Source organism: Jaculus jaculus, chromosome 13 (assembly GCF_020740685.1).
Source record: "Jaculus jaculus isolate mJacJac1 chromosome 13, mJacJac1.mat.Y.cur, whole genome shotgun sequence".
NCBI classification, from domain to species: domain Eukaryota; kingdom Metazoa; phylum Chordata; class Mammalia; order Rodentia; family Dipodidae; genus Jaculus; species Jaculus jaculus.
The window spans coordinates 46,963,212-47,092,572 of NC_059114.1; the positions used below are offsets into that span (position 1 = coordinate 46,963,212).

Below are 129,361 nucleotides of genomic sequence, written 5' to 3' on the forward strand. Positions count from 1 at the left end.
GAGCTAAAGTGAGACCCCCACCACCTCAAAAAAAAACAAATCCAGCCAGGTATGGTGGCGTATACCTTTAATCCCAGCACTTGGGAGGCAGAGGTAGGAGGATTGCCATGGGTTCGAAAATACAGAGTGAATTCCAGGTCAGCCTGTGCTAGAGTGAGACCCTACCTCAAAAAAAAAAAAAAAAAAAAAAAAAAAAAATCCAAACAAACAAAAACATGCCTAGAAAACTGATTCTCAGCAGGCATGGTGGTGCACATCTTTAATCCCAGCATTTGGGAGGCAGAGGTAGGAGGGTCACTATGAGTGAGGCCACATAGTGAATTCCAGGCCAGCCTGGACGACAGGGAGAACCTACCACAAAAAACAAAACAAAAGAATGGAGACTTGTTGGAAAGAAAGGCTTCAATGGGAATGAGCTAAGAAAGGTGTGGTGGTGAATATGATCAAAATCTATTACAGGGGCTGGGGGATTGCTTAAAGTGCTTGCCTATGAAGCCTAAGGACCCAGGTTCAATTCCCCAGAACCCACATAAGCCTGATGAACAAGGTGGAACATGTCTGGAGTTCGTGTGCTGAAGGCCCTGCCATGCCCATTCTACCTGCCTTTCTCTCTTGAAATAACTAAATAAAACATTTAAAAATAAATACTACATATACATATGGGGGAAAAAAGGTGAATAAGAAGGGTTGAAGGGAAGGCTTATTGGTTAAGGCATTTGCCTGAAAAGCCAAGGGACCCAGGTTCAATTCCCCAAGACCCATGTTAGCCAGATGCACAAGGGGAAACTCGTATCTGGAGTTCATTTGCAATGGCTGAAGGACCTGGTGCACCCATTCTCTCCCTCTCTCTCTAATATTTAAATAAATAAAATATTTTTTAAAAAGATGAATAAGAATGTAAATCTAAGTTTGTGTTTTCTTTTGTTTGCTTTGAGGTAGGGTCTCACTCTGGCCCAGACTGTCCTGGATCTCACTCTGTAGTGTGTGCAACCACACCAAGGTCTTCTTTGTAAGAGGTAAAATATCACTGTAACTCAGGGTGACCTGGAACTCACTCTGTAGCTCAGGCTGGCTTCCTCCCTCTGCTTCCTGAATACTGGGATTATAGGCACAAGCCACTATGCCTGGAGGTATAAAAGTTTTTAAAAAGCATTCCAGATGTATTTTATAGCAGCAGTCTCCAGAAGAGATTAAAGGCATGGGCAAGCACACCCTGTATTTGTGTCCTCCTTTTACCAAGAGTACATAAAAATGGGCTGGAAGGATGGTTTAGTGGTCAAGACACTTGCCTGCAAAGCCAAAGGACCCAGGTTCAACTCCCCAGGACCCACGTAAACTAGATACACAAGGGGATGCATGCATTTTGTAGTTTGTTTGCAGTGGCTGGAGGCCCTGGCATGTCCATTCTCTCTATACCTGCCTATTTCTATCTCTCTCTAAATAAATAAAAATAAAAAATGAAATATTAAAAAAAAGCATGATCTCAAGTATCTATGAAAACTTGGGGCCTGGTGTAGTAGCACACACCTTTAATCCCTGAACTTGGGAGGCAGAGAGCTGCAGGAAAACCACTGTGAGTTCAAGGCCAGCCTGAGACTACATAGTGAATTCCAGGTCAGCCTGTGCTGGAGTGAGACCCTACCTCAAAAAAAAAAAAAAAAAAAAAAAAAAAAAGAAAGAAAGAAGTGTGTGTCGGTGGTCAAAGAGTCCCTGGTGTTGCCAGAAGTCACTCCTCATCCTAAGTGAGACTGAGAGGCTTCTGCTTCCACTCTTAAAAGCAGCACAGTTTTACAGGACATGTACACTCTTCTTAAATAGATGGCAGTTGGGAAAGTTGAGCTAAGAATTAAAAAGATGAAAAATAACTTTTACCACAAGATCTTCCAGAGAGGAGCCATCACTGATAACAAGGTCATTAAATTGGTCTTGGATTTGGTCCATAGTTTGTGGGAGATCTCGAGCTGGAATAAACCACTCGTGTTCTTCTTCCTCCTCCAGCATTTCTTGGAAACAGCGTTCAATAAATTCTTCTTCCCACAATTCCTCTTCTATCTAGATTTATAGTAAACAAACAAGGAATAATTATAGCAAACTTGGTAAGACATTACTGGGGGAAGGGCCTGGAGAGGTTTAGCAGTTAAGGCGTTTGCCTGCAAAGCCAAAGGATCCTGGTTAAATTCCCCAGGACCCACGTAAGCCAGATGCCAATAAATAAAGTTAAAAAAAAAAGACATCAGTAGGTATGGCTTAAAGCATCTTGAACCAAGTCATTTAACACTATAATGTGCCAGGTGTAGTGGCAAATGCCTTTAATCCCAGAACTTGGGAGGCTAACAGGAGGGATGCTGTGAGTTTGCTGCCAGCCTGAGTTACAGTTACTAGTCAGCCTGGCTAGAGTGAGGCCCTGCTTCAAAAAAATACCCACACACACACAGCACCAGGCGTGGTGGCACATGCATGGCTTTAATCCCAGCAATCAGGAGGCAGAGGCAGGAGGATTGCTATGAGTTCAAGGCCACTCTGAGTGTACATGTAGTAAATTTCAGATCAGCCTGGTCTAGGGGGAGACCCAACCTCAAAAAAACAAAAAACAATAATGAAAAAAAAAACAAAAAACAAAAAAACACGGGTCTGGAAAGATGGACTAGTCATTACAGTGATTGCCTATGAAGCCTAAGGACCCAGGTTTGATTCCCCAGTACCCATGTGAGCCAGATGCACAAGGTGACGCATGCTTGTAGGGTGGGACCTTGAAACAAGCTGCCCAACTAACATCAACAAGCAGTTCAGTCTAGTCGTAATTAGCAGCCAAATAAAAGAGAGGAGTGGCAGCCCACCAATCCACAGACTTGGACCAGATGAACAAATTTCAGGTCCGAGCATATGTATCAGTTGAGGGCCATAATGATGATATAAAAAAGAACATATTGGCAGACAAAACTAACTTGTCTGTTGAATTCCTCTTCATTTTCCATCCACATGTACTCTGCAAATGGATTATCGTCTTCATGAGAATGACCATTAATAATGACGTCTTCATTGATGATGCTTGGGCTGGTACTGCTGCGACTTGGATCTTTCATGGTTGGAGTCAGTTGTCGTTTTTAACCTTTAAAGAAGCAGCCACAGTTAATATAGTCATTTTTCCATTTCTTGCTAAGCATCTATTGTAAGATCAGCATCATAGTTAGGTGCTACAAGACACAGCATGTTAACTAGAAAGCTTCCTATTTTTTGCCCAAGTGATCTTTATGTTTAAGAAACAGTTGAGGGCTGGAGAGATGGCTTAGCAGTTAAGTCACTTGCCTGCTACCTAACTACCCGGGTGCAATTCCCCAGTAACCATGTAAAACCAGATGCACAAAGTGGCACATGCATCTGGAGTTTGACTGCAGTGGTTAGAAGCCCTGGTCTACCCATTCTCATTCTTGCAATTAAGTAAGCAAAAATATAATAATAATAATTTTTTAAAAAGGCAAGCATGGTGGCGCACACCTTTAATCCCAGCAATCAGGAGGCAGAGGTAGGAGGATCGCCATGAGTTTGAAGCCACCCTGAGACTTCATAGTGAATTTCAGGTCAGCCTGAGCTAGAGTGAGACCCTACCACGAAAAAAACAAAATAAATAAATAAAAATAAAAATACAGGGCTGGAGAGATTCATTTACAGTGGTTGGAGGTCCTGGAGCACCCACTCTGTCTGCCTCTCTTCTTTCTGTTTGCAAATACAACGCTTAGCCTAACAACCCAGGATCAATTCCCCAGTACCCATGTAAAGCCAGATGCACAAAGTGGCATAAGCAACTGTTTGTTTGCAGTGAAAGAAGCCCTGGTGTGCCTATTCTCTCTGCTTACAAATAAATAATTTTAAAAATATATAGTTCTAAGCCTGGTATGATGGCACACACCTTTAATCTGAGCACTCTGGAGCCAAAGAGGAAGGGAGGATCACCGTGAGTTCGAGGACACCCTGAGACTACATAGTGAATTCCAGGTCAGCCTGGGCTAGAGACAGACCCTACCTCGAAAAACCGGGGGGGGGGATAACAACAGTCCCATGAGGCATGGTGGTGCATGCTTTTAATCCCAGCACTCAGGAGGAGACTGAGGTAGGAGAATCACTGTGAGTTTGAGGCCAGCCTGGAGCTACATAGTTCCAGTTCAGCCTTGACTAGAGTGAAGCAAAAAAAAAAAAAAAAAAAAAAAAAAAAAAAAAAAAAACAATAAGAAAAAAAAAAAAAACACCACACACAATAAATAAAAATACTCTAGGCCTGGGGTGCTTCCTTATAAAGGCTAGTGGCCCAAGTTCAATTCCCCAGTACCCACATAAAGCCAGATGCACAAAATGGCATATGCCTCTGTAGTACCTTTGCAGCCCTGGAGTACTCATTCTGTCTCTCTCAAATACATAAATAACTTTAACAAAAAGACACTTTAAACCAGGAATGGGGACACATGCCTGTAATATCAGCATTATGGAGGCTGAGATAGGACTGAGTTCAAGTTCTAGGTCTGCCTGGTCTACAGTAAGACCCTGCCTCAAAACACACACACTCCATATATCACCAACCAATTCATTTATTTTTATTTTATTTTTATGATACTAGATCACATTCAGGGCTTCCTAAATGCTAGGTAAGCAATGTAACACTGAGCTATTCTGTTTGGCTCCATTTTATGTTTCTAATTTATTCACGTGTTTGTGTGTCTGTATGGGTAGGCCAGGGTCTCTTGCTGCTGCAAACAAATGCCCATCTGGCTTTAAGTGAGTGGCTAGAGAATTGAACCAAGGCCAGAACACTTTGCAAGCAAGTGCTTTGAATAGCTGAGCCATCTTCCTAGCCCCAAAATGTCATTTGCATTCATACTTGAATAAAAACTTAAGTTGGAACCAAATTCTTCAAATTTTGTCCTTTTAGTCAATAACCTGTATTAAATTATTCTGACTTTCACTGTTGTAGAAAACCAGTTTTCTTTCCTTTGTCAATGTACTATTTAAGATGACAGCTAGCCAAGGTTAGCAGCATACACTTGTAATCCGAGCTACTCAGGAGCCTGGAGGCAAGACAATCAGAAGTTCAAGACTTGATAGGAGATGATGGGACAATTCTAGTGTGTCCTACAACTTTGATAAGTCACCTATTCTCTTGATCTGAAAGATCATGCAGGCTCAGAGAATGAAGTCCAAACCAGTGTAGTCTACAAGAGGAGAGTCACAACAGAGGAATGTTTCCAAGGGAAGCCACATGGTCAGCATGGTCCTGACTTACCCTAGCAAATGACACAAATGCTGAACCACAGAGCTCCTTCCTAGGTCCCCCAAAAGTCTCTCCTAAAGAACTGCAATTGACCATAAATTTTTACATTTACACACATACACTGGGGGGGGGGGGGAGTGGTGGGGGGAAAGGTAGGGAAATTTTGGCTACTTACTTGGTCTTAAGCACTCAGAAATAAAAGTATAGGAAGTAAAGTACTTATTCAGACTGACATCTGAAGGTTATGTATTATTGACAATTCTAGTAATGTCTCTCCCATCTACTTTAGAAGACCTACAAGAACAGGTATAGACCATCCAGACGTCATCATGTCATTAGATGATTAGCTTTAGAAATATGCCAATTGTTTCTGGTAATAGTAACTCAATTTTAGACTTTGTATACAGTTGCTATTTTACTTTATCTCCTCTTGCTTATAGTCAGCTCACACTCAGATGGTCCCATGAAAATTTAACTCCTACCTGGGTCCCCTGGATGGCCCTCCAAGGCCTGAAAGTCTACAAGATCAGGAACCTTGAAGAGCCCAATTTTACTCAGTGCCCACTTTCCCCACCACCTTGCTTTTATTGTATTTTTCCCAATGTTTCCTTCCAGGACTATCTTCCTGCACTCTACCAATGTACTTTCTAGGTCCCTTACATAGGCCCACTGGAGAAAAGTTTCCCAACTTTCACACCTGACAACCACACTCTCAGCTCCAAGAAGCCAGACTGGTTCATCACAGCAATCCTTCCTCTTCTTCACAGGGGCCTTTGAGGGAGTTCAGGGTGACTGGCCCCAGAAACTAAAGTGAGGAATGTCCATGAACCTGTCTGTGCAGTCTCCACTTTGCTGTAGGTCAAAAAAGGATTTGGCTTCTCCTTCTCTCTTGTTGCCTAAAGGAGCTCCCTAGATTTATTTTTCCATAAATCACCTGAGTCCCTCCCTAGGCAGAAATTCTTTCTTAAAATTAAGATTCATGGAAGAATTAAACATGACCCTGGCATTGTGGCTGGTTAATTCAGCCCCCACACAGAACCTATAAATCACCTGCATGGTGGTACATGCCTTTAATCCCAGTAATCAGGAGATAGAGGTAAGAGGATCATTGTTGAGTTTCAAGTCAGCCTGGGCTACAGTGAGACTCTACTTTGAAAAAAAAGGGGGGAGGGCGCCTGAAGAGATGGCTTAGTGGTTAAAGTTCTTGTCAGTAAAGCCAAACGATCCAGGTTTGATTACCAGTATCCACATAAGCCAATTGCACAAGGTGACACATGTGTCTGGAGTTTGCAGTGATGAGAGGCCCTGGCCATACCTATTTTCTTTCTCATACAAAATATTAAGAAAAAAAAAAAAGAAACCTTATACCATAGATCATATGGACTTAACAGACACAGAATAATGTCCATCCAACAGATACAGAATACTTTCTTCTCAGTAACACATGGAACATTCTCTAAAATAGTAAAATAGACCCCATTTAGCCCACACAGCAAGTCTTAAATTAAAAAAAAAAACAAAAAACACTCACCATGATAGGACATCCTGTAATCCCAACATTCAAGAGGCTGAGGCAAGATTGCCATGAGCTTAAGGCAAGTCTGGACCACATAGCAAACTCCAGACCAGCACAAGCTAAGAAATGAGACAGTCTCAAAAAGCAAATAGGCCAGGCATGGTGGTGTACGCCTTTAATCCCAACACTTGGGAGGCAGAAATAGGAAGACTGCTGTGGGTTCGAGGCTCTATCTCGAAAAACCAAATTAATAATATACAAAAAAAATTTTAAATTCCATTAGTTTCTCTTTTCTACTCAGAAGTTTGCGTGAGGAGTACTAAATACTTTGTTTTAATGTTTGATAGAGTGATGATAATAAAAGCATCTTAATAGCCAATACAGTGAGTACAATCTCAGCCTTCAAGAGGCTGAGGCACAAAGATCTGGAGATCAACACCATGTCAGCCTTTGCAACATAACAAGACCCTGTCTCAAAAGAAAAAAATGGTTGCTGCTAGTAAACCGACTGCCTTATTCTTACTAGCTGTGTTGATGTTATTTAACCTGAGTCTCAGTATTTTATTTTATTTTTTTATTTGAGAGAGCTAAAGAGGCATAGAGAGAAAAAAAAACATGTAAATGGTACACCAGGGCCTATAGCCACTGAAAACAAACTCCAGATGCATGCTCTACCTTGTGCATATTGTTTATGTGGGTCCTGGGAAATGGGACACAGATCCTTAGGCTTCCCAGGCAAGCCCCTTAACTGCTGAGCCATTTGTCCAGCTGGAGTCTTCAGTATTTTTATATGTAACAATGGGTAGTAAAAGTACATAGGGGCTGAAGGGAAGGCTCAGTAGTTAAGGCATTTGCCTGCAAAACCTAAGGACCCCAAGTTCTGATTCCCCAGGACCCACATAAAGCCAAATACACAAGGTGGTGCATGCATCTGGAGTTCATTTACAGTGACTAAAGCCCTTGGTGTGCCCACCCATTCACTATCCGCTTCTGTGTCTGTCTGTCTGTCTCTCTCTCTCAAAATAAAATATTTTTTAAGCCAGGCATGGTGGTGCATGCACCTTTAATCCCAGCACTTGGGAGGCAGAGGTAGGAGAATCACCATGAGTTTGAGGCCACAGTGAAACTACATAAGGAATTCCAGGTCAACCTGAGCTACAACAAGACCTTACCTTTTAATAAATAAATAAATATATAAACGAATGAATAAAATCAAAGCTCTAGCCATGCATGATGACACACACCTCTAATCCCAGCAGGTGGAAAGCAGAGCTCTAAGTTCGAGGCCTGCCTAGGACTACAGTCAATTCCAGGTCAGCCTGGGCTAGAGCAGAACCCTACCTCAGGAAAGAAAAAAAAAAAAAGGGAGGGGGGGTCTGGGGATTTGTCTTGGTGGTTAAAGGCATTTGCATAAAAAGCCATCTTTCTAGCCCCCTTTTAATTTTTAAACATTTGTTTGCATGTGTGTATAAGCAAGCACACCAGGTGTCTGGCTTACACAAGCAACTTGAGAAATGAATCTTGGCAGTAGGCCAGGAAAAGAAATGGGCCGGAGAGATGGCTTATTGGTTAAAGTACTAGCCTGCAAAGGCGAAGGACTCAGATTCCATTCCCCAGGACCCATGTAAGCTAGATGCACAGGATGGTGCTTGTGTCTTGAGTTCATTTACAGTGGTTAAAGGCTCTGGTGCACCCATTCTCTCTCAAATAAATAAAATAAAAAATGTAAAAGAATACTAAGGAAAAGGAAAAAAAAATAGAGACAACTCACACTGTAGCCCTGGTACTCAGTATTTACAACCAAGACTAGCCTCAAACTCATGGCAATCCTCCTACCTCAGCTTCCCCAGATTAGAGGTGTGAGCCACCACCCCAGGCTAAATTAGTTTTTTTTAATTTACTTTGAGAGAGAAAGGGACATAGAATGAGCACATCAGGACCTCCAACTGCTACAAACAAAATCCACATGCATGCTCCACCTTGTATATCTAGCTTAAGTGGGTCCTGGGAAGTTTTACCTCTGTCCTTTGCCTTTGTAGGCAAGCGCCTTAACTGTTAAGCCATCTCTCCAGCCCTAAATTAGTTTAAAAAAAATATTTAGAACAATGCCTGACATTAAATAATGTTATTTATTAAGTAAAAAAAATTTAAATTAACAAGTTTCCCCCAACTTTTAACATAGATAAGTAAAAAAAAAAAAAACTAGCTCTAGTTCACCAGTTTTCCTAATTTGAAATGTTACAAAACAGTGTCCATGTACAGAAAGTTTTAAAAACTACATCGCCTTCTTTAATTTCACACAAAATCCACTAAATTGTATTAACAGCAGACATTCTATAATTTTCATTAAAACTGAAGCATCTCTCTAGGGTCATAATATTATACACTAAGATTTATTGCCTGCTACCAACTTATTCCATCCCAAAGAGGGTGGAAATTACCTACCTCAACTGAGTTCTCAAGGAGCAATATGCAGTCTTTAACCATTACAGTGAATCGCCATTACCCCCATTCCCTAAAGAAACACATAAACAGGGGATGTGTGTATATATACATACATGTGTATATATACACACATGTATATATATATGTATGTATACATATGTATATATATTTTTAAATTATCTTTGTGTATTTGTGAGAATAGTCTTGTTCAAGGTCACAAGTAACACAGAAACTGTTCCTAGTATCCTGTCATTCACAAACCAGAGACCCTTTTTCTATTTGAAAATACAACCTACAACAGATGAAATTTCAAAGGCTACTTAAAGGAAACATAGCTAACACCTGACCAACTGCTAAAATGAGATTTATTTTTTAAAAATGCCAACCATGGCACCAGAAACATTCAGCCAACACATGCAAAATGTTCATTTGCTGAAATAAGCATCAAAATATGTCAGCTGTTAGAGCTTCTCCCAAGACAAACTAGGCTAAGTTTCTCTGAGATACGGGGCTGCAAAAATCCAAGACAATGGGTAGCTAGACAAGCACCTTCTAGTAACCATTAGAAAATTACCGCCGGCTGCTGCAACAAATGTTTTTAAAAACTAACTTCACGAAAAACCTTTCCCACCTCCCCCCACTTTTTTGGTGGCGGTGATGGGAAAGAATAAGGATACAATATTACTGAAAGGTAAGAGGACCGGCATCAAAGAATATCAACTGGAAGGAGCTTCAAGTTCATCTCGATCGAAACCCTCCAGGTGTGTGGCATCCCAGCACCATCACCTCCCCGCCCCCAAGATCCGCCGACCTGGAGCACGTGATACAGTCGAACTTAAAATTAGGGGTAGGGATGGTGAAGAAATAGGAGATGGCAGAAAGAGGTTGAAACGATAGTGGCCGTTCGACCGTTAAGAGCGCTCCCCTAGGACTCCGCCAGCCTGCCAGTCCCTCCGCCCCTTTTCGCCCCAAACCCCAGCATTTGGCAGCAGCGCGCACGCGCAGCTAGCAGGGGCTGCGCGTGGCGACGCGCAGGCGTAAAGTGGGTAGAAACAATGAGCTTTGTTGCCGCGGCGGCGGCGGGGGGCAGGGGAAAGGTACAGGACCAAGTAAGGGGGGTGGCTGCGGAAAGACAGAGGCCGAGCAGCGCAGAGAAAAGTGCGATCCCGGCAGCACTCGCGCGCCTCCGAAACCCCGGATAGACAGGGCTGCGAGAGCGAAATGCTAATGCCAAAACGAGGAGAAATTAAATAAATAAATAAGCAGCGACGGCCATTTCTCAAAGAAAAAAAAGAGGAGAAAGAGAGATGGAGCCTGCCCCAGCTCATGCTCAGGCTGGGTGGCAAGAAAGCGAGGAACCAGGGGAGGTCAAACGGCGCTCGGTGGCCGGCAGTGAGGGGCCCTGCAAAGGACCCCTCGGGCCACCGCCGAGGCTCGCCGCCCCCGTCTCGCTGCTCCGCCTGAGCGGACCTCCTCACCCAGTGCACGGCAGCGGGGACGGCAGCCCACGAGTCCTGTCGGCCTCCGCGGATCTCCACAGGCAGCGCCGCTCCCCAGCTCGACGTGCGCTTCGCCCGCCGCCTCCCTTCTCCAGTCCAAACAAACACCCAGCCCGGAAGTGACCTCACTTCCTCCGCCTCCGGCCCCGCCCCCTCGTTCTGTGCGCGCTGCCCTGCGGGGCCACCGGGGGGCGCCGGAGAGACCGGCTTGCACCGCAGGGCTCAGGGTTTGCAAGCCGGGCACGTGGGGCTTGAGTTTGGCTGCAGCGGACACAGCGGGTTTTGTTGTTGTTGTTAATTTATTATTTATTTACTTATCTATTTTTTGGTGTATTGTGGAAGCAGGATCTCACTCTAGCCCAGGTTGACCTGGAACTCACCCTGTAACGCACCTGTTCCCAAGCTCACGGGGATCCTCCTTCCTCTGCTAGAATTACAGGTGTGAGCCACCACACCCAGCTGAGATCTTGGGTTTTGCTGGTCCTGTGGGGCTTGCTGTGAGGCGGGTGTGTCCCCACACTCACCATTCTTTCCAGAATGATGCGATGCGATGGTTGTGGGATCTGCAAACTGAGATACACAGATGTGGACTCTAGACTTCTAGGACACAGGATAGGAACACTGAGTTTATAACGCGCCCACCCAGATCTACACGCTAAAAATAATATGCGCTGTCACACCAAGAACTCCATGTACTCAGGCCATATTAAAATCATATTATTAATTATACTAAAATATAAACCGGGGTTGGTGGCGCACGCCTTTAATCCCAGCACGTGGGAAGCAGAGGTAGGAGGAGCGCTAAAAGTTCAATGGCCCCCTAAAACTACATAGTGAATTCCGAGGACAGCCTGAGCTAGAGTGAAACCCCACCATGGGGGGGAAAATCCTCCTGTAGAAACAAAAATAAACTCAGAGGAATACAAACTGACTAGTACTGTTCGGCTCACACACTAGATATGCAAATACTTTGAGGATGGACCTTTATACACATGTGCCTCCTTTGAAACATGACAGGATATAAATACCCTTGTCTACTTAGGATGCAAAGGCTCAAGAATTTCCGAATTCAGAACTTGGTGTGTTGGCTCATGCCTATTTAGGAGGTTCAGGCAGAAGGAACAGGAGCCATTCTTGACTACCTAACAAGTGTTATACCAACCTGCACCACGTGAGACACTGTCAAATATAATACAACAAAAGAAAAAAATCCAAGACTGTAATTCTTTTTTTTTTAAATTATTATTTATTTATTTGAGAGAGAATGGGGGTACCAGGGCCTCTGGCCGCTGCAAACGAACTCCAGACACATATGCCACCTTGTGCATCTAGCTTATGTGGGTTCTAGGGAATCAAACCTGAGTCCTTTGGCTTTGAAGGCAAATTTCTTAACCACTAAGTGATCTCTTCAGTCCCAAGACTGTAATCCTTGATGCACTGACTCTGTATGTTCTTAACCAGGCTTTCTTGCTATCATCATTGGCAAGCCCCAAGATTTCCAGTGACATTAAGCAAGGTAAAGAAGAATGTACAGAACCGGGCGTGGTGGTGCATGCTTTTAATCCCAGCACTTGGGAGGCAGAGGTAGGAGGATTGCTGTGAGTTCGAGGCCACCCTGAGACTCCATAGTGAATTCCAGGCCAGCCTGAGCTAGTGTGAGACCCTACCTCGGAAAAAAAAAAAAAAAAAAGAAGAAGAATGTACAAGGCTGAATAGATGGCTCACCAGTCAAAGGCAATTGCTTGCAGGTTCAATTCCCCAGTACACACATAAAGCCTGATGCACAAACTGGCACAAGGAACTGGAATTCATTTGAGGCAGCAAGAGGTCCTGGTGCCCTGTTGCAGTCAAGAGCAGCTTTGGGGCGGGGAGGTTTATTTTGGCTTACAGACTCAATGGCAGGGAAAAACGATAGCATAAGCAGAGAATGAACATCACCCCCTGGCCCACATCAGATGGACAACAGGAGAGTGTACCAAACACTGGTAAGGGGACGCTGGCTATAACACCCATAAGCCCACCCCCAACAATCCACCACCTCTAGGAGGCGTTAATTCCCAAATCTCCATCAGCTGGGAACCTAGCATTCAGAACACCTAAATTTATGGGGGACACCTGAATAAAACCACTACATGCCCATACTCTCTTCTGCAAATAAATACACACACACACACAAATATATACATACATATATATAATTTGTTTTTTTAAAGTAGGGTAGGCCCAGGCTGACCTGGAATTTACTATGTAGTCTCAGGGTGGTCTTTAACTCATGGTGATCCTCCAACCTCTGCCTCCCAAGTGCTGGGATTAAAGGTATATGCCACCACACAGCTTTTTAAAAAATATATCTTATATTTATTTATTTATTTATTTGAGGTAGAGGCGGAGAGGGGAGAGAAAGAGAGAGAAAATGGGCATGCTAGGACGTCCAGCTGTTGCAAATGAACTCCAAACACATGTGCCACCTTGTGCATCTGGCTTACATGGATACTGGGAAACTGAACCTAGTCCTTTGGCTTCGCAGGTAAATGCCATAACCACTAAACAGTCTCTCCTGCCTTTTTTTTATTTCAAATTTTTATTGACAACTTCCATGATTATAAAAAAATCCCATAATAATACCCTCCCTCCCCCCACTTTCCCCTTTGGAACTCCATTCTCCATCATATCCCCTCCCCATCTCAATCAGTCTTTCTTTTATTTTGATGTCATGATCTTTTCCTCCTCTTCTGATGGTCTTGTGTAGGTAGTGTCAGGCGCTGTGAGATCATAGATATCCAGGCCATTTTGTGTCTCTCCAGCCTTTTTTGTTTGTTTTGTTTTTTGAGGAAGGGTCTTGCTCTAGCCCAGGTTGACTTGGAGTTCACTATGTACTCTCAGAGTATCCTTGAACTCACTGTGAAACTCCTACCTCTGCCTCCTAGTAATGGGATTAAAGGTGTGTGCCACCACACCCGGCTTCTAATAAGATTTATAATCATCATCCACTAAAACAGAACAAAATATTTATGGGAAAATACCTTAAAACAAAACAAATGGAAACAAGGAGCAGAGTCTCTGCAATCATCCAATTTTTGAAAAACCCAGTTCCTTATTGGTAGGCCTAAAACTGCATACTCCAGAATCCAGACCTTCTATCACACAGATCCAAACTGTCTATTCATCCCAAACCAGCTACCCATGCTACCTGAAAACTAAAAACACTTCTAAGTTTTAAGGTGGGAGTGGACAACTGGAGAAATCACTCAGAACTCAGCAGGGGCAAGAGATCCTGGCAGGATACACACGCACGCATGCATGTGCACGCCTTTGATCTTGCTCTGTACCAGGGATTCGAACCTGGGTCTTTTGGCTTTGTAGGCAAGTGCTGCTAAGCCATCCCTCCAGCCCAAAATTTTAAAAATTTACACACACACTTCTAGCATACTCCCTGGTGGTAACTGGTATGACCTCACTAGCCACAAGTTTATTCAAAAGCAGAACCACTTGCTTAAGGGAAAATACCAAGATGATGGGTTTTCTGCTGCCAACCAGCAAGCAGAGTGGGTCATCATCTCTACCTCCAGGAACGCAGAGATGGACAGCAGAAGCAGAAAAAGAAAATCAAATGAGAAGGATGAGAAGGAACTAGGCTTGTGATTTGGTACCCAGCCCTCTTGTCTTTGGCCTGAATTGCTGGAAGCAGCTAGTCCCAGCATGTTCACATTTCTGTGTCCCAGCATGCTCACATTTCTCTCTACGACTCAGGAGCAACACCAGTGGCATTCCTTTACCCTGTCTGTAGTAAGGCTCTTTTGTGCTTCCTTCCCCTCCAGTAGTCTCTCTTTGGGCAGTGATAGCAAGAGATTACTGTTTCCTAATGTTTTTTTTTTTTTTTTTTTTTTTTTAATTCCCGTGAGACATCCCTCACCCAGAGTATTAAAAGTAATTTTGTGGGGCTTAGGGTATGGCTCAGTAACTATAGGTGCTTGCTTGCAAAGCCTACCAGCCTGGGTTCAATTCCCCAGCAAGGATCTCAGCAGGGTTGAGAGATCCTGGCAGGCCCATACACACACACACACACACACACACACACACACAATTTATTTTAAGTAGCTTTGGGGGCTGGAGAGATGGCTCAGCAGTTAAAGGCATTGGCTTGTGAAGCTTAATGGTCCTCATTTGATTTCCCAGTACCCATGTAAAGCCAGATACACAAAGTTGTGCACATGTCTGGAGGCCATTCTCTCTTTCATTCCTTCCATCTTTCTTTTTTCTTTCCTTTTTTTTCTTTCTTTTTTTTCATATTTTTTGTTCATTTTTTATTTATTTATTTGAGAACGACAGACCTGTGTCTGTGAGAGAAAGACAGATAGAGGGAGAGGGAGAGAATGGGCACGCCAGGGCTTCCAGCCACTGCAAACAAACTCCAGACCGTGCGCCCCCTTGTGCATCTGGCTAACATGGGACCTGGGGAACCGAGCCTCGAACCGGGGTCCTTAGGCTCCACAGGCAAGCACTTAGCCGCTAAGCCATCTCTTCAGCCTTCTTTTTTGAGGTAGGTTCTCACTCTGGCCCACGCTGACCTGGAATTCACTATGTAGTCTCAGGTGGGCCTTGAACTCATGGCGATCCTCCTACCCCTGCCTCCCAAGTGCTGGAATTAAAGACGTGCTGCATCACCATGCCCAGCCAATTCTCTCATTCTCTCAAGTAAATAAATAAATATTTAAAAGATAAATAAATACAAATAGCTTTTTTCTCTTTTTTTTCTTTTTTTGGTTTTTCGAGGTAGAGTCTCCAGGCTAGCATGGAATTCACTATGTAGTCTCAGGGTGGCCTCGAACTCATGGCAATTGCTCCTCCTACCTCTGCCTCCTGAATGCTGGAATTAAAGGCGTGTGCCACCACGCCCAGCTTTTTTGTTTGTTTGTATTATTTATTTATTTGAGAGCAACAGAGAGAGAGAGGAAGAGGCAGACAGAGAATGGGCACACCAGGGCTTCCAGCCACTACAAACGAACTCCTGACACATGTACCCCCTTGTGCATCTGGCTATCATGGGTCCTGAGGAATTGAGCCTAGAACCCAGATCCTTAGGCTTCACAGGCAAGCACTTAACCACTAAGCCATCTCTCCAGCCCCCAGCTTTTGTTTTTAGTTTTTTTTTTTTAATTTTGTTTGTTTGTTTCTTTCTTTCTTTTCTTTTTCTTTTTTGTTTTTTTCTGGTTTTTCTAAGGTAGGGTCTCACTCTAGCTCAGGCTGACCTGGAATTCACTATGTATTCTCAGGGTGGCCTAGAACTCTCGGCAATCCTCCTACCTCTGCCTCCCGAGTGCTGGGAACCCAGATCCTTAGGCTTCACAGGCAAGTGCTTAACCGCTAAGCCATCTCTCCAGCCCTGTTTTTAGTTTTTTTTTTTTAAGTTTTTTAAATTTTATTTATTTATTTATTTGAGAGTGACAGACACAGAGAGAAAGACAGATAGAGGGGGAGAGAGAGAATGGGCGCGCCAGGGCTTCCAGCCTCTGCAAACAAACTCCAGACGCGTGCGCCCCCTTGTGCATCTGGCTAATGTGGGACCTGGGGAACCGAGCCTCGAACCAGGGTCCTTAGGCTTCACAGGCAGGCGCTTAACTGCTAAGCCATCTCTCCAGCCCTGTTTTTAGTTTTTTGAGGCAGGGTCTCAATCTAGCCCAGGCTGACTTGAAATTCACTATGTAGTCTCAGGCTGGCCTTGAACTAACAGTGATCCTCCTACCTTTGCTTTCCCATTGCTGGGATTAAAGTCATGCACCACCATGCCTGGCTCCTCTTTTCCTTATTTTATTTTTTATTAAGTAGAATCTTCGCGTGGACACATCATGTGTTGATACAATCATTTCCCTCTCCCTTATCCCCAGATGCACAAGGCGGCACATGTGTATGGAGTTCGTTTACAGCAGCTGAAGGCACTGGTGTGCCCATTCTCTCTCTCTGCCTTTTTCTATCTCTCTCAAATAAAATAAAATAAAGAGCAGCGCTTGGTGGCATACACCTTTAGTCCCAGCACTTGGGAGGCAGAAAGGTTTAAAAAAAAAAAAAAGAAAGAAAGAAAGAAAGAAAGAAAGAAAGAAAGAAAGAGGGGACTGGGGAGATGGCTTAGCAGTTATGGCATTGGCTTGCAAAGCCTAAGGACCCGGGTTCAATTCCCCAGGACCCATGTAAACCAAGGGAGGCATGTGTGTCTGGAGTTTTTATGTAGTGGCTAGAGGCCCTGGCGTGCTCATTGTCTCTCTCTCTCACACACAAATAAATAAAATATTTAAAAGAAAGAGAGAAATAAGCCAGGCGTGGTGGCGCATGCCTTTAATCCCAACATTCAGGAAGCAGAGGTAGGAGGATCACTGTGAGTTTGAGACCAGCCTGAGACTCCATAGTGAATTACAGGTCAGCCTGGGCTACAGTGAAACCTTACCTTGAAAATAAAAGAGAGAGAGAGAGAGAGAGAGAATTTTTTTTTTTTAAATAAAAAGGTATTCTGGTTGGGCGTGGTAGCATGTGTCTTTAAACCCAGCAAGTAGGAGGCAGAGGTAGGAGGAGCGCCATGAGTTTGAGGTCAGCCTGAGACTATACAGTGAATTCCAGGTCAGCCTGGGTTAGAGTGAGACCCTACCTCAAAAAAAAAAAAGGTATTCTGTTCCAACCACTTTGTCTACATTTACAGATCTGTATCTGTAGAGCTTTTTGTTTGTTTGTTTGTTTGTTTTGTTTGTTTTCGAGGTAGGGTCTCACTCTAGCCCAGGCTGGCCTGGAATTCACTATGGAGTCTCAGGGTGGCCTCGAACTCATAGCAATCCTCCTACCTCTGCCTCCCGAGTGCTGGGATTAAAGGCATGCGCCACCACGCCCGACCTAAACCATTGTTTTCATGGTCCTGGGAATCAAACCCAGAGCCTCACATACACCAGGCCAGTGCTCAACCACCTACCTGCAACCCCATAACCATAGGCTAAACTAGAAGCGTAGGTTTGGCTTTCTTGCCTACTGAATGAACAAACAGGCAGCTATGAGAGGATCGATACTGTGTTGTTCTCTGGTCCGTGGCACATGATTTTTCCAAAGGATGATGATAGTCCAGCACGATGTAATCCCAGCCCTCAGGAGACTGAAGTAGGAGAACTGCTATGTGTTTGAGGTCAGCCTCATGGTTCCAAGCCAACCAGGCTACATAGAGAGGTTCTGTCTCAGAACAACAGCAGCAAAACAAAAAAACACACACATACCCACACGTGCTCAAAGGATATTGGTGAGGAGTCTGGAAAATAAATGATCAACTCAAGGCTGGAAAAAGTAGAAACAGGGCTGGAGAGATGACTTAGTGGTTAAGGTGCTTGCCTAAAGCATAAGGACCCAGATTTGATTCCCCAGGTGAGCCAAATGCATAAGGTGGCACATGTGTCTGGAGTTCGTTTGCTGTGGCTGGAGGCCCTAGAGTGCACATTCTCTCTCTCTCTCTTCAATAAATAAGTAAATAAAATAGTTAAAAAGGAAGGCTTTAAAATAAAAAAAAGTAGAAACAGAACAAAAAGAAAAGGTATTTTAGATATTCTGTAATTGATCCAAACACACCTTTGTCTTTTGTGCTTTTTTTTTTTTTTTTTTTTTTTTGAGGCAGGGTCTTGCTGTAGCCCAGGCTGACCTGGAATTCACTATGTAGTCTCAGGCTGGCCTACAAACTCACAGCGATCCTCCTGCCACTGCCTCTGAAGTGCTGGGATTAAAGGCCTGTACCACTATGGCTGGCTTAGTCTTTTGGAGATAAGGTCTCACTGTGTAACACATATTTAGTGCAATTCTTCTATGTCCTCCTGAGAGCTGGGATTGGAGGCTGTGATGGATTCAATTAGGTGTCCACCATAAAGTCATGTGTTTTGAATGTTGGGTTCCCAGCTGATAGCAATTTGGGAATGAGAGCCTTGCTTCAGGAGTTGTGTTGTTGGGGTGGGCTTATGGGTATAGCCAGCTTCCCCTTGCCAGTGTTTGGTGCACTGTCCTGATGCTGTTGTCCAGGAGGTGATGTCCACCTTCTGCTCATGCCATGCTTTCCCCCGTCATTATGGAGCTCCCCCTTGTTGTCTATAAGCCAAATAAACCCTTTCCTCCCATAAGCTCCTTTTTGTTTTAAATTTTTTTTGTTTTATTTATTTGAGAGCGACAGAGAGAGAGAGAGAAAGAGGCAGAGAGAGAGAGAGAGAGAGAGAGAGAGTGAGCGAGCGAGCACCAGGGCCTCCAACCACTGCAAATGAACTCCAGACATGTGTGCCACCTTGTGCATCTGGCTAACGTGGGTGTTGGGGAATCGAGCCTCGAACCAGGGTCCTTAGGCTTCACAGGCAAGCACTTAACCACTAAGCCATTTCTCCAGCCCTATATGCTCCTTTTTTTTTTTAATTTTTATTAACATTTTCCATGATTATAAAATATATCCCATGGTAATTCCCTCCCTCCCCACCCCCACACTTTCCCGTTTGAAATTCCATTCTCAATCATATTACCTCCCCATTACAAACATTGTAATTACATATATACAATATCAACCTATTAAGTATCCTCCTCCCTTCCTTTCTCCACCCTTTATGTCTCCTTTTCAACTTACTGGCCTCTGCTACTAAGTATTTTCATTCTCACGCAGAAGCCCAGTCATCTGTAGCTAGGATCCCCACTATATGCTCCTTTTGATCAGGTGTTTTGTGCCAGCAATGAGAAGATGACTGCAATAGTAATATTGATATCAACAAGTGGGGTCATTGCTGCTAGAAACCTGACTGTGTGGCTTTGGACTTTTGGAACTGATCTGTGAGAGGAATGCAGAAGGATTTGTAACCTTGGCCGAAGAGACGACTTGAGTTGCTGTAAGTACAGCTTGATGGACCATTCTGGTCGAGTTGAAAGACCTGAAGGCAATGAGAACTATAGACTGTGAGGTTTGGTTTATAAGGGGAAGAAAGAGCTTTGTTGGGACTGGGATAGAAGCAGTTGGTGTGGGAGGCTTGCTGCGTTCTGCCTGCCTGTGTCCTGAAAGCTTGTGCAGGGTTGTGCTGCATAGGCAAGTACTGGTGGGAGCAGATGGATATGCCACAGAAAGAAATGAGTTTCAGCTGGATGTGGTTGTGCACTTTTATACCTGTACTTGGGAGTCAGAGGAAGGAGGATTGCTATGAGCTTGACGTCAGCCTGGACTAGAGCGACTCTATCTTGAAAAACTAAAATAGGGGTAGGGAGCTGGAGTTAAGGTGCTTGCCTGTGAAGCCTAGGGACCTAGGGTGGATTTCCAAGTACCCACTTAAACCAGATGCACGAAGTGGCACATGCATCTGGAGTTCATTTGCAGTGGCTGGAGGCTCTGGCGTGCTCACTCTCTCTCTGCCTCTTTCTATCAAATAAATAAACTAAATATTTTTTAAAAAATAAAAAGGGTGCAGAAGTGGTGGCACACACCTTTAATCCCAGCCCTCAGGAGTCAGAGGTAGGAAGATCGCGATGAGTTTGAGGCCACCCTGAGACTACATAGTGAATTCCAAGTCAGTCAGCATAGGCTAGATCAGGGCCCTACATTGAAAAACAAAAAGTAACCTGAGGGGGGCTCTTATAATCTCATAATAGGACAGTGAGAAGGGATGTACAGACACGAGAATTTCCTTGAGGCCACCTTAAGACTTCCAGGTCAGCCTGAGCTAGAGTGTGACCCTACCTAGAAAAACAAAAACAAAAACCAAAAAACAGACAGAAAGGAACCCTGCCTCAAATGAGATGAAACGGCAAAGGTGGACCCTAAAGTTGTCCTCAGACCCCCAAATGCACACCGTGCCACGACCACGCTCACACACACATGCAAACATTTAAAAAAGGAATCCTGCTTCCTTTGTGTGGCGGCAGCCGTCAGACGTGAGCCGGCACGGGCGCGGACAAGGACTCGCAGGAGCGGTGGAAGAAGCAGGGGACGCGATGCGCTTCCGGCTGCGGGCCGCACCGCCCGCTCTGGGCGCTGCACCGGGCGCCAAGCAAGGTGAACGCGCTCAGGATTGGCGTGCGAAGCCGTGGTCGCAAACGCCCAGTCCCCAAGGGTGCAATTTACCGCAAGCCTGTCCTCCACGGTGCTCGGCAGCTGCCCCGTCTGGAGTCTGTCGCTGAGAGAGCCGGACGTCAGTATGGGGCTCTGAGAGTCCTGAATTCTTACTGGGTTGCTGAAGATGCCACATACACGTTCTTTGAGGGGCTGAGGAGATGGCTTAGCAGTTAAGCGCCTGTGAAGCCCAAGGAGCCCAGTTCGAAGCTCGATTACCCAGGACCCACCCAAGATGCAGAAGGGGGCGCGTGCATCTGAAGTTCGTTTGCAGCGGCTGGAGTCCCTGGCCTCTTTCTCTGTCTGTCGCACTCAAATAATAAAACAAAATTCTTTGAGGTTATCCTCATTGATCCATTCCATAAAGCTATGAGGAGAAATCCTGACACCCAGTGGATGAGTCCACAAGCACAGGAAGGTGCGTGCACCGACTTTTGGAGGAGGCCAGCCGGGAGAGTCGTGGCCTTGGAAAGGGCCACAAGTTCCACCACACTATTGGTGTTTCTCGCCCTACAGGTTGGAGAAGGCGCAATACCCCCCAGCTCCATCGTAACCGCTAATAGAAGGGATGTTAGTAAAATCCATACCTAATAATTCAGGACAATTATGTCGTTTAAGGGGGTTATTTGTCTTTCAAAACTGTTCTGCAGTTCATTTCCTGAATGCTTTGTAACATTGTTAAAAGTGCAGTAATGGGGATGGAGAGATGGCTTAGCGGTTAAGCGCTTGCCTGTGAAGCCTAAGGTCCCTGGTTCGAGGCTCGGTTCCCCAGGACCCACGTTAGCCAGATGCACAAGGGGGTGCACGTGTCTGGTGTTCGTTTGCAGTGGCTGGAAGCCCTGGCACACCCATTCTCTCTGCCTCTCTCTCTCTGTCGCTGTCAAAAAAATAAAAAGTGCAGTAATGTTAGAAGACTGTTAAGAGATGGTGTATCTTGTTTCTAATAAGATAAACTTGTCTTTGCATTATCTTATTTGGGAGTTATATGTATAATGTTTGAGACATGGTGTGTGGTACAGGTATAAAATAAATACTTTAAAAGAGAAAAAAAAAAAAAAAGAATCATGAAAGCTAGCCATGAGGCCAGCTTGCAACAATCACAGTATTTGTAAGGCAGAAGCAGAAGGAGCCTATGTTCCAGGCTAGCCTGAGCTATATCTATGTGACTAGACAGATCCTGTCTAAAATAACAAAACAACAACAAACCCTTAGAGGCCTGACATGGTGGTGCATGCCTTTAATCCTAGCACTTGGGAGGCAGAGGTAGGAGGATCGCTCTGAATTTGAGGCCACCCTGAGACTACATAATAAATGCCAGGTCAACCTAGGCTAGAGCAAGACCCTACTTTGAAAAACAAAACAATCAGGGCTGGAGAGATGGTTCAGCAAAGGCATTTGTTCTATTTTATCTTATTTATCTTTTTTGCCTGCAAAGCCTAAGGATCTGGGTTTGATTCCCAGTACCCATGTAAAGCCAGATGCACAAGGTGGCACATACATCTGTAGTTAGTTTGAATGGCCTGGAGGCCCTGGTGTGCCCATTTTCATTCTCTCTCTCTAATGAATACTTTTAAAAAAATTATTTGGGCATGGTGATTCAGGCCTTTGACCCTAGCACTTGGGAGGCTGAGGTAGGAGGATTTCCTTGAATTTTAAGGCCAGTCTGGGTTATACAGTGAGTTTCACATCAGCCTACGCTAGTATGAGACCCTGCCTCAAGGGGAAAAAAATTGTAGCCGAAGTTGTTCTTTTTTATTTAGTTTTTCGAGGTAGGGTCTTACTCTAGCGCAGACTGACCTGGAATTCACTATGTCATTTCAGGGTGGTTTTGAACTCGTGGAAACTTGTTCTTTAATAATACAAGACAAACAATTGATTATAGTGGTAATATTGAAAAAACATTTGCAGCTGAGCAATGTGGCACACACCTTTAATCCCAGCACTCAGGAGGCAGAGGTAGGAGCACCACTGTGAGTTTGAGCTCCCTGAGACCTCACAGTGAATTTCAGGTCACCCTGGGCAAGAGCAAAACCCTCCCTCAAAAATAGAGCAGTTGCCTAGCATGCAGAATGGCTTGGATTCTATTGCCAGCACAGAGCAGGGGAAAAAAGCACTAATGCTTTGCTTGGGTGGTGGTAATGAACTATAAATAGGAAACACAGGCCTGAGCTGGGAATGTAACCCAGTTGGTAGAATGTTTGCCTAGCATGAAGTAAGTATTAGGTTTAAGTCAGGCGTGGTGGCTCATGCCTTTAATTCCATCACTTGGGAGGCAGAGGTAGGATTGCTGAGTTCCAGGCTACCCTGAGACTACATACTGAACTTCTAGTCAGCCTGTGCTAGAGGAAGACTCTACCTTGAATAAACATCAAAAAAAAAAGTCCTGGGTTTGATCCTAAGTGCTAAATAAAATCAGGCATCGTGTCATATTCCTATAATTGCAGCACTTGGAAGGTAGAAGCTGGAGGATCAGAAGTTCAGTTATCTTTTGCTACATTGCCAGTTTGAGGCCAGCATGGGCTACACGAGACCCTGGTTCAAAAACGGGTGTGTGTGAAGGGGCTGAAGAGATGGCTTAACGGTTAAGGTACTTGGTGGCAGGGCTTAGGGACCCAGGTTTAATTCCCTGGTATCCAGATAAAGCCAGAGGCACAAGGCGGTGCATGCATCTGGAGTTTGTTTCCAGTGGCTAGAAGCCCTGGTGTGCCCATTTTCTCTTCTGCCTCTATTAAATGAGTAAAAAAATTTTTCCATGAAATGATTTCACTGAAAACTTCAGTAAATTAGTGTAACTTTAAAAAAAAGGGTCAGAGCTGGGTGTGGTGGTGCATGCCTTTACTTCTAGCATTCAGGAGGTAGAGGTAGGATTGCCTCAAGTTCAAGACCAGCCTGGAACTATGTAGTGAATTCCAAATCAGCCTGGGCTAGAGAGACCCTACATAGAAAAACAAAAACAAAACAAAAAGAAAAAAAAAAAAAAGAAAAAAAACACAGGCACACATGTGTGGGAGATAGTGCAGTGGGATAAATGCTTACCTCACAAGCATTTGTACCTGAGTGTGGATCCCAAGACTTCACATAAAATCCAGAAGCTGTTGGGCGTGGTGGTGAGCACCTTTAATCCCAGCACTCAGGAAGATACAAGGGGAAAAGGCGGGGGGAGGGGGGGCTGCAGAGATGGCTTAGCAATTAAGAAACTTGCCTGTGAAGCCTAAAGACCTAAGTTGGACTCCCTAGAGCCCATGTAAACCAGATGCACATGTGCATGCATTTGGAGTTCCTCTGCAGTGGCTAGAGGACCTAGTACACCCATTCGCTCTCAAACAAATACATTTGGTTTGTTTTCGAGGCAGGGTCTCAGTCTAGCCCAGGCTGACCTTGAATTCACTCCGTGGTCTCAGGGTGGCCTTGAACTCATGGCAATACTACCTCTGCCTCCTGAGTGCTGGGATTAAAGGCATATGCAATGACGGGCAATAAAAATCTTTATTAAAAAGATCCGCATGTGGTGGTATACACCTTTAATTCCAGCACTCAAGAGGCAGAGGTGGGAGGATAGCTAAATGTTCAAGGCAGTCTGGGACTACAGAATGAATTCCAAATTAGTCTTGGCTAGAGCCAGACCCTCTCTAAAAAGAAAAAAATTCACCAAGAGGGGAGGCTGAAGAGATCTTAGTGGTTAAGGCAATTGTCTGCAAAGCCTAATGACCCTGGTTCAATTCCCTATTTCCCACATAAAGGCAAAAGCACAAATTTGCACATGCATCTGGAGGTCATTGCAGCAGTGTAGGCTCTTGCTGGCCCATTAGATATATTTTTCTTTTGATTTTTGACATAGGCTCTCATTCTAGCCCAGGCTGACTTAGAATTTACTAAGTAGTCTCAGGATGGTCTCGAACTGACAGTGATCCTCCTACCTCTGCCTCCCAAGTGCCTTTAGCCACTGTAAACATGTATGCACCACCTTTTGCATCAGGCATATGTGGGTCCTCTGGCTTTGCAGGCAAGTTCCTTAACTGCTAAGCCATCTCTATAGCCCAAAAATAACTTTAAAATTTATTTTTACTTGTGAGCAAAAGACACAAAGAGGCAGATAGAAAATGGGCGTGCTAGGGCCTCCAGTCACTGCAAACTCCATATGCATGCGTCACTTTGTGCATCTGGCTTATGTGGATCCTGGGGAATATGAGTCTCGAACTGGGGTTGTTCTTAAGGCAAGCACTTAACCCACTATCCAGCCCCATAACATTTTTTAAAAAGTAGGACTAGCCAGGCATAGTGGCACATGCCTTTATTCACACCACTCAGGAGGTAGAGGTAGGACCACTGTGAATTCTAGGACAGTCTGGGACTACACAATGTGTTCCAGGTTAGCCTGGGTTACAGTGAGACCCTAATATCAACCAAGAAAAAAAACAAGGAGGGAAGAAGGCATTCGGCAGAAGAGAGACTGGGAAGGGGGACAAAAGAAGGTAATGGGAGAGGATTGTGATCAAAATACATTATATTGGGTAAAACTGGTTTATGCCAATAATCCCAGCACTCAAGAGCCTATGTAAGAGGATAGGAGTGAGCTCAATTCCAACCTAGTGCTATAGAGTGAGTTCCAGGTTAGCATGGGATAGAGTTAAAACCTAAGAAAAAAATTATATAAATGTATAAAATTGTAAAAAAAAAATATGGACTGGAGAGGAAGTTAAGGTCAGTAGTTAAGGCATTTGCCTGTAAAGCCAAAGGACCCAGGTTTGATTTACCAGGACCCACATAAGCCAGATACACAAGGTGGTGAATGCGTCTAGAATTCTTTTACAGCAGCTGAAAGCCCTGGTGCATCCATTCTCCCCCTCCCAAACCTGCCCCCCACCTCTCTCTTAAATAAGATGTTTTAAAAAAAATTGTAGGCCGGGCGTGGTGGCGCACGCCTTTAATCCCAGCCCTCGGGAGGCAGAGGTAGGAGGATCGCTATGAGTTCGAGGCCACCCTGAGACTACATAGTGAATTCCAGGTCAGCCTGAGCTAGAGTGAGACTCTACATTGAAAACCAAAAAAAAAAAAAAAACCTAGAGAAAAAAAATTGTAATCCGGGAGTGGTGGCACAGGTTTTTAATCCCAGCACTCAGGAAGCAGAGGTAGGAGGATCACCATGAGTTCGAGACCACCCTGAGACTACAATGAATTCCAGGTCAGCCAGGCTTAGACCCTACCTTGAAAACCCTACCAACCCCCAAAAAAAGTCAGTAGTGAAAAATTTTTAAAAAAGGAAAGAAGACCTGAGGCTGAAGAGATGACTCAGTGCTTCAGGTGCTTGCCTGCAAAGCCTAGCAAATGAGGTTTGATTCCCCAGTATCCACATGAAGACAGATGCACCAAATGGCACATGCATCCAGAGCTTGTTTGCAGTGTCAGGAGACTTGCCATTCTTTCCTTATAAATAAATTTATATCCATTATATGTTTTATACATGTATTATAGATGTTTTTTTCAAGCCAGCCTAGGTAATATATACACATACATATAAAACTCTCAATCCAAAAATAAAACAGCACTTTGCACAGAACAGTGACTTCTTTCAGCTTTGAGTAGTAAAGAGTTCTACTTCAGGAAACAATTCCAGGCAGCTGGTTATAACTGCTAAGCACACTTTAAAGGCATTTTTATGTATGTATGTATGTATGTGGCACCAGGGCCTCTTACCACTGCAAAAGAAACATTTTTGTCATCATTTGTAGTTTTATGTGGGGGCTGAGGAAGGATAAGGGTATGCAAGGCTCCTGTGCTGCAACAAGCACCAGATGCATGTGCTACATTGTGCACTAGCTTTGCAATCAAGGACCTTTAATTGCTACCTCCCCAGCATCCAAGCACACCTTACTATTTTAAAAATATTGAGGGCTGAAGATCTTAAGTGTTTAAGGCGCTTGCCTTCAAAGCCAAATGACCCAGGTTCAATTCTCCAGGACCCACGTAAGCCACATGCACATGGTGGTGCATGACTCTGGAGTTCCTCTCTCCCTCTCTGCCTCTTTCCTGCTCTCAAATAAGTAAGTATAAAATACTGAAAAGAAATTTTGAGCCAGGGTTGTTTGGACATGCCTTTAATACCAGCATCTGGGAGGCAGAGGTAGTAAGATTACTGTGAGTTCAAGGCCACCTTGAGACTCCACAGAGAATTCCAGGTCAGCCTGGATTAGAGTGAAATTCTACCTGGAACCGCCCCCCCCACAAACCAAAGTTTTTTTTTGAGAGGGGCAAATAGAGAACAGGCATGCTAGGGCCTCTAGCCACTGCAAATGAACTGCAGTCCCATGTGCCGCCCTGTGCATCTCGCTTACATGGGTTCTGGGGAATCGAACCTGGGTCCTTTGGCTTTGCAATCACCTTAGATGCTAACCATCTCTCCAGTCCTTAGTTTTAAATTTGTGAGGCAAAAGTATGGCCAAGCCGGGCGTGGTGGCGCACGCCTTTAATCCCAGCACTCGGGAGGCAGAGGTAGGAGGATCGCCGAGAGTTCGAGGCCACCCTGAGACTACATAGTGAATTCCAGGTCAGCCTGAGCCAGAGTGAGACCCTAACTCGAAAAACCAAAAAAAAAAAAAAAAAAAAAAAAAGTATGGCCAGGTGAGGGTCTCTTATTGCAAATTCCAGATTTATGTGCTACTTTGTGCATCTGGTTTACCTGGGTGCTGGGAAATCAAATCTCGGCTGTGAAATCATGTGTCTTTAACCTGTGAGCCATCTCCCCCAACCCCCTGAGCATTTTGTAAGCTACAAGCAGTAATTTCAAGTATATCACCACCATTACCTGGAAACTTAACTGAGCTGGAGGCCCGCTCTATGGGAAGGGATACATGCCTGATACTGAAAACCTAGGACAGGAGAGGTGATGAGCTCTAGCTCTTGTCTAGCTAAATGCATGTATTACATGCAGCAAACTGCCAGGTAAACACTTCTCTTAATGTCAATGTCCCTATGAATGCTACATTCATTTGGGGTTAGAGAAGCTTCTCTTTTCAGATGGCAGTGACCTCTGGGATGACTCAAAAGGCACCTAGTGCTGAGAATAAGTAACAGAGGAATGCTCAGCATTGAAACATCTCCATTTCACCTTCCAAGGCTCACGGTCCATTTTGGAAGAGGTGGCAAAAAGAATTTAACAGCCAAAGGAAGGGTAGGACTCCTTACACTACATTCGAGACATAAAATGGCCTGGATACATGACCTCGTAGTACCTGGCACTGCCTACATGAGACCCTCCTAATAGGAAAAGATGAGGACATCAAAATAAAGAAACTGATTGAGAGGGGGAGGGGATATGATGGGAGGGTGGGGTTACAAAGGGGAAAGTGGGGGAGGTAAGGATCATGTATAGGTTATAATTAAAGAAGTTTTCAATAAAAATAAAAAATTAAGCTGGGTGGTGGTACACACCTTTAATCCCAGTACAAAGGAAGGGGTAGGTGGATCACTGTGAGTTCGAGGTCACCTTGAGACTACATAGTGAATTCCAGGTCAGCCTGGGCTAGAGTGAGACCCTACTTTAAAAAGTACAAAATAAAATATATACAGGGGTGGAGAGATGGCTTAGCCGTTAAGGCATTTGCCTGTAAAGCTAAAAGACCCAGGTTTGATTCACCAAGCACCTACATAAGGCAGATGCACAAGGGGGTGCATGCATCTGGAGATCATTTACAGTGGCTGGAGGCCCTGGTAAGCCCACTGTCTCTTCCTCACTGTTGTCTCTCTCTCTCTCTCAAACAAACAAAAATGAAAATACAAATATAAAACAAGAAAAAAAAAAGCTTGATGTTTTAATGTCAGCATTGGGGAAGCATGATCACTATGAGTTAGGGGGCACCCCTAGACTACACAGTAAATCCCAGGTCAGCCTGGACTTCAGTGAGTCTCTACCTTGACGAAACATTCTGGAGGCAGGTAAGATTGCAGTGAGTTCAAGGCCAGCCTGAGACTACACAGTAAATCCCACTTCGGACTGGGCTACGGCGAGAACCTACCTTGAAAAAAAAAAATCCAAAACAAACAAAGTTGATAAGAAAAACCAGTAAAAACATTCCTGAACTTATTAAATCCAAAATTCCATTGCTTAAACAAGGTTACTGCAGTTGCCATTAGTTCAAAAGTATTGAACAGAATTAGTAAAGGTTAAAATTAAGCTGAACTGGTAAGGATGTTTTTGTGCACTTACTTAAAAGAGTAATTTGTCCTTTGTTGCAGACACTAAAATCTGACCCCTTACTTGAAATATCCTAGTAACACTTGTGCCTGAGATTGAAAGTCATTATCAGTTTTGTTTTTTTTTCTGAGGTAGGGTCTCATTCTAGCCCAGGTTGACCTGGAATTCACTATGTAGTCTCAGGCTGGCCTTGAACTCACTCCATCCTCTACTTCCCAAGTGCAGGGATTAAAGGCATGCTCTACCACATCTGGCATCTTTTTCATTTTTGAAAAACTAAACTGTTCTTTTGACAACAGTTAAAATACAACAAGTATTCCTATACAGTTATTTGAAAAGATTGGCAAAACTAATTTTTGCAACAGCATGCTGTTAGGTGTGCACCACCAAGCTAGGCCAATGCCTTCATTTTTTGAATTATGTAACAAGAACAAGAAATCCACCAAGCGCTAAAGTTTAAAACTTAGATCTTTAGTAGCAGTTTTCTGATCATTCAGTCTAGGCTTAGTAATTTGCTAAATAAAGCATGCAGAAAAGCAGAATGGTGAATAAAGATCACAACTGACAAAGGTATTGGTTAACATTCCAAACATGTATAACCAATCCACATGGCCTAGATTTTTTTGTTTTTATTGATACTCACTTCAGTAACTTGAATCCACAGATATAAGCAGTATATAACCAGAAAGTTACAAGTAAACACAGATTATACATGCAAATTTCTGTTCACAAAGGTCACATGTGCAGATACATGAATTAGAAGCGTGCGTGTAGAATTATGGCCAAACTGTTTTTTAAAATGCAGAAATGTAAAATTACATCTTGAAAATGAAAGGTATGTCTACACACTTCAAAAATCAAATGTTGCTTATACCAGAGATGTATGACGGCTATAGGATTCAAGTGACAAGCAATAAGTTCTCAAAAAATTAATACTGGTCAAAGAGAACGGGAACATTTTTACATTTCACTGAAAGTACATTTGACTACTAGAATACGAAACCTAGCAGGAACTCAGGAAAAAAAAATTACAAAATCTAAAGCCAATTACTTAATATTTCTTATTACCTAAACAACAGCATGACATTTAAAGAAAACTGCACCTGCATTTAAATTGTTAATTTCATATGAAGTTCTCTAAAAATGAAATGCAACCAAAACAGCTTCAAACTCCAAATGAAAAGTCTGCAAGGCTCAGATTAAAATGTGGAATGTTTCAGATGAAAGTAATAAAAAATACAACTGGTTTTGTTCTTTATTGAATAGAATCAAAAGTTGACATTTCTTTGAAGCCTCAAACTACTAAATTTCATTTCTCTGAATGGTTCTATTATCTTTTTCTTAGTGGTGCAAGTTGTCTTCCATAGATTACAGTCTCTACAAAGTAGTTCTGTCTGTTATTCTGATGAAAGGAAAATTCCTCTTCATTAACTTAACCGTTTGCGTTTTTTTTTTTTGCTATAACACTTAACACATGAACAGAAGACATCTATTATTTTTCCACTAAAACAAAAGAGTACAATAGTTTTCTTCTATCAGTACTGTATTTAAAAAAGGTTAACATTAAAAACAAAGAACCATTGTGTTTTTGAAATAAGCTTCTTGACATCTTAAGTTTCCTTCTTCTGTCTGCGTTCTTCTGCCAATTTATTCAGAAATTTCTGAAGAGAAAAAAAATAGGGAACTAAGTAACTTCAAAGAAACGTACTGTGTATGTGTGTGTGTGTGTATATATATATCATTTTTTTTCTTTGAGGTAAGGTTTTGCTTTAGCCCAGATAGGCCTTCAATTCAGTATGTAGTCCCAGGCTGGCCTCAAATTCATGGTGATCCTCCTACCCCTGCCTCCCAAGTGGAAGGATTAAAGACGTGTACTACCATGCCTGAATACATATATTTTAATTTTTAAGCAAAGGAATCCAAGTTGAGAGACATGAGTGATTCAAACAAATTTCATCAGTATTTAAACTATTTTTACTTACTTGCATAAAAGAGAAAGAAATGAGGGAAAAGAATGAATAAGAATGGGTATGCCAGGGCCCTATGCCCCTACAGACAAAATCTAGGTCCATGTGACACATTATGCATCTGGCTTTATGTGAGTACTGGGGAACTGATCCCAGGCTGGCAGAGTTTGCAAGTGCTTTTAACCACTGAGCCATTTCTGCAGCCGCTTTATTAGTATTTTACTGAGTTCATTCTTTCATACATTCAAGCCCGCCCCACCACCACCCAAGATATAGTCTTGCTTAAGGCCATACTGACATGGAATTCACCATGTAGTCTTAAGGTGGCCTTGTAGTTATGGCAACCCTCCTACCTCTGCCTCCCAAGTGTTGAAATTAAAGGTGTGCACCACCATAGCTGGCACCTGGCCTCTTTTATGCATTCTTTTCTTAGTGTGAAAAACTAAAATGGCTGAGAACATCACAATAAGGGATGAAAAAAATAAAAGGTCATGTGAAAAATGGATATTGCCAAGGTGTAATTATACCTAACTTTTGGAAATGAAAAACACAGAACATGATCACATACAATTAGTGCTAGGTCTTTGCTGTAACAACTGCAGTGAATTAAAACAGCCACATACAATACTGAATGATCACAGCTGTGTTCCACTAAAACTTTATAAAACCAGGTAGTGGATAAGCTACAAAATGTAGCTTGCTAAGCTCCGCCTCCTGTGATTTATAATCTAGGGACTCTAGATGCAAGATTTATTAAGACACTAAAAAGAATACAAAGGGCCTATTAAAATATTCAGCCTTTACTTAGGTTGAAATCTATCAACTTGAGTTACTGCAACTTGATGAGAGGGTTAAAAGCCATTAATTAAAATCTTTACAAGAAAATAAAAACACCCCCCCCCCAACAGCTTGTTGATCTGGAATTTACTCTGTAGTCTCAGGGTGGCCTCAAACTCACAGTGATCTTCCTACCTCTGGCTCCTGTGTGCTGAAATTAAAGGTGTGTGCCACCACACCTGGATGCATATAGTTTTTGACTCCAAACAGTATAAAGTAAATTACAATACATTTGTTTTTGGTTTTTGGAGTAGATTCTCACTCTAGCCCAGGTTGACCGGATCAATCAGTAATCCCACCTTAGTCTACCCAGTATGGGGATTAAAGGTAGGCAACCACCATACTCAGTTTGGGGAACAGCAATTCCATCTGTCCTGGACCCAATTTCTGTTATTTTTGTTTGTTTGGGGGTAGGGTGGGGGTTGAAGTAGAGTCTTACTCTATCCCAGGCTGCTCTAGAATTCACTACATAGTCTCAGGTCGGCCTTGAAGTCACAGTGATTCTCTTACCTCTGCCTCCCCCATGCTGAGACTAAAGATATGCGCCACCACGTCCAGCTTGTTAGTCTTAAATATAATTATTCCTTTTTTTAGATTCATGATTTTAAGACAAACAGCAAAATTTTTTAGAATGTTGTATGAGAACAACAAAAACTTTCTTGCCCCAAACCTGAAATTATTTCCAAATTTAAAGCTATCTTTCTTCACCTAGTCAACAGAGAATGTTTCTGATGACTGAATGTTATACAGGTTGAGTTTCCCTTACCTGAAATACGTAAGACCAGAAGTGTTATGGACTTCAAATCATGGAATATTTGTAAATAGGTAAGAACACATTAAATTAGATGAGACCCAAATCTAAACATGGAATTCATTTGTATTTGGCATTCAGGTAGCACAGCTCAAAGGTAAAGTATTTCTCTTTTTGTCTTTGTGGGTGCTACTAGGAGTCAAACCCAGGACTACCTAGGCTCCAGCCTCCAACAGTAATTTTATATATGTTTTTAGTGTATCAGCAGTCTGATTGCAACTTATCATATGAGCCCAAGTGTGGATTACTATGTAAAAACATACTGATCCCCAGTTTCATTATCTTGGCGCATCCTGAAGTTCCGTATCAGCAACAAGTAGGTAGTAAGACTTTCTATTTTAACAGTAAAATGGAACAAACTGTCTACAATTAGGACTTAACTATTACTTTCAAGTTTACTCTTAGAACCCAATAATTGACATTAAAGAGACTAGTAATTGGGCTGGTGAGATGGCTTAGCAGTTAAGGCGCATGCCTGTCAAACCTAAGGACCCAGGTTCGATTCTTAATGTCCCATATAAACCAGATGCACATGGTGGCACATGCATTTGGATTTCGTTTGCAGTGGCGAGAGGCTCTGATGTGCCCATTCTCTCTTTCCGTTATGAAAATAAAATCTTTCAAAAAATAAAGAGGCAGCCAGGTGGGGTGGCGGACATCTTTAATCCCAGCACTTGGGAGGCAAAGGTAGGAGGATTGCTGTGCGTTCAAGACCACCCTGAGATTACATAGTGAAATCTAGGTCAGCCTGGCCTAGAGTGAAACTCAACCTCCAGTGGGAATGGGGGGAGGAGAAAGAAGCTACTAACTCAAAAATAAGATTTGGTTATTTTTACTGTTGTACTTTAATTAATTAATTATACTTTTATCTAAAGTAGTCTTCTGATCATTTTAAGAGTTTTATTTATTTTTATTTTTGGGTATGTGTTTATGTTCATATTTGTGAGTACAAGTACGTGTGTGGAGGTCAGAGGACAGCTTTCAGGACTTGTTTCCTTATTTATTAATTTAAAGTTTTTACTTATGAGATAGATAAAAGAGTAAAAGAGAAAGCTAGGGCTTCCAGCCACTGCAAACAAACTCCAATCGAATGCACCACCATATGCATCTGCTTATGTGGGTACTGGGGAATCAAACCTGGGACCTTAGATGACAATGGCAAATGCCTTAATCACTAAGCCATCTCCAGGCCCCAACTTTCAGGATTTGGCCCATACCGTTCACCTTGCTTTCCTCACTGCTCTTTGGTTATATGTTCACCAGGCTCACTTATTCATGAGCATCTCAGGAAATTCTCAAGTCCTAAACCTTATCTTGTCATCAGTGTGTCAAGATTACAGAAACCTGCCACAGCTTCTAGCTTTACATGGGAGTAGGGATCTAAACTCAGGCAACTTAAGACTGAAAGGCAAGCACTTTATCTACTGAGCTATGTTCCCTGACAAGGGGGTCATTAATAAGCGATGTCAGCACGAACATTATTGGTAAGACAGGAGCTAGAAAAGGTGCCTGACACCTATAATTCCAGAATTCAGGAGGCTGGGGAAAAAAAAGATCTTAACCTAATGTTATCTCATGACCTATAAAGAGCTTATTTCCAATAAATAAGTCAGCCACTATCCAAATTTAATAATGACCTACATTATTTCTTATTTCATGTCCAGACCTCCAACATTTTTGACTAAGCAGAAAATATTTGGATAATTTGGTATATCTAAAAAGCTGATTTAGAAATTATTAAATTACCATAATTAAATGTGCATGAACTACTTTTGTTTTACTTTTTTGGAGACAAGGACAAGGTCTTATGTATACTTGTAGAACTCAAGTACTTGAATTATAGGCATATATATGCTAGCATACCCAGCCTTAGTTTGAATCAACTATAAAAAAAGACTCAACAGGGACTGGAGAGATGCCTTAGCAGTTACAGATAAATGCTTGCCTGTGAAGCCTGAGGAGCCCAGTTCTAGGCTTGATTCCCGAGGCCCCAGTTAGCCAGATGCACAAGGGGACGCATGCATCTGGAATTTGTTTGCATTGGCTGGAGGCCCTGATGTACCCTTTCTCTCTCTTTGTGCATCTTTGTCTTTCTGTCGCTTTCAAAAAAAGACTCAACAGAAGTTGTTAGTATACATTAAATTGATTTGAGCCATCAATTAAGAAATAGAAATGAGGGCTAGCAAGGTGTCTTAGTGGTTAAGGTGCATGCCTGTGAAGCCTAAGGAACCAGGTTCGATTCCCCAGCACCCACCATGAGAAAGATGCAGAAAGTGGCACAGGCATCTGGGGTTCTTTTGTAATGGCTGGGGGCCCTAATGTGCCCATTCTCTCTCTCTCTCTCTCTCTAGTAAATGAATAAAAGCAAAACAGTTAAAAAAAATTTTTTTTGGTTTATTTTTATTTATTTTATTTGAGAGCGACAGACAGATAAAGAGGCAGGGGGCGGAGAGGGAGGGGGAGAGAGAGAGAGAGAGAGAGAGAGAGAGAGAGAGAGAGAGAGAATGGGCACGCCAGGGCTTCCAGCCACTGCAGATGAATTCCAGATGCGTGCGCCCCTTGTGCGTCTGGCTAAAGTGAGTCCTAGGGAATCGAGCCTTGAACTGGGGTCCTTAGGCTTCACAGGCAAGCGTTTAACCACTAAGCCATCTCTCCAGCCCACAAACCAGTTTTTTCAAAAAGAAATAAAAATGTCTTGGTGGGCAGGCACGCCTTTAATTACCAGCACAGGAGAGGCAGAGGTAGGAGGATCACTGTGAGTTTGAGGCAAGCCTGGGCTACAGTGATACAATACCTCTGGGGGAGGGGGAACAAATGTCTTTAACAAAAATCAGTATATGCTGAATCTAGAGACATATACACATTTTACTTCTATATATATGTATATAAGATTACATATATATGTATCTGATTTATTTCCATAACTTAAAGGATTTGTTAATTTTTCACACAAAAGACTGTCCTCTTAGTTTCAGCCTTACCTTTAATTTCTGATAATGAGGAAGGCTGCTGCAATGAGTATTCTTTGCAACTTCTTCATTTGTATAAAAGAGTGAACACAGCTTACAGTAAAACCCTGTTTTAGGTATCACATAGTCTATACCTAGAAACACAAACATATATTCTTACAAATTAAGTAAACTGAAGATTTTATTATTTATCATTCTCAAATCTTTTTTCCTGTCAATATAATTTGAATCAGACAATGTATTTTTGAAGGTCCTAAGCTAAAACAAACAAAAGCAAGACATTATTAGTTTTCTTTAAACTTAACTAATGTCCAAGGTCCCTCCTATCTATATGAACAACAGAAGTAAAACACAGAAACACAAAACAAAAAGCAATGTGTAACTTTTAGAAATCATTATGAAGAGAGAGAACATTATGGAATGGCAACACCACAAAATTAGGACAGGTGTAAGAAGAAGAGCAATATATCAGTTAAAGTTTACAAATTATTCCACACTAGGGAAAAAAGCTAACTTAGCATACTTTCAGAGCTCACATTAAGAATAACCCTTAAATCTTAAGTTTGTTGGGAAGAAAAGTAGGAAGAAAGCTAGAGAGCTCACCAACAGGAACATTGGGCTGATATGGTCCAATTCTAAACTCATCTGGGATTGTATAGTCCTCCTTGTCATCACTTTGGCCATCTGCATTTTCACTTGCATCTTTGTTCAGATCATCAGCATTCTCAGCTGATTCAGCACCTGTGTCTGCATTTTCCTCATTCTTAATTCCATTTTCCAATGCAGCATCATTGTCTTGATCAAGTTCTTCCATCTTGTCCACCTTAATTTCAATCAAATCATCAATTTCATCATCAGATTTAAATGCCATGCCTACTTACAACGTTTCTGAGGTCTTGAATCATCTTTTTTCCCCTTTCTTTTACTCTGCAACATTTATTCTGTAGCATCCCTTTCATTAATTTTACTTCTATGGAAAGGGATAGCACTCAACTTTCTTTAATATTTTTTTAAATCATACTTATTTATTTGAGAGCAAGAGAGAAGAGAAAGAGGCAGATAGAGAATGGCACTCAGGGCCTCCTGCCACTGCAAATGAACACCAGATGCATGTGTCCCTTGTGCATCTGGCTTGCATGGGTCCCGGGGAGTTGAACCCTTTGACTTTGCAGGCTAACACCTTAATGGCTAATCCATCCCTATTTAATATTTTTGAGACATGATTTCACTACTATGTAAGCCAAGGGTAAAACTGGTGATAGTCTTGCTTTAGCCTCCCAATTGTACAGATTACAGGCATATCTTTATTCTCTTAAAACACTTTTTTCTTGGGCTGGAGAGATGGCTTAGTGGTTAAGTCACTTGCCTGTGAAGTGTAAGGACCAGGGTTCATTTCTCCAGTACACACATGAACCAGATGCAAAGTGTCTGGTACATGTGTCTGGAATTCGTTTGCAGTGGATGAAGGCCCTGCATGTCCACTCTTTCCCACTCTACCAGCCTCCCTATTTCTAATAAATAAAATAGCTTTGAGGCTGGAGAGATTGCTTAGTGGCTAAGGTATTTGCCTGTGAAGCCAAAGGACCCAGGCTTAATTTCTCAGGAGCCACATTAGCCATATACACAAAGGGGTACATGCAGCTGGAGATCATTTACAGTGGCTGAATGCCCCATATTCTGTCTCTGTCTCTAATAAATAAATAAGGTTGGATACCTCTTTAGGTTAGATAGCGTAAGATCTTTATTTTCCTTAAAAAAAAATTGAAAATAAGGGCTGGAGAGATGGCTTAAGGCATCTTGTCTGAAAGCCTAAGGTTCAAATCTCCAGGTCCAGGGGGGTTGGGTGTAGTGGTGCACACCTTTAATCCCAGCACTTACAAAGCAGAAGTAGGAGGATCACCTTGTTTCAAGGGCACCCTAAGACTACATAGCAAATTCTAGGTCAGCCTGAGCTAATGAGAGAACCTACTCAAAAAACCAAGACAGGTGTTTCTCCTATTCTAAGCAGGTCTTGAACTACTGAGCCTCCCGCTTCTACCTCCAAGTTCTGAGATTACAGCTGTGCACAATGCTGCGAGACAAATTCAGGAATTTGTGCATGCTAGGTAAACATTCTGCCAACTGAGCTCCATCCCCATCCACCACAAACAACTTTTACTGGGGGTCAAAATGTGAAATATATCTTGGATAATTTTACTTCCGGTAAAGACATTCCCTGCCTTGCTATGTTATCCAGCCTACAATTTGTGATTCTCCTGCCTCTGCTTCCATATTACTAAGATTATATGAATGTCCCATTGTACTTAGCTCATATCTTTTTGCAAACAAGCTTTACCAGTCTTTATACACTACCACTATAATAAAGTTCACATAGAGTCTAAGACTGCTTTGTAAATTCATTATCAAAGTTTTCTTTCAAGTTATAACTAGAATGAGATGTCATTACCCACTGCAGTTTTTTTTTTTTTTTTTTTTTTTTTTTGGTTTGGTTTGGTTTGGTTTGTTTGGTGAGGTAGGGCCTCGCTCTAGCCTAGGCTGACTTCAAACTCACAGCAATCCCCCTACCTCTGCACACCCCTGCCCCGTGCAGGGATTAAAGGCTTGTGCCACAATGCCTAGTAAAGTTTGCTTTAAAATGTTTATAGCCCGAACCATAATTGATTTAACTGGTCCTGCTGATCTATTAAAACAAGCAAGCCTAAGAGTTTTCACCTTTTTAAGTTTTTTCTTGGCTGCTGCTGAAGCACTTGACTCTCTTTTCACAGCTTTATCTGAAGGCTCTTTCTTCCCATCAGAAGCCACATCGCCCAAATTAGCAAGGTCAGTCTCATCTCCCACTGAACTGCCACTTTCTAGCAGAGCTGCTGCTTCCTCTTCATCAACAAGCAGCTCGTCTTCAGACTCGAGAAGCATATTGGGTTCTTGTTCTGTCTGGTCATCCTTTGTATCTTTCTCACCATCTTCCCCTGATTTTTCTTCTTGTTCTTTACCTTCGGCAGTACTTTCAGTCTTCTGAGATCCATCAGTTTTAGATTTCTTGTCACTTGGAGATTCTTTGCCATCTGGAGAGTAAGATCTTTTCCTAAAATCAAGAAGATGTGCAACTTTGACATTAAGTGTGCAACTAACTTGCTGTGTCAATTGCAAAAATAAATATGTAATATACTTATATTAACACACAAAAAATAAAATTACCGGGACTTATCTTTTTTCAACAAGTCAATGCCTCTGTTAGGAATCTGAAAGACAAGTTTTGTAGAAGTTAACATATAATCATTTTGTAGAACACTCTCTAAGAAACAACCTGAATCTGTGAACTTATTAGCTCATTAAATAATTAAAACTATAACCAAAAAGAAAAGAAAGGTCACTAGTCCAATGTTCATCACAATCACCAAGGAAGCTGGTAATAAAAACATTCTGTTAAGGTTCAAATAAACTTTATAAAAATTTTTGTGGACAGTAGAGATGGCTCGTTGTCAAGGCTCTTGCCTGCAAAGTCTAATGACCTGGGTTGGATTCTCTAGTACCCAGATAAAGCCAGGTACACAAAGTGGCACATGCAACTGTAGTTTGTTAACTGGAGGCTGGCATGCTTATTCTTTCCACTCTCTCTCTGCTTGCAAATAAAATAAATTTTCTTTTTTGGGGGGGGGGGGTAGGGTCGAGGTAGGGTCTCTCTCTGGCCCAGCTGACCTGGAATTCACTATGTAGTCTCAGGGTGGCAGCAAACTCAGTGATCCTCTTACCTCTGGCTCCACCCCAGCTATAAAAAAAATATTTTGCTACTGGAAAAAGACATCTATTTTTTTCTTCTTTACAATAGCTTTTGTTTTTAGTATGTAAGTTGTTAAAAATTTTTATTTATTTAAGAGCGACAGACACAGAGAGAAAGACAGATAGAGGGAGAGAGAGAATGGGCACGCCTTTTTAGCCGGGTGTGGTGGAGCACGCCTTTAATCTCAGTACTTGGGAGGCAGAGGTAGGAGGATTGCCAAGAGTTTGAGGCCACCTGAGACTACATAGTGAATACCAGGTCAGCTGGGGCCAGAGTGAGACCCTACCTCGAAAAACCAAAACAAACAAACAAACAAACAAACAAATAAAAGTACAATCTAAAAGCTGGGCATGGTGGCACATGTCTTTAATCCCAGCAGTCAGGAGGCAGGGAGTTCTAGGTCATCCTCACACTAAATAATGAATTCCAGGCCAGCCTGGGTTTAGAGTGAGATCCTATCTCGAAAAACAAAAAGAAATAAACAACAATAACAAAAAGAATGTTGAGCCAGGTGTGGTGGCACAGGCCTTTAGTCCCAGCATTCAGGAGGAAGAGGTAGGAGGATCACCATGAGTTTGCGCCACCTTGAGAGCACATAGTGAAATACAGATCAGCCTGAGCTAAAGAGCTCAGTTCAGAAAACCAAACAAAAGAAAAAGAATGCTGTAAAAGAGGGCTTGCTTAATAGTTGAATATAGTGAAGGGCTAGGCATGATGGCACATGTATCTGGAGTTCATTTGCAGTTGCAAGAGGCCCTAGTATGCCCATTCTCTCCCTTTGCAAATAAATAAATCAAAAAATTTTTGCCGGGCGTGGTGGCGCATGCCTTTAATCCCAGCACTTGGGAGGCAGAGGTAGGAGGATTGCCATGAGTTCGAGGCCACCCTGAGACTCCATAGTGAATTCCAGGTCAGCCTGAGCTACAGTGAGACCCTATCTCAAAAAATCAAATTTTTTACAAAATGAGAAAAAAAGACTAAATGACACAAAGGCAGAATGAGAGAATGAATGTGTTGTGGCTTTAGCCAGAGGTGATGGAATGCACCTATCTTTTTAATGACAAGACAGGTATTACATACCCTCAGTACCAGTTTTTTGTATTTCTCAGACAAATCAACCTTAACACATCTCCCCTGGAACCAAAGTGCTTTCTTCAGACAATGGTCCACCATGGCCATTGCATCTTCTCTGGTCTCCATCTCAATAAAGGCCTAAAAAACAAACAAAAGCAAAAGGACATTTATTTATTTATTTGAGAAAGGGGGGAGGAGAAGGAGGGAGGGAGAAAGAGAGAATGGGCATGACAGGGCCTCCAGCCACTGCAAACGAGATGCATGTGACCCCTGGTGCATCTGGCTTACATGGGTCCTGTTGAGTCGAATCAGGATCCTTTGCTTTGCAGGCAAATGCTTTAACCACTAAGCCAACTCTCCAGCTCCCCCCACCACCATTCTTTAAAAAGGAAAAACAAAAACAAATCACCTTCATTCTATGTATTACCTGACTTTTCATCCTCATCAATATATAATTTTTTATTTTCCCATAAGGCTCAGCAAGTTTGAGGACAGCACTGTCAGAATAGCCAGAATGGGGTAAATTGCTGAGATGTATCACACGTCCAAGCTCTTGCTTCTGATCAAACTTCTGATCAGGCTTTCCTTCAGGTTTCTTTAAGAAAGAGGAAAGGGAAAAAAAAAAAACAAAAAAACAGGCAAGTTTGTAGGTATATTATATTAGGTAAAAACAGCCTAGTTTTAAACACAAAAATGATTAAATGATTATATATAAACTAGAAAAAAAAAAGAAACAAACAAACAAAAGGATCCTACCTTTATTCTTTTGTACTTCTGGGACAAATGGACCCTCACTGGTTTGCCAAATACTAATGCTGGTGTGGTTGTATAATAATCCACTGCAGCCTGAGCATCTTCTGTGGTTGCCATTTCAATAAATGCCTGAATTCAAAAAGAAATTAGCATCATCTCCAATCTTTGTGGATTTTACATTATTGCACTTAATACCCAAATACAAAAGCATCTTCAAGAATCAAAAATTAAAGAGACCATTGTCAACTTGACATCTCTTTAAAAGTCACTTCAGATTACATTAATACTACACTATCATTCATCATATCTATTGGATTGAAAAATGATTTGGCATTACTTTGGTATAGGTATGAGATGTCTTTCCAAACAATTCCTTTTAGACAGCCTTTACATGTAAGTGTATACTAATAATATATGATGATGATGACAACTACATCAAGATCAAAAATTATAATAATTAAGTAGATTTATGATATAACTGGTATTTGAACTATTGGCTATTTCCTCTGTTATCTCTAATAATAAATAAAGCCATGTACTTCCTCAAGAAATTAATAACAAAGACTGCCCTCTGGCTTTCATACCCATGCACATTTATATGCAGAAACAACCATGAGTACATGCAAGAAATATATTAGTGGCATAAATAAGTAATATGCTTACTTCATTCAACTCATACCTCATTTATTTTGTTTAGAATCAGATGGTTTGAAATAACTCCAAAAGGTTCTACTAACTGTAGTAGTTGGTATCTCAAGTTTTTTCCTCGCTGAAAATCCATGATGTGAACAACTCTGCTAGTTTCCTATGCAATAAAGAAAGAAAAAAAACTTATATTCCTTCAAAAAACATTCTGTGGGCTGGAGAGTTTATTCAGTGGCTATGGCATTTATGTGCAAAGCCTAATGACCCAGGTTTAATTCCCCAGTACTCACGTAAAGCCACATGCACAAAGTTGTGCATGCTGCATCTGGCGTTGGTATGCAGAGGCTACAGGCCCTGGTATACACATTTTCTCTACTTTCAAAATAAATAAAAGCCAGATACACAAAGTAGTCTAAGTGTCTGGAGTTCTTTGGTAGAGGCAAAAGATCCTAGCTTGGCCATATTCCTTCATTCATAGTCTCTCTCTCAGGTTTTCCAAGGTAGAGCCTTCCTCTAGCCCAGGATGACTGTGAATTCACCAGTAGTCTCAGGCTGACCTTAAAATCGCATTGATCTTCCTACCTCTGCCTCCTGAACACTGGGATTAAAGGTATGTGAGCCATCATGCCTAATTTCTCTTTTAACTAACCAACCATTTATTTATATTATTATTGTTTATCTGTTTTCATAAGATCTCACTGAGGCCCAAGCTGACCTGGAACACCCTCTGTAGTTTCAGGCTGGACACAAATTCATGGTGATCTTACTACCTGTGCCCCAGTGGTAGTTTGACTGGATGGCTCACAATATATTCAGAATTCTATTACAGTTTGTAATGTAGATATGTAGCCACCTGACTGGAGGAGTTGTCACTGTGGGTAGACCCTTGGGTCCAGCCCTAAGTGTGGGGGTGGATTTAGAAAGATGCAAAGTGCTTAAGCTTTGCCTGGAGTTCCTAAGTGCATTTGCTTGTGATACTGGTGTGGTTTATGGCTTTTCTCTGTCTCTGCCTGGACATGTGAAAGCAAACCAGCTTCTTAGCTCTGGTCTGGAGGTTCATCCCATTTACTACAGTCCCCAAGTGCTGAGATTAAAGGTGTGAACTACCATGGATATTCTGGGGGCTACAGAGATGGCTCATCAGTTTATAGGTGCTTACTTGCAAAACCCATCACCCAGGGTTTAATTCCCCAGAAACCACATAGAGGAGAATGCAAAGTGGACCATGCCATGTGGAGATTTTCTGTTGTGATAAGAGGCCCTGGGATACCATTCCCTCTCTGTTTACAAATTTCTTTTTATTTTGGGGGGGGGGGAGTTCGAGGTAGGGTCTCACTCTAGCTCAGGATGACCTGAAATTCACTCTGTATTCACAGGGTGGCCTCAGACTCAATGATCCTCCTACCTCTGCCTCCCAAGTGCTGGGATTAAAGGTGTACACCACCACACCTGGCTGCAAATATATTTTAATACTTACTTTGGTACTGTGGAACTGAATCGCAGCCTGCAAGCTCTGCAAGCAATCTACTAATGGGGTGGATGTGTTTCTCCCCAGTCATTCATATATATGTATGTATGTTATTTTTATAGGCATGCCAGGGCCTCCAGCCACTGTAAACAAACTCCAGATGCATGTACTACCTTGTGAATCTGGCTTACATGTTACATGGGTCCTAGGGGAATCAAACTGGGTCTTTTGGCTTTGCAGGCCAATGCCTTAACCACTAAACCATTTTTCCAGCCACTATTTTATATATATATAAACTTTTCAGCTTACCTCCCCACCGACCCCATCCCAAAAAATCATTCTGCAGGATGGAAGATAACTCAGCAGCTCAGGCACTTGCTTTCAAGCCTTCCAGAACAGATTCATTTCTTTAGTATGCAAGTAAAGCCAGAAGCAAAGTACTTCATGAGTGTGTGAGTGTGTGTTTTTTTGCAGTGGCAAAAGGTCTTGGCAGGGACGGGATACCTCCAGTGAGTTATTGGTCAGCCTCCCTGATGCCCCCAAAACATTATAGGCCATTGCCAAGGACCCTGTTTTCCCACCAGGAATAGATGGTAAGACCCTATTGCTGAAGACTCCTCATACTTGGGTTGCAAAGCCACTGAGAAATCCTGCTGGAACTGAGCTGATAACCTCCTCCATGTAGACCAGCTGACAGAAAGCTGGAAGAAGCCATTCTACATGTAGTTCGGTGGGAGACAGATACCACCAGTGAAGATACTGAAGAGTGGACACTGTAAGCCTTATAATTGGCCAGCTGGGCCAAATGAGCCAATGGGTGCAGTAGTGGCATATCTGTCATGGTGGAAACCAACTGCCCAATTGGACTGGAGGCCCGCTCCATGGAAGGGAATACATCCTTGATACTGAAAACTTAAAACAGGGGTAAGTCATGAGCCCTAGGGGCGTAATATCTGCTGATGTCTGGAAAAATGTATATACTATGTTTATCAAACTGCCCAGTAAGCACTTCTCTTAATATTTATACCCTTATATTAATGCTACTCTCACTTTGGGTAGAGAATCTTCTCTTATCAGATAGCAGTGACGTTGGGACGACTCAGAAGGTATCATAGTGCTGGAAAGAAATGACTGGAGTAACATCTCAATCATACCTTCCAAGGCTTAGGGTCTAATGAGGAAGAGGTGGTGGAAAGAATGTAAGAGCCAAAGGAAGGGTAGGACTCCTCACAATGTGTTCCCTCCAGACATAAAATGGCCTGGATACCCATGACCTCATAGTGCCTGACACTACCTACACAAGACCATCATAAGAGAATGGAATTTCAAATGACATCATGGGGGGAAGGAAGGGCATTACCACGGGATATTTTTTATAATCATGGAAAATGGTAATAAAAATTGAGAAAAGAAAAAGTCCTGGCATGCACATGCCTACACACAAATATTTTTACTTCTTTTTTGATCCTCCTACCTCTGCCTTTGGAGGTCTAAAATTAAAGGCATGTGCCACCGTGCCCAGCAATTTTTATTGTGTTTTCTTCTTTTGTTAACAACAACAACAAAAAGCTGCTTGAGAACATTTATCATTCCCTGCTTTCTGACTGTGGACTGAATGTGACTAGTTGCTTCGGTACTTCATGTTCTTGCTGCCTACTTCCCCTAACAGGCTGACCTAGAATTCACTATGTAGTCTTAAGCTGCCCTCAAACTCACAGTGATCTTATCTTAGACTGGTATTAAAGGTATGGCACACAGAGAAATAATGAATGGGCATGCCAGGGTATCTAGCCAATACAAATGAACTCCAGATACATTGTGTCACTTTGTGGGTAATGGGAAATTGAACTCAAGATTATTAGGCTTTGCAGGCAATTGCCCTAACTGCTGAGCAGTCTCTCTACCCTGAATTTTTATACTCTAACTACTAAAAGTTACTAAACACTTAGCTGAGAGAGTGAGAGAGAGGGAGGGACCTTATATAAAGACAGACACGGAAAGTGTCACATGTACTCACACAAATAAAAAAATACATTTTTCCCTCTGAGGCAGGGTGTCACACCATAGGCCATACAGACCTGGAACTTATTCTGTAGCTCCTGGCTGGCTTAGAACACACACTGATCCTACCTCAGCCTCACAAATGCTCGGATTCAAGGTGTGTAACACCACACGCAGCCTAACAAGTACATTCTTTAAAAATATTTTTTGGGCTGGAGAGATGGCTTAGCAGTTAAGCACTTGCCTGTGAAGCCTAAAGACCCTGGTTCAAGGCTCAATTCCCCAGGACCCACATTAGCCAGATGCACAAGGGGGCACATGCATCTGGAGTTTGTTTGCAGCGGCTGGAAGCCCTGGCATGCCCATTCTCTCTATATATATGCCTCTTTCTCTATCTGTCGATCTCAAATAAATAAATAAAAATAAACAAAGAAAAATTTAAAAATATATTTTGTTTTGTTTTTTCGAGGTAGGGTCTCACTCTGGCTCAGGCTGACCTGGAATTCACTATGTAGTCTGAGGGTGGCCTTGAACTCTTGGCAATCCTCTTACCTCTGCCTCCCAAGTGCTGGGATTAAAGGTGTGTGCCACCACGCCCAGCTCCTTTAAAAATATTTTTATTGGGCTGGAAAGATGGCTTAGCAGTTAAGTGCTTGCCTGTGAAGCCTAAGGACCCCAGTTCGAGGTTCGATTCTCCAAGACCCAAGTTAACCAGATGCACAAGGAGGCGCTCGCATCTGGAGTTCGTTTGCAGTGGCTGGAAGCCCTGGCACGCCCATTCTTTCTCCCTCTCTCCCTATCTGTCTCTTTCTCTCTCTGTCACTCTCAAATAAATAAATAAAAATGAACAAAAAATTTAAAAAATACTTTCACTTACTTGAGGGGAGGGAGGCTGAGGAGATGGCTCAGCAGTTAAAGGTGCCTGCAGACAGTTATGCACAAAGTGGCACATGTGCTTGGAATTTATTTGTAGCTAAGAGGCCCTGGCATTTTTCTTGTTCTAATTTTTAAATACTTTTTTTTTATTTGCATGTTGACAAATGTCTTTAATCCTAGCACTTGGGAGGCAGAGGTAGGAGGACTGCTGTGAGTTTGAGGCAACCCTGAGACAGCACAGTTAATTCCAGGTTAGCCTGGACTGGAGTGAATCATTACCTTGAAAAAACAAAACAGCAACAAAAATTTCAAAAAGAACGAATTAGTAAGCACTTCAATTAAATCAAGCTTCCCAAGATGAAAGCAATAGCTGTATAACTAACCACTCTGCCTTTCTGCATGTGCCTTGGTCCTTGCAGGTTTCCATTTCCAGCACCTTCACGGGAGAAAAACATTAAAAAAAAATTGAATAGATTGTTGTAAGACAAGGCAGCTTAATTTAAAGATGAGACATCTTCCAAACACAAAGCTACTATAAATATAAGAATGACTTTTTAAAGAATGCCTACGTTACTTTAAATAATATTTCAATGATCCTTCTTATGCCTGCAATTATTGCTTTTAATTTTTATAGCAAATGGCATTAGGAGTAGGCAATAGCAATTTCACAAAATTACCTAGATTTCCTCTCGGTCCAACTGCTGGTCCCCCAAGATGAAATGAGGGAGGTGGAGGTCCCAGAATTCCTGGTGCTGGATTTGTAGACTGCTGCAACATGAATGGATCACCCCTAGTAATATGAAAAATTAAAATGTAAAATACAATATAGAGATCTATCAGAAGTAAGATTTACTATTAAAGCATCCTTTGCACAACTATGATCATTTCAATAATAACTACTTTATTAAGGGAATTCTAAAAATCCCTTAAAATATTTTTTCTTTCTTTTTTTTTTTTTCATGGTGGGGTCTCGCTCTAGCCCAGGCAGACCTATGTCTTCTCAGGCTGGCCTTGAACTCACAGAGCTCCTCCTACCTCTGCTTGCCAAGGGCTGGGATGAAAGCTGTGCAGCACAACACAAGGCAATATATATGTATGTATATGTGTGTATATATGCATATATATTTATTTTTTTAAAACTAAACACTTTTGGTAAATAAGTACTGAAAACAGCTAGAGAAAGTCTTAGTGATTAAAGTGCTTGCCTGTGAAGTCAGAGGACCCAGGCTAAATTCCTCAGTACCCACACATAACCAGATGCACAAGGTGGAGCATGTGTTCAGTTTGGAGTGGCTAGAGGCATTGGTACACTATTCTCTCTCATTCTCACAAACAGACAAATAAAAATTTAAAAGAAAGAATACTGAAAATATAAACAGGTAAACCAGGACTCCTTACATTGATCTCCTTTACAAACAATAACACAAAAAAATTAACTTACATTGTATGTCCTGTATCATTGTCAGGATTCCACTCTGGGTAGCTTTAAAAAGATCAGAAAATTAACTTTAAAATAAAAATGTCTTTTCCGCAAAGTAGACTTGTTTGGTCTCTAAAAGAGATAATTTATTAGTATAGTACTTAAGAGTCTATGTGTTAGAAACGTTATAATTTTCAAGTATTTACCATAAACATTCAAAAGTAATTCCCAAGTACGGAAATTATTCTGTAGATATGATGCATATTGAAATTTACCTACTTGTTAAATTGTGTTAGTGCCACACAAAAAATCTGAATGTTATAGATGGACAAAAACAGACTAACAAGTTTCCTTCCCCAATATTAAGTATCAAGAACAGAGTTAAATTGTGCCATTAGAAATGACAGCCCCAAACAGACATGTTTGAAACATTCAACTTCATTGCACAAGGGGCACTATGTACTACATTAGGCAGTTTTGTTTGAATTCTATCATAGCAGCCTAAACTTAGAACTAAAACTATCTCATAGATATTCCATGAGTAACTATTACTCTGCCATATCTTTTATTTTGCATTATTAACTATCATTAAATGCTATTAATATGTTTTACAAGGGGCTATTTCACTATTATAAAAAATTAAGTTTCACTATTACAACTAATATTCAATGTAACATTACAGATTTTAGAGATTGGTGCTGGTAACTAATATTGACCAGACATATTATCAATTATGTGGTAACACTGCATATCATAAAAAAAATGATGAACTTCCCCAAACCAACAATGGCTGTTTCTGATTCACGGTAAGGATGCTTTAAAGGTGTTTCAAACTCCTACATTTCAAGAAGAAGCTGGCATCGACGACTGTGACTTGCTCCATTGATATGTTGGCTCCACTCCTGTAGCAAAGTAAATTAAAATTAACAAAACTAAAAGCCAGTATCTTCCTTTGAACTATTAAAACCTTAGGATAATATGTGTATTCAGTCTCACACAGGTTGAACAAACACTTGCTGATTCATTAAATAAACTGGACTTAATGACTTAAATTTTTTGAGTCCTTGAAGATTGATCCTGCCCTCAAATACGCTATGCACATTCTTGGAAAAACTGGATTAACTTGTTCAACACACTTGAGACCTGACAGGGAAAACATATAGAGTTAATAAAGACTGAGAACTTTTAAGATCTAAGCATATTAATGGCTGGCTGTGAACCAAACTCAAGTATCCACTATGTTGTTATAACTGATAAAAACACTATCACTGCATATACATATATCTTCATTTCTGATAATTGTGCCTGAGTAAGTTTTAGCCCAGGTACACTGCTGCATGCCTTTAATCCCAGAATTTAGTGTAGGAGGACTGTCCTGAGTTCTAGGCCAGTCTAGGGAAGAGTAAAACCCTTCCTCCAAAACCAAAATAAGAGAGCTGGAGAGATGGCTTAGTGGTTAAGGAGTTTGCCTGCAAAGCCTAAAGACCCAGCTTTGATTGCCTAGAACCTATGTTAAGTCAGATGCACACAGTGGCACATTGTAGCTGGAGTTCACTTGCAGTAGCTAGAAGCTCTAGTGTGCCCTCTCTCCTGAAACAGGGCATGGTAGCACATGCCTTTAATCCCAGTACTTGAGAATCAGAGTTAAGAGTTACTGTGAGTTTGAGGCCAGCTTGGGACTACAGAGCAAGTATGGGGTGGGGGGGAGGAAGGAAGGAATAGGAATTAGGATCTCATGTATAAAATGCCAAGTTGAGACTTCAAAATGGCTTATCTATTTTGATGCTGTATTTCCTTTAAGCTAAGGTCCTCTCATTCCTTTACTATAAAAAAAAAACACATTGCCTAACTATATATTCCAGTTATAACAATTAGGAATTATAGATATTTCTTAATTTGTGGGGATTTGTGAAACATCATTATTACATGTAAAACAAGTTGGGTTTATAAGCAGTGTAGTCAGTGTTACTTCACTTCATGTGGTATATAAAATCATTTTTATTGATGACTTCCATGATTGTAAAGAATATCCCATGATAAGTCTCTCCTTCCCTCCCACTTTCCCCTTTGAAACTCCGCTTTCCATCATATTACCTCCTCCTCTTTCCTTAACCCTCCCCCCCCTTTTATATTGGCCAAAGAGTTAAATAACTGAATTCCCCCACCCCCCTCTCTCTCTCTCTTTGGTTTTTCGAGGTGGGTCTCACTCTAGCCCAGGATAACATAGAATGCACTATGTAATGGTAGCCTCAAACTCATGGCAACACTTATACCTCTGCCTCCTGAGTGTGAGGATTAAAGGTGTGAGCCACCAGCCTGGATGGTTTTTTTCTTAAAGGAAAATTTATTTCACTACAATAAAATTCAGGAAACGGGTTTAATTACCTCAAATCTAAAATAAACCACAAAGGAGCAAATACTCATTGAATACAATGTTTACCTCCTTGGAATTTGGAAAAGGCATTCTTTAAATTTGCTTGTTTTTAGAAAAGTACAGGAACTGATTTATTTTTTTTAAATAAATGAGCACTTTCTATTATGAGCTTTTTAGTTTTGTTTATTTTTGAGGTAGGGTCTCACTGTAGCTCAAGCTAACCTGGAGTTCACTATGTATTCTCATGGTGGCCTCAAATTCATGGTGATCCTCCTATCTCTGCCTCCCAAGTGCCGGGATTAAAGGCATGTGTTGTCTTGCCCAGCTCATGAAGGCTATTTTTGTTAAATCATGTGAGCCTTTTCTGGCAGGGATAATTATGATGCCTTTTTTTATTACATACTCAGTAGATAGTATAATCGAAGCATGCCTAAGAGGCTAGGTGAACTCAAAACTTGTATTTTGTTTTCTGAAAGTATTTGAACTCCAGTGGCATTAACAATTTATGTACATTTCTATGCTCTCACATAATTAACTAAAACCCTGTGAAAGAACTGAGATGGAACACAACTAAACAAAATGGTATTTAGAATGTATCAACTACTACTCCTATGTCTCTGAACACTAGAATTGTCTTTTGAAAATAGGGCTGGAGAGATGGCTTAGTGGTTAAGACACTTACTTGTGAAGCTTAAGGACTCAAATTCTATTCCCCCCACCCACCCACACACAGGTGGTGCATGTGTCTGGAGACCCCAACAGACCCTTATTCTGTCTTCCCCCTTCTCTATCTCATATCAAATAAATAAAATTAAATTAAAATAATGGCTGGAAGGAAACCACCCAGATTCCCTTAGCTATTCTACAATCAGATATTGGGGTTAAACTTTCTACTTGCATCACAAAACACTGCCTTATTATTGGTCACTTTAAAAATGCCTGCAAGCAAGGGGCACATATGTGAAGTTCATGAAATTCAGAAAAGGGACTAAACAAATGCACCAATTTAGAACTTCTGAACATCTTCATATTATAATAAAAATATGCTTAGAGCCAGGTGTGGTGGTGCACGCCTTTAATCCCAGCACTTGGGAGGCGGAGGTAGGAGGATCACCAACAGTGCGAGGTCACCCTGAAACTCCATAGTGAATTCCAGGTAAGCCTGAGGTAGAGTGAGACCCTACCTCAAAAAACAAACAACAACAACAACAACAAAAAACACATACACTTAGGAAGTATTTAGAAGAGTAAAATGGTATTCTATCAAGTATGGTCTAGTTAAAAATTATATTCTATGCCCCCTGTTTTAAAGTGTGGCTTGTCTTTCAAAGTGTTGGAAAGAAGGCCTAGAGCAGATAATTATTCATGTATCTCCCTAAACCAACCATTATTTTTTAAATTTTTTTGTTCATTTTTATTTATTTCAGTGTGACAGAGAGAAAGAGAGAGAGGGAGAGAGAGAATGGGCGCGCCAGGACTTCCAGCCACTGCTAACGAACTCAGACACGTGCAACCCCTTGTGCATCTGGCTAGCGTGGGTCCTGGGGAATCGAGCCTTGAACCGGGGTCCTTAGGCTTCACAGGCAAGCGCTTAACCGGTAAGCTATCTCTCCAGCCCAACCAACTATTATTAATGTGCTCTACTAAACCTGTACTTTTTGGTAGTGTCTCACTAGTATAAAAGCTGACGCTGCCTGTCTTCCAAGTGCCAGAATTAAAAACATGCACCATTTGTTTTAAAGTGAGGAGTAAAGAGCTGGGAAGATAGCTCAGTGTAAAGATGCCTGCTTGCAAAACTTGCTGGTCCTGATTCGATCCCAAGTGCCAATGTAAAGCTAGATGCATATGGTGGTGCAAGTATCTGATGTTCGTTTGCAGCAGCAGGAGCCCCTCGTGTGCCCATACCTGTCCAACCTCGATCCTCTCTCTGCTTCCAAATAAATTAAAACAAAAATGGGAAGGACTACTAATTAAAAGGTTTTTAAAAAACCTTTATCACAGGTTGGAGTGATGACTCAGCTGTTAAGGCACTTCCCTGCAAAGCCAAACCACCCTGGTTCTATTCTGCAGTACCCACATAAAGTCAGATTCACAATGTAGTACATGCATCTACAGTTCATGTGCAGTGGCTTGAGGCCCTGATGCACCCATTCTCTCTGCTTCCAAAAATAAATAAATTAATTAATTAAAAAAATTATCACATGCCTAGATTCTACACTAATGTAACTCTTACATGAGATTAAGAATAGTCTCTCTCTTTTGCTGTGTGTATGTGATGTGATATGTGTACCCTTGCAGTATCCCATGCACTCATCTGGGGTGTTCCTTGCACCACTCCACTGCTCTATCTTGTTCTTTTTTTTTTTTTTTTGGCAAATTGTTTTTAATGACAGAGGGGATAGATAATGAATTGGCATGCCAGGGCCTCCAGCCACTGCAATAGAACTCCAGACACGTGTGCCACCTTATATGCCTGAGTCACTATTTTTTCTTTCTTCTCAGGTAGTCTCTTATTCTAGTCCAGGCTGACCTGAAATTCACTATGTAGTCTCATGAACTCACTGCAATCCACCTACCTCTGCCTCCCCAGTGCTGGGATTAAAGGCGTGTGGCACCATGCCCAGCCTAAGTCACCTTTTGAGTTTGGCTTACCTGGGATCTGCAGAGTAGAACATAGGTCCTTAGCCACTAAGCCATCTCTCCGCCCCTGCTCTTTTCCTTCCTTCCTTTTTTCTTTATTTTTTTTTTTTGGTTTTTCAAGGCAGCGTCTTACTGTGTACCAGGATGACCTGGAATTAACCATGTAATTCCAGGGTGGTCTTGAGTGCTTGGATTAGTGCCCTGCTCAATCTTGTTTGAGTTTCTTACTGACACCTAGGCTTGCTGCTTTTGGGGAGTCCCAGCTATTCCTTGGTTTTGGTTCACCTTTTGAGACCCTGCTGTATGTGACCACACTAAGCTGCTTATGTGGTTTCTGGAAATTGATATCTTCCAAGCCCTCATTCTTGTGCAGAAAATACAGTTAATCTGCTGAACTCTCTCTACAGCCCAGAACCACCTTTAGAACTTACAAGTTTTCATGGAAAAACTACCTACAACCTTGATATCTTTGTGGGGTTTTGTTTGTTTTAAAATGGGGTCTTGTTATGTTGTCTGAACTAAATGAAGAACAGGATGGTCTTGAATTCATGATAATTTTACCTCTGTCTTCCCAGTTACTGGGATTATAAGCAAGAGCCACCATGCCCAGCTCTTAAGAGATACTTCCAGAATGACACATCAGGGTATAATTTAATACTTTTTTTTTTTTTTTTTTGAGGTAGGATCTTGCTCTGGCCCAGAGTGACCTGGAATTCACTATGTTGTCTCAGGCTGGCATCAATCTCATTGTGATTCTCCTTACCCCTGCCTCCCAAGTGCTGGGATTAAAGGTGTGACTCACCATGCTCAGTTATATAAGGGCAGGCTTTTAAAGGAATACTAAAATGAAAATTAGGATGGGTAACTCAAGTGTCAATACAGCAAAAAGGCTTAAGTGGGCAAATTTTCTTAAAGTGAAAGAAGTTTGAAATTCTGTGGATATGACCTAGAAGGGAGCTAAAGACCAACCAACCACCAACACTTAAGTAACCCCAAAATATGATAAGGGCACTCCTAAATGAGAAGTTACATTATGTTTTTACCTAAATCTCCTATTTCATAGTAAGAATTTTTTTCTTGGTGGTTTTTCGAGGTAGGGTCTCACTCTAGCCCAGGCTGACTAGATGTAGTCCCAGGGTGGCCTCAAACTCATGGTGATCCTCCTACCTCTGCCTCCTACATGCTGGAATTAAAGGTGTGCACCACCACACCCAGCTTTCCTATTTCTTTATTTTGTGTGTGTGGTATACTAAGAACTTTTGATTATTTAGGCTTAATATTACCATTAAGTGAAGATAACAGATTTTCCAAGTTATGCAGCAATACAAGAGAGCAGGATTAAATGTTTTTAAAATGAATTTTTCATTATCTATATCCATCACAGAAATTTTTTCCAGTCACATTTATATCTGTAATAGTCCACTGCTAGAGTAAATACTTTTCCAATGATGCAGATAACACAGAGAACATCAGGTATGTTAAGGCAACTAGAAAATATGAAGCCTCCATGTGCTTAAATTTCAAATTGGCCTAACCTACAAATATAAATTCTACGAATCACTCAAATAAAAAAGTCTAAAATAATTCTCAGATACACCCAGTATTTTGACAGAACATACCCAAACTAGGTAGAACCTAAGAACTTTATAGTTTAAAAATACCTTTTGCACTTGGGATAGAGCATCCCCTTGAATCCACAATTTCAAATGTTTTAACCACTCATTTAAAAAAATTAAATCCATTTAAGTATTAAAATTTGGAGGAAAAAAATGAATTACAAATAAAATAGAAACTATTGTCTGATAGGTTTTTAGCCCTTTTGTGATCTTTTCTGATGTCCCAACAGCATTTGACTCCAATGGCAGAGATTTTACATTCTGAAAGATCACTTTTCATTGGAAGAACTGTAACTATTCTTGAAATCAGGTATTTTTCCTCAGAACATGTAATTTCTGCTATTTTTCTAGGTAAACAGGAAAGGAGTAACATAGAAAAAATTGATCAACAATGTCTTTTTTTCTTTCTTTTTTTAAGAGGTAGGGTCTCACTCTAGCCCAGATGGACCTGGAATTCACTATGTAGTCTCAGGCTGGCCTTGAGCTCACAGCAATCCTCCTACCTCTGCCTCCCAAGTGCTGGGATTAAAGGCGTGCGCCACCACGCCCAGCTCAACAATGTTTAATGGACCTTTTCATCACATTAATTTATATCAGACCCAAACCTTCAATTTACTACAGGAAAAAAAACCTAAACACCTAAATTGCACGATACAGTTAGTATATTGAACAAATTTTCAAACAAGTAACACTAAAAACATCTACTAGATAAAAATTGACTTTTAGAGTTTGGGGCTCTATTCCTTCCTTTTTTGTTTTTTCTTAAGACAGAGTCTCAACATATGAAGTCTTGACTGGCCTGGAATTTGCTATGTAAACTAGGCTAGCCTTGAACTCAAGAGATTCACCTGCCTCTGCCTCCCGAGTGCTGAGATTACAGGCGTGAGCCACCACGCCCGGCTGGGGCTCTATTTCTTGAAAGAAAAAAATCTACGAACCCCAAATTTAGCATTTATGTTAATTTATTTGATATGAATTAATGATTAAAAGATTAAAATGCTGAGGTCTGACTGGTAATATTCTTCAACAGGATACTAAAATATGATTTAGTTATACTTAAAAAAAATCAATATTCACTAAAAATTTAACAGGAACTGATATGAAAAGAAAATGCCCCAGATGTTACTGTAAAGAAAAACCCTGTAACAGTAACCATTAAATCAATTTCATGGATATATTTAATTCTAATTAAACAGATTACTACAAAGCACATCAGAAAAAAAGAATGGTCATCAACTATAGATCAAGCTAGTGGGGTGCTATACATTGACTTTAAGTCAACTGCATATATATGTATATATGTGTATATATACATATATATATAAAAATAGGAAAAAAACACCTGTGAGAATGAGTTGACATTGAAAAAGTTGAAAGAGAAAAGACAACATATTTAAAAGGGCATTTTGAAAAAGTTCCCATTTTGCCAGATGTTATAATTAAAGGAGAATTAGACTCCCCCCCCATGACTATACCAGAAGTATTATAAGCCTAAGTCAGAAAAAGATTTTGTTTATAAGAACACAGAGCAGGATACTGTAATTGATTATTAAAGTCTCTAAAGGGACAGATGCAATATGGGATAATAAAAAGTGAGCTTTGAAGTATGTTTAAGGAAGTTGTGGAAAAGGAGGAAAAAAAATGATGAAAATTTTCAGTTGTAGTATGGAGAGTTTGTGTTAAAGGGAAATTAAAAAAGGAAGAATGAACTAATCTAAAATATGAAACATACTGTGAAACAAACACCAGGGCTCTACATTAACTCTTTCCCTATAGCCACAGATAAGGAAAAAAGAGAATTGTTCAAGAATACATCTTTGACTACATACAAATCAGCAATCAAGACAGATGGGAGAGCTGAAATCTAGCATCCTAAATGGCAGAGCACATTGAGTTCGGAAAAAAAAATATATGCTTAAAACAATTCAACAAAGCAGACAAAAAAAAAAACCTGCTTAAATATATGATTAAGAAGAACATATTGATGCCCCCCAAAAACCAACAAGATAATCCCAGTAGATGACAGCTTTGTGGCCAGAATCATTCTAGGCAGATTGCATTAATGTAAAGCCCTGGTTAATATGTTCAAAAACAATTACCTACCAAATAAAGCGTTCTCAAAAGTATAACAATTCTTGATCAACTCAATGTCATCAGACTACAGAATTAGAGTAAAAGATATAGGTAAATACAGAATTGGCACTACAACGTAAAAGAAATTAGAAGCATCTGTTGCTTTAACTCACCTTATTAGAATGAACTGGCAAATCACATATAGAGCACAGATGGGGATAACCCTTCGGTAAGAGTCCATGGAAGTCTTCAATATTGCTACTTGGAGGAGCGCCCCTCTTTTTCTCAAAGAGAGATCTCTCTTGTAAGGGGCCAGGACCACGTCCCATTCTCTCATACTCACTGTCAAATTTATGATAGTTATGCGAGGTCTCACCAAAAAAAGAATCATCCCTACACCTTTCTCCATCTCTTAATCTGTCATCTTCATAATCCATTCTGTCATAATAACCAGATTCTTGAGAACGACTTCCATGGTCATAATCAAGCACTGGGTTGAGACTAGGACCACGATCATCAAAGCTATCTCTTCTAAAGTGCCTTTTTTCTTCCCAATCATCCCTAGGTACTCTGTATGGCGGCTCCCGTGTAGCAGATCTGCCATCTCTACCATAACTCAATGTAGGGCCTTCTTCAGTTCTCCTCCTTTTAAGCTGTAGAAGGATTTGGGGCAAATTCTCAGGAGTAATCTTGTCCTCTGGATAACGACTCAGTTCATCTAAATCTCTAGCAGACAGACCAAAGCTGGCCAAAATGTTACTGGCCTGGTCTGTATCTCCACGGTGTTGAGAAGACAAAGGGAGTGGACCTCTACTTCCAATGTTAAATATAGACTGCAAATTATGGGAAGAAGTACTAGCAGAAGACAGTGCACTATGAGCTCCTTGTTGATTCAATGAAGAACTCATTCCAAGATTCATTAAACTAGCAAGGCGTGCAGTACCCTGGTTCATCCTTCCAAGAGATGCTGGCATACTTAAAGACTGGGTAGCAGCAGCAAGAAGGCCTATTCCTGCTGCAGACAGGTCACGCCCATGACCCTGTGAGTCCCTACCGAGAGATGACTGCTGGAATGACTTGGACATTGTAGAACTATATCTCTTGACTATTTTATAGATAAAAAAGTTTTTTAAGACGGTCAAAAAGAAAGTTCAAACTAGAAAGCTAGGTTAACTTTGCTTCAAAAAATGGTAACGCCAAGAAAAAGGATCAATAAGGACTGGAGAATCTTCTTCAAGCTGAGAACCAGCAGACAACTCTGTAGAAAAATAAGCAATTTTAGTCATAAATCCCTTTAAGTAGATGCCGTTTTTTTAAGAAAAAAAAAACTTATGCATCATGTTGACTAAAAAAAAAAAAAAACATTTAAGATCTCAAACTTACAAGGAATTTATTACTTATCTTAAACAGATTCCAGATGTATGCAGGGCCTGCATAGATATTTAAAAAGTAGCTTTCACGCTAAAATTTAACAAAAGGAATTTCATGCTGAGTTTAAAAACATTTAAATTCAATGGCTAGATGCTTGAGCATATCAAAATCTCATGAAAACATAGATGGGTTTCTTCTTTTAGAAGAATAAAAATACACACTCTAGTATGATGCTTAAGTTTTAGGGGAGAAGACTAAAAAAATTTGTTTTTAAAAAATCAAGGTCAGCAAGTCAAAGATGAACCAGTTGTATTCTGCTTTAGAAAATGAGATCTATTATCACTATCAGAAAGAACCAAGTAAAATCACAAGTAAATGAAGCTTAGGGTGTCAAGTACCTAATAAGATCTAAGATCAAATAATAGTTGAGAACTTCATGTAGTAAAATTAATTCGAGGTGAAGACAGATGTGAATAAGAAAAATAAGCCATACAACTACCTTCTTATTGACCATCCTACATTAGGCAGTGCTTATTTGATACCTACTCTCGTAAGGTAAGGAGAATCAACTTTGGTCAGTATAGAAATAGCAGACCTACCAAGAAAAACCCAGGTACAGGAAATATAGGTGATTTAAAGAAAGAACACATTTTCAAGTTAGCACCTACCAGTGCTCATTTAATGTTCAGGGTTACCACCTCTCTAGAACTCAAAGGGTTAAAAAAATTAAGACCTTAGTAACAGATTTCAGCAACTTTTCATAAGAACAGCCCAATCACCTGAAAATTTCAAGACGTGTTTCTGATGAAATGATCTACTGACATTATTTTATCTCAGTAATTGTCATAAGAGGAGCATTTAAAGCATTTGATTCCCATATTAATTCAGACATAATAAAATGTCCTCAGTGAGACAATTTTATAAACATAAACACAGAGACAAACTGATAAATTTGACCTAGAATTCTATTCTGAGGCATCGCTTACTCAGTTTTGTATGTGTGAATAACTATACACCTAAGCATTAATAATTTATTAAGCTTTATATACTAAAACCCAAACACAGTACCCAATGGTTACAAGTTTATTACGAGATCAGTTCTATCCATGATAGATTAAAGGAAGGATATACTGAACAAACACAGTGGCAGAATAAGAATAAAAAATATGTTACAGGCAAGAAAGATTTGGACTAGATTTAAAACAAATAGATGAAATTAAAAAAAGACACAAATGCTATCAGAGGTGGCTGGAGTTACAGATGCTTTTGCACACCAAGAAAGATGAATTTGAGAAGACACCAAGGAAACTAGCTCTTCACAAGATGCATTCAATGTAAACCTACTTAAGCTTTAAGGTAAGATTAATGAAGAGTTAGTCACTTCAGATGAAAGTTTTATTGGTATAGCCTAAAAATGCCATACCAGACAGTGGGGTAAAAATTTCAATTAAAAGGAAAACACCAACACCTTCATTTTTCAAAATAAAAATGTTTAAGCATTAGGGTTATTATTTATTGTAGCTTTGACATTTATTTTATATCCAAAGCTTTTTACTGTTCAAAAGTTTTCTGAAAGAACTATTCCTCTCCCAGAGAAATTATAATGGCATTCGATTATGTATAAAATCTTCAAATAACCCTTATTTTAAGGAAATAGCATTGTAAGTTACAGAGATACTGATTGCATTCCTGGCACTTCATATGTATCAGTGCATCTGGAAAAATTAAGAGAAGGTGAAAGATGACAATTTTAAAGACAAAACATAAAATGGATGTCAGAAACTCAGAAGTGGCAAGACAAACTATGCAAATACTAAAACAGGGTGCAATTTCATGAATATAACCTTAATATTTTTAAGATACTGAGTTTCACCTTTAAATGGAACTCCATAGAACACTGGAGTAATATTACTGAAAAGGAACTTAAGTCAGACTTTTGATTAAAACATTAAAAGCTCACATAAAACACTTTTCAAAAAAAAAAAAAAAGCTAAATATGGTACTCATGGCTAAAATCCCAGCATTCAGGAAGCTAATATAAAAATACCTTGAGTTTGAGGTGAGCCTGGACTACTTAGTGAGTGCCAGAATAGCATGGACTACAGAGTGAAACTCTGACTCTAAAAAACCAAGAATGTGCTGTGTGTGGTGGCACATGCCTTTCTTTAATCTCAGCACTCAGAGGTAGAAAGATCAGTGTAAACTTGAGGACAGCCTGGGATTAGAGATCCTATCTAGAAAAAGGAAAAAAAAATATATATATATATATATATTTATATATACATACACATTATGAACAAGAATTTTTTTGTTCATTTTTATTTGAGAGTGGCAGAGAGAAAGAAAGAGAGAATGGACGCACCAAGGTTTCCAGCCACTGCAAACGAACTCCAGATGCATATGTCCCCTTGTGCATCTGGGTCTTGGGGAATCAAAGCCTCGAACCCAGGTCCTTAGGCTTCACAGGCAAGCGCTTAACCGCTAAGCCATCTCTCCAGCCCAGGAAATTTTTATATTATAATTGAGAGAAATCAGATATGACAGCATTGATTAGAAAATTTATTTATGACAACAGTTCCTCCAATATCTTTAGTCAGTGTTGACCTAAGATGTATAAGCCATTTTTCACAGGTTCATTTACATGATACCTGCTGCGCATTATCAGTCAGTACCATATTGAAATGGTTACTAAAACACAATTTATTAAAAATAGGGGGTTGCAGATGTACCTCAGTAGATAAGAGTGCTTGCTTAGCATGCATGAATATCTGGGCTCAGTCCTCAGCAGTAGTGCAATAACATATGCCAGTGACTCCTGCATTAGGGAGGTGAAGGTAGGAAGATCAAAGTTATCTTTGGCTATATAGTGAGATGGAGCTATGTAGCCTAGGATGAGACCCTGTTTCCAAAAACAAACAAAAAAAGAAACTAGGCCCACCAGCACCTTTTTAAAAACATTTTTATTTATTTATTTGCAAGCAGAGAGACAGAATGGGCATGCCAAGGCTTCTAACCACTGCAAATGAACTCCAGATGCATGTGCCCCTTGTGCATCTGGCTTACGTGGATCCAGGGGAATTGAACCTGGGTCCTTAGGCTTCACAGGCAAATGCCTTAACACCTAAGCCGTTTCTCCAGCCCATCACCACCACCTTCTTATTAACAAGGTCTCACTGTTAAGCTTCAAACTAAAGATCATTTTGCCTACAATTCTCAGAACGTTGGGAGGGCATGTGGCTCAAGCATGGCCACACAATTCATTTTTCTTGGATTGGAGTGATGGCTTAGTGGTTAAGGCACACTTGTCTGTGAAGCCTAATAACCAGGTTCAATTCCCCAGGACCCACTTAAGGCAGATGCACAAGGTGGCAAATGCGCCTGGAGGCCCTGGGGTACCCATTCTCTTTCTGACCTCCCTCAGAAATTTACTTTTCTTTTTTGCAAGTTAAACCAGTTTTATTTTTAACAATTAAGCAAAATAGGGGCTGGAGTGATGGCTTAATGGCTAAGGTGTTTGCCTGCAAAGCCAAAGAATCTCAGTTTGACTCTCCAGAACCCACACAAGCCAGATGCACAAAAAGGGGGTGCATGCATATAGAGTTCATTTGCAGTGGCTGGAGGCCCTACCCATTCTCTGTCTCTCAAATAAATAAATAAAAACAATTTTTAAAAATTTAAGCAAAATCAGGTAGTAAGTGGTAATCTTGTAATTTTTTAATTTTTGGTTTTTCAAGGTAGGGTTCTCATTTTAGCTCAGGCTGACCTGGAACTCACTCTGTGGCCCTAAACTGTCCTCTTCAGCCTCAAAATGTTTGGAGTGCAGGAAATAAAGAATTGCACCACCATGCCTGGCTCAACAAATCTTTTAATCTAGCTCAGTCTATGGCATGCCCATCTCAATTCCAGTCTACTTCAAATGAAAAGTCCTCTTTGGATCCCAAATTTATATATAGTCCTGGGCATTCATTTGCAGCAGTAAGAACTCTCTGGTGCACCCACCTATGCCACATGTGAATTCAAGGTCATTCTGAGACTGCATAGTGAATTCCAGGTTAGCCTGAGCTAGAGTGAGACTCTACCTCAAAATAAATAAATAAATAAATAAAAAGATAAACCAGGGGCTGTAGAGATGTAGTGGTTAAGATGATTACCTTCAAACCCTAAGCCAGGTTTGATTCCTCAGTACCCACATAAAGCCAGATGCACAAAATGACACATACATATGGCGGTTGTTTGCACTGGCTAGAGGCATCCATTCCATATCTGTCTCTTCAGTGCTTGCAAACAAATTAATTTTTTAAAAAGATAAATCAGGGACTGGAGAGATGGCTTAGCGGTTAAACACTTGCCTGTGAAGCCTAAGGACTCCAGTTTGAGGCTCGATTCCCCAGGACCCATGTTAGCCAGATGCACAAGGGGCACCTGTGCCTGGAGGCCCTAGCACACCCATTCTCTCTCTCGAATAAATAAAAAATATATATATTAAATAAAAGTTAAATCAACTAGGTGTGCTGGTTAATCCCATCACTTGGAAAGCCGAAGTGGGAGGATTGCTATGAATTTGAGCCCAGCCTAAGACTAGATAGTGAATTCCAGGTTAAGCCTGGGTTAGAGAGCCTAACCCCCCAAAAGGGGGGGGGGGATATAGAGAGATGACGCACTTAAGCACCTGCAAAGCCTAAGGACCAGTGTTGGAGTCCCAGTAACCTCACAAAGCCAGATGCACAAGGTGGCACATGTGTCTGAAGTTTGCAGTAGCTGGAGGCTCTGGTGTGTCCATTCTGTGAGACTCTTTCTCTTCTCTCTTTCAAATAAGCATTTTTTCAAATAAATAAATATTTAAATAAAAGGATAAATCAACTTACTTTATTTTTAAATATATTTTATTTTTATTTGAGAGAGAAAGAGGCAGAAAGAATGAATTGGCTCACCAGAGCCTTCAGCCACTGCAAACAAACCCCAGAAGCATATGTCATCTTGTGCATCTGGCTTTTGTGGGTCCTGGGGAATCAAACTTGGGTTCTGTAGCTTAGCAGGTTAGTGCCTTAACCACTAAACCATCCCTCCAGCCCTCAACTTACTTTTTAAAAGCTTTTATTTTATCTTACTTATTTGAAAGAGGAAAGAAGCAGAGAAAGAGAACACCAGGATCTCCTAGCCACTACAAACTCCAGATGTATGCTTCTGGCTTAATGGATTCTGGGGAATCAAATCTGGGTCCTTAGGCTTCACAGGCAAGCACCTTAACCACTAAGCCATCTCTCCAGCCCTTAACCACCTTATTTTTAAGTAAAACACACACACACACACACACACACACACAATCTCACAAACTGTTAGTAACTTTGACAGGATCAAGGAAAAGAAGGTGATCGTAAGTGAATAAATTAAACCTCTTCTTCATTCCATACTGCCTACTGATTTTTACCTTCTCATCCATCAAAATGTTGCTATATTCCCTATTTTCTGTGATAACTCCTTACTATTTCTACCTTTCACCTTCCTTGCATCCAAGCTCAGAGCTCCTTACCCCCAATATAAACAAAAAGAAACACTCGGTTTACTATCCTGCAAAAAAATTTTTTTCTACCCTACTACTTACCATATGAAACTTCATTTTAACATTTATTTATTTGCAATGGTAGGGGGAGGGAGGGAAAGAGTGCACACCAAGTCCTCATGCCACTGCAAACAAACTGAAGACATACGTGCCACTCTGTGCATCTGACTTTACATGGGTACTGGGGAATCTAAACCAGGGGCCATCAGGCTTTTGGAAGCAAGAGCCTAAAACACTGAGCCATCTCTTCAGCCCTCATTACAATGTTATTGTCTCAATTTTTTTAAACTTTTACTTGAGAGATAGAGAGAGGGAAAGAGAATATGGGTGGATGTGAGAGGATGAGCATGCCAGGGTCTCTAGCCACTGTAAACAAACTCTAGATGCATGCACCACCTTGTGCATCTGGCTTACATGGGTACTAGGAAAATCAAAATTGGGTCCTTTGGCTTTGCAGGCAAGTGCCTTAACTACTAAGTCATCTCTCCTGTTCCCTCCTAACAATGTGAAATTTCTTTCATATAGTGGTTCTGTTCTATTCATTTTTTTTCCAAGGTAGGGTCTTGCTCTAACCCAAGCTGACCTATTATTCCAGTCTTTTTTTTTTTTTCCTCCGAGGTAAGGTTTCACTCTAGCCCAGGCTGACCTAGAATTCACTATGGAGTCTCACGGTGGCCTCGAACTCATGGCAATCCTCCTATCTCTGCCTTCCAAGTGCTGGGATTAAAGGCGTGTGCCACCACGCCCAGCTTATTCCAGTCTTTAAACCTACCTCATACCCCAAAAAGGATCTGCTTGGTACTCCATAACAGTCAGTGTTCATGACTTTAAAAAAATTTATTTAAACCCTGAAATTCTCATTTCTCAGGGTGGTTCTATTCTTTCTTTTAATTTTTTTATGCGGGGGAGGGGGAGTGAAAACGAACTCGACACATGCGTCACCTTTTGCATCTGGCTTACAAGGGTTCTGGAGAATCAAACCTGGGTCCTTTGGCTTTGCAGGGCAAGTGCTATAACACTAAGCCATTTCTCCAACTCTCATCACTTTTTTCTTTTCTTTTTTTTTAAATACTTTATTTATTTATTAGAGAGAATGGGTGCCCCAGGGCCTCCAACCACTGCAAATGAACTCCAGACGCATGTGCCCTCTTGTGCATCTGGCTTATGTGGGTCCTGGAAAACGACTGGGGTTCTTAGGCTTCACAGGCAAATGCCTTAACCACTAAGCCATTTCCCCAGTCCACTTTTTGGTTTTTCAAGGTAGGGTCGGTTTCGCTCTAGCTCAGGCTGACCTGGAATTCACGATGTGGTCTCTGGCTGGCCTCAAACCCACAGTGATCCTCCGACCTCGACCTCCTGAGTACTGGGATTAAAGGTGTAAGCCACCACGCCTGGCTCATCATTTTGTAACCCTAGCACGTGGGAGGCAGAGGGAGGAATGCTGTGAGTTCGAGGCAACCCTGAGACCACACAGTGAATTCCAGGTAAGCCCGGGCTATAGTGAGACCCTACTTCGAAGAACCAAAAAAAAAAAAAAAATCAAGCCTGGTGTATCATGTACATTAATCCTAGCACTTGAGGGACAGAGGTCCTGTCTCAAAACAATAAAAAAAAGATGTGGCTCATACCTGTAATTTCATCATGTGGGATGTATAGAATAGGTATATCAGGAGTTCAAGGACAGTCTTGGCTACATAGCAAGTTTAAGGCCAGCCTGTTCTATAAGACCTTAACTCCAAAATACACTAACAAAATACTAATGTTTCTCAGTGTGTTCCAGTATTTAAATGCAAAACTTAATCCTCCATCGTGTTTTCCAGAATACAGTAGTTTGCACATGGGCAATTGTATAATTATTAAAATGGCAATGAAAGGAGATGGCTCAGTGGCCAAGGCACTTGCCTAAGGAACCAGCGAGTACCCAGTTCCAACAAGAAGCGAGATGCAGAAAGTGGGGTATATGACTGGAGTTTGCTTGCAGTGGGGCCCCAGTACACCGATTTCATTCTCTCTGCTTCCAAATAAGTAAAAATATTTTAGGGCTGGAGAGATTGCTTAGACTTAGGGGTTAAAGAGTTAAAGAGTTAAGGATCCTGGTTCGATTTCCCAGTACCCACATAAACCAGATACACATGGTAGGACAGGCATCTGGAGTTTGTTTGCAGTGGCTTGACACCCTGGCTCTCCTATTCTCCTTCTGCCTCTTTTTCTCTCTCAAAAATATAAAGCTACCCAAAACATAGGCCATAGTCGTGGCTCTTGGTTTCCCACCAGGAATAGATTGTAAGACCCTACTGCTGAGGATTACACATACTCAGGCTGCAAGGCCACTGAGAAATCCTGCTGGAACTGAGCTGATAACCTTCTCCATGCAGACCAGCTGACAGAAAGCTGGAAGAAGCCATTCTGCATGCAGTTCAATGGGAGAAAGAGAAAACACCAGTGAAGATACCCAACAGTGGACACTGCAAGCCTTGTATTTGGCCAACCAGGCCAAATGAGCCAATGGGTGCAATAGTGGCACCTCTGTCATGGTGGAAACCAACTGCCCTGCAGGCCCACTCCATGGGAAGGAATACATCCCTGATACTGAAAACTTAAAACAGGGGTAGTCATGAGCCCTAGGGGTGTAACATTTGCTGCTGCCTGGCTAAATGTATGTACTATGCTTATCAAACTGCCCAGTAAGCACTTCTCTTAATGTTCATACCCTTATATTAATGCTACTCTCACTTTGGGTAGAGAATCTTCTCTTTTCAGATGGCAGTGACCTTGGGATGACTCAGAAGGCATCATGGTGCTGGAAAGAAGTGACAGGAGTGCTCAGTACTGTAATATCTCTACTACACCTTCCAAGGCTCAGGGTCTAATGTGGAAGAGGTGGCGGAAAGAATGTAAGAGCCACAGGAAGGGTAGGACTCCTTAGAATGTGCTTCCCCCAGACACAAAATGGCCTGGATATCCACGACTTCACAGTGCCTGACACTACCTACACAAGACCATCATAAGAGGAGGAAAAGATCATGACATCAAAATAAAAAAGAGGCCGGGCGTGGTGGCACAAGCCTTTAATCCCAGCACTCGGGAGGCAGAGGTAGGAGAATCACTGTGAGTTCGAGGCCACCCTGAGACTCCATAGTGAATTCCAGGTCAGCCTGAGCTAGAGTGAGACCCTACCTCGAAAAACAAAAACAAAAAAAAAAAAAGAGAGAGAGACTGATTGAGATAGGGAGGTGATATGATGGAGAATGGAGTTTCAAAGAGGAAAGTGGGGGGAGGGTATTACCATGGGCTATTTTTTACAATCATGGAAGTTGTTAATAAAAAATAAAAAATATATAAGGGCTAGCTACAGAGATGGATTAGCATTTAAGACGTTTGCCTGAAAAGCCAGAGGAACAAGGTGGTACATGCGTCTCAAGTTAATTTGCAGTGGATAGAAGGAGACCCGTATGTGCCCATTCTCCCTCCCTCCCTTTCTCTCTCTCAAGTAAATAAAACCAATAAATTAATTAATTAAAAAATACTAGCACCAAGATCCGGGCATGTTGGCACATGCCTTTAATCCCAGCACTAGGGAGGCAGAGGTAGAAGGATTGCATGAGTTCGAAGCCACCTAGGGACTACCTAGTGAATTCCAGGTCATTCTGAGCTAGAGTGAGACCTTACCTTCAAAAACAAAAAACAAAAAGCACCAAAAGGTGGGGATGTGGTTCACTGTAGAGCGTGTGCCTAACAAATATAAGACCCTGAGTTTGATCTACAGCCAAATAAAGTAACAGAGTAAAATCAGTTCTACATCTTCTCAAAGAATAGTTCAAGTACAAATGTTTGTATGACCTTGATATTGTTCAACTACTATGAGCTAAGAGCTCAAACAGCTGAATTAACTTTTAACTATTATAGATAATATACTCTACACTTGTGACATAATGCACCAAAGAGGGATGCTTAAAATACTAATAATACTCACAATGTGAGGAAAAAGTCCAGAAGACTACATAAGTCACTTTGAAAGAATGAAAGTTATGCATCATCATAAAGTGAAAGCAACAGGTGATAACACAAATCAAAGATCCTATTTACTTGCATCGTTCACTGTCAGTCCCACTAACACCTACCATAGGCATTTTATTTTCTCTTTGCTCTTATCCAGGAGCAGTAGCTACTAAGAACTACTCCCACAGAGGAAGCTATTAGCATACTCTGTGCTGTTTCTGCCTGAGAATGGTAGCATTAACAGTTTACTGGTATTCTACAACCAAGAACATGCCCTACCAACTATCCTTTACTTGTGGAATAGCTTTAACAATAACCTAAGCTTTTGTTATTATGCAGATTCTGTTTACTTTCTAAGAACCCAAGCCTTTTCTATACAGAAAATATTAGGTCTTAATCTACTACTGGAAAATAAACACCCATTTTCTATCACATTAAAGGCATGGAATACTCCATCCAGAGTCCTGCCACAGTATAAATCACATCCAAGTAAGGAAAAAGCACAGTATTATAATATAAATTTTACAATGGAACCCAGGCATGGTAGTGACTTATTGTAACTACAAGTATTGGAAAGGATGAGGCAACAGTTAGACACCAACCTAGGCTACAAAGCAAGATGCTTTCAAAAAAAAATTATCCACTAAATTTTTTCTATGAAAAATTTTAGAGACCTCAATCCAGTGACCCAGTTTTGAAAAAGGCCTATTACAGTGGAGCATGGTGGTGCATGCCTTTAATCCCAACACTTGGGAGGCAGAGAAGGATCACTGTGAGTTTGAGGCTACCCTGAGACTACATAGTGAATTCCATGGCTAGAGAGTGAGATTCCACCTCAAAAAAAAAAAAAAAAAAAAAAAGCGGGGGGAGGGGGAGGTAGGGAGGCTAGAGAGGTAGATGGCTTAGCAGTTACAAGGGGTGGTTTGCAAAGCCTGGCCCAGGCTCAATTCCCCCATTATTTCATGAAAAGCCAATGTACAAAGTGACACATTTGTCTGGAGTTCATCTGAAGCATCCAGAAGCCGAGAATTTATCCATCACTTGCCTTTTTTTTCTCATTACAAAAGCAAATGGGCTTAGGAGATGACTTAGAGGTTAAGATGCTTGCCTGCAAAACCTAGGGACACAGGTTCAATTCACCAGTATCCACATAAGCCAGAAGGACAAAGTGGCATGTGCAATTGGAGTTCATTTACAGTGGCTGGAGGCCTGGTACGGACCCTCCTTCTGCCTCTTTTTCTGTCTCAAATTTAAAAAAAAAAAAAAATTCTTACAAGTAAATGTAGATCAGGTTTGAAGATACATGCCTTTTAATCCTAGCACTCGGGGGGCAGATGTAGGAAGACAGCTGTGAGTTCAGGGCAACTCTGGGTCTACAGAGGGAATTCTGGGTGAGCCTCGGCTAGAGTGAGACCCTACCCCCCCAAAAAAAAGTTGTATAGATTTTTATTTCCACACTGAAATTACCAGATCCCCCAAAACATTTTCTATTTTCTTTTAGATTTCAAGAGGCAATGTCTGTTTTCAATGTTATGAACGAAGCCCAGGCTTTGGTGCATGTTATTCAATAACACAACTGACCTACATTGAAAGAGAATGAATCTCAGATTTTTCAAGCCCAACAGACTGCCTTTTTTATGAGAGCCTGAGACAGAGAATTGACGAATCAAGGCCTCCAGTCACTGCAATCTAACTCCAGAGGCATGTACCACCTTATGCACATGTTCAACATTGTGAACTTGTGTCACAGTGTGTCTGGCTTACATGGGACCTAGACAGTAGAACATGAGTCCTTAAGCTTTTCAGGCAAGTGCCTTAACCACTAAGCCATTTAACAAGGACAATACTCTCAGCATTGTGATATAATTAAAACAAACTTCCTGCCCTTCCACTAAGTATGTATTTGACTACTGCATAATTTTAGATTCATAACATAATTAAAAAGTGAATACCTCAGTTTTTAAAATCTCAGTTATTATCACCATCTTGTAGTTTTTGGCTTAAAAGTGGCAATAAAAAGCCAGGCTTGGTGGTGCATGCCTTTAATCCTAGCACTCAGGAGGTAGAGGTAGGAGGATCACTGTGAGTTCAAGGTCAGCTTGGAACTACAGTGAGTTCCAGGTCAGCTTGGGCTAGAGTGAGACTCTTCTTAGAAAAAGCAAAAAATAAATAACTTTACATGGGCTGGAGAGATGGCTTAGTGGTTAAGGTGCCCGCCTGCAAAACCAAAGGACCCAGGTGCTATTGCACAGAACCCACACAATCTATATGCACAAAGTGGTGCATACACCTGAAGTTTGTTTGCAGCACCCATTCTCTATCTGCGTCTTTCTCTCAAATAAAATTTAAAAACTTAGCAGGGCATGGTGGTGCAAGTCTTTAATGTCAGCACTTGGGAGGGAGAAAGATAAGAGAACAGCAGAGTTTGAGGCCACCCTGAGAATATATATTCCAGGACAGCCTGAGTTAGACTGAGACCCGACCTTGAAAAACCAAAAACTATATACAACTGAAGAGAAAGATTTGTGAAGTGAAAGCTATTTCTATAGTTATGAATTGAGCCAACATTAAGAACTATTAATGTGCCAAGAAATGAATTTAAAGAACTTCAAGGCAAAAACATTCTAGGTAATAAAACTTTTATAAATTATATAACCAACCACACAAAAGTCCTCACATTGTACTTCTATAATAATTAATTTCGAGTTTGACAAAACATGCTAAGGGCAAAAGTCAGCGTTGGAACATTTTTGTAACAAAGTATCTTCCAAACCCTTCTAGATTTTTAATATTTTCAAGTGGTATAAGCCTGTAATTTCAGCATTAAGGAGGAAAACATGAGGATAGTTTGGCCTGTGTCAAAACCAGGAGAAAAAATGTAACATACGATGTAGATAATAGCAAAATAATGTTCTGAGAGAGCCAGAGCAATCCTAGCACCTAGGCAGAAGCAGGAGGACTGCTGTGAGTTTCAGGATAGCCTGGGCCTAGAGTGAAACCCTACTTCGTTTTTTAAAAAAAAAAAGTTTTGAGACCATCTTGTTACATAGCCTTGGCTAATGTGGTTATAAGTTTCCCAGGAAATCCTCCTGCCTCTGCAGTGCTAGAATTACAGACGGGTGTCACCACTCAGCAATATGAGCTTTTAAGGGCTAATATTTACTTCTAACACTTATTTTAAAAAATCCCTAAAAACACAATCTTGCTCGTAGTCAATAGTTTAAATCTTAACCCAAGCGCAAACACACAGAACACAGAGTATCATCTCATTAATGACTGACTACGAAATCGGAGACTCAGATTATTTCAGCGCGCAAGACTGGAAATTTCTTAACCATCATACTGCTTTAGAGATGTCTGCTTAAAAACAAAACAAAGATCAGTAACTGATCCAAAAGGAATATTCCACAGAAAGTGCACTCCATAGACAGATAAACGGCTGGACGACAAACCGTCTGGGGGGGGAGGCAGAGCGCCCGCGACGCCCGGACACCACCGCACTCCAAACCCTTTGTCTGGAAACCGGAAGGTCCCACGACACGCGATCCCGTCCAGGGGGACCTGGACCAACGGCATTTCGGTGCAGAGGAACGGATGTCCAGCTTGGCGGCACGCAGGGAGCTTTATCCGAGACGCAGCGCACGCACGCACGCACACACACACACAAAAACGAGCGTTAACGTTTCTTTTTCGGCCATGTTTGCGCGATGGGGGGGATGGTTCCCGAGGTCTGGCTGAAGTCGCGCGCGCGTGTGCGGTATGTGTGTGGGGGGAGGAGGACCCGAGTGTTGGGGGGCGCAGGGAAATGATGGGTGACAAGCGGCGCGCGGGCTGTAGCACCAAAGAGACATTCGCTGCAAACAGATAACCTTTCCATACCCCGCCGAAGACCACCATTTTGGGCGCATTTTCCGAGGGAGGGGAAAACAACAACAACGAAAAAGGCAAACGCAGTGTGTGGGGCTCGAGCTAACTGGAGGACTTCCTTGCCTAACTCTTCTCCCCAAACGGCGGCCCCCGGGGACGGCCGGTCCCCGCGGCGTCGATCGCTCCTCCTCCCCCGCAGCGCTGCGGTCCGCGTGTAACGGGTTCGCCGTCCCGCCCCCGCCCACAGCAGGCCCGGGGAAGCAGACGGCTGGTCAGCGAAACCTCCACACACCATCACCACCCCCACGACCGACTCGCTGCACCCCGGGGACACCGGCTGGCTGCGCGTCGTCCGCACGGGCCGCTCACCTCCGCCGCCCGACGAGGCTGCCTGCGCCGCCACTGCGCTCCTAACATGGCGGCCGCCGATCGGGAGGCTCGCATACGCAGCGCGCAGGGAGGCAGAGCGGGAGCGAGCGAGCAAGGCGCGCCGCCGGCTCCCCGAGGCCTTAGTGGCCGTCGTTGGCCCCCTCCCGATGGACGGACGCGGAGAGCCCCCGGCCACCCGCCCTGACTCACCCGCTTCACGCCTACCTTGGTGGAAGGGAGAGGGAAAAGGAGAGCTACCTCTCTCCGAGAGCGGGACACAGAGGCTCCCACAATCCCCCGCAGCAACGGCGCTGGCAGGAGGTAGCGGCGGACCAAGAACTAACTTACTCTCGCGAGACTGCTCTTTCCCAACCGGGTTGGGCGCGCGCGAGGCTCCGCCCTCCTGCGTGGCGCGCGTAACACGCTCTGGCCTGGGCCCGCTGCTGCGTTGTTCTAGAGCTCGGTCTTCTCCCTCCTCCCTGACAAGGAGGTTTAATCTGCGCGTTGAGTCCCAATTCAGAAAATGCTTTTCATCCTAACACCTACGTGTAACGCAAAACTTAAGTAAGGTCTGCATTAGCGGTGCCAGCTCCATGACTTATCTGCCGAGGAATGGATACGAGGAGGAGCCCATATTGTTAATCTTTTGTTGTTGTTGTTATTTATTTATTTTGGGTTTTCGAGGTAAGGTCTCTCTCTAGCTCAGGCTGACCTGGAATTCACTAGGAGTCTCACAGTGATCTTCCTACCTCTGCCTCAAGTGCTGCGATTAAAGGCGTGCGCCACCACACCCGACCCTGCAAGATTTTGAATCAATCCCCAGGCCTGGGAAGACCACTGCCATTGCTTTTTGAACTCGATTTGATTACAAGATTCTTGGGGTTTATAGGTTCTGGTTCCAGATCCTTGGCTTTGGGACTCGCGTTTTCAGATAAGCAAAGGAGGCCTGCCCAAGTTGCAACCACCCTCACAGAAGAAAAAGCCGGTTGTTGGCTGCAGGGGTGGCTTGTCTGCAAAGCCTAAGGACGTCGGTTTAATTTCCCAATACCCACGTAAACCAGATGCACAAGATGCACATGCATCTAGAGTTCCCTTGCATGCCAATATGCTCCCTTTTTTCATAAGTTTTTTTTCTCAAGATAGGGTTCTCAACCTCCTATCTCTGCCTCCATGTGCTGGGATTAAAGGCATGCACCACCATGCCCGACATAAACAAATATTTATTTCTTTGCAAGTAGAGAGAGAGAGAGAACGGGTGCAACAGGGCTGCTAATGAACTCCAGATGTGTGCACCACTTTGTGCATCTGGCTTCATGTTGGTACTGGGGAACTAGACCTGAGTCCTTTGGCCTTGCAGGCAAGTGCCTTAACCACTAAGCCATCTCACCAGCCCCTAAATAAATAGAAATAGGGCTGAAGAGATGGCTTAGCGGTTAAGCACTTGCCTGTGAAGCCTGAGGACACTGGTTCGAGGCTCGATTCCCCAGGACCCACGTCAGCCAGATGCACAAGGGGGCGCACGCGTCTGGAGTTCGTTGGCAGTGGCTGGTGGCCCTTGCGGGCCCATTCTTTCTCCCCCCCCCACCTCTTATTCTCTGTGTCGCTGTCAAATTAAAAAAAAAAAAATAGAAATCTGATAATGATCTTTAAGCACTGGTCAGTTGTACATGAGGCAGGAAATGAGAAGTCAGTACATTCTACAGAGTGGGACAATGTAAAAGAGTATTGGAAGCCAGGCTTGGTAATACCTGCTATTATTAGTCCTGGTACTCAGGAGAATCTCTATGAGTCTGAGGCCAGCTTGGGGCTACACACTGAGTGTCAGGTCAGCTTGTGCTAGAATGAGACCCTGCCTTGAAAAAGCATTGGGAAAAGTTTGAGAAAGCCTACTTGTTCTGGAAAACAGTATCACTGGTCTGAAATACAACACGTAGGAGTCAGAAGATCAAGTTTGAATCCAGCCTTGACTACATGAGACCTGATCTCAAACAAACACCAACAACAGTATAGATGGTTTGGAAAAGTATGCAGGAGAATATTATGAGTTAGTGTAATAATAATAATAATAATTAATAAATCAATAATAGAGGGGCTGAAGAGATAACTCAGTGGTTAAGACTCTTCTCACAAAGTCTAACTATATAGGTTCAGTCCCCTAGTACCTACGTAAAGCCAGGTGCAAAGTGATGCATGCATCTGGAACTTGTTTGCAGTGGCTGGAGGCCTTTGGCCCAACCATATGCTCTACTTGCAAATAAATAAATATATTGTTAAACCTGATGGAAGGGCTGGAGAGATGGTTTAGTGGCTAATCCACTTGCCTGTGAACCCTAATGACCCAGGTTCAATTCTCAAGGACCCACATAAACCAGATGCACAAGGTGGCACATGCATCTGGAGATTGTTTGCAATGGCTAGAGGCCCTGATGTACTCATTCTCATTCTAACAAATATATAAATGAGATATTTGTTAAACCAGGCATGATGCCTTTACTCCTAGCACTTTGTAGGAGGATGGCTGTGAGTCTGAGACCACCCTGAGACTACATAGTGAATTCCAGGTCAGACCCAGCTAGAGCAAGACCCTGCTTCGAAAAACAAAAAACAACTTTTTAAAAAAAGTTTTATCTGGGCTGGGGAGATGGCATAGAGGTTAAGCGCTTGCCTGTGAAGCCTAAGGATCCCAGTTCAAGGCTCGATTCCCCAGGACCCACATTAGCCAGATGCACAAGGGGCGCATGCATCTGGAGTTCTTTGCAGTGGCTGGAGGCCCTGGCGCACCCATTCTCTCTCTCTCTCTGCCTTTCTCTCTGTGTCTGTCTCTCTCAGATAAATACAGAAAATGAACAAAAAAAAGTTGAAAAAAAGTTTTATTTATTTGAGAGTGGCAGAGAAAGAGGCAGATATAGAGAGAGAATGGGTGCACCAGTGCCTCCAGCCACTGCAAATGAACTCCAGACATGTGTGCCCCTTGTGCATCTGGCTAACATGGGTCCTGAGGAATCGAGTCTTGAACTGGGGTTCTTAGGCTTCACAGGCAAGCTCTTAAACCGCTAAGCCATCTCTCCAGCACAACAAAAACTTTTTAAAAATAAAAACCTGACAGATCTACGCATGGTGGTGTATGCCTTTAATCCCAGCACTTGTGAGGTACAGGCAGAAGGATCCTTATGAGTTCAAGTTTCCAGTGGCTGATGGTCCTGCTATGACCATTCTCTTAATCTTCTAAGCTTTTTTTTTTTAAAATTATTTATTTATTTATTTATCTGAGAGCGACAAACACAGAGAGAAAGACAGATAGAGGGAGAGAGAGAGAATGGGCACGCCAGGCTTCCAGCCTCTGCAAACGAACTCCAGACACGTGCGCCCCCTTGTGCATCTGGCTACCGTGGGACCTGGGGAACCGAGCCTCGAACCGGGGTCCTTAGGCTTCACAGGCAAGCGCTTAACCGCTAAGCCATCTCTCCAGCCCCTAAGCTTTTCTTTAATTAAAATAATTCTAAGGAGCTGGGCGTGGTGGTGCATGCCTTTAATCCCAGCACTTGAGAGGCAGAGATAGGAGGATCTCATGAGTTCAAGGCCATCTTGGGAGTTCATCTGCAGTGGCTGGAAGCCCTGGCCCTCCCATTCTCTTTCCCTCTCTCAAATAAAATAAAAAGCAGAAATGAGCGGTAATGTGAAACAGGATGAGATCCCCGTGAGAAGCTTGAGTGTGGCCACAGTATGAAAAAACTACTTAAGGGAGCGCCTGCTGAGATGCACAAGGTTAAACAGCGTAGACATCCTTGTTTTGAAGACAAAAAAGGCCATTGTATGGAACTGTGAAGAGGGACATTGTTTTGCAGTGGAGAGCCAAAGATGCTTTGGGTATACCATCAGTTGTACAGTGGCTGCCAGCTGGAAGGACAGAATTGGAATTCAGAAACTTTTGTCACCTGTTATGCACATTGGTCTTATACTGTAGTTGTTTGGCTACTGGGATTTTGCACTGGTCCAGTCTCCTTGTTATGCTTTTTCACAATGGAAATGTTTACTCTGAGCCATTATGTGTTGGAAGTATGTAACTTGCATTTTTGTTTTTGGTTTTTCAAGGTACAGTAGGATCTCACTCTAGCCCTATTTCTGACTCCAGAGTGCTAGGATTAAAGGCATGCACCACGCCTGCCGGGGTAAACTTGTTTTGATATTATAGGACTGACAGTTAAAAGTCAGTCTGGGGCTGGAGAGATGGCTTAGCGGTTAAGCGCTCGCCTGTGAAGCCTAAGGACCTCGGTTCAAGGCTCGGTTCCCCAGGTCCCACGTTAGCCAGATGCACAAGGGGGCGCATGCGTCTGGAGTTCGTTTGCAGAGGCTAGAGGCTCTGGCTCGCCCATTCTCTCTCTCTCTCTCTCTCCCTCTATCTGTCTTTCTCTCTGTCTCTGTCGCTCTCAAATAAATAAATAAAATATTTTTAAAAAAATTAAAAAAAAAAAGTCAGTCTGGGCTGGAGTTAAGGTACTCACCTGCAAAGCCTAAGAACCCATGTTCTACTCTCCAGATCCCAGGTATGCCAGACCCACAAGGTGATGCAAGTGCACAAGTTGGCACCTGTGTCTGGAGTTCAACTGCAGTAGCTAGAGAGCCTGGCATGCCAATTCTCTCTCCTAAAAACTAAATTATCTTTCTTTCAAGGTAGGGTCTCATTCTACCCAGGCTGACCTGGAATTCACTATGTGGTCTCAGGTGGCCTTGAACTCACAGCAATCCTACCTCTGCCTCTCAAGTGCTGGGATTCAAGGTGTGTGCCACCGTGTCTAGCTGAGACTTGGATCTTTAAATTTTCATTGTGAGATGTTCATGAGTCTATGGGGACCAAGGTGAAATGTGGTAGTTTGAACATATGGCCCCATAGAATCAGGTTTTTTTTTGGGGGGGGGGACCATGGAGGCTTGAGGTAAGGTCTTACTCTAGCCCAGGCTGACATGGCGTTCACTATGTAGTCTCAGGGTGGCCTTGAACTGATTGATCCTTCTATTTCTGACTCCCAAGTGCTGGGAGTAAAGGCATGAATCACCATACCTGGCTTAGAATCAGGTATTTTGTTAGACTGAGTTGGCAACTTGAGTCTCCAGTGGGCAATGGCCTACTGCAGAAGAAAGTTATGTCACTGTTGAGTGGATGTTGCAGTCCAATCCTACTGGGTGGGTTCAAATCAGCTTGGGCTCTTGTTTTGTTGGTGCCATCTCTCTGCTTGGATCTTTGGAAGCCAGCTTCTTTCTCCATTGATGGTGTTCGTCTGTTGTATGCCTAAAATACATCCTTTCCTCTCATAAGCTGCTTCTGGGCTGGTGTTTGTTCCAGCATCGTAAAGATTACAGCAACACCAAGCTACAGGGCACATTTTAAACTATATGGTGACCACATGTAAACATGCAGGGCACATTCCAGACTAACTGTACTGCCAACAGACCTGTAGTTATCATGTTTCAAAACACATGACTAAGTTCACACAGATCCTTACCCATACGGGCTCAAGGTGCAAAAGAAAGATTGCTGCTGGCTGTCACACAGGCCACTTGGCTGGTTTAAAGGGTTAGCAACATTAGTTAGCGGTAGGAATATGGAGGGCGGGGGGGGGGGCGGGGACGGACGGACATGGTGTTGGGCATCAGGCCATTCCTTATTTGGTCTTAAGAATGTGATCCTTTGGTTGTTGCAATAAACAGGAAAGGTTAGAAGAGTCAGAAACAAAAAAGGTAGCATCCAGCCTCAGCTACCTGGCTGGCTTTCCTTCTCATTCTCCTCTTGAGAGGTGTTCCTTTAACTGTTGGACCATTATCTATCCCTTTTTGAACATTCTTTGCCCAAGAGTCAAAGCCCTCCCTTTGCAGCAGTGGGCAGGTTGAGTGCACTATTTTTTAATAAACTTAATAATTTAATAATTAAACTTTAATAATTAAACTGCTGCTAGGGAGTCCATTTGGTTCTGCATGGGCACTATTGAATTAATGGTCTGTCCTATGTCATCTGCTAGGACCTTGGACAACTTAAGAGACTGAAAAGGTGATTCCCCCTACACCAGTACCTATCCCAGTAATAATTCCTATTCCAATGAACAGTTATGGCCTGGATGGTTCTCACGGTCTGGGTGTGCACTACCAAAGGCACCTTGAGGGAATGATTATTTGGGATAATCATCATCTGGGGAGTTAGGAAAGCCAGAGTGCAGATTTCTGTCAAGTTTGCTGGTAGTTTGTTTCACATATAAAGAAGGTTCCCTGGGTATGGATGATACCAGGGCATAGCAGTGGTTACTTCCTCTGAGGATGCAGTGGATCAGATTACAAATTCAAGTTAGCCAGTAAGTTAAAAAGGAAATATAAAGGGAAGAGAAAGGGAGGAGGTTGGTATTATATATATGTAAGTAGAATGATTGAGATGGGGAGGGGATATGATGGAGAATGGAATTTCAAAGGGGAAAGTGGGGGTGGTATTACCATGGGATTTTTTTTTTTCAAGGTAGGGGTCTCACTGTAGGCTGACCTGGAATTCACTCTGTAGTCTCAGGGTGGCCTCAAACTCACAGCCATCCTCCTACCTCTGTCTCCCGAGTGCTGGGATTAAAGGTGTATGCCACCACGCCCAGCTTCCATGGGATATTTCTTATAATCATGGAAAATGTTAATAAAAATTGAGAAAAAAAACTACTAAAAAAAAGAACTTCAAGTCAGCTCTATGAGCCTATTCCTCTCTCAAATAAATAAAAATAAATTTCATCCACCCTGAGACTACACGTAAGTCAGATGCAAAGGGGGGGGGTACATGCTTTTGGAGTTCGTTTGTAGTGGCTGTATCCTTGTTGCGCCCATTCTCTCTGTTCATTTCTCTGTCACTCAAATTAAAAAAAAAAATTAGGGCTGGAGAGATGGCTTAGCGGTTAAGCACTTGCCTGTGAAGCCTACGGACCCCGGTTCGAGGCTCGGTTCCCCAGGTCCCACGTTAGCCAGATGCACAAGGGGGCGCACGCATCTGGAGTTCGTTTGCAGAGGCTGGAAGCCCTGGCGCGCCCATTCTCTCTCTCTCCCTCTATCTGTCTTTCTCTCTGTGTCTGTTGCTCTCAAATAAATAAATAAAAAAAAAATTAAATCTATAGCTTTTTGTTGTTTTTGAGGTAGGGTCTCACTTTAGCCCTGGCTAACCTGGAATTCACTACATAGTCTCAGATTGGTCTCGAATGTACAGCAATCATCCTATCTACCTCTGCCTCCGGAGTACTGGGAGTAAACCTGTGCGCCACCACACCTGACCTAATTTTATTTCATTTTACAGAGAAAAAGCAGAGAGAGAGGATGGGCATGGCAGGGCTTCTGGCCACTGAAAATGAACTCCTGATGCATTTGCTATTTGGGCATCTGGCTTACATGTATCTGGGGAATCAAACCTGGGTCCTTTGACTCTGCAGGCAAATGCTTTAACCACTAAGCCATCTCTTCAGCCTGCATATTTTTTTATTTTGGCTGGTGGGATGGCTTAGCGAATAAGGTGTTTGCCTGTGAAGCCTAAGGACCCATATTCAATCTCTCTCCAGGTCCTATAAAAGCCAGTTGCACAAAGGTGATGCCACCATGCGGAGTTAAACTGCAGTGGCCAAGTCCCTGGTGGGCCAATTCTCTAAAAAATACATACATATACACACATATATATGTATATACAAATTTTTTTGGGGGGGTCGAGATAGGGCCTCACTCTAGCCCAGGCTGACCTTGAATTCACTATGTAGTTTCAAGGTGGTCTTGAACTCACTGCACTCCTACCGTTGCCTCCCAACTGCTTAAAGACATGTGCTACCTACCACACCCAGCCAAATAAATATATTTTCTCAAAAAGGAAAAACTGCTGAGGCAGAGGTAGGATGAGGGCAGTGAGTTCAAAGACATCCTGAGATTACACAGTGAATTCCAGGTCAGCCTGGGCTAGAGAACCCACCTCGGAGGAAAATAACACACCCATCACCTTCTGGCTTTATATGGATACTAGGGAATCAAATCTGGGCCCTTAGGCTTGGCAAGCAAGTGCCTTAACCAGTAAACCATATCCCCAGCTCCCCATGTTCTTTTACGTGGTGTGCTACCTGTAGGTTTTGAAATTGAGCCTTTTGGTCATTGCGGCAACAGGATTGCAGGAGTTAGAAGTAAAGACTTTACTAAAGACCTGCATGGCCAAATAACAGGTCCTCTAGACTCAGCCCTTAGCCACTTATCAAGTAAGCTCAGGAAACAGCAGTTGGGGCAACATGTTAAGGAGAAATTTGTATTGGTTGGTTAATGCAGTGAAATCCCTTTTCCAGTTTGCTAACTGGGGCTGCTTATAAAGTATTAATCTCTAAGACTGAAGTGTTTGTAGATTTTTCAACCAAATTAAGCCTTTTTGTATTCCATTGGCCTGCAGAATTTATCCCTTGGGGTAAATTTGAGACCTTGTCTGTTTCAATTTCCAATGAAGTTACTGTTGGCTGGGGATGCTGCAGCAGCTAAAGGAGTATTGGACACACACACTATTAACTGAATCATCTGTTTCTAAGGCAGCACAGGAACCACCTCACACAGGAAACTTAATTAAGCCATCAACTCTGTACCCTGCAGCATGCTAGTACAAAGCATAAACATTTCATTTGGGAGATAGGACATATTTGGCCCTCAGCAGTAAAAAGGCATGCATGCCTGCAATCCCACAACAGGGGAAGGGATTGTTGGTAGGTGTACAATAGTAGTAAAAAAAATTACTGCGGGGTAGTCATGAGCCCCTAGGGGTGTAACGTAGGCTGGCTTAATGTATATACTATGCTCAACCTGCTGGGTAAGTACTTCTCTTAATGTTCATACCCATATATTAATGCTATTTACTTCTGCTAGAGGAATTTTCTTTTTTCAGATAGCAGTGACCTTGGAATAACTCAGAACGCACCATGGTGCTGGGAAGGAGACAGGAATGCTCAGCACTGAACTATCACATCTTCCATTGCTCAGAGTGGCGGCAAGAATTTAAGAGCCAAAGGAAGGGTAGGACTCCTTACATGTTCCTCCAGACACAAAATGGCCTGGATATCCTCACAGTGCCTGACACTACCTACACAAGATCATCATAATAGCAGGTAAAAGATCATGACATCAAAATAGCAGAGACTGACAGGGGGAGGGGATATGATGGAGAATGGAGTTTCAATGGGTTAAGTTGGGAGAGGGCATGCATTACCATGGGATACTGTTTACAATCATGGAAGTTGTTAATAACGCTTTATTGCACAGGCATCCTATAGATACCAAGCAAAGTACCTCTTGGATGGGAGACACAAAATGGCAACTTGTAAGTTGTGTGGTATGTTGGGTGTGGTGGTGCATGCCTCTAGTCCCGACATTCAGGAGGTGGAGGTAGGTGCTCAGCCTGATCCAGACCCTACCCCGAAAAACCAAAAATGAAAGCTGCCCAATTTGTCCTATGGGCTCATCATAGCACAAGGTTTTCTATAGTGGACTGATAGCTTAAGCTTCTGTTTATAGTGGTGGGTCCTTGTTACATTCCCTTGCATTCTAGAGGTCCTATCTTGTTACTGATAGTTAGTTAACCCTACAGTTCCCAGGGCTAGGGGGTTGAACTCCTGACAATTTCAACCCCACTAGGTTTTCCCCAACTATCTACGTAGGATAGCTAGTCTACCTGAAAATGCAGTTTCCTTTGACTTCTAAACCAGTAATCAAGGCAAAAACACATCTGCACACACACAACATACACACAGTGAGGGTGAAAAATGAAACAAAGACTGCTTAATTATGTTTTATTACTGAATAATTTACTAGTTATCTTCATCTTTTACAAGAGTATAAGGAAGGACAGGTTGTTTGCCAAGTCTGCCGGGCTCAGGTTCAATTCCTTCTCACAGTACGTTCCCCCTCACTCAGCAAAGTGGAGCATTGTCTGGAGTTCTTTTGCAGAGGCACTAGGCCCTACCTAGAGTGCCCATTCTCATTCTGTTTGCATATAAATAAGATTAAGAGGTAGTGGTAGGAAGACTGCTGTGAGCCAGCCTATGACTACAAAGCAAGTTCCAGGTTAGCCTGGGCTACAGTGAGACCCTACCTCAAATGAGGAAAAAAACAAAGGTTTAGGTAACTATGCTTAGTGGCAAATACTCCCTGGAGGCTGAGACAGGCTGGTTACATTGTTGGAAACAAGTCTGACTTACAAAGTGAGATTTAACCCAGAACACCAAAATGTACTCACCCTAAAACAGTCACTAAATGTTCTGTCCAATGCAATGCCCGAGGCTCACGTTTTTAAAATATTAGAGAATAAAGGGCTGCACCAGGGCCTTAAGCCACTGCTTGTTAATTAACTCCAGATGTGTGTGACCCATTGCACACATTTGTGACATTGCTTGCTTGTGTCACTGTACCTGGCTACAGTGGTTCCTGGAGATCCGAACATGAGTTCTCAGGCTTGCTCCTAAGTGCTAAGCCATCTCTCCAGCCCTTTTGGGGGTAGGGTTTCACTCTGGCCCAGAATGACCTGGAATTCACTTTGTAATCTCTAGGTGGCCTCAAACTCATTGAGATCCTCCTACCTTTGCCTCCAGAGTGCTCAGATAAAAGGCATGTGCAGCCACCATGTCAGGCTCAAGAATCTTATTTTTTAATATCAGAAATTTCCAACTCAACGCCTGTAGGTAAATTCTATTCTATCTTTGTCAATTGCCAACCACAAAAGAAAGTTGAACTCCAGGTGCATGCACCACCTTGTCCATCTGGCTGGGGAAATGAAACCTGGGCCCTGAGGCATTGTAGTCGAGAACTTTAACTGCTAAGCCATCTCTCCAAAACACAAATATTTGAGAGAATGAAGCAAACAGAAAAAATGTACTACCAGGCCCTCTAGCCATTGCAAACAAAATCCAGACACATGCACCACCATATGCATCTGACTTCTATATGTATTAAGGAATAACTTTGATCCTTGGATTTTCCAGGCAAATTCCTTACACTATGCCATCTCTCCAGCCCAAGAATGTTTTTTAAAACAGGTAAATGGGATGGCTATGAAGTCTGAGGCACTTGCCTATAAATGTAACATCTGGCAGTCTGGGTTGATTCCCCAGTACCCAGGACAGCCCGATGCATCAAGTGGTGCATACTCCTGAAGTTGTAAGCATTCTTCTCTAGAATCTGGTTGAGTATCTGTTCTTTCTGTATGATTTGATGTAATACATTACATGGTGTGACAAAAGAGTCAGAGATCCGATTTTCTGATGGAGACAGGTTTCGTGTTCAGGCGAGGGCATCTAGGATTCAAGGAAGCAACAAATGGAAAACAGGCTGTCATTATGGTGCTGATCTAGTGCATGATAGGAATGTACCCTATCAAGCTATAATCCCAGTCCTTTTCTAACAAATGCTGTTTGCACCCAGACTAGGATCAACTCCACAAAGGAGTCATTCCACTCTCAGAGGTGCAAAATACTGCCTTAAAGGTATTTGTTCACAACACCAAAACAGTGCTAGGATCAAAACCTCAAAAAAGACAGTGATTATTCTTCCAACAGAGTAACACAATCACGGGCATCACATAGCCTGGATAGCTGACAACCGTTGGATCATTCTTGTTTCAGAGACAATACCACCCCAGGAAGAGCACGCCCATATAGGTAGGTACTTCTGTCAACTGGATGCTGACTGCGCAAGCATGGAAGCACTTTCCATGTTTTTAGTACTTTTATCATATACCCAGAAGATTCCTGCCTTTGTCCTATGCAACTTCTATTACTGTTGTAAATTCCTCAATTGACACAACACACCCACCAAGAATCTGTCTATACATGGTATCAATCAAATCTCCATAACTCTAACATCTGCTGCTGAGTGAATGTGGCAGAGAGCAGATATAGGTGAACTTCCTACTTGATTCCTCAATGGTTACCACCTAGCCAACAGACCTTGCACAAGTAGGCAATGCCAGATTAGAGATGATTACCTGAAGCCAGTTGCAATGCTATATGCTATTTTCTTTCTTCAAGTGGGTCAAGAATACCCTATTTTCAAGCCATCCTAAAAAGGAAAGCAGCAAATAGTTACTTATTGTACCATGTTAACTAGCAATACATCATATATTTCCAATTATTTGTCAATGAAAAACCATTAAGACAAACAGATTAATTTTATTTACCAAGTTCAGTGCTCAACACCCCACACTAAAACAGAAGCTCCTAAGATCCCTCATCTATAACAGTGGAAACTGCCTGGCACATGCCATACACCTTTAATCCCAGGCCACTGGGATCAATTTCAATTCAAGGACAACCTGAGAACATACTAAATCCAGATCAGCCTGGGCTAGATCGAAACCCTACCTTGAGAAACCAAAAACAAACCCAAAATAGAAGTGGAAACCAATGCCAAGGTATTTATGATTTCCTTAAGTTTCTGTATCCTGTTTTCTACCATTTACCTTACTGCCAATGAATATCACAAAGTTAACCACCCCAGAGCCCTTTGTACACCAGTCTTCAAGCCACATTTGCAAAAAGCTATTCACAGCTTCCATTGAATCCACCCACACAAGATGCTCAATATTTAGCTGAGAATCCTTTCAAGGTAAAGCCAACAAAATGAGCTTTTGATAACTCCCTGTCCCCTCACATCCCCATCAGTTCCTCCAGGAGAAACTAGGACAGAAGCAGTAACTAAACTGTGCTGGACACACTCCAGAATCACCCTGAGGGTGTTTGTCTAGAACGGAAAAGCATTCTAATATAAAATCACAAGTAAGGGTGTAACAACTCTTCCTATCTGGAGGTCTGTACCAACAAATATCAGTCTACAGAAGAAACTAGTTTTACTTAGGCCCAATCCCTAGAGTCCCTCAATATACTATTTACATAAGAATTTACTAAAGCCAGGCATGCTAGTGCATGCCTTTAATCCCAGCACTCAGGAGGCAGAGGTACAGGCCACCCTGAGACTACATAGTGAATTCCAGGTTAGTCTGGGCTTGACCCTACCTTGAAAAAAAAAAACACCATATTGAATCTGGGCATGGTGACACATGCCTTTAATCCCAGCACTCAGGAGGAAGAGAATAGCCTAGAGCTTGAGGCCATCCTGAGACTACATAATGAATTCCAGGTCAGCCTCAGCTACCACAAAAAAACCAAAAAGCACCCCTTTGAACAGGTATAGTAGAATGCTTACAATTTTTGTTGTTGAGATGGGTTTCTCACTGTATTCTCCAGCCTGGTCTCAAAGCGCCCTTCAGTTTGTATGCTTTGCTACAGCACTAAAAGCCCAATTTCTTTTTTTGATTTTCGAGGTAGGGTCCTTAGGCTGGCCTTGAACTCAGTGATCCTTCTATCCCAGCACTCAGGAGGCCAAGGATCACAGTGAGTTCGAGGCCACCCTGAGACTACACAGTAAATTACACATCAGCCTGAGATACAGCAAGAATCTAAATTGAAAAATGAAAAAAAAAAAGCACAAAAATTTGAAGCAAATGTGCATCAGTATTTCTCTGACATCTTAGGACTAGTAGTTATAAATATCCCTTAAAGGGATTATGACTAGCTTTTAGTATTGGGGCTGGGAGCCACGCACCCCCAGTGAATTGATCTCACTGTCTTCACCCCTCTATCAAGCCCTACTTGGGCAATTCATATAAAAAAATTACTTTTAAAAAATATTTTCTTGCTGGGCATGGTGATGCATACCTTTAATCTCAGCACTTGAGAGGCAGAGGTAAGAGGATCGCCATAAGTTGGAGGCCACCCTGAGACTAGATTGATACCCTACCTTGAAAAAAAACCCCAAAAAGCAAACTAAACTTTATTTTACTAATTTGCGTGTTAAGAGAAAAAAGAGGCGCACTAGGGCCTCTTGTCACAGCAAACAAACAGGCCACTTTGGCCATCTGTCTTCATGTGGCTACTGAGCCACATAATTCAAACCCAAGTCTGCAGGCTTTACAATTAAGCCCCTTTAACCACTGAGCCATCTCCCCAACCCTTAAAAAATTAATTTACATATTCTTCCCTAGCTTTATTTTAAAACTCATGTTGTGAAATCTCTATCACACCTTCCATGGCCCAGGGTCTATTGTGGAAGATGTGGCAGAGAAAATAGAAGAGCCAAAGTAAGGGAAGGACTCCTTACAATGTGCTCCTCCAGACACAAAATGGCCTGGATATCCATGACCTCACAGTGCCTGATACTATTTACACAGGATCATAATAGGAAAAGATGTCATCAAAAAAAGACTGATTGGGGGAGGGGTAATATGGAGTAGAGTTTCAAAGGAGAAAGTGGGGGGAGGGAATTACCATGGGATAATTTCTACAACTATGGAAGTTGTTAGTAAAAAAAATAAAAATTAAAAATAAATAAAACTTATGTTTCCAAGTTGCAATTGAATTAACTTAATACTTGCCAAACCTGTTAGGCCAGAACCATTCATAAAGGTCTGTTGATGATTTCGCGTTGGTGGTTAATATGTTGACATCCTGGTACAGTTCACAACAGAGTTGGCATGCACCAGGCCCAGAATGCCAACCAGCTATAGGCTGCTGTTCTCCCAGCCGTGTAACACTTGCCTAGGTACAAGGCAACCTAGGCAGCTGCCTACAGCTGGGGTTAAGGTTAATTATTTGGGTTGCACTCACCTGGGGTGGCACTGAAACTTAGGATCCTCCCATTTGTGAGAGCTCAGCCCCAGAAATAGTTGACAATCTAACAAATGGATGACCCTTAGTGAGCTTTGATTCAGTATTAGAATATTAATGGAAGGTCAATAAATTTCTGGAGCTGCTCATGGCCTTTAATCCCAGCACGTAGGATCCAGAGGTAATATTGTGTTGAGGCCACCCTGAGGCTACATAGTGAATTCAAGGTTCAAGGTCAGCCTCTCACCAAATAACTCAAGTGTTCTCCACAGAATGGGAATAGTATATACAAATCATGGTTGGGAGACTTACATGGGGCCTGGGCTAGAGTTTTACACCAGCCTGGACTACATTGAGAACCTCCCCCACCTCAACTACCCCTAGGACCAAAACCAAGGCAATGCAACCACATTCTACAAAAGATGGGGAGAAGAGTGAGCAGGTAACTTACTCAGAATGGGGATAGATAGATGCACACTCTTGAAAGAGAGATCCAGAAAAGGATGTGCGCCAGGGAGTGGGCTTTATGAAGAGTGTAATGGGGTTGGGGGGGGGTTCAGAAGTCCTTGGACCCCAACCCGAGTTTGTGTTTCTAACCAAAGAATTTGATAAACCATACGGATAAGGATAATTATGATACTACATTTTATTCAAGAATATGCCAGGGAAAGAGAAGGATCCACAACCCAAAATGGTTAAATGGATACACGCACATGGCCTGAGATCCCCACGTGGGAGGTGAGGAGCCTAAAGGCGCAAAGGGATTTAAGTGCAGAGAGCTCCTGCCATGTGCTGGGCGGGAAGAGTAAGAGCCCATGGAGAGTAGGGGAGGCTTACCAGGACCTGGAAGTTCAGGAGGGATGAGCAGCCAGCAAAAAGAGGGCCTGCCCACCTAGTAAATGTCTTATAACCTCACTGTGGTGGGCCAGAGCCAGAGGCTGACTGGGTCTGGGCTAGGGGTCAAGAAACCAGCCATGAAGCCGTTTAAGCTTAAAATAAACCACAATACCAAGAATAGATTTTAATTCTAAGAATGGAGAACCTACCTGATGGGATTCAGCTCGTTGGTGGAAAAACAGGTCCAGTTAACTCCTTTAGTCAAGTGATTAGTCTGTGTCTCTCTCTCTTTTTTTTTTTTTTTTTTTTTGGTTTTTCGAGGTAGAGTCTCTGGCCCAGGCTGACCTGGAATTCACTATGTAATCTCAGGATGGACTCTTACGACGATGTTCCTACCTCTGCCTCCTGAGTGTTGAGATTAAAGGCGTGCGTCCCTCGCTTATCTCTAGTGGAGATTCCAAGAGCTTTTTATTTTGCAGGGTCCACTCACTCCGTGAGAGGAATCTTGGATGGTGTGCAGAGGTATGGGGGGAAGGAAGGTGATCTTCCCTCCTCTTAGCTCAAAGTTTATCAACCAGAAGGCAGTCCCAGAGTCTCAGGGTGGATTGAAATGGCCAGAGAACTCTTACCTAATTAATCTACCTCAGGTAATTTAAAACAGGAAAAGCAATAGAGGCCTCGTTCACGTCTTAAAACCGAATCCCCTTCTCATGGCCTTGTAGCCGCACGTGGTCCTCCCTAACCAGCTCCGCGGGCGCTATGCACTGGCAGCCGGGCTCAGGTGACTCGACTCTACCCGGAGCACGTCGGGAGCCAAGTCTGAGGCTACGACTTCCCCGCGGCCCCTTAAAGAGAACTTCCGATCCCGGGGTCCCAAAGAAACAAACCTTCACTTCGTCCCGCACCCAGGCAGAAGCCGCTCCACCCGCCAGCTGAGCCGGTCCTCTCCCTACCAGGCCTTCGCCCACGTGCTCCGCTGCGGAGCTCTTCCAGACGCTGCCTGCCGGCCAGGCGCTGCAGCCGAAAAGGCAGCCGGGAGCCGGCGGAAGCCCCGCCCCGGGGCGGATGTGGGCGGGGCGTCCGGGCGGGCCTCGCCCAGAGAGGGCGGGGCAGGGACTGACCTGATCTTGGTGGATGAGAGAGCCAGGTCTGCCTTGGAGCAATGGCTGCGTTCAGAGCTGGCGGAAAGGGCTTTTTTGGGGTCTGCTGATGATGCTCAGGACGACTTAGCATGTTCTAGAGCCAGGCTGGCTGCCCTCCTGCACCCAGGGCTCTGGATGCTTTCACACGAGGCGCCGTTTGGTTGCTGAGGGCCTTATCCACGCTTTTTGCCCCTCCCACGCCGCAGCAGCAGTGTTAGTCGGTTAAAGATCCACCCGCCACCCCTGCGTGGGTCAACTTGATAGTGTCCTAGGGATCTCTTTCAGGTTTTCCAGTAGAATAGGCCAGTCAACCCTGTAGCCTAACCCTGTGGAACATATCCCTGGTTTTCTGCTGGGAAATCCTTAGCTCAGCTGCAGTAGCTAAACACCAGCTTTCTGTGCCAGGTTTGCGCTGCTCCAGCGGCATCTTTAGCGAAAGAGGGCCTTGATCTGAGCAGACACCTCGCGGTGTTACCAAGATTTCTTTGGAACATTAACATTTCCTTTTCTCTCCTCTTAAGAGTTACTATGAGGAGCTGGAGACGACTTAAGCAGATAAGGTGTAAGAGAAAAGCCAAAGAGAACACCCGATTTGATCTCTACAGACAAGACTTTCTTGAGAGAAACAGCGAGAGACCTCAGCTTTCCCACAGGATGAAGGCTGAAGCATTATATGATTTTGCTAGGGTGCAAATTTATAAGGAGAATCCTAAGAAAAACAGACTGGACCAGGTGCAGTTAATAAAAAAATTGTAACTGTTTGTGTCCTTGTTTAGAATAGGCTTCTTCAGCCAGGAATGCCTAAGGGAGGATACTCCAATGGTCTCTGGTCCTCCAAGGTCATCTAGGCTAAAGGGGAGTACATCAATCAGGGAAAAGTGCCAAACTTCTTTATTACCCACAAGCTTTAGGGATAGCTATTAACTCTTTACTTCTCTTTATTTTTCAGGGAAGGCTATTAACCCTTCAAGGTGTTTGCCTGGGAAGCCTAAGGACCCAAGTTCAATTTCCCAGTACCCACATAAGCCAGATGCACATGATGATATCTGGAGTTCATCTACAGTGGCTAGAGACCCTGGTGCACCCATTCTTTCCCTCTCTCTCTCCCTCTCTCTCTCTCTCTCTCTCTCTCTCTCTCTCTCTCTCTCTCTGTCTATCCATCTGTCTCTATCTCCCTCTTTCTCTGTCTCAAATGAATAAATTAAAAAATAAAAATATTGAAAAAAATAGTTACCATGATTCTGTTCTGCTGAATAGATGGCAATTCCTTAGTAGTGCCAGACCACAGCCCATCAGTAATAATTCTTAAATTCATTTTGTAACACCTTCAATTTCCCCTTTCCAGCTTCCTTTCCACATTTCTTCCCTGGCATCTCTGCTGATCTGCAAGAGATCCTGGGAATCAGCCACTTCCTTTGGCATCTGCCAACATGTTTGATTATCAAGTTCTTCAGCTCTCTAATAATAATAATGTGCTTCCTGTGCATCCCAAACCTAGTAGGCCCTGCTGAAAAAGCCCCGAGTCCCAAGTTGATTCTAACAGGATGCTAGGCTACAAAGACCAGAGAACCACCAGAGAAATGGCAAGCCCAATCCACCCCAGGCTTGAATGACAGAACCTTTGGTTGGAAAAAGGCTTACATAAATATGGTAATTTTAAAATTCACATAATCAGAGATTGGAGAGATGGTTTAGCGGTTAAGGCACTTGCCAGCAAAGCCAAAGGACTCAGGTTCAATTCCCCAGTACCCACATTAAAACCAGATGCACAAGGTAGTGCATGTGTTTGAGGCCCTGGTGTACCATTCTCTCTCCCCATCTGCCTCGCTCTCTCTCAAATAAATAAATAATATATTTAAATAAAAAAGTTTTAGCCAGGTGTGGTGGTGCATGCCTTTAATCCCAGCCCTTGAGAGGCAGAGGTAGGAGGATCACCAGGAGTTTGAGGCCATCCTGAGACAACATGGTGAATTCCACGTTAGCCTGAGCTAGAGTGAAACCCTACCTTGAAAAAACAACAACAACAAAAAGTTTTAAAAGTTCACATAATCAGGGTTGGAGAAATAGCTTAGTATTTAAGGTATTTGCCTGTGAAGCCAAAGGAACCAGGTTCGATTCCCCAGGACCCACATAAACCAGATGTACAAGGGATACATGTGTCTGGAGTTCATTTGCCGTGGCCAGACAGAGGCCCTGATGCCCATTCTCTCTCTGTCTGCCTCTCTTCTCTTCATCTTTCTCTTTGTGCTTACAAATAAATAAATGAAATTTAAATATATATATGTACATATATATACATACATGTATGTGTATATATATATATATATATTTATTTAATTCATATAATCAGTGCTGGGCTGGAAAGGAGGAACACTGTTATGCAGCTACACAGGAATGTGGCTACAAACTGCTGCCATCATCAATTCAGCATCCAGCTGTCATAGCATTCATAAAGGAGGGATATGAGAGCTATAAAACCCAAGCAGATTAGATGGGCAAGTGTCCTGCAGAGCTCTACACCTCATATATTTTGCTTTCTTTCCCAATCTACAGAATGGAGAAGGCAGAATTACCCTAAACATTCATGAAAAGGAAAAATGTGTGTATCTTTCTCTTTGGATATATACATACATGTGCATGTGTGATTTCAGAGGACAGGAAGAAACTAAGCACAGAGAGATATGAGTAATTTTAGCAAAAAAGGGACCTGGTGTAGATTGTATTCACAGATTAGTCCAAGTAGAAAGCAAGATTCATTGGGGAAAAAGGCCAATCAGTATGAGTATGATGTGTGTGTGTGTGTGTGTGTGTGTGTGTGTGACAGCATGTACATGGGTGAAGGTCAAAGGACAACTTCAGGTATTGTATTCTTCGCCACCTTTCACCTTGTATGAGGCAGGGTCTCAAATAGTTCATTGCTAGCTGGGCATGGTGGCACACCCCTTTAATCCCAGCACTCAGGAGGCAGAAAGGAAACATTTCTTATTTTCTTTCTCTTTCTCTCTCTCTTCTTTTCTGGGGGGGGGGTTGAGGTAGGGTCTCACTGTAGCTCAGGCTGACCTGGAATTCACCTAGTGTCAGGGTGGGCTCAAACTCATGGCGATTCTCCTACCTCTGCCTCCCAAGTGCCAGGATTAAAGGTATGTACCACCACACCCGGTTTCTTTCTCTCTCCCTCTCTCTCTCTTTCTTTCTTTCAATTTATTTGAGAGACAGAAAGAGGAAGAGAGAGGGAGAGAGAGAATGGGCATGCCAGGGCATCCAGTCTCTGCAAACAAATTCCAGATCCATGTGCCCCCTTGTGCATCTGACTTACATGGGTCCTGGGGAATCAAACCTGGGTCCTTTGGCTTGGCAGGCAAGCACCTTAACCGCTAAGCCATCCCTCCAGCCCCTTCTTTTCTTTTTTTCTTTTTTCTTTTTTTTATAGTGAGGAGGATTAAACCCAGGACCTTACTGGGCAAGTGCTCTACCTCTAAACTATACTCCCAGTACCCCCAGACCTTGGCTTTCTTTTCTTTTCTTTCTTTCTTTCATTCTTCTTTCTTTTTTTTAGGGTAACAGTCAAATTACAAAAGAAAAAAAATATGACAGTTTCTCTACAACTTTGTGTTGAACCTGATTCATAGCTACCTTTAGCTACACGATTTTGTTTGTTTGGTTTTTTGGTTTTTCAAGGTAGAGTTTCACTCTAGCTCGGGCTAACCTGGAATTCACTACATAATCTCAGGTGGCCTTGAACTCACAGTGATCCTCCTACCTCTGCCTCCTGAGTGCTGGGATAAAAGGTGTGTGCCACCATGCCCAGTTTGGCTACATGATTTTTGTTTTGTTTTGTGTTTTGAAGCAGGGTCTCACTCTAGCCCAGAATGACCTGAACTCATTCTATAGCCTAGGCTGGCCTTAAACTCACCGTGTTCCTCCTACCCCTGCCTCCTAAGTGGTAAGACTAACGGTATGCAACACTACAACCAGTCAACATGTCCTTTTTTAAAAAAAAAAAATTTCAGTTTATTTTTATTTATTTATTTGAGAGCGAGACACAGAAAAAGGGGCAGAGAGAGAGAGAATGGGCGTGCCAGGGCTTCCAGCCACTGCAGACGAATTCCAGATGCGTATGTGTGCACACCCTTGTGCATCTGGCTAATGTGGGTCCTGGGAAATCAAGCCTTGAAGCGGGGTCCTTAGGCTTCACAGGCAAGCGCTTAACCGCTAAGCCATCTCTCTAGCCCAACACATGTCCTTTTCATTTATTTATTCATTTTTTAAAAAAATTTTTTTTTGTTCATTTTTTATTTATTTATTTGAGAGCGACAGACACAGAGAGAAAGACAGATAGAGGGAGAGAGAGAGAATGGGCGCACCAGGGCTTCCAGCCTCTGCAAACGAACTCCAGACGCGTGCGCCCCCTTGTGCATCTGGCTAACGTGGGACCTGGGGAACCGAGCCTCGAACCGGGGTACTTAGGCTTCACAGGCAAGCGCTTAACTGCTAAGCCATCTCTCCAGCCCTCTTTTTTTTTTTTTTTTAAATAGTGTAGGCCAGGCTTGCTAGCTCACAACTTTTTTTTTTAATTTTATTTATTTATTTATTTGAGAGCGACAGACACAGAGAGAAAGACAGATAGAGGGAGAGTGAGAGAATGGGCGCGCCAGGGCTTCCAGCCTCTGCAAACGAACTCCAGACGTGTGCGCCCCCTTGTGCATCTGGCTAACGTGGGACCTGGGGAACTGAGCCTCGAACCGGGGTACTTAGGCTTCACAGGCAAGCGCTTAACTGCTAAGCCATCTCTCCAGCCCTCATTTTTGTTTTCTGAGGTAAGGTCTCACTCTAGTCGGAGCTGACCTGGAATTCACTAATAGTATCAGGGTGACCTTGAACTCACAGTGATCCTCCAACATCTGCCTCCGAGTGCTGGGATTAAAGGTGAGCACCACCATAGCTGGCCCACATGCTCTTTTTTTTTTTTTTTTAATTTAATTTAATTTTTAAATTTTTTAAAATTTCTTTTGTTATTTTTGTTTATTATTTGAGAAAGACAGAGAGGGACAGAAAGAGGCAGATAGAGAGAGGGAGAGAGAATGGGCGCACCAGGGCCTCCAGCCACTGCAAACGAACTCCAGACGCATCTGCCCCCTTGTGCATCTGGCTAACGTGGGTCCTGGGGAGTTGAGCCTCGAACTGGGGTCCTTAGGCTTCACAGGCAAGCGCCCAACCGCTAAGCCATCTCTCTAGCCCCCACATGCTCTTTTTTAAAGTTTACAGTGTAGTGGGAAATAAACAGTATAGGCATCCGAGTTGGGGCTAGCTTAACAGTCTGTGGTCAGGGAGATTTCTGGAGATGGCTGTATTTTCTCTGGCTGATCCGATGCCCTTAGAGGAGATAGGCTCATTTTCCTTGTCGGTACTCCACTGGCTGCTATGAAATAGCTACTTGAGTTAGATAGGTTTCTGCAGTTACCCTTGTTATTTCTCAAAAGCATAATTGGAGTGGCAAGAATGTGCAGGAACTGGAATCCTCATGTAATGCTGGTAGGAGTGTGAAATGGTAACAGCTCCTTTGGAAGATAGTCTAGTCTGGTAGCTGGGTATGATAGTGTGTACTTACAGGTCCAGGACTCAGGAGGATGATGTACGAGGATCACCCTGAGTTTGAGACTAGCCTGGGCTACAGGGTGAGTAACAGTCAGCATGGGCTAGAGCAAAACACTGCTCAAAAAAAAAAAAAGAGCCAGGTTATGGTGGTGCACGCCTTTAATTCCAGCACTCTGGAGGCAGAGGTAGGAGGATTACAGTGAGTTCAAATTTGAGTTCAAGACCACCTTGAGACTACACAGTGAATTCTAGGTCAGCCTGGGTTAGAGTGAGACACTACCTCGAAAAAAAATTATTTTATTTATTTATATTTTTATATATTTTATATTTTATTTATATTTTTTATATATATTTTATTTATTTGAAAGAGAGAGAGAAAAGGCACGCCAGGGCCTCTAGCCACTGCAAATGAACTCCAGATGCTTGAATCCCCTTGTGCATCTGGCTCACATGGAGAATTGAGCCAGGATCCTTTGGCTTTGCAGGCAAACACCTTAACCACTAAGCCATCTCTCTGGCCCCAAGAATTTTATTTTTATAGTTATAATTGTCATTTACTTAATACTTGAAAGATTATTCAAAGAAAATCAAAATGGCTTCTCAAACCTTGTTCTTTGTTCTTTCCAAATACTTTACAACTTCATATCTACCAAGAAAAATTCAAGCATACTTTCCTTAACTAAATACATTACATGAAGCTAAGGCATTTAGACATTTGTAGACCTTGAGAGAATGTTATACTTCCAGTGTACATTTAAATTATAAATCAGGGGCTGGAGAGATGGCTTAGCGGTTAAGTGCTTGCCTGTGAAGCCTAAGGACCCCGGTTTGAGGCTCGATTCCCCAGAACCCATGTAAGCCAGATGCACAAGGGGGCACACGCGTCTGGAGTTCATTTGCAGTGGCTGGAGGCCCTGGAGTGTCCATTCTCTCTCTCTTTCTTTGTCTGTCACTCTCAAATAAATAAATAAAAATAAACAAAAAAAATTAAAAAATTAAAAATCAGTTTCTATTTTGTAACAGCTGTGATTTAAGTCTATCTGTTAAATTAACTGGATGTTGCATCTTGTGAAGTCAAGAATTCTTTTCCATCGAGGCTCTACTTTAAGACTTCTTTTTTTAAGTTAGCTGGAAGTTCTCCAAGACTACATGGTACTATGGTCCTCAAATTTTGATCCACCATAGAAAACTTGATGAGTGGTAATAGACTGTTTTCTTTCACCAAAGGACAGGTGTAAAGATGGTGTTGTACAGTCAGGAACAAATCACGAGTGTCCAAAAAGTTAACTGTATCATTTGCTTGTATGTTTATTTTTAATATTTTTTGTTCATTTTTATTTATTTATTTGAGAGTGACAGAGAGAGAGAAAGAGAGAGAATGGGCGCACCAAGGCCTCCAGCCACTGCAAATGAACTCCAGATGTGTGTGCCCCCTTGTGCATCTGGCTAACGTGGGTCCTGGGGAATGGAGCCTCAAACCAGGGTCCTTAGGCTTCACAGGCAAGCACTTAACCGCTAAGCCATCTCTCCAGCCCAATTGCTTGTATGTTTTGAGGTGTAGGACTCAATTCTACTTTGTGTTTTTCAAGTGCCTTAGGGTTAAAGAGGTAAGATTCTTTCCGTTTTTTTTTTTTTTTTGTTTGTTTGTTTTGTTTTGTTTTGTTTTGTTGTTTTGGTTTTTCAAGATAGGGTCTCATTCTGATCCAGGCTGACCTGGAATTCACTATGTAGTCTCAGGGTGGCCTCGAATTCACGGTGATCAGATTACCTCTGCCTCCTGAGTGCTGGGATTAAAGGCGTGTGCCACCATGCCCAGCTTCTTCCTGCATTTTGGAAAGAGATTTCTTCAGTGTCTCATAACTATTGTGAATAGCCTGTAAATTGAAATCGGACTCTGGAGTAGTCTGCTTTTTTCCCATGTCACCATCTGGACAAATGCCACTGTGCATAGAACTGTTCTGTTCTAGCTTAAAACTGGCCTCCAAACCCCTAGAGCTATTAAGTCTTAGGTGACCAACTTCTTCTGGAAGAGTTTCATGTAATACTCCAAATTTCACATCCTGGAGACTCTTGGACTCAATGTCACTCAGTATCTGAAAGGAGTTCCAGACTGTGGTTTTATACATGGATGGTTCACTATCAACAGTGTGTGAGTGGTCCAGCGTTTTAACATAGTCCTTCCCACTTCTGCCCAGCATGTCTGTTCTACTGCCCACCATAGGAGAGAACAGCTCTGTGTGGTTAGCTTCTGAAAACTTGGTACATTCTAAATTTTGCTTACAAATTATCTTCTTGTTTAACAAATCTGACTGATCTTCTGTTAAAAATTTACCAAATGTTTCTGAGGCACTTGCTTGAGGCAATCTGAAACAACTTTCTCTTCAGGCAAAGACTGGTCAAAGTCTGAGAAAAAAACTGGCCATGCTAAATTCCCTGATTATGCACTACAGGTGAAGATTCTGGCAATACTTCTCTAGGTTCAGCAGTCACTTCAATTGGTTCTCTTCTGTTATCTTCAGCTTCAATAGCTTTTCTCCATGTGCTCTGAATTTCAGTTATCAAGTGTTCTGGAGTCCTGGGAATTTGGTTCCTCCTTAAGAAGGGATTAGAAACTAGAGGGCCAATTAGTTCCTCCAGTTTTACTTCTTTGCCTTCTTCAGAGAGCTGTGGTGGATCAGATAAGACTGTCTTCTACCAGATGATCTTGCTCTTTCTGGAAGAGATCAATTTTCTTGGCTGCTCTGGCCAGCGGGGAGTTGAGCAAGGACCCAAGGGAAAGTTAACCTTAATGGGAGAAGGCAAACAGATACAAGAAGGAGACCATGCTAGGTGTTTGTCAAGGCCTCGAGAGTTTATTTTTACATGTAGATTTATATAATGTTGTAGGGGGAAGGGGACGTAATCAGGCCAAAGATCACAGAGTTACTGTTTAAGCCTCAATGCCTTTGTTTCTTCATCAGCTACCGGCAGCATGGAAGAGTATTTATCCAAGTGTACAATTCCTTTGTTTCTGGTAGTTGAATATTAGACAAGGAGATAGAAACTTAACTTGCTATATGGCGGTTTCTGTTAACATGACCAAGGTTTGGTTCATAGCTCCCAACACTTGGCTAGCAGAGATGATCTAAATGGACTATTCTCTGTATTCCTTGCAGAAGGTGATAAAGGGGCATCATCCACTTCAAATTCTGGTACTTTCTTGTAAATTGTTAGTTTTTTCTTTGGGAGTTTTCATGTTTGTATCCTTTTCAAGTAGTGTGACACTATTTCTATCTGATGATGATGAAGCAGGTTGTGACAGAAAAGACTTAGGGCTGAACTGAGCGGATAACCTCCTCCATGTAGACCAGCTGACAGAAAGCTGGAAGAAGCCATTACACATGCATTTCAATGGGAGAAAGATATACCACCAGTGAAGATACTCAACAGTGGACACTGCAAGCCTTATAATTGGCCAGCCAGGTCAAATGAGCCAATGGGTGCAATAGTGGCACGTCTGTCATGGTGAAAACCAACTGCCCTCCGGTTGGACTGGAGGCCCGCTCTGAGGGAGGGAATACATCCCTGATACTGAAAACCTAAAACAGGGGTAGTTATGAGCCCTAGGGGCATAATATCTGCTGATGTCTGGATAAGTGTATATACTATGCTTATCAAACTGTCCAATAAGCACTTCTCTTAATATTCATATTCTTATATTAATGCTATTCTCACTTTGGGTAGAAAATCTTCTCTTTTCAGATGGTAGTGACCTTGGGATGACTCAGAAGGTATCATGGTGCTGGAAAGAAGTGACTAGAGTACCGAGTTACATCTCAATCACACCTTCCAAGGCTCAGGGTCTAATGCAGAAGAGGTGGAGGAAAGAATATAAGAGCCAAAGGAAGTGTAGGACTCTTTACAACGTGCTCCCTCCAGACAAAAAATGGCCTGGATATCCATGACCTCATAGTGCCTGACACTACCTACACAAGACAATCATAAAAGGAGGGAAAGATCATGACATCAAAATAAAAGAGAGACTTACTGAGATGGGGAGGGGATATGATGGAGAATGGAATTTCAAAGGGGAGAAGGGGGGAGAGAGGGTATTACCATGGGATTTTTTTTTAATAATCATGGAAAATGTTTAAAAAATTGAGGAAAAAAATTAAATTAAAAAAGAAAAGAAAAGAGTTAGGGCCGCTGCTTGGATAACACAGACCTAGGGCATCAATGTCTCTTAGGCAACCATTTTCTTGGTCATGTTCCTTATGTATATCTGAAAGTGAAGCAGGATACTTAGCAAGAATACTCTTTGAGGAACCCTTCTACCCTGTTTGTGGGAATGCAATCTGGTCCAGCCATTGTGGAAATCAGTGTGGAGGTTCCTAAAACAGCTAAAGATTGATTTACCATATGACCCAGCTATAGCACTCCTAGGCATATATCCGAAGGACTCATCTCATATCCTTAGAAGTACGTGCTCAACCATGTTTATTGCTGCCCAATTTATAATAGCTGGGAAATGGAACCAGCCTAGATGTCCCTCAACTGATGAGTGGATAATGAAGATATGGCACATTTATACAATGGAGTTCTACTCAGTGGTAAAGAAAAATGAAGTTATGAAAGTTTTAGAAAAATGGATGGACCTGGAAAGGATTATACTAAGTGAGGTAACGCAGGCCCAGAAAGGCAAGTGCCACATGCTCTCCCTCATATGTGGATACTAGCTGCAGAGGACAGGGCTTCTGCATGAGAAGGAAAATACTTAGTAGCAGAGGCCGGTAAGTTAAAAAGGAGATATAAAGGGAAGAGAAAGGAAGGGAGGAGGGTACTTAATAGGTTGGTATTGTATATATGTAAGTAGAATGATTGAGATGAGGAGGGGATATGATGGAGAATGGAATTTCAAAGGGGAAAGTGGGGGTGAGGGTATTACCATGGGATATATTTTATAATCATGGAAAATGTTAATAAAAATTGAGAAAAAAAAAAAGAATACTCTTTGTACACACTTCTTCTGACACGGGGTCAAATGAAAGTGGAGACATTGGCGGTAAAAGATCCATAGACGCTGGGCTCCTCCCCGGGCAGGTAGATAGTGCTGTGGAAGGACCAGGCCTGCTGGTTCCTCCCAAGGGGTTGAGGAGGAAGATGAGCATAGGATGAGTCAGAAACCTCTCCTAGCCACCAGAGAAAAACCACAGAGTCGGGAGTCTTTTCGAAGGAGGAACTCACAAAAAACTCGCTTTATTGCTATGAGCAATTGCCTATATAATGTTGGGGACAAAGGCGGGGATTTTAGGATGCGGGGGAGAGGTAAGGGCCAATAGTAAACTGTAAATATTGAAATGGTAATTTTAACTGCCATGCGGAGGTGGCTGGCAAGAAGCCATTAGGTGTCTTGTTGAGTCCTAGGTGGCCAGAGGCAGGTCGCCAAACTTTAGCTAGGCTCAGGAAGTTCCACTAGGGCCTCATGCCTGGGCCTTTCAGGGCCCAACATCTCCCCCTTTTGTTTTTGTGAGCACATTAATCACTGTGGCCCCTGTCATAGGTTGTCCCCCTCTGGGGATCTTACCCATCATTGGTCACATGGAGGGCAGAGGAGGTGGCAGTGGGTCATCTGAGGAACTTAATTCCAGAGTTTCCAGCCTGTGGTAATGTATTTTGACCTGATGAAGTTTTATTGTTTCTAGCCGCTGGTGAATAAATTGTGTAAGTTTGTTAATTACACAAGGCCAGACATTGAGAAGGAGGAGGGGAAGGAGGGGGAGGGGTCCAGGTAGAGGGAGGAGGTAGGGTAAAAAGTCATGTAAGCCCATCCGCAGCGGGTTGTCCTGGAGGTCCCACTGCCTCCTCTCCAAGTCTTCCTGGAGCCTCTTAATCTTGTCCTGGATGATTCCTGATTTATTGGTGTAAAAGTGGCATTTTTTCTGTAAAAACAAACATATGCCTCCTTTTTGGCCATTAGTAGGTCTAGTCCTCTCCTGTTTTGTAGGACTACCTCAGCCAGGGAATGTAGCTTCCAGGAATGATGTCTACATCTGGGATCAAGGTGGCTGGGGCACAAAGGCCCATCCAGTTGGTGGGCAGAAAGTTATAGGCCATCCCGCCTCCACAAACATAAACCATTCCAGAAGGCGGGCAGCGGTGAGCACTGGGCTCAGTTGTGTTAAAAGTACGGGGGGGGGGGAGGGCATTACCATGGGAATTTTTTTATAATAATGTAAAATGTTAATAAAAATTAAATTTAAAAAAAGTACAGAAGGGAGGATGAATGTACCCCACATCTACCCTGGAATTATTAGGGGAAGGCAGGGCCCAAGTGCCCAGAGGAAACATTGGGAAAAGCTGGACGGGGATGGGGAAGGTGGCTGAGCAATTTTTTAAGGTCATATGGGCAACTGTACTGCAAGCAGCCGGAGAGGCCCAGATCGGAGGCAAAGCCAGCAATCCTCCACAAGGGAGGGAGTTATTTAGTTTAGCAGGGTGAAGGACCATTTTAGGAACAGTCCTCAGGGGCAGGGCACTCCCTAGAGAAGTGATTGTCAGTGTCCCCTTGTTGGGTCAAATATTTTAGGTCTCTCGTTAGTACCCAAATGGGTCTTTTTTTTTTTTTTTTTTTTTTACAAAGTTTTTCCATCGACAAAAATTCCATGAGCTTTACATAAGTTTCTATCAAAAAACTCCTTTCTGTTACAAAGTTCTTGTACTTTAATTACTTCTCAGTACAAAGGTTGGGAAACAAACAAACCCTTTGATCTCAGCAATATAAACATAAAGGAATGGCTAGTTCTTATCAGTAACACTGAATGTGTATAATCTTGCTTACATGTAGGTGTTAAAGTCTTGTTGTCAAAGTGCCCAGAGTGATGGATACAAGGCCAGCCAAATGGTTTTAGACAATTTTCCCTTGTTTATTTATTTTTTTTTTTTTTATGAACCGGGCCCTTCTGGGCCTCAGTGTAGAAAGACTGTGTCTTGTGGGGCTCCTTCCCGGTCAGGTAGTGCCGAGGGAAGGACCAGGCCTGCTGGTTCCTCCCTAAGGGTTGAGGAGGATGATGAGCATCGGACGACCCAGAAACCTCTCCTGGCCACTGGAGAAAAACCACACTGAGTTGGGAGTCTTTTCGATGCAGGAACTCACAGAAACAACTCACTTTATTACTCTGAGCAGTTGCCTATATCATGTTGGGGATGAAGGTGGGGATTTTAGGATGGGGGAAGAGGTAGGGCCAATAGTAAACTGTAATTATTGAAATGGTAATTACAATTGCCACGTGGATGTGGCAGGCCAGAAGCCATTAGGCATCTTGCTGAGTCCTAGCTGGCCAGAGACAGGCCACCAAACTTTAGCTAGACTCAGGAAGTTCCACAAGGCCTCACGCCTGGGCCTTTTAGGGCCCAACAGTGTCTGTCTTAGGTTGTCCTCTACGATATTTAGGCCTTACCCATCATCGGTACATGAATTTCATCATTCATGCCCTGTGTTAGGTTGATCTAACTCGAGAGAATCTTATGCGTCTTTGACTACCAGCCTCTGCAGGGGCTTTAAGATAATGTCTCAGGAAGCTGGGGTTGGATTGTAGCTGTATTCCATGTACTTCTGTATGGATATCCATAATGGATCTCAAAATGCATTTAATGAGTATGGGCAGCAGACACAGAATGAGGAAAAGACAAACATCTGTAGCAGTAAGGCTTCCTATCCAAGAAGTGAGAGAATTCCATCCAGGCAAGGCAGACTTAAAAGTAGATATTAAGTTATCAGCAGCTTTAGCTGCATCAAAAGTAAGATGATTATTTTGTAAAGACAAATTCTCTGAATGTAACTGAATCAGATCTAAGGAAATATTATCATTATGCCAAATATCTCTTAAATGCATTTTCCCAATGCTGCTGACTGTAGTTATATTTTTTAAAAGTAACACAAATCCATTGAAAATCTACATGACACTCCAAATGAGTTCTAACTTTTAATTCTAGTATATAGAGCATCTAACAGGTGAAACTGTATCTAGGGTAAGGATTGAGCTCAAGATCTTAAAGAAATTTCAGGCCTGGTGTGGTGGCTCAAGCGTTTTAATTTTATTTATTTATTTATTTATTTATTTGAGAGCAACAGACACAGAGAGAAAGACAGGTAGAGGGAGAGAGAGAGAATGGGCGCACTAGGGCTTCCAGCCTCTGCAAACGAACTCCAGACGCGTGCACCCCCTTGTGCATCTGGCTAACGTGGGACCTGGGGAACCGAGCCTCGAACCGGGGTTCTTAGGCTTCACAGGCAAGCGCTTAACCGCTAAACCATCTCTCCAGCCCAAGCCCAAGATCTTAAAGGGAGGTACAGTTTGAACTTTTTCAGGAGCTACTTTAAAGTTGTGAGTATGAAGGATAGTCTAAAAGTACAAGCCTAGGGCTGGAGAGATGGCTTAGCCGCTAAGCGTTTGCCTGTGAAGCCTAAGGACCCCAGTTTAAGGCTCGATTCCCCAGGACCCACATTAGCCAGATGCACAAGGGGGCACACGCGTCTGGAGTTCGTTTGCAGTGGCTGGAGGCCCTGGCATGCCCATTCTCTCTCTCTCTCTCTCTCTCTCTGCCTCTTTCTCTGTCTGTCACTCTCAAATAAAATAAACAAATAATTTAAAAGAAAAAAGTACAAGCCCAAAGCCAAAAGCCACAGCACACTTCAAGAACTCCTGTTAGGTACACTTTGTATATCTTTAGATTGAAATCTGAAACCCACTATCACACCTTAAGATAAATAATTGAATATATTAGGGGCCATTTATTTAAATTACCACATTTTTCCCCTGGCTCCCAATAGATTTATAATTATCACACATTATAAATTGTTAGAAAAAATTAAAATATTTAGGGTAAATAATGGCTTTTTTAGTTGGTCATGTGGTGGTAAGGATTCTCCCTTTTGTTTTGTAATTGAGACTTGAGAGTCTGATTATATTTTTTAATGATAGCTTGGCCCTGGGAGTTGCATGGAATGCCTGTGGAGTGTGAAATTTTTCAGGTCTGGAGAAAATCTATAAAGGCCTTATTTACGAAGTAGGGGCTATTATTTGTTTTAATTTGATCAGGCAGCCCAAGAGTGGCAAAACATTGAAGTATATGACTAAAGGCATGTTTAGATTTTTTTCCCCGGCATGTGCCGATGTCTAGTAGGTGCCAATGCCCACTAGGTGTGGGAAAGGTCAGTGAGCCAGTCACCACGAGAGGGCAGACTTTTCCCCTGTCCCACCTGGGTCAGTCTAAGGGGGCCACATGGCAGTCTCCCAGGAGGTGAATTGCCCGCCATTTCCCAGTAGGGGAGGGTCAGGCATAAGCTGCCAGGAGGGGGGCCATCTATTTAAATTATCAAATTCTGCCCCTGGTTCCCAATAGATTTAAACTATTATATATTATAAATTGTACTTAGTTTAATTTTAAAGGTCCCATAGTCTTGACTAATTTAAGATATTAAGATCTGTAAAATTAAACAAGTTAAACACTTCTAACACATAAAGGCACAAAGTAAACATTTTAAACTGGTATAAGGCATAGCAAGGAGAGACTAAAATAATGTAAACTGAACCACAATAGCCTAAAATTAGTCTCAGTGCCTGTAATTTTAACTTGTTTGAGGTTTTCTAGCTTAAAATCTTAAGTCTCAGCCAGGTGTGGTGATGCATGCCTTTAATCCCAACATTCGGGAGGCAGAGGTAGGAGGATTACCATGAGTTTTAGGCCACTCTGAGGCTCCATAGGGAATTCCAGGTCAGCCTGGGCTAGAGTGAAACCCTCCCTCGAGAAACCAAAACAAACAAAAAAAAAATTCTTAAATCTCTCATTCCAGTATCTCTAGCTAAGCATATTAGTCTATTACAAATTTAACCTTGATTAAACTCTCTGGGCCTGAGCAGCAGGATGCAGCCAGCCCTTATGCCAGTAGCTCAGTTCCAACAAAGTCCCCTGTAGTCTTTCTTTCCTCTTAGAAAGCTTATAAGCTAAGCCTCGAAATTTAATGCTGTCTGCACTTAGTATTTTTAAACTTTCATCTGAATAGTCCATAAAATTTGTCTTGGGCTGGAGAGATGGCTTAGTAGTTAAGCGCTTGCCTGTGAAGCCTAAGAACCCCGGTTCGAGGCTCGGTTCCCCAGGTCCCACGTTAGCCAGATGCACAAGGGGGTGCATGTGTCTGGAGTTCGTTTGCAGTGGCTGGAAGCCCTGGCGCGCCCATTCTCTCCCTCTCCCTCTATCTGTCTTTCTCTCCATGTCTATTGCTCTCAAATAAATAAATAAAAAATGAACAAAAAAATATTAAAAAAAAAAAATTTGTCTTGCCACTCCAGAAGACACCTTCAGTTGTAAGCACCAAGTCCATGTTTATTTCTCCAAAACAAAGTTTCCAAAATATTAACATCCACATGGTCGGCTTTATCTCAGCTCATTAGACAGCTTTAGGTTCGCTGAGATAAACTTCCAGACCAGGTACAGTTATGGAGGAAGGGATATTTATGGAAGCTTACAGATCCAGGGGAAGTTCCATAATGGCAGAAAAAGCTGGCCTGCCTTCACAGGCCCAAGCAGAGAGAGAGAGAGGGAGGGAGGGAGGGAGGGAGAGGAGCACAAGCCTTTAGAAATACAAAAGCCGCAGATGCAGCTTGCTAGGCCCTGTTCAGAAATACAAAAGCCTCCGGCAAACCGAAGGTGAAGGGAAAGAGAAAGGGAATGAAGAGATGTTGACAAACAAGTACAAGTTATAGAAACAAAGTTTAGCGCATTAAATATGAAGACTGTCTTACAACTCATGAGGGTATGCTCACCCGCACATGTACACCGATTACCTCCTCCACCACGGCCTCTCACGGGGGTACTAACTAGTCTGTGGGGTTCCCAGAGCCGCACATTAGGTGCCAGATGCCGGGCTCCTCCCCGGGCAGGTAGATAGTGCTGTGGAAGGACCAGGCCTGCTGGTTCCTCCCAAGGGGTTGAGGAGGAAGATGAGCGTAGGACGAGTCAGAAACCTCTCCTAGCCACTGGAGAAAAACCACACTGAGTTGGGAGTCTTTTCCGAAGCAGGAACTCACAAAAAACTTGCTTTATTTCTATGAGCCTATATAATGTTGGGGACAAAGGTGGGGATTTTAGAAAGGGGGGGGGAGGGGGAGGTAAGGGCCAATAGTAAACTGTAACTATTGAAATGGTAATTACAATTGCCACAGGGAGGTGGCAGGCCAGAAGCCGTTAGGTGTCTTGCTGAGTCCTAGCTGGCCAGAGACAGGTCGGCAAACTTTAGTTAGGCTCAGGAAGTTCTACTAGGTTCATGCCTGGGCCTTTCAGAACCAACACACAGCCAAATGATAAACTCTTCTCCAAGAGACAGGTCCACATTACTTACTGGAGTCCAACCTTTACTAGACTGAAAGGAGAGAGACCAAGAAATTCTTTCCTAGCCATGCTCCTTGCTTTTCAACAACAGAATGTCTTATAGCAGTGAAATCTTCTTTTATTTTATGCCTCAAATGCTTCAGAGCTGACAATCTTTCCTTCTGAAAACTGGTTTCTTTTTCAAGGTAGTGAAGGTCTCTTGTCAGTCTTGCTTGGTCAGCTTTACAGCATTCATACATCATTATTTTCAAGACGTCGTTTAACAACTGAATGACTGTTAAGAGGTCAATTTTTCAGCCTCATAAACATTTCCAATCTGCAACTGACACATTTGTTTCTCAATGTGGTCTAGTAGGAGCCTTGGAATATTAATAACAATGCCAGTTCCATCTAAAGCATATTGGTTAACAAGACTAAGGACTGAACTAACAACTTCTCTCTCCTTTTCCAAAAGCGTGAGTGTTCCATTCACTAAAGTCCACAAGGATGAACCTTTTGGAATTTCCTCTTGTTTTTAACTTTGGTCATCACAAGATTCCATTTTGTAAGTTGGATGTTGCAGTCCCACACATTCTGATCTCAAATTTGTACTTGCTTAACCAATAGTTTTTAGAGTTAGTCTTAGTATATTTTATTGCAACATATCTTGCAAAATGATACATCGGATGAATACATTTAGGACCTCCAGGAGAAAGAAATAATGGATCAAAAACTTGAGGAAAGCTACTTCCCCACTCAGCACGCCGAGGTGCTGGAAGGACAGGAGCTGACCGCCCGCGATGGCCGTCGAGCCAGTGCATCCGGAGAAGCTGCTTCACGAAGGCGGTGACCCAGGCCGGGCTGCCTGGGCCCTCCTCCCCGCAGGGCGGCCGCGGCGGACAGAAGCCAGACCGGCGCCCGGGACCACCGACGAGCGTCGAGCAACCTCTCCTTCCAGCCGCCTGCTGCGTGCTCGCCGGGCCCTTCCGCCGGGGAAGCCGCCACAGACTGAGCGTCTCGTGCCGCCGGTATTGCGCTGTGCCAAGAATTTTATTTTTAAAGAACATTTTATTATCATTATTTATAAATATTTATTTAGGGCTGGAGAGATGGCTTAGCGGTTAAGCGCTTGCCTGTGAAGCCTAAGGACCCCGGTTCAAGGCTCGATTCCCCAGGACCCACGTTAGCCAGATGTACAAGGGGGCGCACGCGTCTGGAGTTTGTTTGCAGTGGCTGAAGGCCCTGGCGCGCCCATTCTCTCTCTCTCTCTGCCTCTTTCTCTCTTTTAAATAAATAAATATTTTCTAAATTTATTTATTTATTTATTTATTTATTTATTTATTTATTTATTTGAGAGCAACAGACAGAGAGAGAAAGAGGCAGAGAGAGAAAGAGAGAGAGAGAATGGGCACTTTAGGGCCTCTAAACACTGTAAACGAACTCCAATGCACTCGCCCCCTTATGCATCTGGCTTACCTGGGTCCTGGAGAGTCAGACTGGGATCCTTTGACTTTGCAGGCAAACACCTTAACCGCTAAGCCATCTCTCCAGCCCCCTCCAAATATTTTATTGTTATTTATTTGCAAGCACAGAGAGAGAGAGAGAGAGAGAGAGAGAGGGAGGGAGGGAGGGAGGGATAGGAAGACAGAGAAAATGAACACACCAGGGCCTCTTGTTCCTGCAAATGAACTCCAGATGCATGTACCACTTTGTGCATCTCTGGCTTTGCGTGGTTACTGGGGACTTGAACTCAGGCTGTCAGGCTTTTAAGCAAGCTCCTTTAACCGGGTTTGGACAGACGGCTCAGCAGTTAAGGCACTTGCCTACGCAGCCTAAGGACCCATGTTTAACTCTCCAGATCCCACTTAAGACAGATGCACTAAGGAGAGGCAAGCGCACGGTTGCACATGCACACTAGGTGGTGCAAGCATCTGGAGTTTGCAGTGGCTGAAGTCCTGGCACACCAATTCTCTCTGTCCCTCTGTCTCTCTAAAAAAATAAAATAAAATATTTTATTTATGAATTGTATATTTTAGATGAATAAAGCCCCTCCAGCTTTATGTGGGTGCCTGGGGAATTGAATCCCAAATCAGCAGGCTTTGCAAGCAACTGCCATTAATTCTAACCCATCTTCCCAACTCTTGGTTATTTGCACTTTTAAGGTTAAGAAAGGATTGTGTTAATGGGTTCCCTGTCTTCTCAGAGCTTCCTCTCCACTCTATGGGAAAAGATCAAACATTTGGGTGAGCAGCACCAGGGACTGGAAGAGTGACAAACATTCCTATCCTTCTATTTCCTGACTCTGCTGAGTCAACGTTTGTGGTGTACCAGCTGTGTGAAGGCATGTGGGACCTAAAGTGCTCCAATGCTTAAATTATTATGACAATGAACTCTACCTAAATAAACACAGCTCTTCAGATGCAAGGCAATATAAGCCAAAGTATAATTGAAAGGGGGCTGGGGATATGGCTTAGAGGTTAAAGCACCTGCCTGTAAAGCCAAAGGCCCCTGGTTGATTCCCTAGGACCCACGTAAGCCAAATGCACAAGGTGGTATATGTGCCTGGAATTCATTTGCAGTGGTGCACCCATTCTTTCTCTCCATCTGCCTTTTTCTCTTGAGGCCAGGCACAGTGGTGCATGCACTTTTAATACCAGCACTTGGGAAGCAGAGGTAGGAGGAGCACCATGAGTTCAAAGCCACCCTGAGACTACATAGTAAACTCCAGGTCAGCCTGAGCTAGAGTGTGACCATACCTTGAAAAACCAAAAAGAAAAAAAATGTTGAAAGGCAGCCCAGGATTCTGGCTCTGTCTAGGGCACATAGGGGATGACGTCAGCCATAGCAATTGGGAGATGCTCAAATCCCAGGACTTGGCTTCCTCCACACATGTCTCCAATCCCCTCTTCATTTGGTTGCTAGACTCAATGTGTTAGTCTATTTTAATACCCCTCATTTTCTCATCATCCCCCTCACTCCCACCAAGTTCAAATTGGCCTTCTAATACTGAAACCATTTGCCGGAAATTCATTAAACTGAACACATGGGAAATTACAGAGGAGATTTCACTTGTCACTTAGGCTCAAATATAGAAAGTAATTTTAAAAGGACAGTGCTGGGAAGCTATTTTTACCTTGCTTGTTTATGCTGAGTCTTCTTATCTTGTTGTCTCTTATTCTCTTCCTGGCTATTCCTTTTTTTCCAGGTTTCTTCTTTAAAGTAAATGTTGGCCTTAAAATCCTTGCCCCATGCCAGGTATGGTGGCGCACACCTTTAATCCCAGCACTCTGGAGGCAGATGTAGGAGGATCACCTTGAGTTCAAGGCCAACCCTGGGACTCCATAGTGAATTCCAGGTCAGCCTGGGCTAGAGTGAGACCTTACCTTGAAAAACAAAAACAAAACAAAACAAAAAGCAGGGCTAGAGAAATGATTTAGCGGTTAAGCGCTTGCCTGTGAAGCTTAAAGACTCCGGTTCGAGGCTCGATTCCCCAGGACCCACGTTAGCCAGATACACAAGGGGGCACACGCATCTGGAGTTTGCTTGCAGTGGCTGGAGGCCCTGGCACACCCATTTTCTCTCTCTCTATCTGCCTCTTTCTCTCTCAGTCTGTCACTCTCAAATAAATAAATAAAAATTAAAAAAAAAAAACCCAAGAGTTCTATGGTTACAGGTATGTGTGGTTCACCATGGCTAGCTAAAAATAAAAAAATTAAGCAGCAGCTGGGAAGATGGCTCAGCAGTTAAAGGTGCTTGCTTGCAAAGCCTGACAGCCTGGTTTCAATTCCTCACTACCCACATAAAGCCAGATGCACATGTATGTGGAGTTCATTTGCAATGGCAGGAGGCCCTGGTGTACCCATTCTGTCTCTCTTTCTGCTTGTGAATATAAATAAAAAATAAAAATTAAAAAGAAAACTAAGCAAGCTATGGTGGCTCACACACATAATCCTAGCATTTGAAAGGCTGAGACAGAAGGATCAGTACAAGTTTGAGAACAACCTGGGCTACAGAGTCACCGTGGGCTAGAGTTGAGACCCTGCCAAAAAAAAAAAATAATAATAATAATAAATTAAAAATAATGGATTCCAAACATGCCCAAACATGTCCCTTTCACGTGCTTTTGCCCCAAGTAGTCAGAGACAACTGTAACTGCTTCTTGCCTAGCCAATCATGTCAGAAGATTACCCAACCCGCCTGGGAATTCCCTAGTTGTGCTTAAAAGGAGCCTGCGTGCTCCTCTTGGGGTCACCATTTTGTATGCTGGCTGATTCGGTAGAATAAATGCTCTTTGTTTTTACATATATATATTGGAGTCAGGTGTGGTGGCACACGCCTTTAATCCCAGCACTTGGGAGACAGAGGCAGGAGGATCACCATGAGTTTTGAGGCCACCCTGAGAGTACATAGTGACTTCCAGGTCAGCCTGGGCTAGAGTGAAACCTTATCTCAAAAAACCAAATAAATAGGCGAATAAAAATAAAAATAAAAATATTGGGCTGGGGAGATGGCACAGTGATTAAAGGTGCTTGTTTGTAAAGCGTGCTGGCCCAGGTTCAATTTGCCAGTACCTAGATCCATAAAGTAACACATACCTCTGAAGGTGGTTTGCAGTGACAACAGACCCTGGTGCACCCATGCTTACTCTCTTTCTGTGCTGGCAAATACATAGTTAATAAAGTTAAAGTAAATTAAACCAGGCTTGGTGGTGCATACCTTTAATCCCAGCACTCAGGAACCTGAGGTAGGAGGACTGCTAGGAGTTCAAGGCCAGCCTGAGGCTACAGAGTGTGTTCCAGGTTGTGGTGGTTTGGCTCAGGTGTCCCCCATAAACTTAGGTGTATGGAATGCTAGATCCCCAGCTAATGGAGATTTGGGAATTAACGCCTTCTGGAGGCAGAGTATTGTTGGAGGCGGGCTTATGGGTGTTGTAGCCAGTTTCCCCTTGCCAACGTTTGGCACACATTCCTGTTGTTGTCCACCTGACGCTGGCCAAAGGGTGATGTCCACCCTTTGCTCATGCCATTGTTTTCCCTGCCATCGTGGAGCTTCCCCTTGAGTCCGCAGTAAGCCAAAATACCCGACACCCCCACCCCAAGCTGGTCTTGGTTGGGTGATTTCTGCCAGAAATGTGAACCTGACTGCAACACAAGTCGTAACCAAGGCTAGAGTGAGACCTTGCCTCAAAAAAATAAAGAACTAAAGCTGTGAGTGTTGGCGCATGCCTTTAATTCCAGCACTCTGGAGGTAGAGGGGAGGATTGCCTTGAGTTCAAGGCCACCCTGAGACTACGCAGTGAATTCCAGGTCAGCCTGGGCTAGAGTGAGACCTTGCCTCAAAAAAATAAAGAACTGGGCTGGAGAGATGGCTTAGCGGTTAAGCGCTTGCCTGTGAAGCCGAAAGACCCCGGTTCGAGGCTCGGTTCCCCAGGACCCACGTTAGCCAGATGCACAAGGGGGCGCACGCGTCTGGAGTTCATTTGCAGAGGCTGGAAGCCCTGGCACGCCCATTCTCTCTCTCTCCCTCCCTCTATCTGTCTTTCTCTCTGTGTCTGTCGCTGTCAAATAAATAAATCAATAAATAATTTAAAAAAATAAAGAAAGAACTAAAGCTGTGAGTGTTGGCGCATGCCTTTAATCCCAGCACTCTGGAGGTAGAGGGGAGGATTGCCTTGAGTTCAAGGCCACCCTGAGACTACGCAGTGAATTCCATTCCAGGTCAGCCTCGGCTAGAGTGAGACCCTACCTCGAAAAACAAACAGCCAGCCCGCTCTGGCCGCTGCGGTGGGCCGGTGGGGCGGAGGGCGGCGCGCGGGCAGCGGGGCCTCGGTCCTCGCCCTGGTGGCCTTTGCCCGCCTGCCAGCCGGAGCCCCTGGCCTGCCCCTCGGGGTGGCGCGGCGGGGCGGGCGCCGCGATCGCTGGCTGCGGGAGAGCGGCGCATCCCGCTGCGGGCTCGGTGGCGGCGGCGGAGGCGGAGGCGGAGGCGGAGGCGGCCTGGCCTGTTGGCTCTCGTGGCCTCTGCTGCAACGTGCGCAGGCGGTGGCGCGAGCCGGCCACAGAGGTGGCAGCGCGGCGGACGGCCTCGGTAACGCTGGTAAACAGCCCCGCGAGGGAATCCGCGGAGGCTGGCCAGTCGGCGAGGCGAGGAAGGCGCTTTGGGAGAAGCTGACGTGATTGGGTGTCTGGCTGGAAAAGCTGGTCAAGGAACACAAGTGCCTGTGTCAGAACCTTGTTCAGAAGTCTTGGGATATGGAAAGAAAATTGACAAACCCATCAGAAAAGGCCTTTTTTGACTACTACGTATCATTGCAAAAGACTTTGATGCCTTGGGTGAACGCATCCAAAAAGCGCCATGGAACACGCGCTCTTGAGGAACAGGAGAAGCGAGAAAGGGCGGAGCGAGTGCAAAAAACAAGGGAAGAAAAGGAACGAAGACAGCAAGATCCGACTGAATGTGGTGGAACCAGCGATCAGGCTGAGTTGGACCCTGGAACGCTTATTGCTAATCTTTTCCAGCCAATAGCAGCTGTACTCATTGAGAATGGAAAAACACGCGAATGAGGAAACAGAAGCAAACTGTGGAGAAAGATAGTGATAACTGTCTCCTAAGACATGAAGTGGAGCCTGGGCAATAGAAACACCAACAGGCTAGCGACAGTAGCCACAAAGATGCTGAATTTGACATTGTAGACAATTACAAAGACGCATTAACACAGCAGGTGTAGGATGAAGACGAGACAGACCAGCGATCACCAGAATCAGATAACTGTAAAAGAAAACTAAGAAACTGAGAATGAAAAGGAGCCATCGGGTGGAAGCAGTTAATACAGATGCGTCTGTTGGAAGAGCCCAGCTCCACCCCGCCCCCGCCTGGTGCTGGACTCCCAAAGTCTCTGCACGTCCAGAACTGGAGCCTCTGGGTGAAACAGGACGTCGCGACGTCTCTGGGCAGCCGCTGCCTCCCCTGGCTGTGCGACAGAGACCCAACGGAGATGCTCAAGATGGGGTCTCTAACGTTTTGATTGTCAGCAAGGTGAACTGAGACCTTCTTTCCCAAAACAGAAAAACCCTCAACAGGGATGATGAGGGCAGGATAATCAATGATTTCAGGGAGGAGAAAATAGCTAAGAACCTGGGCTCATAAATGACTTCTCCATGGTTAAAACAGAAAGGGAACAAAATGACTGGTAGGCGGGAAGAACATTTGGGTCACGTTAACAGACGTAGTGTTGATTCTTTGGTTTACACATCCCCACTCATGGGCATATTCCTCGACAAAACCCTCCAACAAAATAGAGGCACTGGACTCTGTGTACTTTACCAGTTAAAAGTCTGTTGTCCTCTATATATAAGACATTTTTTTTAAATTTATTTTTACTTTTTATTTATTTATTTGAGAGTGACAGACAGAGAGAGAAAGCGGCAGATAGAGAGAGTGGATGCTCCAGGGCCTCCAGCCACTGCAAACGAACTCCAGACGCGGGCGTCCCCTTGTGCATCTGGCTAACGTGGGTCCTGGGGAATCGAGCCTCAAACCGGGGTCCTTAGGCTTCACAGGCAAGTGCTTAACCACTAAGCCATCTCTCCAGCCCCAAGACATTTTTTTTTTTTTTTTTTTTTGGTTTTTCGAGGCAGGGTCTCACTCTGGCTCAGGCTGACCTGGAATTCACTATGTAGTCTCAGGGTGGCCTCGAACTCATGGCGATCCTCTTACCTCTGCCTCCCGAGTGCTGGGATTAAAGGCGTGCGCCACCACGCCCGGCCCAAGACATTTTTTTTATAAGATACATGTACATAGGAGGGAAACTCCTGGGAATTTTTAACCTAAAATTGTAGCTATTTTTATATTCTTCCAGAACTTTTAAGTTTACTGTTTTATTGATTGTGCACTTTCTACAGATGCTTTATTTAAACTGTCTGGAATATAGAGTTGATTTACTTGACAGACATGAATTGTACAAGCAGGATATGTTAAACGGCTTGAAGTATGTTTTGTGATAGCATTATTTTTAAAATGTACACCCTATTTTGACCTGATTTTAAAATAACAGCACCTATTTAAAATAGCAAGTTGTGAGCCGGACATGGTGGCACATGCCTTTAATCCCAGCACTCGGGAGGCAGAGGTAGGAGGATCGCTGTGAATTCAAGGCCACCCTGAGACTACATAGTGAATTCTAGGTCAGCCTGGGCTAGAGTGAGACCCTACCTCGAAAAACCAAAAAAAAAAAAAAAAAAAAAAAGCAAGTTGCCAGATCATTACTGTACATGTTCTGTTCATTGATAGCAGTATGTGAGTGTGGTTGAATTTTGTCATTATAGTTTGTTTTCTTTGGTGGTGATCTCAAGAAATGAAAGAGACATGACACTTTATTTTTTTTTAAATATGTTTAAAACAGTAACAATGTTCTTTGAGGCATCATTAAAAGTTCTAATTAGCCCATATTTTAAAGATTGGACACTTTCAGAGGTCATGGTGCTTTGTCACTCCTTTGTTCTGTTAGAAGCCACAGTGACTGCTGGGTTATTCTGGTTCCTTCATGCTTTGAAGTTTAATGCAGAAAGACTAAAAGGGCTATTATAGGTCCAGAGATTTCAATTTTAAAAGTAGCTTGCTTACTAAGGCAGTAAGAACCAAAAATTAGCATAAATACTTTCATACATAATTCCACAATGATTTATCAAATTATAGACTTGTTTTGCACTTGAGTGGCTTCCATGAATTTCTGTTTATCTGTAATTTAGAAGAACTTTTAGACTGGAGAGGTAGTCAGCAGCCAAAGGCACTTGCTACTGACAAACTCATAGTTTTGGAGTAATGGTTTCATAATATTACATTCAGCTGAAAGTATACCTTTAAATCAGGTGAAGACAATACAAACAAAACAACTTCCCTGTCACTCTGTTAAGTCTGGCACATTTGGTTCCTTCCATTGACAACCGACACACATTGGTTTCTGGAAATAGGAACATCTATGCCAGGTAAATAAGTTTACATAATTTAAAAAGTTTAGAGCAACATATTTTGTTCTCATTTTTTTAAACTCCTTGGACTTAGGTGAGGACACATTTTATGCTCACGTGGGAAAGTTTCTTCAAGTTGTATCTGGGACTTACCTAAGCACATTGAATTAATAGCATTTTACCCTGTACTTAAGAATCATAGCCACAATTTAGTAGTAGGTGGCTTAAATGTGAGGAAAGAATCACAAGAAGATAGGATGCAAGTTTTGAACTGGATTCTAGAGAAAAAAAAATTGCTCATGTTTTTTGCTTTCTTTTATAACATGTACATCCAGTTTTAAAATTTAAAACTAAACTCATATTTTTGCTATATTTTTACATTCATCTGGTGTGAGAGTAAGGATGCTTTTGAAATTCTTATTTCTTGCCAGTGTTTACTGTAATTACTAGTTCTGATAAGATAGTTTTGAAATTCACAGGCAAGTGCCTTAACCACTAAGCCATCCCTCCAGCCACCTCACACTTTTATTTAAAATATTTTAATTTTTATTTATTTATTTGAGGATGACAGACAGAGAAAAATAAGCAATTAGAGAGAGAGAGAGAACGGGTGTGCCAGGGCATCCAGCCACTGCAAACGAACTCCAGATGTGTGTGCTCCCTTGTGCATCTGGCTAATATGGGTCCTGGGGAAATCGAGCCTCGAACCAGGGTCTCGCTCTCTCCTTCCTTCCTTCTTTTCTTGTGGGGAGTGTTTTTTCAAGACAGGGTCTCACTGTAGCCCAGGCTGACCTGGAAGTCACTTTGTAGCTTCAGACTGGCCTCAAACTCACTATGATCCTCCTACCCCAGCCGCCTGAGTGCGGGGATTCAAGGCGTGCGCCACCATGCTTAGCAGTGCCCTGCTTTTACGTGGGTATAGGTGATCAGAGCAGGCTCTAAACTTGTGCCCTCACATCTGCATAGCCAGTACTTTATCGACAAGCATCTCTCCAGCCCATCCCTCTTAAATCTGACTAGATTTAACATAAACAACTAAAGTTTGAGCTGGGCATGGTGGTGCACGCTTCTAATCCCAGCTCCTACTTGGGGTGGGGTGGGGGTGCAGAGGTAGGAGGATCGCCATGAGTTGGAGGCCAGCCTGAGACTACATAGTGAGTTCCAGGTCAGCCTGGGGTAGAGAGAGACCCTACATCAAAAAACCAAGTTAAAAGAAAGAAAGAGAGAGAGAGAGAGAGAGAGAGAGAGAGAGAGAGAAAGAAAACAGCCTTAATCCCCCAACTGGAAAGAAGGTTTCTCAAGTTGTGTTCACTGATAAATTGCTTACTGTAAATTGTGTTATGCATGCTATTTGTGACAATCAGATCACTCTCTTCTTGGGAAAGAGAAAGGCAATCAAAACACAAGGTCATAGGGAAAAGGCTGAAATGGGATATAACAAAGGACTTCCTCACTTTGAGAGGTAGAATGTGAATAGATGCTCAAGAGTTGCAGACTATCAAATATCCCTTTTTTTTTTCTTTCCTTTCCTGCCCTCCCCAGTGCTCCCTTCCATCTTTTTCTTTCTTCCTTCCTTCCTTTCTTTCTTTCTTTCTTTTTTTTTTTTTTTTTTTTGAGATAGGGTCTCACTCTATCCCAGGCTGACCTGGAATTCACTATGGAGTCTCAGGGTGGCCTCAAACTCACGGTGATCCTCCTACCTCTGCCTCCTGAGTGCTGGGATTAAAATCATGTGCCACTACGCCCAGCATTTTTAATTTCTTTTTAAAAAATTTTTTAAAAAGATTTACTTTTTATTTTATTTTATTTATTTGATAGTGACAGAGAAAGAGAGAGAATGGGCACACCAGGGCCTCCAGCCACTGCAAACGATCTCCAGATGCATGGGCCATGTTGTGCACTGGCTTACATGGGTATTGGGGAATTGAGCCTTGAACCAGGGTTCTTAGGCTTCACAGGCAAGAGCTTAAGTGTTAAGCCATCTCTTCACCCCGGCCCTCCATCCTTTTCTTTTAAAAAATATTTTATTTGTTTGAGAGAGAAAGAGGTAGATAGAGAGAGAGAGAGAGTGGGCACTCCAGGATCTCTAGCTATTGCAAATGAACTCAAGAAGCATTCATCACCATGGGCAACTGGCTTGCGTGGGTTCTAGGGATTGAACCTAAGTCCTTAAGCTTTGCAAACAAGCACCTTAACACTAAGCCATCTCTCCAACCCTGTGTCTAAATTAAATCAAAGAATTGAATAAAGTAAGAGTGAGAAGGATAATTATTAAATTATTATATTTATTGAGGGAAGTACAAAACCAAAGAAAGACACACATGTGACTTGAAAGTCCATGTGGGGGGGCCAGGAAAAACCCTGGAGAGGAAAGAAAGTTGAAAGAGCTCCTGCCATGTGGGGAGCTGGAGGAGGTAAAGAGCCCACGTTAGCTGGGTGTGGTGGCGCACGCCTTTAATCCCAGCACTAGGGAGGCAGAGGTAGGAGGATCGCTGTGAGTTCAAGGCCACCCTGAGACTACATAGTGAATTCCAGGTCAGCCTGAGCCAGAGTGAGACCCTACCTCGAAAAAAAAAAAAAAAAAAAAAAAGAGCCCACGTGGAGAGTCAGGGATAGGGGGTCTCCCCTTGCTCAGCCCTGCTGGGCCCGGGGCCAAGCTGAGGGAAACTCACCTGCAGCTGGCGGCTCAGGAGAAGCCAGGAAGCACAGAGAGAGCTTGCACACCCTTTGTAAATATATTTATAATCTTATGATGGTGGGCCCTACCTTCCAGCTCAGGTGAGCCAGAGGGATAGCTGATTGGTCAGGGCTGGGGGCTGTCTCAGGAATAGGCCAGCCATGACATCCAGTTCCAGGGGTTGAACTTGACCAACCACAAGGTTTTTTGTTTTTTGTTTTTAAACATTCAAGAGCCCATTCACCGTAACTGCCTAAAAGAACTACCTGGCCCACTCTCACATGAGTACTGAGGAATCAAACCTGGGTCCATAGGCTTCACAGGCAAGCAGCTTAGCTGCTAAGCTTTCTTTCCAGCCCTTCTTTTCATTTTTCTAAGTAGTGTTTCATTCCTGCCTTGGCTGAAGTGCATCTTAACTGCTGAGCCATCTCTATCCCCTTTCCTTCTTTCTTTCTTTCTTTTTCTTTTTTCCTTTTTTCCTGTTTTGTTTTTCAAGGTAGGGTCTCACTGTACTCCAGGCAGTCCTGGAATTCACTATGTAGTCTCAGGCTGGCTTCAAACTCATGGCCATCCTCCTATAATTGCCTCCCAAGTGCTGGGATTAAACAGGTGTGCCACCACACCTGGCAGCCCTTCCTTTTCTTTCTAAGTTTAAAAACATTTTTAAATTTTTCCTTATTTGAGAAATAGGAGGGGAGGGGGAGAGAAAGTGGGCATGCCAGAGCCTCCAGCCACTGCAAATGAACTCCAGATGCACGTACCTTGCACATCTGGCTTATGTGGGTTCTGGGGAATCGAACTTGGGTCCTTTGGCTTTGTAGGCAAGCGCCTTAACCACTAAGTCATTTCTCCAGCCCCAGCACTTCTTTTTCTTTTGAAAGTAGGCTTTACTCTGTAGCCCAGACTGGCTTAGAACTCACTGTGTAGCTCAAGCTGGCCTGGCACTAGAGATAATCCTCCTGTCTCGGCCTCCTGAGTGTTGGGGTTACAGGTGTGAGCCATCATGGCTGGCTTCAGAATCTCCTTTTCTGCACATATGGGTCTGTGGCTGGGCCAGAACAGGCCTACTTAGAGGATGTGAGTGAAGTTTGGTTTTTCCAAATTTTGAGGTAGGGTGTCTCTAGTCCAGGCTGACTCGGAGAATTCACTGTATAGTCTCAGGGTGGCCTCAAATTCATGGCAATCCTTCTATCTCTGCCTTCGGAGTGCTGGGGCTAAAGGGGTGCGCCACTCCGCAGGCTCCTCTGCCTTTTCTAAACGAGGCCAAATGCTTCCATAAAGCTTATTGTTCACAAAGAAAAGGAAAATGGCAGCTGCTACGTCAGGCACTTAATAAGCACACTAAATTAAGAAGTGGCAGATTTGGTTTACCTGATTGCTCCTCTTTGTTACAGAAGAAGTCTCTTCAATCAGAGGTTTCTTGAGGCTGGAAAATAATCCGGAGCTCCAGCTGCGGAAATTGGCAGAGGAAACACTCCTAACCGCTCCTCAGGCAGCACCAGGATTTCAGGATTCCCTTCCTACCCCGCCTCCACCCCTAGGAAAGTTCCAGTTTCTTTTTGTCCTATAAGTTATTTACAAAGGGTTGGTTTTTTGTTTGTTTGTTTTTGGTTTTAGTCTTTTGAGGTAGGGTCTTGATCTAGCACAGGCTGACCTGGAATTCTACGTAGTCTCTCAGTGTGGCCTCGAACTCTCTGCGATCCTCCTACCTCTGTCTCTGAGTGCTGGGCTTAAAGGCATGCACCACCATGCCCGGCAAAAGGGGGTTTTTAGTTACACTTTTATCCCCTCACCACCATTTTCTTTCTTTCCCCTTCCTTTTCCTCATTCTCGTTTTCCTTGGAGCATCTCTTATGCCTCCTCCTTTCTGTTTCCTTCTCTTCCTCCCAATTTTCATTTCAGCTACTGGATCTCATCACACACCCCAGGAGGATTTCTATTCCAAGAACTTTTAGCACTCCTTCTTGAGCTAAAGTATTAATTCTATTTTGATCCCAAAGGCAACACTCTGTGTTTATATATGGCACACTTTCACAATGGCAGTCGTGTGTATTGGTGAAAGACTTTTGGGTTTGGGCTTTTGGAAACTTAATAAACTAATGTGAATTTGAAGTGTTCACAAGAGGCTAGAATGTTGGAACTTGCATTTCCCAGACTTCTTAGACCTTTTCATTTCTTCTTCTTCTTTTTTTTTTAATAATTTTTTTTCTCGTTTTTTTGAGGTAGGGTTATGCTGTAGCTCAGGCTCACCTGAAATTCACTGTGTCATCTCAGGGTGACTTCGAACTCATAACGATCCTCCTACCTCTACCTCCCAGAGTGCTGGGATTAAAGGTGCGCACTTTATTACATAGCCCCATCTGGCCTCCAACTCAGGAATCACATGTCTTTGCTTGTACCACTGCACTTTATTAGATTTTTCTTAAGTGTTCTAACATCCAATCCTTTAAAATATATGTGTGTGTCTGTTTATTCATGTGTGTGTATGTATGGGCATGCATGTCCCATGCCATGTATGTGGAGGTCAGAAAAGGTGTCTGTGGAACGTTGTCTGTGCTTACTGAACATAAGTTTGGCCCACAAACAGCCTTACATGGGTGCCTGGAGAGTTGATCCCCAAGCAGCAGGCTTTGCAAACAAGCTTACATTCCAGTGGAGGGACCAGGGCTGGGGGTGTAGCTCAGTGGAAGTGCTTGACTCCCATCCATAAGATCCTGGGTTTGATCCTTAGTTCTACAAAGAAAGAAAAAGAATAGACCTCTAGCCGGTGCTGGGAGAAGTTTGGTTTTTCCAAATTTCTTTGGTTTTTCCAAATCTCCCAGCACTCGGGAGGCAGAGGTAGGAGGATCGCCATGAGTTCAAGGCCACCCTGAGACTCCACAGTGAATTCAAGGTCAGCCTGGGCTACAGTAAGACCCTACCTTGCAAAACCAAAAAAAAAAAAAAAAAAAAAAAATAGACCTCTAGTGGAGGGAGACAGAAATCACAACATAAATATGTAAAATATATTTTATTATGGTGTTATAAGAGCTAAGAATAAAAATAAGGCAGAGAAGGCTGGAGAGATGGCTTAGCGGTTAAGCACTTGCCTGTGAAGCCTAAGGACTCCGGTTCGAGGCTCAGTTCCCCAGGTCCCACGTTAGCCAGATGCACAAGGGGGCGCACGCGTCTGGAGTTCATTTGCAGTGGCTGGAAGCCCTGGCACGCCCATTCTCTCTCTCCCTCTATCTGTCTTTCTCCCTGTGTCTGTCGCTCTCAAATAAATAAATAAAATATGAACAAAAAATATTAAAAAAAAATAATAAGGCAGAGAAAGCGGGCGTGGCAATGCATGCCTTTAGTCCCAGCACTTGGGAGGCAGAGGTAGGAGGATTGCCATGAGATCGAGACCGTCCTGAGACCAAATATTGAATGCCAGGTCAGCCTGGGCTAGAGTGAGACCCACCTCAATTAAAGAAAGAAAGAAAGAAGAAACTAAACAAGACAAGGTAACATTTGAACAAAGACCTGAAGGACACAAGGGAGGATTATGCAAACATTTAGGGGATGGCTGTGTGGGTGTGATGGAGTTTGAAAAGTGGAAAAAAGCAAATTCAAAGGGCCTGAGCCAGTAGTGAGACAGCTGCGAAGGAGGCAGGGTAGTAAAAGATGAAGTTAGACTGAGAGGGGAGAGAGTGCAGATGCCAGATTTTTTAAAAAACGAGGTGATATAATGCAAATTAATTCTGTAATATAATAATAAAGCCATATGTCAGGTCTGCCATGTTGTTGCAAAACAAATTATCCCCAAAACTTTAAGAATGTAAAATTGGGAGACTGAGCTAAGAGAATTATTGTGAGTTTGAGGCCAGTCTGGGCTGCAGAGTGAGTTCCAGGTCAACCTGGGCTAGAGTGAGACATTGTATCAAAAACCCAAATAGGGCTGGAGGGATGGCTTTGCAGTTAAGGCATTTGCCTGCTAAGCCAAAGGACCCAGGTTCAATTCACCAGGACCCACGTTAGCCAGATGCACAAGGGGGCCCATGTGTCTAGAGTTCATTTGCAGTGGCTGGAGGCCCTGGCATGCCCATTCTTTATCTCTCTCTACCCCCCTCTTTCTCTGTCAAATAAATAAAAATAATTTTTTTTTTGGTTTTTCGAGGTAGGCTCTTTGGTTTTTTAAAAAATATTTTATTTTGGGCTGGAGAGATGGCTTAGCGGTTAAGCGCTTGCCTGTGAAGCCTAGGGATCCCGGTTCGAGGCTTGATTCCCCAGGACCCACGTTAGCCAGATGCACAAGGGGGCACACCCGTCTAGAGTTCGTTGTCAGCGGCAGGAGGCCCTGGTGCGCCCATTCTCTCTCTATCTATCTGCCTCTTTCTCTCTCTGTCTGTCACTCTCAAATAAATAAACAAAAAAAATATTTTATTTTGCCGGGCATAGTGGCACACGCCTTTAATCCCAGCACTTGGGAGGCAGAGGTAGGAGGATCAGCATTGTGTTCGAGGCCACCCTGAGACTCCATAGTGAATTCCAGGTCAGCCTGGACTAGAGTGAATCCCTACCTCCAAAAACCAAAACCAACCAACTAAACAAACAAACAAAAAACCGCAAACAATAGCAACAACAACAACAACAAAATTAAACACAGGGCTAGAGAGATGGCTTAGTGGTTAAGGCACTTGCCTGCAAAGCCAAAGGACCCAGGTTTGATTCCCCAGGACCCACATAAGCACAACATGGTGCATGCATCTGGAGTTTGTTTGCAGTGGTTAAAGGCCCTAGCATGCCCATTCCCTCTCTCTTTCTCAAATAAATAAATAAATAAATAAATAAATAAATAAATAAATAAATAAATAAATAAATAAATAAAACATTATAGAAAAGTCAAGTGCAGTGGCTGGGGAGATGGCTGAGTGGTTGAAGACTGTACAGGAGTAAGGCTCCTCTTGCTCAGAGGCTACCTACCACAGCTGGTCTGCAGGAATGTCTTCAAATTAGCCATCTCTTCAACACCTATGTGGCCCTTCAAAGACCAGAGCTCATCACATTTCTGGGACAGTGCCTGGACACGAAGAGCACATAGACAGGCAGCTTCAGAAAGCCACCGAGGAGTGTGTGGGTCTGTGTCAATTTAGCACAAGCAAGCTTGTTTCTTCAAAGCCCTGCTTCATCTAGGTCTGGCCTCATTATTTCATTCATCCCATTAACTCAGCTTGAAATAATCCTAGTTAAACCTGCACTTTTAAAAAAAATCACTTTGAGGAAATCTAGAATTTCAAGCAGAATTATGGGCAGGCTGGGACTCCTGTAGGTAATTTAACCTTGAGATGACACTGAGTTTTCATGAAGGACAAAGCAGATCCATCCATTCCTTCAGAATCCCTTCTTATAGAAGATAGGCATCCTACCTTGTCTAAGAACAGTGATTGACGACAAAGATCAGAGCATTTGTTTTGTCGTTGATTTGTTCAGCACAAAGACATGGCTCTCCTGAGGCCCAGGGTGGGCGTCCTGCCTAGTTTTACTATCACCGCCCCCACCACCACCCAGCACACACACACACACACACACACACACACACACACACACACACACACGTGTGCACGGCTCAGGCTCTGCAGCCTTAGTGGGCCAGTTTCCTCAGCTGAGCAGCAGATGGCATCGTAGCCTCAGGAGCCAGCAGCTGAGGGTGCTGGCAAGAGCAAGTCACTGTAAGGAACTCAAGCTGCTGGCTTGGCATCTGGGGGCCCCTTGGGGTAGAACCTCTGCCTCTCAGCTCTCAGCTGGAGGAAGTTTTTGTTCTGTGACTGCAAATGAAGATACTGTCCCAGGGAGTAGGGCCTGTGCCCTTTGTGGGAGAACAGATGGTATACAGTGGACCTTTTCTATGATCTTTTCTGACAGTGATGAAAATCAATGGCTGCAGAGACAGTTTTTTCTTCATTGGCACTGAGAGGTATGGAATACATCCTGATTTAGGGGATGGCAGAGGCCTCCTGGGATGCCTGGATGCAGCCAGAGACAACTTGAGGGATCATTGGGTTCTGGAAAGCATCTAGGGAATTTCACGAGTTTAAGATTAAACCTTCTTTTTCCCAATGCAGGGCTATACCCAGAGCTGCCTGCCTGTGGTCAGATAGGATGCAGTCCTGCAGGCCTTCTGTCTACTACTCCCTCTCCTTCTCTTCCACTTCTCTCTTCTTCCCTCTGTCATCTCTATTTTCTTTTTTTAAGAGAGAGAGAGAGACAGAGGGAGAATTGGCATGCCAGGGCCTCACCCATTATAATCAATCAGACGCTTGCACCACCTAATGCGTTTGTGTGACCTTTGCTTGCCTCACCTTTGTGCATCTGATTAACATGGGATCTGGAAAGTTGAACACAGGTCCTTAGGCTTTGCAGGCAAGCACCTTAACCGCTAAGCCATCTCTCCAGCCCCATCTCTATCCTTTTTTTTTAAAAAATATTTTATTTATTTGAGAGAAACAAAGAGGCAGAGAAAGAGAGAGAGAAGGGATTGCCAGGGCCTCCAGCCACTGCATAAATTCCAGACGCATGCGCCATCTTGTGTAACTGGCTTTACATGGGTTCTGGGGAATCAAACCGGGGCCCTTAGGCTTTGCAGGCAAGTGCCTTAGCCACTGAGCCATCTCCCAGGCCCCATCTCTATCCTTTTTACTCCTTTCCCTCTGTGGATTTCTTTCTTTCCTCTGCTCCTGTGCAGGGAAGAAAGCTGTTTATCAAACAGCCTGGCACTGAGTGGCAATATCGCCTTATGTCTTTGGGACTCTGACCCTCTCCATGGATCCTTACCTCTTCTCCTAGCTGCTGCTTGATAGGCTTGGTCAAAGAGAGGTCCAAAGGCTGCCAAAAGAATCTACTTTCCCTTTCTTACACCATTATTTCCTGCTTTGTATGTCTAGAAAGGAAAGCTCTGCAGGGGTTTCCTAGCAGGACTGATAGCCACTGATTCTTGTGTTTACTGAGTACCCACAGTTTGCCAGTGGAAAGTCATTTGGAAGGCAGGCCACATCTGCCTTGTTCATTTCTGTATTTACTGTATCTAACAGAGTGAGCACTCAATAATAAATAATTATTTAGAATGATGGGTGGGGAAGGATGAATGTTGAGCTTTGCATTAGTCACTCATTAGAGGCAGAAACATTAAAAATGCAATTCTACTCTCTGCCTCTTTCTCTGTCTGTCGCTCTCAAATAAATAAATAAAATAAAAATTAAAAAAATTTAAAAAAACTGGGCTGGAGAGATGGCTTATCAGTTAAGCACTTGCCTGTGAAGCCTAAGGACCTTGGTTGTAGATTCCCCAGTACCCACATTAGCCAGATGCACAAGGGGGCACATGCATCTGAAGTTTGTTTGCAGTGGCTGGAGGCTCTGGCATGACCATTCTCTCTCTCCCTCTTTCTCTCTCTGTATGTCACTCTCAAATAAATAAATAAAATAAAAATAAACAAAACAAATTAAAAATGCAATTCCAGCTGGGCATGGTGGTGCACACCTTTAATCCTAGCACTCGGGAGGCAGAGGTAGGAGAAATGCCATGAGTTCAAGGACACCCTGAGACTACATAATGAATTCCAGATGAGCCTTAGTTAGAGTGAGACCCTACCTCAAAATGCAAAAAAAAAAAAAAAAAGGGGGGGGGAGTGGGGCTGGAGAGATGGCTTAATGGTTAAGTTGCTTTCCTGAGAAGCTTAAGGACCCAAGTTCAATTCCCCAGTATCCACATAAGCCAAATGCACAAGGTGGCTCATGCATCTGGAATTTGTTTGCAGTGGCTAGAGGCCCTGGCACGTCCATTCTCTCTCTCTCTCAAATAAATAAATGCATAAATAAAAAATTTTAAAAATGCAATCCAGTCCATAATAGAATAACAAGGGGGAAGATGTCTCAGTGGCTAAAGGCTTCCTTGCTATGCTTATCGGCTCAGGTTCAATTCCAAAGCCACCCACATAAGCCACATGCAAAATAGAGAAACACCCAATTAATTGCTTGTAATCCAGAATAGAAACTGAGGATATTGGTAGTAAAGGCTGCAGTAGTGTCTGAGTCTGTATTGCAAAGATAAAGAAATGCTTCGTTCACTCCCCCATTTGACAGTTCTTCCTGGGACCTCCTAGACTCTGGGCTATAGAGGCTGTAGTTGGGAATCTGGCAGTCCTCTCATCTCCAGAGAGCTCCCAGTTAGGTGTGGGAGACATAGGAGCAACTCAAAAGGACAGTAACAAACACGACCAGTGCTGTGTTGGGGCTAAGATGGGATAATAGCAGAAAGTCGTGGAAGCTTGCCCCATCTGAGGGTTCTGGGAGGCTTTCTAGTGAAGGGAGTTCAGGCTAAGACTAGCCTAAATTAAGGCAACAGAAGTCAGCTAGGGAAAGAGTTCCAGACCAAAGGAGTAACAATGCAGAGTCAAGAGAGAACAGGTGAGTTTCAAAGGAACTTTTTTTTTTAGGTAGGGTTTCACTCTAACTCAGGCTGAACTGAGTAGTAGTCTCGGGGTGGCAAGAACTCATGGCGATCCTCCTACCTCTGCTGCCTCTGGGAGTGCTGGAATCAAAGGCATGGGCTGCCACTCCCAGCCCAAAGAAACTTTTAAATGGCAAAGGTGTCAGGAATGGTGCCTGGGAGTAGCGGGAGTGAGGATTTTACCTTTAGGGCATGGGAAGAGTTTCAAGAATGGAATTTTTTTTTTTTAAGTTTCTTTTTTTTAAAAATTATTTATTTATTTATTTGAGAGCGACAGACAGAGAGAGAAAGACAGATAGAGGGAGAGAGAGAGAATGGGCGCGCCAGGGCTTCCAGCCTCTGCAAACGAACTCCAGACGCGTGCGCCCCCTTGTGCATCTGGCTAATGTGGGTCCTGGGGAACCGAGCCTCGAACCGGGGTCCTTAGGCTTCACAGGCAAGCGCTTAACCGCTAAGCCATCTCTCCAGCCCTCAAGAATGGAATTTAAGATCAAGTTTGCGTTGGAGAAAGATTACTCTGGGCCTTTCTGGAAAACCGAAGGGGTCAGATCAGAGAGCATTATCCTGGAGACCAGTTAGGGAGTAGTCCAGGTAAGACATAATGGTGTAAGTGATGGTGATATCAGTGGACATATAGGTCATGTTTGACTTGAGCTTGGAGATAATTTTGAATACTCCTGGTTTCAAGAGCTTGGCATGTTCTGGGTAGTACATGTAAGGTTCTACGTGGTTATGTGTTTGTTTAACCTGTGAGAGGGTTCATGAGGTAGGTAGTAGGAGATAAGGTTGGAGGAGTTAACTAACTCTTATGAAGAGTTTTCGAAGCCAAGGATAAGTCCAGACTCCTTTTGTTAAAGCTGGGCAAGAAGACAAGAGAGTTTGGCCCCTTGTTCAGGTACTCAAATTATCCAGAAGGATCGGGAGGCTAGAATAAAAATATTACCCTAAAATCTAGAAGACAAGGTCAGTGTCCAAGGAAGTAAAAGAGGACATGGGCCTGAAATGAGCACATGGGCCAAAGGAGGGGGTGAAGGGAGGGGGAGGGGGAAAGAGATTATCTGCCAAACAGAGAAACAAACAAGGCTGGGTGAGGTAGGTCCCATCAGAATCTGAAAATGCCCCTTGGGCTTACCACAGTGGTAGAGTGCTTGCCTGGCATGTGCAAGGCCTTAGATGTGACCCCAAACACCACAAATATAAACAAAATGTCTCGAAGTCCCTATTCTAAGATGAGTTCCTGCACTCATTCTTCTCTCTTCTGCTTCCAGACCTTAAAGACATCAAACAGATACCTCATCAAAGAAAAGATTTTTTTTTTGTTCATTTTAAAAAATTTATTTATTTGAGAGTGACAGAGATTGAGAGAGAAAGAGGCAGAGAGAGAGAGAGAGAGAGAGAGAGAGAGAGAGAGAAAATGGGCACGCCAGGGCTTCCAGCCACTGCAAATGAACTCCAGATGCGTGCACACCCTTGTGCATCTGGCTAACGTGGGTCCTGGGGAATAGAGCCTTGAACCGGGGTCCTTAGGCTTCACAGGCAAGTGCTTAACTGCTAAGCCATCTCTCCAGCCCAAAGAAAAGATTTATAAGAGGGAGCCGGGCGTGGTGGTGCATGTCTTTAATTCCAATACTCGGGAGGCAGAGGTAGGAGGATCGTTGTGAGTTCAAGGCCAGCCTGGGACTACATAGTGAATTCCAGGTCAGCCTAGGCTAGAGTGAGACCTACCTAAAAAAAAACCCCAAAATCCCTAACAGAAAAAATAAGAGGGTAGCTGGGTGAGGTGGTGCACACCTTTATAATCCCAGCACTTAGAAGGCAGAGGTAGGATGATTGCCCTGAGTTTAAGGCCACTCTGAGACTGCATAGTGAATTCCAGGTAAGCCTGGGCTGGAGCAAGGCCCTACCTCAAAACAAAACCAAGAAAAAAAACCCCACAAAACAAACAAACAAACAACAACAAAAACGTGCTTGCCAAGCATGGTTGTGAAGTTGTGAATGCCTTTAATCCCAGCACTCTGGAGGCTGAAGTTGGAGGATTGCCACAAATTCTAGGCTAGCCTGGGGCTAGGGAAGTGAGGTCCAGGTCAACCTGGACTAGAGTGAGAACCTGCCTTGCAAACAACAAAAAGAGTGCTTGCCAAGCAAGCATGCGAGGTGTGGAATCTAGAGACTCACTGGGGCTTGTGAAAATCAAAAATCATAGCTGTGTTCAGAGAGAGAGACTCCATCTGAGGGAAATACACAAATGAGTGACGGAGGAAGACACCTGATACTCTCCTTTGGCCTTCCCAGGCATGTGTACAAGTGTCTGCATACACACATGTATGCACCACACACTGCACACACTACACATGCTTATGAAAAATCAAAGAAAGAGGGCCGGGTGAGGTGGCGGCACGCCTTTAATCCCAGAACTCGGGAGGCAGATGTAGGAGGATCGCATTGAATTCGAGGCCAGCCTGAGACTCCATAGTGAAGTTCATGTCAGCCTGAGCTCGAGTGAGACCCTATCTCAAAAAGAACCCAAACAATAACAACAACAAAAGAGGGCTGGAGGGATGGCTTAGCAGTTAAGGCATTTGCCTGCAAAGCCAAAGGACCTCGGTTCAATTCCCTAGGACCCACATTAGCCAGATGCACAAGGGGGTGTGTTTGTGGATTGTGTGGCGGGGTACGTATATGCACCAGTGTGTGTAGAGGTGCATGCCCCTCGTGCGCACACGTGGAGGCCAGAGGAGAATGTAGGATGTCCTACTTACTCTCTTGTTCGTCCACTTTGTTGTTTGCTTGAGAGTCTCTCCTTTTTTAAAAAAATATTTTTTGTTTATTATTTATTATTTGAGAGCGACAGACAGAGGGACAAAGAGGCAGAGAGAGATGGAGAGAGAATGGACGCACTAGGGCCTCCAGGCGCTGCAGACGAACTCCAGACACGTGCACCCCTTTGTGCATCTGGCTAATGTGGGTCCTGGGGAATTGAACCTGGGTCCTTTGGCTTCACAGGCAAGCGCTTAACTGCTAAGCCATCTCTCCAGCCCGAGAGTCTCTCCTTTTTAAAAATTATTTTATTTTATTTATTTGAGAGAGAGAGAGAGAGACGTGAAGACAGAGAGAGGATGGGTGTGCCAGGACCTTCAGCCACTGCAAACGAACTCCAGATGCATGTGCCACCTTGTGCCTCTGGCTTATGTGGGTCCTGGGGAATTGAACCTAGGTCTGTTGGCTTTGCAGGCAAGTGCCTTAACCCCTATATCATCTCTCTAGCCCAAGAGTCTCTTATTGAACCTGGAAATTTCAGTTTGTTTTTCAGCTAGACTGCCTGGCCAGCAAACCTCAGTGATTGTTCTGTCTCTGCCTCCACCCCTGAGGACTGGGGTAACCAGCATATGTGGCCACACCTCGCTTTTTGTGTGGGGGTTGGAAATCAGACACAGGCCCTCATGCTTGCACAGCAAGCACTTTTACTTGCTGAGTCAACCATATATCAGGAAGCCTTTAGAGTCTTGGAGCCACTGTTGGGAAAGGGACTCAGGGCATGTGGGTGGCAAGAGGGGCATATTGTCCTAAAGAGAAAGAAGAGCGGGAGAAAGTTAATATAGCTTAGATAAATGGCATTTGGCAGACACAACGATGAGCAAGCTTCTTTTGGTTGTGAGGCTAAAGTTGGGGGTGGGGGGGGGAAGGCTTACGAGCCTTAGCATAGTCTGGACTTCCACTCACTGTGTCTTTCTTCCACTGGGACCCACGTTCCCTGGGAGGAATTCAAGCCAGTGAGAGTTGCTGAAGGACTTGCTTCAGTTAGGAGCCTCTGCTAGATATGGTGTTGTATGTCTTTAATCCCAGCACTTGGGAGGCAGAGGTAGGAGGACAGCTGTGAGTTTGGGGCCAGCCTGGGACTACAGAATGAGGTCCAGGTCAGCCTGGGCTAAGTGAGACCCTACCTTGCAAAAAAAAAAAAAAAAAAAAAGGCAAAACAAAACAAAAGCAGTTAGGAGCCTCACCTGAGGTCCCAGGATGTAAAGGCACAGTGATGTGTCATAGAAAGACATGTGCAGGAGCTGGAGAGGTGTCTTAGTGGTTAAGGCGCTTGCCTGCAAAGCCAAAGGACCTCGGTTCGATTCCCTAGGACCCACATAAGCCAGATGTACAAAGGGGCACATGCACCTGGAGTTCATTTGCAGTGGCTGAA

At 43.0% G+C, this 129,361-nt stretch overlaps 2 protein-coding genes, 1 long non-coding RNA gene, 1 other non-coding gene and 2 pseudogenes across 8 annotated transcripts in view; 2 read left to right on the plus strand and 4 right to left on the minus strand.

Annotated features, from left to right (window-relative positions):
- Positions 1–10,833, minus strand: part of Paip2 (poly(A) binding protein interacting protein 2) — a 16,172-nt gene extending 5,339 nt beyond the window's left edge. Inside the window, exons 1-3 of the mRNA XM_004652442.2 lie at positions 10,700–10,833; positions 2,946–3,109; positions 1,873–2,052 (exon numbers count right to left, since the gene is read on the minus strand). Of these exons, the coding sequence (XP_004652499.1) occupies positions 1,873–2,052; positions 2,946–3,083 (318 nt within the window). The 5' untranslated portion in view covers positions 3,084–3,109; positions 10,700–10,833. The remainder of the gene's footprint in view (positions 1–1,872; positions 2,053–2,945; positions 3,110–10,699) is intronic.
- An 18,779-nt stretch (positions 10,834–29,612) lies between these two features.
- On the minus strand, positions 29,613–87,958 carry Matr3 (matrin 3). Of its 5 annotated transcripts, none has more exons than XM_045132020.1 (16): positions 87,868–87,958; positions 83,467–83,540; positions 82,709–82,777; positions 48,438–48,499; positions 47,619–47,660; positions 46,855–46,967; positions 46,561–46,613; positions 41,867–41,992; positions 41,191–41,316; positions 40,862–41,029; positions 40,441–40,572; positions 38,778–38,821; positions 38,295–38,664; positions 36,186–36,405; positions 35,595–35,716; positions 29,613–30,659 (listed from the first exon to the last, which is right to left on the minus strand). In XM_045132020.1, exons 3-16 carry the CDS (start codon positions 82,775–82,777, stop codon positions 30,609–30,611), a joined length of 1,698 nt encoding a protein of 565 aa, XP_044987955.1. In that variant the 5' UTR covers positions 83,467–83,540; positions 87,868–87,958; the 3' UTR covers positions 29,613–30,608. The 5 variants fall into 5 exon arrangements, with proteins under 5 accessions (XP_044987955.1, XP_044987954.1, XP_004652500.1 ...); XM_045132019.1 differs by lacking the exon at positions 87,868–87,958 and adding an exon at positions 87,190–87,325; XM_004652443.3 differs by lacking the exons at positions 82,709–82,777; positions 83,467–83,540; positions 87,868–87,958 and adding exons at positions 56,474–57,558; positions 71,692–71,831.
- LOC123454354 lies at positions 82,890–83,089 on the minus strand. Its single transcript, XR_006633323.1, has one exon. It is a non-coding gene; the product is annotated as a small nucleolar RNA SNORA74 (small nucleolar RNA).
- Positions 87,959–88,118: 160 nt separating the features above from the next.
- Positions 88,119–89,123, plus strand: LOC123454034. Its single transcript, XR_006633157.1, has 3 exons — positions 88,119–88,335; positions 88,644–88,854; positions 89,072–89,123. It is a non-coding gene; the product is annotated as an uncharacterized LOC123454034 (long non-coding RNA).
- A 1,513-nt stretch (positions 89,124–90,636) lies between these two features.
- Positions 90,637–98,771, minus strand: LOC101599536 (annotated as a pseudogene).
- A 7,092-nt stretch (positions 98,772–105,863) lies between these two features.
- LOC101599827 lies at positions 105,864–118,230 on the plus strand (annotated as a pseudogene).
- The last annotated feature ends 11,131 nt before the right edge of the window (positions 118,231–129,361 follow it).

Bases quoted from the DNA above. Each gene is read 5' to 3' on its own strand.
- Matr3 (XM_004652443.3), bottom strand. From the start codon at position 57,385: ATGTCCAAGTCATTCCAGCAGTCATCTCTCGGTAGGGACTCACAGGGT. The intron at 41,993-46,560 runs GTTAGTTATACA...TTTATTGCATAG, and splicing joins ACATGCAGAAAGGCAGAGTG to GAAACTAGCAGAGTTGTTCA. The intron at 30,660-35,594 runs GTAAGGCTGAAA...TTTTCTCTTCAG, and splicing joins CTCATTATCAGAAATTAAAG to AAATTTCTGAATAAATTGGC.